Below are 144,179 nucleotides of genomic sequence, written 5' to 3'. Positions count from 1 at the left end.
GTATGTCTCTATCAGTTTTGCACATCGAGAGACTGACATTTTTTCCCATTCCTCCTTGCAAAACAGCTCGAGCTCAGTGAGGTTGAATGGAGAGCATTTGTGAACAGCAGTTTTCAGTTCTTTCCACAGATTCTCGATTGGATTCAAGTCTGGACTTTGACTTGGCCATTCTAACACCTGGATATGTTATTTTTGAACCATTCCATTGTAGATTTTGCTTTATGTTTTGGATCATTGTCTTGTTGGAAGACAAATCTCCGTCCCAGTCTCAGGTCTTTTGCAGACTCCATCAGGTTTTCTTCCAGAATGGTCCTGTATTTGGCTCCATCCATCTTCCCATCAATTTGAACCATCTTCCCTGTCCCTGCTGAAGAAAAGCAGGCCCAAACCATGATGCTACCACCACCATGTTTGACAGTGGGGATGGTGTGTTCAGGGTGATGGGCTGTGTTGCTTTTACGCCAAACATAACGTTTTGCATTGTTGCCAAAAAGTTCAATTTTGGTTTCATCTGACCAGAGCACCTTCTTCCACATGTTTGGTGTGTCTCCCAGGTGGCTTGTGGCAAACTTTAAATGACACTTTTTATGGATATCTTTAAGAAATGGCTTTCTTCTTGCCACTCTTCCATAAAGGCCAGATTTGTGCAATATACGACTGATTGTTGTCCTATGGACAGAGTCTCCCACCTCAGCTGTAGATCTCTGCAGTTCATCCAGAGTGATCATGGACCTCTTGGCTGCATCTCTGATCAGTCTTCTCCTTGTATGAGCTGAAAGTTTAGAGGGACGGCCAGGTCTTGGTAGATTTGCAGTGGTCTGATACTCCTTCCATTTCAATATTATCGCTTGCACAGTGTTCCTTGGGATGTTTAAAGCTTGGGAAATCTTTTTGTATCCAAATCCGGCTTTAAACTTCTTCACAACAGTATCTCGGACCTGCCTGGTGTGTTCCTTGTTCTTCATGATGCTCTCTGCGCTTTTAACGGATCTCAGACTATCACAGTGCAGGTGCATTTATACGGAGACTTGATTACACACAGGTGGATTGTATTTATCATCATTAGTCATTTAGGTCAACATTGGATCATTCAGAGATCCTCACTGAACTTCTGGAGAGAGTTTGCTGCACTGAAAGTAAAGGGGCTGAATAATTTTGCACGCCCAATTTTTCAGTTTTTGATTTGTTAAAAAAGTTTGAAATATCCAATAAATGTCGTTCCACTTCATGGTTGTGTCCCACTTGTTGTTGATTCTTCACAAAAAAATACAGTTTTATATCTTTATGTTTGAAGCCTGAAATGTGGCAAAAGGTCGCAAAGTTCAAGGGGGCCGAATACTTTCGCAAGGCACTGTAACTACACGCTATTGGTATCTGAGCTGTCCTCACTTTTAAACACTGCTTTGAGGTTCATCGGTAGGCCTGTTTACCCATTCTGCACTGTCAGCAGTATCCTCCATTCCTGTGTGTGTGCGTCATCCTGAGTCCTTTCTAACTGCTCGTGTGTTTCAGCATGCAGTTTATAAGATCTGCAGAGAGATGTACTCTGAAGGAGTGGAGGAACTGCCCTTCTCTGGAGAGGAGCCAGACCTCATAGGCGACAGGTAAGAACCTTTTTCTTTTAGTTGTCATCTAACATTTATTTTGAAAACTATGGAAGTGGAGACAATTCACCCTAATGTGAATTGTTTCTCCAGGTTAGTAGGAGGGTTCCTGAACCTGAGTCCAGACTATGGGTTTGTCCTGGAGGACGAGGAGGGGATCTGTGGTTACGCTCTGGGCACTGTGGACGTCAAGCCCTTTGTCAAGAAGTGTAAAATGAGCTGGATCCCCTCCATGCAGGAGAAATACAACAAGCCCGACTGCCAGAAGGACCTCTCTGAGGCTGAGGTAGGAGACTGGTTTGACGGAGTCTCTTTCGCTTGACTGTTATTCTAGTTCTGTGATACTTTTTTATATATATAAGTTGTGCCATGAACATGATATCTGGTTGTTTTATCTACTTTGGTCAAATGCACAAATACCCCTTTCACACTACTGAGCTGAACCAAGCCGAGCTGTACTGGGCTGGGCCTGGTTACGCATCCACCATAGTTTCTGGAAAGGACGATGTCAAAGGAAAATAACCGAGACGGCTCAGTACAGTTCAGGTGGGCATGGTAGTGTGAAGGGTATTATTGTCAATTGCCCTGGCTGAGAGTGTCTGTTAAATTAAATGGCAAACGATCTCTCTCCCCCTCCCGTAGAAGATGATGTTGAGTTTCCATGAGGAGGAGGAGGGCCTCCCAGAGTCATTCCTCTCCAACTTCCCGTCCCTCATCAAAGTGGACATACATGCCAAGGTCACCGACCCCAGCGTGGCCAAGAGCATGATGGGATGCCTGCTCTCCTCCCTAAAGGCCAATGGTAGGCGGAGTTGACAGAACCTGTCATAATCAATCAAGCACATTTGCTCGGGGGAACTAATCTACAAATCATCCCTAGCAAACGTCTATGATCCATTATTGAAAACTTCAGTCGTCCCAATTATAATGTATAAGGATGCTTGTCATGAGCATGTATGACCCCCTTATGTTGTATCCTCATCTCATAATGGTCCTAGCTAAATACCAGCCATTTTGAGTCTGTTGAAAATGTCCTACGTCGAGAGACGTAACATTATTATCCTTATAATAGTATATAAAGGCTCAAACATGCTTATACCAAATTCTAACGCATATCTGCAGGTTTTAAGTAGTGTTACCATAACTGTTACTTATGTTGCTAAGCTGTTTACTCTTTCCCCCCAGGTTCCATTGGTGCGTTCTGTGAGGTGCGTCAGGCAGACAAGAGGATGATGGACTTCTACAGTAAGCTTGGCTGCTTCGAGGTTGCCAAGATGGAGGGCTTCCCCAAAGACATAATCATCATGGGCCGCAGCCTTTGAGAACAACTACGAGATCATCAACACGGGACGCAGCTTCTGAGACAGTTGACAGCCTGGCTAACCAAGCAACCATGGAGCTGTATAGAAAGCTTAAGTCAGCCAGGCTAAGGATCACTGTCTGTTACCTTTACAAAACAACCAATACTTGATGATTTTATACTTCAACCACCTGGACTAGACGAGGCTAGAGGCAGCCTGTTTTTAGACCGTGTTTAGACCGTGTTCATCTTGTACAGATTCACTGTGCTGCCGCTAAAGGCCCAGAGCTCTGCCGGATTGAAACAGAATCCGAAACTGTTAAGAGCCACAGAGGTTATCTGTAAAGCCCAGTGTGTGTTGATTTGAGCCAAGATGGCGGACGGTTTCCCTCTGTCTTTGGTCTCCAGAATGGAGATGATGACTGTTCCCCATGCGGCTGCAGGAAGTAGGAGCTGGTCAGGTGCCATCCACTCCCATTAGCCTTTCAGACCATTCAACTTGACTGTCAATAGCCCCGAGTGGGTGTCTGTCTGTGTCTCACTCAGACACAGTCAGGGGGTGTATTGAGATATTACTCCATCTGAAATTGCACCGTATTCCCCATGTAACACATTACTTTTGTCTGGTTAAAGGTAGTGCAGTGAATAGGGAGTTATTTGAGACTTGGTAGTAGATCCTGACACTACACCCTAGTATAGGCCTAGCTGACAGGGTGCTGGTTGGGGAAAAGGGGCCTTTAAAGTATATTACAGTTTTCTCCTGCACCACCTCTTCACAGGTGGTCCTCCTAGCTAACAGAGTGGAAAGTGGTTTATGATTCCACCTATACTGTTTTCTAGTGTGTCCATTTCACTCTTGAGTTTGAAAAATGATCTCTTTCTGGTGTGTTAGATTCCTCAATAGTTTACCTAACCATGACAGACATGCAGATGAAATCATATGTTTGAGTGTTCGAGGAAACTTCTGAAGACTTAAGTAACGAGTTGTTTGCTTGAAACCCACCTGAGTAGAAATGGGTAACCTTGAAGAGAGAAAGGAATATGTGGAAGTTGTCACTTATGTTATGGTTTGTCTATTCCCTTAACCCTTTGCTTTTGGCCATGCTTTTTTACTTGGGATGTAACGATTTATCCCATACGCATCGGTCCCCGATTTGAAATGTTTTAAGATATAAGTGCGCCGGTCCATGGACCCCAAACCGATCCAAATGTAGCATGCATCGGTCAGAAAACGATTTAAACGTTACAAATTGCCGGTTCACCAAAATGTTTTGCTCAATTACATTCTTTCTACCTTCTGAAAATACTTCTCAACTTTTGTGTCAATGTCGAACTGCATGTAACTGTTGACAGTCATTGATCTTACAAGGCGTTTTGCATGTCGAACAACCCCAGGCAATATCAGTAGCCTAGTCAAACTGATACTCTTTAAAGACAGACTTTACAGTATTGTTGCCTGTAAAAATTATTATTATTATTATTTTTTTAAACAGGCACTGTTTATTAGGACCCAATTCATAGTCACATTCTTGCCAGGATAAGCCTTGTTTTTATATCTCCCGTGCACATGCCGGCAAGTGTGGGAGTAGACGTGGGGCCAATGTGGGTGGACATCCTATTTTAATAAATCCATTATTAATTCATTTTAGGCTGGACCTAAGAAACATAACAAATTTTTCCCCCAAAAAAATAGAATGCCATGTATTGAGTTTAATTATGTTACTGGTCTGTGTGGCCTATATGGCTGCAGCATGCACGTGAAATCAATATTTATTTAGTTAATTAAACAGACAAGACATACTTGGCTACATTATTGCATGCTAAATGTTTCTGATCGGTGATGGATGAGCAAACTGATCGATGAGCTATACCACCTCCACATATTTACCCAGACAGAGAATTAACAAAATATACAGACAAGAGATTCAGTGAAACAAAATCACATTGATTAAGACAAGTCAGAGGGTTTTGGTCGGGAGTAAGCCTAGGCTACTAAGTGACTGCCAGTGAAGAGCAAAATAATCCACTTGTTAAGCTACATAACATGCTGGCAAAATGTTCTAATCACTGCTAATAAATGTGCCAACCAGACAAGATGATCATGAGCAGCACTCACCTCAACTTAGCTAACATTACCACAGCCTAATTGTAGTCTTACCAATGTCCAAACAGGTTCGGTGAAAAGAAAAATCTGACATTGATTTATCAAGACCCCATGCTTGTCTCAAAGCGGTGCTGAAATAGTTGACCACACGCAGGAAGGCCGCTGTGTCAATCAAATGTATTATAACAGTTGGATGACTGGGAGTTTCAGTAAGCAACAATTTGATGCCTTCAATTGGATTGGCCTACTTTATTCCAATATTTTTGTCATTCGGTGATGTCTATTCCAACGATAATTCTTTATGGATCCATCCAGTTATAGTTAAGAAAAGTGTGTATATGGTGGGCTACGCGAAGATTGGTGAAGTGACATGTCTCGCCAAGTTTAGAACTGCCAGGATGATAGTAGTAACTGGTGGTGCCTAGCAACCATCAAGACCTTAAGAGCGTGCCAATGCCGCCTCAGCATTACGGCTACATTTCATACTAAGCCTAGGGCAGAACTGTACCACAACCATGTCGCCAGCAATACCTTTCATATATAAAGAGAAGTCGGCAAAAAGTTATCGGGATGCTAAATAAAAAAGCGGATAAGATCTTGGTTTTGAAGGTGTGTGAGAAGGGTGCAATTGCGGCCCACAATTCGTGGTGTTCCTGTATGTTGGTATTCCTGCATCTGCATATTCAGGATAAGAATGGCCACATTCAGGAATGCCCCAAATTGCAGGCTGCATTCACACACTGTTGGTCAAACTGCGCACAGTGCCCAGTTTTGCACGCTGACCAACACAAGGTAGGCGACCTGTTCCTGCTCTTGCACATCTGTGCGGCACCTTCAGCATGCAAATGCTAAAATGGCTTGCATGATATCAGGCTTTATTAGTTCAGTGACAACCTATGTAATTTGCTACGTTATTGCTATCTATGTGCTGTTGAAAATTGTTTTTTACCGGAATAAAAGTAAGCTACCAGAGACAACTCATCTGGCTATACCTGCTGAACAGGGATTACACTAGATTGTTTTGATTATTCAGGTTCACCATCAGCAATAGTTTTGATAGTTTTGCTTTTAACAATCCGTGTAGATGGTCATTTTTAGATATACAGGGTAAATTTGATAATTTCATGACAAGGATACCAATCACTTTTGCAAGGCGCACTGCATGGTTCACACGAGGATATCACTCCATAACTTCCAAACGGTCAAAACCATTCAATTTTGAAACAAAGTTGTGCTATATATTCATTGCCTAGGTCATAACTAATTTGTGAACAATAAATATTGATACAGTGCCTTGCGAAAGTATTCGGCCCCCTTGAACTTTGCGACCTTTTGCCACATTTCAGGCTTCAAACATAAAGATATAAAACTGTATTTTTTTGTGAAGAATCAACAACAAGTGGGACACAATCATGAAGAGGAACGACATTTATTGGATATTTAAAACTTTTTTAACAAATCAAAAACTGAAAAATTGGGCGTGCAAAATTATTCAGCCCCTTTACTTTCAGTGCAGCAAACTCTCTCCAGAAGTTCAGTGAGGATCTCTGAATGATCCAATGTTGACCTAAATGACTAATGATGATAAATACAATCCACCTGTGTGTAATCAAGTCTCCGTATAAATGCACCTGCACTGTGATAGTCTCAGAGGTCCGTTAAAAGCGCAGAGAGCATCATGAAGAACAAGGAACACGCCAGGCAGGTCCGAGATACTGTTGTGAAGAAGTTTAAAGCCGGATTTGGATACAAAAAGATTTCCCAAGCTTTAAACATCCCAAGGAGCACTGTGCAAGCAATAATATTGAAATGGAAGGAGTATCAGACCACTGCAAATCTACCAAGACATGGCCGTCCCTCTAAACTTTCAGCTCATACAAGGAGAAGACTGATCAGAGATGCAGCCAAGAGGCCCATAATCACTCTGGATGAACTGCAGAGATCTACAGCTGAGGTGGGAGACTCTGTCCATAGGACAACAATCAGTCGTATATTGCACAAATCTGGCCTTTATGGAAGAGTGGCAAGAAGAAAGACATTTCTTAAAGATATCCATAAAAAGTGTCGTTTAAAGTTTGCCACAAGCCACCTGGGAGACACACCAAACATGTGGAAGAAGGTGCTCTGGTCAGATGAAACCAAAATTGAACTTTTTGGCAACAATGCTAAATGTTATGTTTGGCGTAAAAGCAACACAGCTCATCACCCTGAACACACCATCCCACTGTCAAACATGGTGGTGGCAGCATCATGGTTTGGGCCTGCTTTTCTTCAGCAGGGACAGGGAAGATGGTTCAAATTGATAGGAAGATGGATGGAGCCAAATACAGGACCATTCTGGAAGAAAACCTGATGGAGTCTGCAAAAGACCTGAGACTGGGACGGAGATTTGTCTTCCAACAAGACAATGATCCAAAACATAAAGCAAAATCTACAATGGAATGGTTCAAAAATAAACATATCCAGGTGTTAGAATGGCCAAGTCAAAGTCCAGACTTGAATCCAATCGAGAATCTGTGGAAAGAACTAAAACTGCTGTTCACAAATGCTCTCCATCCAACCTCACTGAGCTCGAGCTGTTTTGCAAGGAGGAATGGGAAAAATTTCAGTCTCTCGATGTGCACAACTGATAGAGACATACCCCAAGCGACTTACAGCTGTAATCGCAGCAAAAGGTGGCGCTACAAAGTATTAACTTAAGGGGGCTGAATAATTTTGCACGCCCAATTTTTCATTTTTCATTTGTTAAAAAAGTTTGAAATATCCAATAAATGTTGTTCCACTTCATGATTGTGTCCCACTTGTTGTTGATTCTTCACAAAAAAATACAGTTTTATATCTTTATGTTTGAAGCCTGAAATGTGGCAAAAGGTCGCAAAGTCCAAGGGGGCCGAATACTTTCGCAAGGCACTGTACTTTGCTAAATCCAAATCTGGTAATCGGCTGGTAGATGCCGAGTCTCCCTCTACCGCATAGAAATAAATAAGTTACACGAACACACACATACAGAGGCCCAGCTCATTAGCTCCATCAACAGCCGATTTTAATTTAGAATGGAAAATGAATGTGTTTATGCAACAAATGTTAGTGCATCGCCTCGACCGAATCGCATCGATTCCTTCTCTAATCAAACCTAATGGCACAGAATTGTTTCAAACTAAAACGTATCGTTCCTGTATCGTATCTAGATACGTATAGAATCGTCTTAAAAAGGAAAGATGCGCATCCCTGTTTTTTACAGTATGTTTATATTGCTTTTGTATTGCCTTTTGGTTCATTGCCTTTCTATATGATTTTTCTACCTGTGGATATCTCCAAGGGGCCTATTGCCCTGTACTGTAGCTCACAGGTGATTATCATGCACTCTTATCTACTGTCAATCCACCTGACATATACATAAGGGGACTTGAGAATGGGTGGGTTCATTTTAGCTTACTTGGTGCCCAGGGTGGGCTGAGTTTTGACATTTAATTACCATGGAATAGTCTACCTTCCGGTACCCCAGGCAAGCTAAAAATGAACGCACCTTGCCTCAACGGTGGGCCATCTGCTCTGAAAGGTCTCTAGATTCAGTCACAAATCCAGTGCTCTGGCTCTTAAGCCAAGAGAGATGAGCCAAATCTTAATGTTAGAAAATGTGAAAATAGAACGGAACAGTTTGCAGATGCTTTAGCACTCCCACTATGATACAGCTGCTCTATTTCCCAACTTCCCATGATGTGCTGAGGAAAGCTAACCACTAACCAGAATCTTATCCAGGACAGCATGTTCAGTTAGAAATATACTGTGTAGAACAGACGCGATTCAACGCAAAGCAGAATGAGGAACCATGTCGGCTCTGTACGCCACATTTCTATCTGCAACGTCCTACAACATTGCACCCACTTGAATACCATTGCTGCCCTTCTCCCAGTTAGGGTTGTTAAGCTAGAGTGACATTGACTGACTATCTTCACTGGCCCTGGCTGTGTCAAGAGAAATGGAGGGAGTGATATACTATACCTAGGCCTTTTGTATCTACCTATGTGTTAAATGTTTTATACTCAAGTGTTTCTCATTTGGCTGTTTTTGTTCATGTAAAGCACTTTGATCCTAACATGAAGCCTTCTTTTTGTAACAGGAGGATCAGCCGTAGCTCATGTTGTTGCTTTGTCCTAGCTGCCTGCCAATGTGATGTTTTGATACTGCTACATACAGTACATCTGTGCTATGCATGATGCTTATTAGATTTGTTTGGTTTAGCAAACAGAAGGGAAAAAAATCACATCCATATTACAGTCTATATGGATGTGGTGGGGGGGGGGTTGATAGCTTGATGCCCTTCCTCAACCTATGACATCACCGCAGACGAGACAAGTCAATTAAAAGGAATAGGGGGAAAAGATGACAAGTATTTTTGTTAACAAAAATGAGCTTTCTGATTTGTCATTTCTCAATGAGCACAAGCCTGAATCAGTTCAAACATTTTAAACACTAGTTAGATTGAAGTATATTAGTCTGCTCTATTCAACACATCACCCTCCATACTATATTATTCTGTGGTGGTCAAGTAAATTTCCCAGAGAGAATAGGAACATGTATCCTCCCAGTTCTCCACTGATATTGAAGGATTCACTTTTCCATAACGTCTGACATTTTATCATTGCTTGTGCTATTGTGACGACTGCTTTTTTTTCTGCCTCCTGATTTTGAAAGTATAGCTGCAGTTGGAAGGGATTATTGTAGGCCTGCATTTGATGATACATACATAGGGACATAGTTTTTTTTGAGGGGGACGTTTACTGAAACTCATTTCTGTAAAATGTGTATGTAAAAGAAATGGTTTATAATATTAAACAATTGAAAAAGTGTTTTGAGTAGTGTATTGTATGAACTCGTGAAAAATGTGTTATGATTACTGATATGACTGGGTGAGTTGTGTAAACAGCTGCAACTATTTAACAGGTATTGTATAGACTACTGTATTTATTAGGATCCCCATTAGTTATAGTCTAAGCAGCCGACAGTGCATGTGCGCGATATCTGCACTAGGCTGGATGTGCCCAATAATACACGTGTTTCCCATGGACCGGCTCCAGCATCCTCCATTCAGGCTGCAAATTTCCCTTAACTAGTTTTAATTTCGAGAAGGTGGCTTAGGTCTGAGGAGTTTCCTGGGCCATGGACCCAAAATATCGATGTTCTGTTCCCCGAGCCACTTAGTTATCACTTTTGCCTTATGGCAAGGAGCTCCATCATGCATTGTTCATCACCAAACTGTTCCTGGATGGTTGGGAGCAGTTGCTCTCAGAGAATGTGTTGGTACCATTCTTTATTCATGGCTGTGTTCTTAGGCAAAATTGTGAGTGAGCCCACTCCCTTGGCTGAGAAGCAACCCCACACATGAATGGTCACAGGAAGCTTTACTGTTGGCATGACACAGGACTGATGGTAGCACTCACCTTGTCTTCTCCGGACAAGCTTTTTTTCCGGATGCCCCAAACAATCGAAAAGGGGATTCATCAGAGAAAATGACTTTACCCCAGTCCTCAGCAGTCCAATCCCTGTACCTTTTGCAGAATATCAGCCTGTCCCTGATGTTTTTCCTAAAGAGAAGTGACTTCTTTGCTGCCCTTCTTGACACCAGGCCATCCTCCAAAAGCCTTTGCCTCACTGTGCGTGCAGATGCACTCACACCTGCCTTGCTGCCATTCCTGAGCAAGCTCTGTACTGGTGGTGCCCCGATCCTGCAGCTGAATCAACTTTAGAAGACAGTCCTGGCGCTTCCTGGACTTTCCTGGGTGCTCTGAAGCCGCCTTCACAACAATCGAACCGCTCTCCTTGAAGTTCTTGATGATCCGATAAATGGTTGATTTAGGTGCAATCTTAATGGCAGCAATATCCTTGCCTGTGAAGCCCTTTTTGTGCAAAGCAATGATGACGGCACATGTTTCCTTGCTGGTAACCATGGATTACAGAGGAAGAAGAATGATTCCAAGCACCACCCTCCTTTTGAAGCTTCCAGTCTTATTTGAACTCAATCAGCATGACAGCGTGATCTCCAGCCTTGTCCTCGTCAACACTCACACCTGTGTTAACGAGAAAATCACTGACATGATGTCAGCTGGTCCTTTTGTGGCAGGGCTGAAATTCAGTGGAAATGTTTTTTGGGGATTCGGTTCATTTGCATGGCAAAGAGGGACTTTGCAATTCATCTGATCACTCTTCATAACATTCTGGAATATATGCAAATTGCAATCATACAAACTGAGGCAGCAGACTTTGAAAATTAATGTGTCATTCTCAAAACTTTTGGCCACGACTGTACATAGGATTCGATCATGTTGTCTAACCACGTTTCCATCCATAGTTTTTATTTGCGTAAAGTCATACCAAAGATGTTTATAACTAACCCAAAATAGACCAGAGCCTGTCCTTTCCAATGGGAGCAAGTGTATCATAGTGGGCAGAACAAGCAAGTAAACAGCTGTAACTATGTAACAGGTATTATGAAGACTACTGTATTTAGTAGGATCCCCATTAGTTGGGATGAGTTGGACCGCAGAGTGTATAAAAAACAGCCAACACGTGCTCAGCATATATGGGAACTTCTTCAAGACTGTTTGAAAAGCATTTCAGGTGAAACTGGTTGAGAAAATGCTAAGAGTATGCAAAGGCTGTCATCAAGTCAAAGGGTGGCTACTTTGAAGAATCTCAAATCTAAAATATATTTTGATTTGTTTAACACTTGTTTGGTTACTACATGATATCATGTGTTATTCCATAGTTTTGATGTCTTCACTATTATTCTACAATGTTGAAAATAGTACAAATAAAGAAAAACCCTTGAATGAGTAGGTGTGTCCAAACATTTGACTGGTACTGTATATAATAGCATCATGTAGAGTACCGCACAGTCTACCCACACTGTATCTGCCAGTTGCTGGCTAGAGTACACTTGCCAAGACCAAAGTAGGCATATTTGCTCTTTAACGCAAAAGTGTTTGTAACAAAACTATCAGTAGAGTTGAACATGCGATGGAAACATTAACTTTTTATTTGGTGCATGAAAACTTAAGTGAAAAATATATTTTGTGTGCACTATGCCATCACGCCCTGATTTTTAGCCACAAGTCCATTTGGTGGAAAAACACCACTGATGGGAAAATGCGAGTATTTTCGTTATGTGGATTCTAGAATATTCGCATGAAAATCTGTCGCCGATTGGATGGAAACCTAGTTTATAAGGAATTAGTTGTTCTAACTTCTTATATTGATAGACCAACAATAACTCATGATGTAACAAGTCAACTCCAGATCCAAACCAAAGCCCATTGGCCCCTCCCCTTCAAACACACGTTGAAACGTATTTACGCCTGCGACGCGATTTGTTTTGACGTCATATGTTGCATCTCTTGAAAGCGAGTCTGATTTTCAATCGAGCTAGCTAATAAATTTACTTTATTTTCACACAATCAATTATGTCGCACAGTCACGGAGAAGATGATTGCTGCTCGGAAGACCACGGGAGTGTTGGCCAATCGAGACTGGAGAGCTATGTATTCAGTAAGGATCGCCTTTTCCAAAACAATCTGTTGTATAAAATGCTTGGTAGCAGCACATGTGGGGATGCCATCATGTATTTTGGATCGTGTTTGATTGTATTTTTAAAATTTTTGTTTTACAATGAGAGTAACCGATTTAGAGAGAAATGTATTGTAAGAAAGACTGCTGAAATATATTTAGATTTTGTCATAACTATTATACACCCCAACTGTACGCGCTAATGTTACATCCGTTTCTGAAACACACGTGTAACGTTAGCTAAAATTGCAACATTGTATCTTCGTAGGTTGTGAATTATCCTCCAAAGTACCGTTCTACACATTCCAAGGGGACGAAGAGGAGGATTTGGAACACTTTCTCGAGCTACGGACGGTAGGTTTTACTTTAAGTTATGTTGCTGTAGCATAGCTTACATGCCTCTGATACAGAAAAATGAGTGAATCAATGATGTAATGCCTCTAAAAAAATCCACTGTAAATTATTATATTTTGAGGGAGTGAAGTTCCTGTACAAATGTTGTATACATCTCTAGGTTTGCTTGGGAGAGGGAGCGAAGGAGGAGAGTAATGTGGTGGAGGTGACCGCTATGAACCACCAGGGGAAAACTATTTCTGTACCTGTCGCCAACCTCCATATCAACTGCCTGCCAATGGTGAGTGGCACACATACACCACCACCTACTTCAGACTGGGAGGGGAATGAAACATGAGATTCAAAAGAAGACAATTCTACATTCTCCTACACACTGCTTATTTGTAAAGTTTCTGACTTTCCATGTGGGAAATGCATTGACCACCTGTAACACTGAGGTTTCAGATGTTTGTGTGGATCTGAAAGTGCTAGGGATTGATTTTGGATTAAATGTCTGCCTTGCCGGTCTGCCTTGTGTGTGTGTGGTTGGAAATCTCAATTATTTTCTTTCTCAGGTGAGTCTTGGGGAGTTTGAGCTGAAGGCCCCTGTCACCATTAGACTGAAGTCGGGTACCGGACCAGTGACAGTTAGCGGTCTGCACCTCATTGGTAAAATGATTGTTTTAATAATTGGCCTGTAAGGACATGATCATGACCACATAAACATTAAAGGAGAAGATTCACCCATCATATGATGCAAAACTCGTCATACCGGCTGTATTTCTGCCTATTTAAGCGTCAATGGCTCAGATACACATGGAAACATGAAATGACCCTGGCAATGGGTGTAGCAGTGCTTAGAGATGCACAAAAAAACTAACATTCAAAATTGGTGAATCTATCCTTTTTAAAGGGATAGTCTGTAAGTTCTCTGACCTGTTGACAGTGAGACAGAGTAAACAGTCCTAACTGAGGAACTGCTTTTTTCCTAGTGATTTGATAACTTGTGTCCTCCTCTACCAGCCTCTGACAACGCTGACTCCGACTTGTCTAGCGAAGAAGAAGACTTGGACGAAGAGATAATCCCCATCAAACCAGCCAAAAAGAAACAGAAGTTGTAAAGGGACTGGATATCTGATTAATAAATGTTTCTTTAGGGAATAAAGATGTTCTTGTACCAAAAGGAAACATGAAATTCAGATTCTCTATCCCACTGGAAAGTTGTTTAGGAATGTGGGAAGAAACATATCGGGGGGAAATTATGGATGAAAGATGCACGAATATGGACCTAATTTTTGATCTTTGACTGGCCATGTTTGGGTTGTGGTTACTGAACCATGTCCTAGGGATTAGGCTACTCTCATTGGCCTGTTGGAGTGAGCTCTTGTTTTCAGCTGTGGAAGTGTTTGGTTCCATTATAAAGAATCAATTGCAATGTATTAAATACAATCAAGATCCTAAGATGGTTTTATTATTATTGTAACAAGTGTTTGGTTGAGTGGAAATGGATAACTAAGCTTTTAGGAAATATTAGGCTGGGACCCAATCCGATCGGCCATGCGGAAACCACATTCACGGTAAATGGTACACATGTCGGTTCAGTCAGAAATGACCTTTTAATTGTCAATGATCTGAATGAATCCCTGCCATAGTTTCTTACATGCTTTCTTCTCCTGGTTACAGCACCATCAGTTGACTGAATTTTTTTTACTGTTGACTTTCAGAGTTGAAATGTACCTTTGTTGGTGAAAGTGGATATACATTCATGTTTGCATGCTATCGTTTATTTGGATAACATTAAATCTAATTGTAAATGGGGTTTCCAGGTTGGTGGGGAAGGGGGTTGGAGAGGTGGGTGTTAATGTATTGGTTTTCTTGCTCTTCTGGTTGGGTTGGATTTGAACAAATTAGGATAAATAAGTTAGCCAGGTAGCCTTGAGAAACACTCAAGCTTACATTGAACATTGGTTATTGAATGTAGCCGCACAAAAAAGTTATGGTCCGTTTTGTACTATTTAGGGAAATGAAAGCTTGCTAATTAATTGATCCTTTGATCATTTTTGTTGTACATTTTCAGATTCTATAAATAAAAACACTTTTGGTATTATTAGGTCTCATTTATTGGCTTTTTAACAAATCAATTGTACATTTGAGTCTGACATCTCATGTTGCGCCCAGTGTTGATTGGTCATCAGAGGCTATGGTATTTCATTGAATTGTGTTATTCTTAAGATATGCCTTGCCCCCTGCCCCTTCACACACACAAACAATAGGCAGATGTACCCTTACACATAGCTTTAGGTGTAAGACAGAGTTTCCCAAACTCTGTCCTGGGTGCACGTGTTGGTTTTTGCCCTAGCGCTCCTCAGCGGATTTAAATAAGCAAAGCTCGAGGGTGGGTTGGTTATTTGAATCAGCTGGTTAGTGCTAGGGCAAAAAACTAAATGTGCACCAAGTGGGGGCCCCAGGACCGAGTTTGGGAAACCCTGGTATAAGGCAGTTCATTTGGCTTAAATGCAGGCACTTGATAAACACAGCCCAGTTTCAAAGGTTAATAGATGTGAGTTTCTCTTTCCAGACATATTGGTTTTGAGAGGGGAATCTGGCTGAACATAATTTATGGAAGAGAACTTTAAGAGCTTCAGGAATAGTTTCACACATAGAAGACATTTGTTTTCCCTCACTTTAAAGGCTTGCAGATGTACTATGGCTTATAGCAGGACATGGCTGAGAACTGTAGGAGGGTAGATCTGACATTATCGACTATATAAACTAATAGGTGAGAAATATGAACACTAGGGGGCCTAACATAACTGCCTGTGTGAAATCCACTAAACAGAAATCCTCTGCACAGACAGAGCTGTTGGTTCTCTCTCTATAGAATAGATCCAATGCCTTAGTGTGTTTGTCTGACAACCCAACAACATGTAACTCACCATACAAAACAATGCTATTTGCATATAAACATGATTTGTACAGTGGGGCAAAAAAGTATTTAGTCAGCCAAGTTCTCCCACTTAAAAAGATGAGAGAGGCCTGTAATTTTCATCACAGGTACACTTCAACTATGACCAACAAAATGAGAAAATAAAATCCAGAAAATCACATTGTAGGATTTTTAATGAATTTATTTGCAAATTATGGTGGAAAATAAGTATTTCATTTTCCAATGATGTCAAGCAAAGAGGCACTGAGTTTGAAGGTAGGCCTTGAAATACATCCACAGGTACACCTCAAATTGACTCAAATTATGTCAATTAGCCTATCGGAAGCTTCTATAGCCATAACATAATTTTCTGGAATTTTCCAAGCTGTTTAAAGGCACAGTCAACTTAGTGTATGTAAACTTCTGACCTACTGGAATTGATACAGTGAATTATAAGTGAAATAATCTGTCTGTAAACAATTGTTGGAAAAATGACTTGTGTCATGCACAAAGTAGGTGTCCTAATCGACTTGCCAAAGCTATAGATTGTTAACAAGAAATGTGTGGAGTGGTTGAAGAATGAGTTTTAATGACTCCCACCTAAGTGTATGGAAACTGCCGACTTCAACTGTATCTAAATTACTTATGCTTTATATGGGCATAAATGGTGGAAACATAGGCTTATATATGTATCCACACATACAAGTACATATAAGTATGACACATATGTATGACACATTTGTTGAAATATAAAATAATTGGCCGTTTTCATACAGTATATACAGTGCATTCGGAAAGTATTCAGATCCCTTGACTTTCCACATGTTACATTACAGCCTTATTCTAAAATGGATTATATAAAAACACTGTCCTAATAAATCTACACACAATACCCCATAAGGACAAAACAAACAGGTTTTTAGAAATGTTAGCACATTTATTACAAATAAAAACAGAAATACCTTATTCTAATCCCACTTCTTGACAATGCCCGCTTAATCCGGAAGCCAGCCACAACAATGTGTCAGAGGAAACATCGTACACCTGGCAACCGGGTCAGCGTTCATGCGCCCGGCCCACCACAGGAGTCATATATTTAAAAACGCATGTCACGTTTATACATTTGTTTGAAATATATTGTAATGAAACAGCAGGGAGCAGGTCTCGAACCCTCGACCTTCTAGCCCGAGGTCCGGCGCGCTATCGACTGTGCCGCAAAAGCACGCTCAAGCGGCAGGGTCGATTTCCGCGTTTATAAACCTTTCAAGAGCGCGTCCTCGCGCTAGTTTGTGATTTTACATTTTACAGGAACGCGCTCATCGGCCAAGCACACGCACTGTCGTGGATGCAAGGTCCGATCACTTCTGACACCAATCTAATGAAAAAGCAGAGAGCAGGTCTCGAACCCTCGATCTGTGACGCAAAAGCATGCTCAAGCGGCAAAGTTGATTTCTTTTTTACAATATGATCATACATATTTTTTTATGTCACATTCTTTGATATATAAAGGCCATATGTGACATTTAAAACTTTGTGTCATCTTCAGTCCAGCCAGAGAACAGGAAGCTACCAAACAACAGAACATGAAAATGTGTATTCGGTAAGTTTCTATTTGTATTTACATATATGTTTATATACCCTGGGATTGCATAGAATGATTCTAATCCTTTTTATACTGTAGCCTACATGTTTTTGTGTTCTATGTTCTAATATGTCTTGTATGTACCATTCGTTACCACACATGAAGGTTCCTCCCAGGAGTAAAAGTTATTTCAATGCAATTGAACATATAGCAACTAAACAATTACCCATTCCCATGAGTACTAATTTAATAGTAAAGCTAAATAATACACACTGGCTGGTAAGTCAATTATGACTGTTGCCTCACGTTTAAATTGTTTATTTTTATTTTATTTCACCTTTATTTAACCAGGTAGGCTAGTTGAGAACAAGTTATCATTTGCAACTGCGACCTGGCCAAGATAAAGCATAGCAGTGTGAACAGACAACACAGAGCTACATTTGGAGTAAACAATTAACAAGTCAATAACACAGTAGAAAAAAAGAGTCTATATACATTGTGTGCAAAAGGCATGAGGAGGTAGGCGAATAATTACAATTTTGCAGATTAACACTGGAGTGATAAATGACGTTTGTTTTTTATGATAATTATTAGGGTGAGGTCGCTAGCTACAATGTATCTTCAACCAAGCCTAGTTTTTAGCTATTTAGCTGCTCTGCAGTGCAAGTTAGCTTGACTTGCTATAAACATTTTTTTTTAAAGTAACTAAACAAAACATGTTTTATTAGCACCTGAAACAATATATTTATCCTGTCTTGAATGAAAAGGTCATATTTTGCAATCTTCCTAAATAAATGTGATCTCTGATGAGACCGGTTCTCCTCCATCTTGCATTACAAACACTACAATTTTCCATTCAGCAGCAGGGTAAGACTCCATGAAGATATGTCACAGGAGGATGGTGGCTCCTCAATTGGGGAGAACGGACTCGTGGTAATGGCTGGAGCGGCATCAGTGGAATGGCATCAAATACATGGTATTCCAGCCATTATTATGAGCAGTCCTCCCCTCAGCAGCCTCCACTGATATAAACAGGGCAGAATGAGTTTGAGACAGGTTGTGGCTAGGAGAGGGCAAGAACGAGATCTACAGTGTCAGAAAGTACTCATATCCCTTGACTCATTTCACATTTTGTTGTGTTACAGCCTGAATTTAAAAGTGATTAAATTGAGATGTTGTGTCAGTGGTCTACACACAATAATCAATCATGTCAAAGTGGAATTGTGTTTTTAGAAATTCTTAAAAAGATAAAATGTCGAGTCAACAAAGGGGTAGAATACTTAATTATGGAATGCCTAAATAAGTTCAGGAGTCAAAATTAGCTTAACAAGTCACATGAGTTGCATGGACACACTATGTGCAACAATGTTTAACATGATTTTAAAAACGACTACCCCATCTCTGTACCCCACGCATACAATTATCTTTAAGGTCCCTAAATCGAACAGTGAATTTCAAGCACAGATTCAGCCACATAGACCAGCAAGGTTTTCCAAGAAGGTCATGTATTTGTACATGGGTAAATAATAGAATATCCCTTTGAGCATGGTGCAGTTATTATTTACACTTCGGATGGGGTATCAATTTACACAGCCACTGCAAAGATACAGGTGCCCTTCCTAACTCAGTTGTCGGAGAGGAAGGAAACCTCTCAGAGATTTCACCATGAGGCCGATGGTGATTTTAAAATCGTTAAGAGTTTAATGGATGTGATGGGAGATAACTGAGGATGGCTCAATAACATTGTAGTTACTCCACAATACTAACATACATTTAAATAACAGAGTAAAAATAAAGCCTGTTCAAAATAAAAATATTTCAAAACATGCATCCTGTTTGCAATAAGGCAATAAAGTAATACTGTAAGCACTGCATGCTTCAGTAAGATTGGCTTTTTAGCATTCATAGCAATGGTTATCAACTGTACCACAGGGATGGAATGTTAGTAGCAGAAAATAGAGTTTGTGGTGGCAGCTGCAGAGAAGTATTTGGTTTTACGTCAGAAGAGTTACAGGGTGTTTTGAGTCCCATCCTCCCAGGCCGTTGGCTTAAGGTAGGACCAGGCAGCATTGCAGTTCTTGACACAATCAAACCGGTGCACCTGGCACCTACTACCATACCCTGCTCAAAGGCATTCAACTGTTTTGTCTTGCCCATTCACCCTCTGCATGGCACACATACACAATCCATGTCTCAATTGTCTCAAGGCTTAAACATCGTCCTTTAACCTGTCCCATCCCCTTCATCTACACTGATTGAAGTGGATATAACAGGTGATATCAATAAGGGATCATAGCTTTCACCTGGATTTGTCTGGTCAGTAATGTTCCTCAAATTTTCACTGGTACTGAGCAAATTTCAGGTCTGTTGAACTGGATTGTGTAATACAGGTAACGAGTTGAGGACAGAGGAGCCTCTTAAAGAAGTTGTTACAGGTCTGTGAGAGCTAGAAGTCTTGCTTGTTTGTAGGTGACCAAATACTTATTTTCCACCATAATTTGCAAATAAATTCATTAAAAATCCTACAATATCATTTTCTGGATTTTTTTTCTCCTTTTGTCTGTCATAGTTGAAGTGTACCTATGATGAAAATTACAGGCCTCATATTTTTAAGTGGGAGAACTTGCACAATTGGTGGCTGACTAAATACTTTTTTGCCCCACTGTACCACTTGACATATTCCACATTTTGTTGTTACAGACTGAATTCAAAATGGATTAAATATAATTTGTCTCACCCATCAACACAATATACCCCATAATAACAAAGTGAAGCATGATTTTAGAATTATTATTTTATTTTATTGAAATTGACAGATATCTCTCATTTACATAAGCATTCATGCCCCTGAGTCAGTCCATGTTAGAATCACCTTCGGCAGCCGGGTAAATCTAAGAGCTTGTTACACCTGGAGTGTACAATATTTGCACAATATTATTTTCTAAATTCTTCAATCTCTGTCAAGTTGGTTGTTGGTCATTGCTACACAACCTTTTTTCAAGTCTTGCCATGGATATAAGGCAATTTAATTTAACTAGGCCACTCAGGAATATTTAATGTTGCCAATGTATAGTTGGCCTTAGTTTTTAGGTTACTGTGTTGCTGAAATGTGAATTTGTCTCCCAGTGTCTGTTGGAAAGCAGACTAAACCAGGTTTTCCCCTAGGATTTTGCCTGTGCTTAGCTCTATTCCATTTATTTTTATCCTAAAAAAACTCTAGTCCTTGCCAATGACAAGTATACCAATAACATAACGCAGCCTCCCGCATGCTTGAAAGTTTGAAGAGTGGTACTCAGTGATGAGTTGCGTTGGATTTGCCCCAAACATAACACTTTATATTCAGGACATACATTTTATTTTGTTGACATTTTATTTTGTGGCAGTTTACTTTAGTGCCTTATTGCAAACAGGATGCATGTTTTGCAATATATTTTTATTCTGTACAAGCTTACTTTTCACTCTGTCATTTAGATTAGCATTATGGAGTAACTACAATGTTGTTGATCCATCCTCAGTTTTTTCCTATCACAGCCATTAACTGTAACACAGCTATACATGCACAGGGGACAATGGAGACACCTGAAGGGGAGTGGAGACAAGTGAAAGACAGGTGAACCAGATCAGGGTGTGACAGCACCCCTCCCCCCTAAGGGCCCCACCTTGCATCCTACCCGGGCAAATACCTGGTTGACCGAGGTGTCGGCGGCAGAACTCAGAGATGAGGGCTGGGTCCAGGATGTTCCTAGCGAGGACCCAGCACCTCTCCTCTGGGCTATAACCCTCCCAGTCAACCAGGTACTGGAATCCCATGTCCTGAGGTCGAACACTCAGGATGCGCCTCACTTTGTACAGCGGGAGAGGGGTGGGCCTAGAAAACAGGAGACAAAAGGTCTGTGAGACAGAGGTTTAATCCTATACACCTGAAAAGTGGGTTGTACACAAAGGGTGCAGGGCAACAGAAGACAAACAGCAGAGGGGCTAAGAATTTTAGAGATGGGAGAAGGGCCGATAAAACAGGGGAAAGTTTATGGGACTCCCGGAGGGACAGATCCCGAGTGGAAAGCCATACCCTCTGCCTGAGACGATAGCAGGGAGCATGGGTCTAGCAGCGGTCTGCCTGTCGCCGATACCTGTAGGTGGTCCTGAGAAGAGCGGACCGTGCTCTCTTCCAGGTATGGCAACAGAGGTGGACGAACATCTGGGCAGAGGGTACGCTAACTTCTCCCTCCGCTCAGGGCCAAGGAACACGAAGGGCGAGACACCAGTAGCCGAGTAGGGAAGGGTGTTACAGGCGTATTCCACCGTCACGAGTTCCTGGCTCCAGGTGATGGGGTTGGCGGAGGCAACGAAGAGCCGTCTCCAAGTCCTGATTGGCTCGCTCTGACTGGCCATTAGACTGGGGATGAAAACCAGAGGACAGGCTGGCCGACATCTCAATGAGGGTGCAGAACATCTTCCAGAACCGGGAAAAGAACTGAGGATCGCGATCGGAGGCCATGTCGACTGGAAGCTTATGGATCCGGAAGATGTGCTGCACCATGAGCTGGGCCATCTCCTTGGCTGAAGATAACTTGGGAAGGGGAATGAAATGGGCGGCTTTGGAAAACCTATCCACCACCATAAGGATAGTGGTATTGCCATCTGACGGAGGGAGACCAGTGACGAAGTCCAGGGGAACAGGGAGTGGTTGAAGGAGGCCAGCCGGAGCTTGTCGTGGAGTCTTATTCTGTGCACACAGTGCAGGCGGCGACGAATGCGGAGACATCAGGAACCATGGTGGGCCACCAAAAACATGGATGGTCTCAGGTTCAGACGGTGTAGCAGCGGGGCTATACAGGCGTGAGAGCGCACCAGGTTTCACATTCTTGGACCCAGGGCAGTAGGAGATAGTAAAATTGAAACGAGTGAATAACAGGGCCCATCGAGCTTGTCTTGAGTTCGGTGCGGAAATATTCCAGGTTCTTATGGTCAGTCCACACTACGAATGGATATTCCGCCCCCTCTAACCAGTGCCTCCACTCCTCCAACGCCATCTTGACCGTGACTAGTTCTCGATTTCCCACGCCATAGTTCCTCTCAGCGGGATTAAGACGATGGGAAAGGAAAGCGTAGGGATGCAGCTTTGGTCCTGGGACAGGACTTCCCCCACTGATGGGACAGGTCCGGATGGATTAAGATGGGAGCTGTAGTGAATCGATGCTTGAGGTCTGAGAATGCCTGGTCATCTGCTGGAGACCACGTGAATTGGACCTTGGGAGAGGTGAATGCTGAGAGGGGGGAAGGCCAGGGTGCTTCAACCCTGGATGAGGCGACAGTAGAAATTAGCAAGTGATGTTGCAGCTACACTCTGGATGTGGGTTGAGGCCAATCCACCATCGCGCTCACCTTGTCAGAATCCATCTGAATATTTCCTGCAGTGATGACGTATCCTCTGCTATCAAAAATCTGGTTCTCCAAGTGAAGCTGAAAGACCTGTTGGACTTTTTTGAAGGTTGTACTGATTATAATGAAAACGTCAAACGGTTTCACCGCAGAGAAAGCATTTCTTTAGGTGTCCATGTCCTTCGACTGTTTGCTCGGCGCTTTATTCTAGTCCCATTTCTGCAATTATTTAGGCTGTTCTTTCTTTCGAGCTCTCCTGGTGAGAGGAATGAAACACACGCTCAGGATGCAACTCCCAATAAAGCAGCGCCAAAGATTTTATGTGGCAGCGCTTCCAGTCCAATAGCATGACCTGTCTAACACGGGAAGGAGTCGAGGGAAATGGATGGTGACAAAAACAACTCATCCGAGATTCTCATGATTCCAGATCGGGAAAAAAAATCATATCAAAAGTAATCTTTCAGTTTTAGTCTTTGTTCCTAGGTTCACCTTGATTGCATGCATCATCAGACCTACCTAAACTGAGAAAACTACAAAGGGAAATTATGAAGTAGCAAAATATTCAATATCCCCAAATTAATTCGTTATACAAACACAATTAATGTACTTACACTAGTATAGAACATCAGACCAAAAACCACCGACGTGAATGTCGATTTCTGTTTAATGCACGTGTGATTACAGAAACAGGCAGTTTAGTGATTCCTTCATTCATCATAAAATAACAATAAACAGTATTATAAAGACCACACACAAAAATAAATCCCAATCGGAATAAAAAAAGACACGGTAGAATACATGTGAACAGGTATAGAAAAAAAAGGAGTCAGCTCCTGTTCTTGACTAACTAGCTATGGAATGCAGTCATGGCATAACAGATATCTGGGATGCTGTATGTGTATAAAGACAGAGGTCCTTGATTGAAACTGATATATATTCAAATACAGGAGCGGTTGAAAGTGGATACAGTCTATACAATGCATGGAGCCTATACATTTCAAGGCCATGGCAGACTGACTCTGGTTCTGTTTCTACCATAGCAAAACAATATATTCATGCAACAGTTGACACACATTGTGACAGTGAAGGAAAGAACATGTTTCTGTGAAGAAAGTGGTGATATAAAATGTGTCGTGGACCTAGGCTCTGACAAGTTCTAGTGGCTTCCTAAAAACACAGAGGCACTGACGTCAGTTCTATCAAACAAAAATCTGATGCAACCAGGGACAGGAAACACAATGCAGTAAATGTTCATCAGTGAAAATGTCAGACTAACTTTATTTGTGGACACATGGGGAGTTCTCTGAAACACTTTCCAACATTTCACTCTCTGACAGGCCTATAAACTCTTACAAACACAATCTTTCCTCTAATAGTAGTTAACAGTCATTGTAGAGCTTCAGATATATTTCATAAAATTAACAGTAAAACATTTCATACACAAAATATTACTCTGTAAAATAATCAGGCTCTTGGCACAGGGGGACAGATTTGACAGGACACAATAGAATGAGAGGATCATGTGGTTTGATTGTCTGTATCCCAAATTACACCATATGCCAAGGGGCTTCAAACTTTTTTCCCAGGGACCCCCGCCCAGGCAATCCAGCGACCCAGAGACCCCCATCATATGTTAGCAAAAAATGATAATGTGTATAATAAATGGCAAGGAGAGGTAAAATAAAAAAATTGATCTGGGAGATATTCATTTGACCTCCCCAATTATAATTGGAAGAGGAAGTGTACACTAACATCGGAATTACCTTAATAGCTAGTAGGCCAACACATTTTTGCAAAAATTGACGTCCACGTCAAGAAACCTTACCAGTAGCCATCGGCACTTTCCCGGTACATGGATATTCACAAAAACATTGTAATAAATGTGTTTTTTTTTTTTTAAATGAACAGACCCTGCAGTGCCTGCATGCTGTGGACCCGTTTGAAGACCCCTGCCCTATATACCCCTCATAAGGCTCTGGCCAAAATAAACTATATAGGGAAGAAGGCACCATTTCAGATTTGCACAGAGGTCGACACTGAATAGAGTTGTCTAAATTCCACAACATCTTGTCCGATACAAACCTCATGGGAAACTGGTAGCACCTTTGGCTTGACCATAGATACACTTTATAACACATTAAGCAAATGTCCAGCACTTAAACAACAAATAAACACATATGCCTTTTAAGAGAACACTTCAAATGGAATGTGGCCCTAGAAAACCAAAAAAACAGAATCCTTGAACTAAATGAACTGACCCTGCATTTTTGCCTGTGCTACAAACATTGAGTCTAGTGGGATGTCACATCCTAACTAGAAATTGTACCCATTCACAAGACATAGCAACTATGTATCATCTAGCAAGGCAGCTATCTGGAGAAACAGGTTTCCGGAACATCTCCAGGCGTTTCTACAAGGTTAGAAAAACGCAGTAGAAATTGGTAGCAGATGTGACAAAGAGATCAGGTGGAGGTCAGGTGTTCTCACTTTGGGCTAGAAGGCAGACCAGAGCCCATGGAACAGAGCAGGGTTGTGTTCAGTAAAATGGAAGACAACTTACAGGTACTACCTGAACTTCTGTTGGGAAATGCTTTGCAACGATGTGACCTACTGAACATGACCATTTAAAGTCTGAGTGAACAGGTCCAGAGTATTCTGTAGAGAGGAGTGGGTCCAAGTCTCACTGCAGAGGGCTGTCAAACACAGAGTCAGGAAGGACCGAGATCTTCAGTTTCTTTTCTGGCCAGCTGTATTCCTTCGGTAACTTGGTCTGGAAGGAGGAATCAAACAGGAGAAAAACATTTATTGACAGATACAGAATATGGAGTTAAAACATTCTGGAAACTTTGCCAGGTTTTTCAATTCCCTGTTTTTTCTGGGAATCATCCAAACAGGATTTCTGACAAATCTAGGATTTTTTGGGGAATTTTGCAAATGTAATATTACAGGATTACCTAGCTTCTTGAAAGGCCAAGGATCTGTTGGTAACCTCCCCATTCTGCCCCTGGAAACCTTCCTCTGAGCAAAGATCTGAATCACATACTGTGCATGTGTTTCTTTACCTCTTTATGCCCACATTTTTGGTCACCCTCCCTTTACATTTGTAACTGTCAATCGTGAATGATAATTCTTCAAGTTTTACTGGTGAAATGTTAGTTGGCATCATAAGCATGTCACCGATCTAAAACTAAATATTCCATAATGTCCAAGTGAAAAGAAAATTAGTTGTGGAATTAGTATTCATCCCATTTGTTTAGGCAAGCCTAAATTAGTTCAGGAGTAGATGTGGCTTAAAAATAATAATCATAAGACTTGCTCTGTGTGAAAAAATAGGAGTTGACATGATTTTTGAATTTACTACCCCTTCCATATGTAACATTCGGTAAGTATTCAGACCACTTATTCTAAAATGGATTGGAGTCCAGCGGTGGTAAATTCAATTGATGGGACAAGATTTGTAAAGGCACACACCAGTCTATACAAGATCCCACAGTTGACAGTGTATGTCAGAGCAAAAACCAAGCCATGAGGTTGATGGAATTGTCTGTAGAGCTCCGAGACAGGATTGTGTCCAGGCACAGATCTGGGGAAGGGTACAAAAACATTTCTGCAGCATTGAAGGTCCAAGAACACAGTGGCCTCCATCATTCTTATATGCAGGAAGTTTGGAACCACCAAGACTCTTCCAAGAGCTGGCCGCCCAGCAAAACTGAGCAATCGGGGGAGAGGGGCCTTGGTCACTGACAGAGCTCTAGAGTTCCTCTGTGGAGATGGGCGAACCTTCCAGAAGGACAACAATCTCTGCAGCAATCCACCAATCTGGCCTTTATGGTAGAGTGGCCAGATAGAAGCCACTCCTCAGTAATAAGCACATTACGCTTAGAGTTAGCCAAAAGGCACCTAAAGGACTCCCAGACCATGGAGAAACAAGATTCTCGGGTCTGATAAAACCAAGATTGAACTCTTTGGCCTGAATGCCAAGCGTCACATCTGGAGGAAACCTGGCACCATCCCTACGGTGAAGCATGATGGTGGCAGCATCATGCAGTGGGGATGTTTTTCAGTGGCAGGAACTGGGAGACTAGTCAGGATGGAGGGAAAGATGAACGGAGCAAAGTACAGAGAGCTCCTTGATGAAAACCTAATCCAGAGAGCTCAGGACATCAGACTGGGGCGAAGGTTCACCTTTCAGTCAGACAACGACCCTAAGTACACAGCCAAGACTATGCAGGAGTGGCTTCGGGACAAGTCTCTGAATGTCCTTGAGTGGCCCAGCCAGAGTCCAGACTTGCACTCGATTAACATCTATGGAGCTACATGAAAAGAGCTGTTCAGCGACGTTCCCCATCCAATCTGACAGAGCTTGACAGGATCTTCAGAGAATGGGAGAAACTCCCCAAATACAGGTGTGACAAGCTTGTAGCATCATACCCAAGAATACTTGAGGCTGTAATCACTGCCAAAAGGTGCTTCAACAAAACTGATTAAAGGGTCTGAATACTTAGGTCAATGTGATAAGTTATTTTTTTAAATAAAAAAAAACACTAAAAACCTGTTTTTGCTTTGTCATGAGGTAGTGTGTGTTGAGGGAAAAAAACATTTAAAACATTTTAGAATAAGGCTGTAACGTAAAGAAATGTGGAAAAAGTCAAGGGGTCTGAATACACTGTATGTAAGGTCCCTCAGTCAAGTATTGAATTTCAAGCACATATTCAACTACAAAGATCAGGGAGCTTTTCGAAAGCCTCAAAGAAGGGCAGTGATTGGTAGATGGTTAACAGGGATTGGTAGATGGGGCGGCAGGTAGCCTAGTGGTTAGCTCGTAGGACTAGTAACCGAAATGTTGCAAGATCAAATCCCCAAGATGACAAGGTAAAACAAATGTCTTTCTGCCCCTGAACAAGGCAGTTAACCCACTGTTCCTAGGCAGTCATTGAAAATAAGAATTTTGTTCTTAACTGACTTGCCTGGTGAAATAAAAAATAAAATAAAGACATTGAATATCTCTTTAAGCATGTTCAAGTTAACAATTATGCTGAGGATGATGTATTTAACCACCCAGGCACATCAAAGATAGTTCAGAATGACTGAGCTGCAGGACAGGAAGGAAACTGTTCTGGGATGTCACCATGAGGCATTTGAACACCATAGCTGCAATGGGAGCTAACGGATGGACCAACAACATTTTTGTGACTCAACCATTAATAAATTAAATGAAAGAGTGAAAATAATTAAAATATAAAGAATACAAATATTCCAAAATATTGTATCCTGAAGAATTTTGAAAATTAGGCAAATATTGCACAATCCATATGCAAAGCTCTTATCCAAGAAGACTCGCAGCTGTAATTGCTGTGTTTAATTAACATGTATTGACTCAAGGGGGTGAATCTAAATAAAGGTACACTATATATACAAAAGTATGTGGACACCCCTTCAAATTAGTGGACTCGACCATTTCAGCCACACCAGTTGCTGACCGGTGTATAAAAATACATTTTTAAAAATCAAGCACCCAGCCATGCAATCTCCATTGTCAAAGATTGGCAGAAGAATGGCCTTACTGAAGAGCTCAGTGACTTACATCAGGTGGAAAGCCTTCCCAGAAGATTGAAGGCTGTTACAGCAGGAGAGGGACCAACTCCATATTAATGCCCATGATTTTGGAATGATATGTTCGACGAGCACATGTCCACATACTTTGTCATATAGTGAATATTTGTTTTTTTCATTAATCTTTAAGAAATTGTTGTATTTTTCATCCACTTTGACACAGTACTTTGTGTAGATCGTTACCAAAAAAAAGACTTATACATTTTAATCCTAGCAATACCATTGAAACTATACTGAAACAAAATATAAATTAAAAATGGAAAGTATTGTTCCATGTGCTGAAATAAAAGATTGCAGAATTGTTCCATACTCAAAAAAAGCTTAATTCTCTTATTTTGTGCACAAATTTGTTTACATCTCTGTCAGTGAACATTCCTCCTTCAATCCATCTACTTGATAGGTGGCATATCAAGAAATGGATTAAACAGCAATAGAATTACACAGGTGCACCTTTTGCTGGCCACAAAAGTGTGCAGTTGGGCCACAAAAGTGTGCAGTTGGGCCACAAAAGTGTGCAGTTGGGCCACAAAAGTGTGCAGTTGGGCCACAAAAGTGTGCAGTTGGGCCACAAAAGTGTGCAGTTGGGCCACAAAAGTGTGCAGTTGGGCCACAAAAGTGTGCAGTTGGGCCAAAAAGTGTGCAGTTGGGCCACAAAAGTGTGCAGTTGGGCCACAAAAGTGTGCAGTTGGGCCACAAAAGTGTGCAGTTGGGCCACAAAAGTGTGCAGTTGGGCCACAAAAGTGTGCAGTTGGGCCACAAAAGTGTGCAGTTGGGTCTTTATTTCATGAGCACCATTCTCCATTCATCACTGAAATTCACCAGAGTAGCCTGTTCTTTGGGTAGCCAATTGAGCAGAGCAGAGATTGCGTAAAGTAGAGAATCCCACATGCGCAGGAGCTTCGAACCATTAGTTGTCGGGAAGACGGTTCCAGAGAACTCAGATCCACAGCCACATTCTTTATATTACCCCTGTAAAGAACGGTAAAAGGTGTTTCCAATCACCTCCTCTCGAGTGTTGAGCTCCGATAGATCTCCAAGCATCTGTTCAACAAACTCCTCAGTCAGCAATATCTGAGGAGATATGGTAACATAAGAACATGCAGTAAGCACATGCAGCAAGTATGCACTTGAAACAGTTTGTGTGTGTACCAGGAGCCAGGGCGTGTGTACCTGTAGCCAGGGTCCATGTGCGGCATACGGGTGTTCCTCAGTAGCAAAGGCCCCCTCTACTCCGGTGGATACGAAGGTGATGGCTGTGTCTCCATTTATACTCTTATAGGTGAAGTGTCTACCATGGAGCAAACGACCCCTAAGCACAGAATACGACAAGTACAACAATCATTAAACATCACTGAACACATACTTTATGGAAAATGTCTGCTGGGTTGGAGAACCTGCTTCTTCTTACCATCTGTCTCTCTCAGCTCCCCATCTATCCCCCTTTCACATACAAACGGCTCTGTCAGATGACCCTAGTCTTGTTTTATTTAATGTATGTATGTGGGAAGACCCATAATCATCCCCAACTCTAGTGTGTGTGCGCACCTGAGACAGAGGGGCAGCAGTGTTCCTGACTCCTGGTTGAATTTCAGATGAACACTTTCCAGTTGTCTGGTACGAACTAGCTCGTGAGGAACGATGGCCGCTGAACTCTCACTCTCCAGACTGTCCTTACGACTCCTAGAAAAAGAGAGATTCAAATGACAACTTAGGTACAGGGGAAACATCAAGTCCGGTGGTGGCCTGTATCTCCCTATAAAGTGTGTGAAAGAGTTTGCTATGGCTTGTAACAACCTTGCCCCTCAACTTTCTCTTACCTGTGAGACAGCTGGCTCTGCAAATGGCCCATTGTCTATGGAGAAACCAGGGGAAGAATTGTACCACATACAATATCATACACCTATCATGTGTTCAATGTCCCAGTAGTACTGGGACTCAGTGGGGTCTCATGGCTCTGTCTCTGGATGGGTTAAAGGGATATGTATATGGCGAGTCTACTCTAGAGAACACTAAAAATAAGGGAGTGAAAGCTGTTGGTGTGACATCACTGCTTGAGAGGAAAGAAAAAAACATAAGAGTGCGTGTCTCAATGCTGACTCCGAATAAAAGTTTGGAGTGGGAAAGTGAGTAAAGAAAGCTTAACTGTGTTTAAAAAAAAATAAACAAATATTTCACCTTTATTTAACCAGGTAGGCTAGTTGAGAACAAGTTCTCATTTGCAACTGCGACCTGGCCAAGATAAAGCATAGCAGTGTGAACAGACAACACAGAGTTACACATGGAGTAAACAATTAACAAGTCAATAACACAGTAGGAAAAATGAGGTAAGTAAAAATGGGTGGGCTATTTACCGATAGACTATGTACAGCTGCAGCGATCGGTTAACTGCTCAGATAGCAGATGTTTGAAGTTGGTGAGGGAGATAAGTCTCCAACTTCAGCGATTTTTGCAATTCGTTCCAGTCACAGGCAGCAGAGAACTGGAACGAAAGGCGGCCAAATGTGTTGGCTTTAGGGATGATAAGTGAGATACACCTGCTGGAGCACGTGCTACGGATGGGTGTTGCCATCGTGACCAGTGAACTGAGATAAGGCGGAGCTTTACCTAGCATGGACTTGTAGATGACCTGGAGCCAGTGGGTCTGGCGACGAATATGTAGCGAGGGCCAGCCGACTAGGGCATACAAGTCGCAGTGGTGGGTGGTATAAGGTGCTTTAGTGACAAAACGGATGGCACTGTGATAAACTGCATCCAGTTTGCTGAGTAGAGTGTTGGAAGCAATTTTGTAGATGACATCGCCGAAGTCGAGGATCGGTAGGATAGTCAGTTTTACTAGGGTAAGTTTGGCGGCGTGAGTGAAGGAGGCTTTGTTGCGGAATAGAAAGCCGATTCTTGATTTGATTTTCGATTGGAGATGTTTGATATGAGTCTGGAAGGAGAGTTTACAGTCTAGCCAGACACCTAGGTACTTATAGATGTCCACATATTCAAGGTCGGAACCATCCAGGGTGGTGATGCTGGTCAGGCGTGCGGGTGCAGGCAGCGAACGGTTGAAAAGCATGCATTTGGTTTTACTAGCGTTTAAGAGCAGTTGGAGGCCACGGAAGGAGCGTTGTATGGCATTGAAGCTCGTTTGGAGGTTAGATAGCACAGTGTCCAAGGACGGGCCGGAAGTATGTACTCACTGAGGCCTGTCATGTCCTTGTCTCTGTGAGTTGATAGGGGGTAGTGCTGCTTTAGTGTTGAACTCCAATCCTTTTCTCAGGGCTTCTCTGATCTGCTCTGTATCTGCAGGGGACAAACCATTGGGTTAGTTTTGGGACATACAATAACATTAGGACACAAAACCACTCAGGACTTCACTTACCCTAATCTTGGTAGTGTTCAATAAGGCACAATGAAATATATATTTTTTGCAACAGAAAACAAATAGGAGTGGTTCAAAATTGGACAAGTCCAGGTAGTACAGCCCTATTTCAATCTGTTTTCTTACATTTGGTGGCTATTGAACAGAATGCATGTCAGATCTATGAGAGCCCATTAGACGTGTCTTGTGCCTTCAGAAAGTAGTCATACCCCTTGACTTATTTCACATTTTGTTGTGTTCCAGCCTGATTTCAAATTTATTTTACATATTTTTTCCTTAGACCCAGAAAGACTAAGAAATTTGAAAATCTGGATGGAAAGTATGAGAAAATTCTTATTTTCCAAATTCTTCACAGTCTGTCAAGTTGGTTGTTGATCATTAAAAAAAAGGCATTTAAGTCTTGCCATAGATTTTCAGGCCAATTTAAGTTCAAAACTGTAACTAAGCCACTTACGAACATTCAATATCGTCTTGGTAAGCAACTCCAATGTATATAAACCCTTGTGTTTCAGGTTATTGTCCTGCTGAAAGGAGAACTCGTCTCCCAGGGTCAGAAAGCAGACTGAACCAGGTTTTCCTTTAGGATTTTGTCTGTGCTTAGCTCCATTCAGTTTCTTTTTTTATCCTGAAAAACTCCCCAGGCCTTAACGATTACAAGCATAGCCATAACATGATGCAGCAAACACTATGCTTGAAAATATGGAGAGTGGTACTCCGTAATGTGCTGTATTGGATTTGCCCCAAACATTAGGAGTGTTACCAATTGATTTTATTCTTCAATAACACAAAATCAAAAGCAAATCAGAAAAATAGGTTTATTTGAGGACAAATGAAGATGTTATGTTGGAAGGTAGATGTCCAGTCTCTGCTGTCTTTACAAATAATTGTATGTGTGGGATACAGAGATGAGGTAGTCATTCAAAATTATTGAACGCAGAGTGAGTCCATGTAACTTATTATGTGACTTGTTAAGCAAAGTGTTACTCCTAAACTTATTTAGGCTTGGCATAACAAAGGGGTTGAATGCTTATTGACTCAAGAAATGTCAGGTTTTAATTCATTTGTAAAAATGTCTAAACATAATTCCACTGACATTTTGGTTTATGTGACAATCTCAATTGAATCCATTTTAAATTCAGGCTGTAACAACAAAATGTGGAAAAAGTCAAAGGGTGTGAATACTTTCTGAAGGCACTGTAGTTTAGGTGTGTGTGTGTGTGTGTCACCTTTTTCCGACAGTCTTCGTGGCTGAGATCCTATACAGATTGAGCGGCTGTCCTCTTCATCCTCGGGCGGTCGGCTGAGGTCATCCCACACACACTTGGCGCTCACGCCGCTCAGGTTGGAGCCCTCTGTCTCTATACCCTGGTCCACACGCTCCGGCTTAGGATGAGCACACACACACACACACACACACACACACACACACACACACACATTAACACTAGCCAACACACATTAACACTAGCAAAGACCCACACATTGTGGGGACTGAACCAGTACGTGGAGCTGTTTGAATGAAAACAGTATAATTAATCAAAGCCTTACTTGTAAATGAGGGTCGATGTCAAAGATGGTCTCTCCTCTCCTCATGTCAGTTATCAACCAGGGCCCTCCAGCACTAAACACATACAGCACGGAGGGGAAAAGTTCATCGTTAACATGGACTTGGTCATAATGGGATAAAGTTCATGTGAAATAATACTAGTAGAATGTAGTGGTGAAAAAAGTACCTAATTTTCATACTTGAGTAAAAGTAAAGATACCTTAAAAGTAGACAAGACAAGTACAAGTTACCCAGTAAAAAAAGTGAAAGTATTTGGCTTTAAATGTACTTATGTATCTAAAGTAAAAATTATTTTTGCTCCTTTGCACCCCAGTATCTCAACTTGTACACTCATCTTCTGCACATCCATCACTCCAGTGTTTAATTTTCTATATTGTAACTATTTCACCACTATGGCCTATTTATTGCCTTACCGCCGTTATCCTACCTCATTTGCACACACTGTATATAGACTTTTTCTACTGTATTATTGACTGTTTGTTCCATGTGTAACTCTGTTGTTTGTGTCGCACTGATTTGCTTTATCTTGGCCAGGTCAGTTGTAAATGAGAAATTGTTCTCAACTAGCCTACCTGGTTAAATAAAGGTGAAATAAAAATATATATAAATACACACAGTTGAAGTCGGAACTTTACATACACTTAGGTTGGCGCCATTAAAACTTGTTTTTCAACCACTCCAAAAATGTCTTGTTAACAAACTATAGTTTAAGCAAGTCGTTTAGGACATCTACTTTGTGCATGACACAAGTAATTTTTCCAACAATTACTTACAGACAGATTATTTAACTTATAATTCACTGTATCACATATCCAGTAGGTCAGAAGTTTACATACACTAAGTTGACTGTGCCTTTAAACAGCTTGGAAAATTCCAGAAAATTATGTCATGGCTTTAGAAGCTTCTGATAGGATAATTGACGTCATTTGAGTCAATTGGAGGTGCACCTGTGGATGTATTTCAAGGCCTACCTTCAAACTCAGTGCCTCTTTGCTTGACATCATGGGAAAATCAAAAGAAATCAGCCAAGACCTCAGAAATAAAATTGTAGACCTCCACAAGTCTGGTTCATCCTTGGGAGCAATTTCCAAACGCCTGAAGGTACCACGTTCATCTGTACAAACAATAGTACGCAAGTATTAACACCATGGTACCATGCAGCTGTCATACCGCTCAGGAAGGAGAGGCGTTCGGTCTCCTAGAGATGGTGCAAAAAGTGCAAATAAATTCCAGAACAGCAGCAAAGGACCTTGTGAAGATGCTGGGGGAAACAGGTGAAAAAGTATCTATATCCACAGTAAAATGAGTCCTGTATCGACATAACATGAAAGCCCGCTCAGCAGGGAAGAAGCCACTGCTCCAAAACTGCCATAAAAAAGCCAGACTACAGTTGGCAACTGCACATGGGGACAAAGATGGTACTTTTTACAGAAATGTCCTCTGGTCTGATGAAACAAAAATATAACTGTTTGGCCATAATGACCATCGTTACGTTTGGAGGAAAAAGTGAGAAGCTTACAAGCCGAAGAACACCATCCCAACCGTTAAGCACGGGGGTGGCAGCATCATGTTGTGGGGTGCTTTGCTGCAGGAGGGTCTGGTGCACTTCACAAAATAGATGGCATCAAGAGGTAGGAAAATGATGTGGACATATTGAAGCAACATCTCAAGACATCAGTCAGTAAGTTAAAGCTTGGTCGCAAATGGGTCTTCTAAATGGACAATGACCCAAAGCATATGTCCAATGTGGCAGACTGGCTTAAGGACAACAAAGTCAAGGTATTGGAGTGGCCATCACAAAGCCCTGACCTCAATCCTATAGAAAATGTGTGGGCAGACCTGAAAAAGCGTGTGCGAGCAAGGAGGCCTACAAACCTGACTCAGTTACACCATCTCTGTCAGGAGGAATGGGCCAAAATTCACCCAACTTATTGTGGGAAGCTTGTGGAAGGCTACCCGAAACATTTGGCCAAAGTTAAACAATTTAACGGCAATGCAACCAAATACTAATTGAGTGTATGTAAACTTCTTACCCACTGGGAATGGGATGAAAGAAATAAAAGCTGATATAAATCATTCTCTACTATTATTCTGACATTTCACATTCGTAAAATAAAGCAGTGATCCTAACTGACCTAAAGAGAGAATTTTTACTAGGAGTTTAAATGTATTTGGCTAAGGTGCATGTAAACTTCCGACTTCAACTGTGTGTGTACACACAACATTTTAGATACCCCTTTAGTGGATTTGGCTATTTCAGCCACAACAGTTGCTGACAGGGTATACAATTGAACACACAGCCATGCAATCTCCATAGACAAACATTGGTAATAGAATGGCCTTACTGAAGAACTCAGTGACTTTCAACATGACACCGTCATAGGATGCCACCTTTCCAACAAGTCAGTTCGTCAAATATCTGCCCTGCTAGAGCTACCCCCGATGGTCTGTAAGTGCTGTTATTGGGAAGTAGAAATGTGTCGGAGCAACAACGGTTCAGCCGCGAAGTGGTTGGCCATACAAACTCAGAATGGGACTGCCGAGAGCTGAAGAGTAAAAGTCTCACTACAGAGTTCAAAACTGCCTCTGGAAGCACAATAACTGTTTTTCGGAAGCTTCATGAAATTGGCTTCCATAGTCGAGAAGCCGCACCCCAGCCTAAGATTACCATGCGCAATACCAAGCATCGGCTGGAGTGGTGTAAAGCTTGCCACCATTGGACTCTGAAGTAGTGGAAACACGTTCTTTGGAGTGATGAATAACACTTCACCATCTGGCAGTCCGACGGACGAATCTGGGTTTAGCGGTTGCCAGGAGAACGCTACCTGCCCAAATGCATAGTGCCAAAGGTAAAGTTTGGTGGAGGAGGAATAATGGTCTGGGGCTGTTTTTCATGGTTGTGGCTACTTGACTGGCCTGCACAAAGCCCGTACCTCAACCCCATCGAACACCTTTGGGATGAATTGGAACACCGACTGCGAGCCAGGTCTAAATCGCCCAACATCAGTGCCCAACCTCCCTAACGTTTGTGGCTGAATGGAAGCAAGTCCCCACAGCAATGTTCTAACATCTAGTGGAAAGCCTTCCCAGAAGTGTGGAGGCTGTTATAGCAGCAAAGGGGGGACCATGTTAATGCCCATGATTTCGGCATCAGATGTTAGACAAGCAGGTGTCCACATACTTTTGCTCATGTAGTACATCTCATATTTCAAACATGGACCTCAAACTCACACATGGACCCCTCGGAGCAGCTCCAGCATTCCTTGGCCGTTCCACTGCTGGGCCGCCTGCAACTCTTCTGTACACACACCCACAATCTATATAGAGAGGAGAGGGAGTTACACACAAAAAAAAGTGGAGTAAGAAAGACAGTTACAGAACACGTATAGATGAGGGGACAGACATAATGCTATTATAGACTCAAAAGGAAGGAGTTGAGAAGGTAGGCCGGAGAGCCTGGGGCAAGATTAGCTCACCTGCAGGAAGTTGACCAGGCCGAAGGGGGTGTGGACCGGAGTCATCCGGGGGTCTTCAGTGAGTAGCATGTGTTGGATACGAGACTCACTGTTGTCCAGGGGACTGTGCCACGATATGTGGTCTCCACTGCAAAACGTGTTTTCTACAGGACAGAGAAGAGACATGGAGGTTAGACTACTCAGTGACATACTGGAAAATAGTAGGGCCGGGATAATACCAGTACTGCAATACTCGTTTTTTTTGTTCCCTTGCCATGATACTAAGTGCATTTAACTTCATTAGGAAAAAAATATTGCGATACTAAGTCAACGCAAAGGAGAAAGGAAGTGTGTGTATGTGAGAGAAATTGAGAAGGGAGAGAGAAATTGAAGCGAAAGAGGCCATGAGGGGGAGACAGCGATTAAGCGATCCAGAGGAATCCATCTGCTTGGGAGGCAACAGGGACCTAGTCCAGCTATACTGGAAAAGAGAGGGGGGAGGAAAAGGACTGTTGTTATGCTTCCCTTCGAGGTCTGAAGATTGTTGTATTGCAAAAAACGGTCTGAAAGGTCTGCTGGCTCCCCACAGGCAAGATTGATTGGATGTTACAAAACGCAGATATTTATTTGACATTGTAATTTCAGAAAATGTCCATAATATATGTCCATGATAGTGTTTCACAGTATTACACAGTGTTGTGATTGAAGATCTTACAATTAAAATATCACAGCCAATCGGTTTTATTTGATTGTCACGCTCTCTCAATATATCAGCTATGTGAATCGATTTTGCAGCTTATCATATGGCATGCATAGCCAATGCAGCCATAGGCCTACAGTATAATGGCATTACTGGTCTTATGGGCATCGGTCATCTGAAGGAGAATAGCTAAACTCATTGTTTACATGTTGAGCTATATGTTCTCAATTTAAAATGATACCAGTACAGAACGTATGAGGCAAACCATGCCAGATTTTGTACATGCCTTTAACTTCTTAAGGATTATGCAAAATACTGTTCCCACGAAGGAACAGCACTCAGCGGATTTCAGAGCGCCACCTATAGTTTTTGATAAAACTCAATTTCATGAAACTTTCATTAAAATACACATTCAAGGTAGTGAATTAAAGCTACACTCGTTGTGAATCTAGCCACCAAGTCAGATTTGTAAAATGCTTTTCGGCGAAAGCATGAGAAGCTATTATCTGATAGCATGTACCCCCAAAATACTGCAACGTCACCTAAACAGACAGATTTTGCGGTAGACGGCGCTACCCAAAACGCATAAATAAAATATAAAACATTCATTACCTTTGACCATCTTCTTTGTTGGCACTCCTTGATGTCCCATAATCAATATTGGGTCTTTTTTCGATTAAATCGGTCCATATATAGCCTAGATATCGATCTATGAAGACTGTGTGATAAACGGGAAAAAATAGCGTTTCATAACGTAACGTCATTTTTTAAAAGTTAAAAAGTCGACGATAAACTTTCACAAAACACTTCGAAATACTTTTGTAATGCAACTTTAGGTATTAGTACACGTTAATAAGCGATAAAATTCATCAGGAGGCGATGTAAATGCTATAGGCAATCGTCTGGAAAAAATGACCGGAAAAACCTCGACCAAAACATCCTGTTTCAGGTCGGAGGGAATCGGTTCCCTTGGGTTGGTTCGACCAAGAATCAAATCCGAATCAAATGAGAAGACTCTATACATCCTGTGGAAGCTGTAGGTACTGCAACCTCGGCCTCATTTAATACGGTTCACCTTTAACAATTCCTGGAAGTGGCGCATGGATATTTATTTCCACTTTCAGTGATCAGATTTTCCTGCGCTTTTCGATGAAACAGACGTTCTGTTATAGTCACAGCTGTGATTTAACCAGTTTTAGAAACGTCTGAGTGTTTTCTATCCACACATACTAATCATATGCATATACTATATTCCTGACATGAGTAGCAGGGCGCTGAAATGTTGCGCGATTTTTAACAAAAAGCTGCGAAAATTCGCAGCCTCCTTAAGAGGTTTTTTAAGATACGGACATAAAAATGTTTCATTCAAATCCAACCCTTTTAATTTAGGTACAGTATGAAAATAAGGATATGACAATTAGGCTACACGAGATAAGTATTACAGGTAACATTTTATGAAGTTAATTTTATTTAATTCATTTTAGCAATGTTGCTTGCAAAATGATTGCAGTTGTTCCCATAGAAAGAGCAACCATGTACCGTCTTTGTATCACTGACCCTGGATAAGCTAGAGACTGGGCTAACACCGCTAACCTTTTAGGTCACTAATATGTTGTTTTCATAACAATTTTGTTGGCTTTATAATCAGAGAAATTGAACTAGCTAGTAGCTAGCTAGTTATAGGCTCTAGATAGTTTTTTGTTTTTTTTCAACTCCGATTTACTCGGGGCATACAATGCAGCATAGGGATAACCTATAGACCTTGTGTTTTAATTTCTATATTTTTTTATGTATTCATTCGGGTTCACAGTGTATCATTACGGCCCTAGCAGATGGGGGTAGAATAACCTAGAGAGAATGGGCTCCCCCTCCCTCTCTTTCCCTGACCGGCTTTTAAAACATTCCCACACTCCCCTCCTCAATGTAATCTTTAAACACGGCTAGATGATTTAAAGGACTTAGCAAAGTGGCGCACACACACCAGGAAACGTCTGTGAGAAAGGGAGAAACGTTTTCACAGCTGTAAAGGATACTGTTAAGATTAGAAAGTTCCTCAGCTAAGACAACTTTTAACACACTTCTCCCATCAGAGAAAGGGAAATGAGACTTCTTTAGTGTCCCCAGAGCCCAGAAGAACCGCACAGAGCTGGCTAGGTCTTTAAAAACACAGGTGTCATACATTACATACTCTTCTAGTCCACATTTACTTCCATTTAGCCCTTATTCTAACATGCAAGCTGAATGAGAACACATTTTTTTACAGGCTACATGAGGAAGTTGCAGCAGAGAAGCGAAGGGTTGAAAGAGCCAATGGGAAGCTGGGGATGATTGGGCTGAGTTCCACTAAGTGCTCTCCTTAGCAAAAACATCACTGACGTAGGGTTACATGAGGTTAAATACTGACATGCTCCAAAATGTCCATGCAGAAGCAGAGGAGCACTCTGTGAGGTGAAGTAACAAAGCGGCTGGGAATGCATAATGCCCGAGTGCCTGCCTTTAGACAAACAAGTCCCCTTCTCAATTTACTCTGCCTACCATATCCCCGCCACACTAGACACACAGAGCCTGGGTCCTTACCTGATTGGAAGACATAGCGGGCCAGGCCCTGCATGAGTTCAGCCGGCCAAGTAGGAGGGGCTGTTTCTCCCACCTCTCTCTTCAGCCTGAACGTCAGCTCAAAGCCAAAGCCACTGGGGCCTTCCTGGCCTGTAAACCTGACAATACACAGAATTCCCACACTTAATTCAAGCAGTCTCACTCATCAGGTTTGTGTGTGTGTGTGTGTGTGTTAATTAACCAAACCCTGGGCCCTCCTAATTTGACAGCAAGTCAACACCATAAAACCAGATTATCCTTTCCTTTAGTTACTTTTCATTACCCAATCCACCTATTCAGTAACACTGCAAAATTATGGCAAACATGCATTAAGAATGGCAGCTGTTTGAAGGGGAGAAAACGGGGAGATTGCTGGGAATTGTGGGGGAGCAGAGCTAGCAAGTCTACTCAAGAATACAAAACAAGGGGGTGAAAACTGTTGATGTGAAATAACCTTCAGAGGAACAAGAAAAACAAGTGTGGAAGCATCTCAATGCTGATTCTGCAGAATGACACAAAGGATTGAAAGTGAACAGCTGCACACACCATGTGTCAGTAACCTGGGCAACCTGGTCCGCCAGAGCTCTAACCTGAAGTACTACTTACTCATGTACTCTGTTGTCTCCATACAGGTCACTGAGTCCGAAGCTGATGTAGTGCCAGTGTTCCTGTACGTCCTGCGCTGCACAGCCCATGTTACGGTACATACTGATGTAGTCCAATGGATCAGGACCTCCCAACCTGTAGATACACACTACTGTTAAAAGTGCAACACCTGCCAAATGCGGGTAGATTTTGGAATTGGTGGGTAAAGATGTCTATTTCACCAGCCACTTTGGCGAGTGGTCAGGTCACAATGTGAGCAACATGTGAATAAAAAGTATGATCACATTTAGTTAAATAAATGCAGCAATACCTGTTTTCAAAGTATTTATACCCTTTTGTTGCATAGCTGGTAAATTAAATCACACAAAGTCAAAGAACTACGAATCCTAAATAGACTATGGGGGCTGTGCACATGTAACGAGCAGAGTGAAAGATTCATTTTTAGAAGCGCTGCGCACAGGCATAAAAGTTGATCTAATTTACTTGAAACAAACGTCTACTGAAGTCAGTTTGTCCTTATGTTTCTTGGCTATTTACATTGTTTTGTTAACAAGTTAGGTTGTTTTTCTGTTTGAGTTAACTGCTAGGGAAGACAAGACATCTCACAGGCACAAACATGACTCCAGTCGCTCTACCAAAGTAACGTCCCGCCCATAAAGGTGAATTCGTCTCATCTGTGATATTTTTGGTTAAAAGACTCAGGTCACAAAAAAATGAAATTAAACAATATACCACATTATCTTCTTAGTAGTAATACATTTGTTTTAGAAACATTACAAAGCATGCGCATCCGTTGGTGTAATTTTATCATCCCCAAAATCTTTTGGCTGGTTAAACAATCTGGAGTAGCTGGTAGATTTTAAAAATCATAACCCAAAAATGAGGTGTTTTACACTTGTTTGTAGACAGTTTTGTTTATAAACTCTGTAGGCTTTAGCTTTAAAATAATATGCTTAGCTATACCTATCATGTTGGTCTCATGGACTATCAATCCTTGGGGGAGTTCGATTAACCTGCGCCGCAGTGTACCGGGCTATGCACGTGATGTGAAAGGTAAAAAGCCGCAAGAGAGGGGCGCCTATTCACACACAATTTGACTTAAATACACATTTTGTTGTGTTATAGCCTGATTTCAAAATGTACTCTATTTGTTTTACATCTCACCCATCTACACACAATACCCCATGACATCAAAACATGTTCTTAGAAAAATGTTCAAATTCATAAATCTACTATTTATTCACCCCGCTTTGCTATGCCACTCCAAATTGAGTCCACCTGTGACCAATTCAATTGTTTAGAAAAACACAGGTCTATATAAAAAAGTTCCACAGTTGACAGTGTGTATCAAAACAGAAACTATACCATGAAGTTCAAGGAAGAGTCTGTAGATCTCTGATATAGAATTGTGAAGAAGCATATATACCTGGGGAAGGGTATAAAACAAGATTATTGAATGTTTCCAAGAGCAGTGGCCTCCATCATTGGTAAAAGGAATAAAATATAGAACTACCCAGACTCTGCCTGGAGCTGGACGTCCAACCAAACTGAGCAACCGAGCAAGAAGGACATTGGTCAGGGACGTGACCAATAACCCTTGTCAGAACTAGAGTTCCTTGGCTGATATGGGAGAGCCTGCCAGAAGGTCTCTACAGCACTTCACCAATCTGTGCTTTATGGGAGAGTGGCCAGACGGAAGCCACTCCTGAGAAAAAAAGAAAAAAAAAACATGACAGCACACCTGGAGTTTGCAAAAAGGCATGGGAAAAGACTTGTGTGAAAGAGCATCTTCTACTGGCGACATTTCAAAAATACTGGTAGACTTGGGGATTTGGGTCAGGGACAGTGCTATTCACAAACACTATCATCAGATGCCTGTATTACACCGAACGTGCAAGCCTGGGAAAATGAACAGGGACAATACTGTAAAGTAGGGCTAATAATGCTTAAATAAATAAACTGCTAGTATTTACTGTAGGCTGCACATTTTTACATTGTATTACATTTCTAGCAAGACTATCAAAGCGATCGACTCACTAATGGATGAAGATGCGTTCAGCAAAGCCCATCAAAATTGCTACAGAAAAAAGAAGCTCAAGCAAGCCAAGTCCCAAACTTCCCCGCAAACTCCATGTCACGGGTGCACCTCAGCCACGCTCAAGGTCCTAAACGATATCATAACCGCCATCGATAAGACAGGACTGCGCAGCCGTCTTCATCATCCTGGCCAAGGCTTTCAACTCTGTCAATCACCGTATTCTTATCGACAGACTCAACAGCCTTGGTTTCCCAAATGACGGCCTCACCTGGTTCACCAACTACTTCTCAGATAGAGTTCAGTGTGCCTAGTTAAATAAAGGTAAAAAAATAAAAATACCAGTGGAAGTATGAACTTTTTTTGATATACTCAGAGGACCATTATTAGCATGTTTCAACCACTCCTATATAAATGGTAGATTATCAGACACGCAACAAGAAGGTCTGATATCATTATTACTGAAACAGGACTCAAGTGGTATATATAAAGATCCAGTCCACAAAAAAAAAAAAAAATTGGTGGCCTCTTACACTTAAGTGTTGATGCAAAAATCCTAGCTAAATGCTTGGCACATAGAATTGAAAAAGTATTTTCAGATATTATTCATCCTAATAAGACAGGTTTTTTACATGGACAATACATTAGAGATAATATAAGACAAGTACTGGAAACAATAGAATAGTATGAAATATCGGGGACACCAGGCCTGGTTTTCAGAGCTGATATTGAAAAGGCTTTTGATAAAGTACGACTGGAGTTTATATATAAATACCTAGAATATTTACATTTTGGGGAATCTCTAATAAAATGGGTTAAAGTTATGTATAGTAACCCTAGGTGTAAAATAGTAAATAGTGTCTACATAACAAAGTTTTAAACTGTCCAGAGTAAAACAGGGTCTTTTTGGCCTTCCTCTGACATCAGGTGCTGTAGGTGTCCTGGAGGGCAGGTAGTTTGCCCCCGGTGATGCGTTGTGCAGACCTTACTACCCTCAGGAGAGCCTTGCGGTTGTGGGCGGAGCAGTTGCCGTACCAGGTGGTGATACAGCCCGACAGGATGCACTTGATTGTGCATCTGGAAAAGTTTGAGAGTGTTTTTGGTGACAAGCCAAATTTCTTCAGCCTCCTGAGGTTGAAGAGGTGCTGTTGCGCACTCTTCACCGTGCTGTTGCGCACTCTTCACCACGCTGTCTATGGGTGGACCATTTCAGATCGTCCGTGATGTGTACGCCGAGGAATTTAAAAGTTTCCACCATCTCCACTACTGTCCCGTCGATGTGGATAGAGGGGTGCTCCTTCCGCTGTTTCCTGAAGTCCACGATAATCTCCTTTGTTTTGTTGACATTATTTTCCTGACACCACACTCCGAGGGCCCTCACCCCCTCCCTGTAGGCCGTCTCGTATTTGTTGGTAAACAAGCCTACCACTGTAGTGTCGTCTGCAAACTTGATGATTGAGTTGGACATGCATGGCCATGCAGTCATGGGTGAACAGGGAGTACAGGACAGGGCTGAGAACGCACCCTTGTGGGGGCCCAGGGTTGAGGATCAGTGGGGTGGAAATGTTTCCTATCCTAACCCCCTTGGGGGCGGCCTGTCAGAAAGTCCAGGACCCAGTTGCACAGGGCGGGGTCGAGACCCAGGGCTTAATGACGAGTTTGGAGGGTACTATGGTGTTAAATGCTGAGCTGTAATCGATCAACAGAATTCATACATGGGCATTCATCTTGTCCAGATGGGTTAGGGCAGTGTGCAGTGTGATTGCGTCATCTGTGGACCTATTGGGGTGGTAAGCAAATTGGAGTGGGTCTAGGGTGTCAGGTAGGGTGGAGGTGATATGATCCTTGACTAGTCTCTCAAAGCACTTCATGACGGAATTGAGTGCTATGGAGCAATAGCCGTTTAGCTCAGTAAGCTTAGCTTTCTTGGGAACAGGAACAATGGTGGCCCTCTTGAAGCATGTGGGAACAGCAGACTGGGATAGGGATTGATTGAATATGTCCGTAAACACACCAGCCAGCTGGTCTGCGCTATGAGAACATGGCTTGGGACGCCGTCTGGGCCAGCAGCCTTGCAAGGTTTAACACGATTAAATGTTGTACTCACGTTGGCCGCGGTGAAGGAGAGCCCGCAGGTTTTAGTAGCTGGCCATGTCAGTGGCACTGTATTGTCCTTTGAGCCCGCAGGTTTTGGTAGCGGGCCATGTCCTGGCACTGTATTTGTCTGGGAGCCAGACATTGTTGTCCATGACGGGGATGGATTTATTTTTGTAATCCGTGATTGACTGTAGAGCCTAGCACATACAGTTGAAGTTGGAAGTTTACATACACTAAGTTGACTGTGCCTTTAAACAGCTTGGAAAATGACAGAAAATTATTTCATGGCTTTTGATAGGCTAATTGACATAATTGGAGTCAATTGGAGGTGTACCTGTGGATGTATTTCAAGGCCTACCTTCAAACTCAGTGTCTCTTTGCTTGACATCATGGGAAAATCAAAAGAAATCAGCTAAGTCCTCAGGAAAAAAATATTGTAGACCTCCACAAGTTTGGTTCATCCTTGGGAGCAATGTCCAAAAGCCTGACTGTGACCTTAATTGCAGACATCGTTCCACAGGTGCATGTTCATTAATTGTTTATGGTTCATTGAACAAGCATTATAAACAGTGTTTAAACCCTTTACAATGAAGATCTGTGAAGTTAATTGGATTTTTACTAATTATTTTTTCAAGACAGGGTCATCTCTTTTTTTGCTGTGTTTATTACCAAGCATAACCGGTGTCCCCGGACATTGTACCGGTACCCCGTATATATAGCCTCGCTAGTGTTATTTTACTGCTACTCTTTAATTATGTTATTTTTTAATTATCAATTTACTTAACACGTATTTTTCTTAAAATTACATTGTGTTGCGTTGGTTAAGGGCTTGTAAGCAAGCATTTCACTCAGGTCTACACCTGTTGTATTTGGCGCATGTGACCAATACAATTTGATTTGTTACTTTCTCTTACGTTGTCATAAAAATTTGAGTCTTTGATGTTACTTAACTCAATGTCTTATATTTGATTCAATACAAAAGTCGCCACACAACTCAATCGTAAATCGTTGAGTTTTAGGCTACTAGCTAACTTAACGAGTTAACTTTCTCGCCGTATCCTGTTACCTTGGAAGGTTGTTATCTAGCTAAGTTATGTATCCAGAAGAAGACGTTATCTACTCACCAGTATTTTACAATGGCTGTAACTTGTAAGGGGTTGGCCTGGTCGGGGTAGAGGCGCCTGCATTCCCCGTAGATTGCCTGCAGACCCGGGGGGAAGAGTGACGCCAGGGCGGAGGCTGCTGGTCCGCTGGTAGGCCGCACTTCGTCCATCCCCTACTGCTTCAGAAAGCTGGGAATACCTCCAAGGGCGACACAAATTACTTTCTCCAGGAAGATAAGGGAGAATCCCTCGGCTTACTGTTGGTTGATAGAACAACAGTAACCGTATTTTGAATTGTTGATATTGTTTAGAAGCTAAAGTAAACTGTCGCCCCACGATTGTTATCCCCACTGTTGTTTGCTCCCACCTATGAAAACTTTTTCTCATTGGTTTGGGCTGTAGAAAGGAACGGAGGAACTGGTCAAGTTCGTTTTGCATGTCCCGGTGCCCCGTTTGCAGGGAGTTTACATCACTTTAGATCATTCAATTGGTCTTATTAAGTGAGACATCCACTCACCCGGGGTTACGGGACATGCGCCACTAATTGAGTGTGCCATTCTTGGGTAGGCGGTTCCAAATGCAGAGATGTGGTTGGCTGAACAATTGTTAATCATTACCCGAGACCCTTTCGCAAGAACATGAACAACTTTTCCTCACGTTTTTGATCACATTACAACTGATCATAATGTGTGTTTATTTTGGAGGGTGAAAGGTTCTGAATGTTGCAGTTATTTTCGCACCTAAAAAATACATGTTCAATACCAGATATCATATTTATTTCCAATGCAAAGTTATTTACCCTTATTTTACAAAGCAACGACCTGGCGAAAAGAGTTACAAGGGGGACGAGAGGAGATGAAGCTGGAGATGATTTGGTTCCCATGATGGTATGAGCATAGACAATAATGGGGGCCTGTTCAGCCCTCCTTTTCCTATAGTCCCACGATCAGCCCCTTTGTCTTGCTCACATTGAGGGAGAGGTTGTTGTCATCAGGCCAGGTAGTCCTGAGGCATGGTTCCAGGGCTCAGGTCCTCTGGGAGGGAGATGGAGAGTGAGAGAGAGAATGACAGGGGGCATATTTAAATTCACACAGGACACTGGATAAGACAGGATAAATACTCCAGATATAACAGACTGACCCTAGCCCTCTGACACAAACTATTGCAGCATAAATACTGGAGGCTGAGATACGAGGGGTGGGGAGACACTGTAGCCCCGTCTAATGATACCCCCGGACAGGGCCTATGATGTAGTAGGAGCAGACATTTTTCACTGTAACACCACGTTTGACCTGGGCAATTTTTATGTTTCACCCCTTGTTTCCCGTCAAGTAGCGTTTCAAGAGGCACCTGTCCTTCCCCTGGCCTTCCTCATTCACACCACCCGCACACGGAAAACCACAAACAGTTCTTTCGCACCATCCTTTCACTCCTTCCCCAACTATCAACAGCAATCTTCTGCACAGACCGTGAGGAAGCTATTGAGGGAGCAATCCAGTTGTCAATTGCTGGAACCACATCTCGAACAATGTGAAGCACAAGATGGGGTCAGAGGGTGCCCAAGCTGTGGCCGATTACCAGCAGGCCATCAAAAAGCTCTTGGCCTCAAATCAAGGAGTGACTACGAATGCACACTGGAGCCCTAATCTCGAGGTTTATTTCCATCAGTCGTTGTCAGGGAGGTGTGTAGGGGTTTCCGTTGGTGCTACCACGGTGGAAAGTCCAGACCAGGTCTCCACCATACACATCCCCCCAGAATATGCCGATTTGGTTCTCGCCTTCTGCATTGCAGCCGTGCGTAATTGGCCGACTCCCACCACGGTAAAGGAGGTGCAGCGATTTTTAGGGTTTGCCAATTACTCCCGGAGATTTATCCCATTGCCCATTACCTCACTGCAGAAGGGGGGTCCTGTAAGGTTGCAGTGGTCGGCTGACGCGGACAGGGCTTTTGGGCAGCTGAGAGCTCTGTTAACCTCGGCTCCAGTGCTGGCCCATCCGGATCCCTCTTTGACATTCATAGTGGAGGTGGACACGTCCGAGGCTGGGATAGGAGCCGTGCTCTCACAGCTCTCGGGCACACCACCGAAACTCCGCCCCTGTGCTTTATTCTCGAAGAAGCTCAGCCCAACGGAGCGTAACTATGATGTGGGGGACCGGGAGTTGTTGGCTGTGGTTAAAGCGTTGAAAGCATGGAGACATTGGCTTGAGGGGGCTAAACACCCTTTCCTCATCTGGACTGACCACCGCAACCTGGAGTACATCCGGGCAGCGAGGAGACTGAATCCTCGTCAGGCAAGGTGGGCCATGTTCTTTACCCGTTTTGTGTTTACCCTATCCTACAGACCAGGTTCCCAGAATAAGAAGGCAGACGCACTGTTCCGGCTGTATGACGCAGTGGAGCGGCCCATTGATCAGACTCCCATACTCCCGGCCTCCTGCCTGGTAGTGCTGGTCGTGTGGGATCTGGATGCGGACATTGAGCAGGCGTTGTGTACAGAACCCGATCCCCTCCAGTGTCCCGTTGGGCATATGTACTTTCCGTCTGCTGTCCGTGACCGGTTGATCTCTTGGGCCCACACGTCTCCCTCCTCTGGTCAACCCGGGGATCGGTCAGACGGTGCGCTGTCTGACTGGGAAGTACTGGTGGCCCACTTTGGCTAACGACGTGAGGGTTTATGTCTCCTCCTGCTCGGTGTGTGCCCAGTGTAAGGCTCCGAGACACCTGCCCAGAGGTAAGTTACATCCCTTACCCGTTCCACAACGACCGCGGTTTGTGGGGCCATTTAAAGTCCTGAGGAGGGTGAACGAGGTGTTACAGATTACAGCTTCCCTCTGATTATCGTATTAACCCCTCGTTCCATGTGTCTCTCCTCAGGCCGATGCTAGCTGGTCCGCTCCAGGAATCTGAGGTGCGGGAGGTCCCTCCACCCCCTTTGGACATCGAGGGGGCCCGGCATACATCGTTCATTCCATCCTGGATTCGAGGCGTCGGGTGGGGGGCCTTCAGTACCTTTTGGAGTGGGAGAGGTACAGGCCGGAGGAGAGGTGCTGGGTTCCGGTTGCAGAGTTTAGGATCCTGAACTGCTGCGGGAGTTTCAAAGTGTGCCTGTTCATTATACTCTGCTCTCCTGCACCTGACTTCGCCTCCAATACGCCATTGACAATCCGAATGTGGGGAATGAGGAGAAATATGGGAAATCTATGTACGAATGTTTGATCTTGAACAGAACTTACAACATCAATCAACATGCCTCAATCAAAAATGTACAGCCAGAAGTACAGAAAAGAGTGGGAGTCTGTACCTAAACAAATGTATAATCATATTTTTTGCCGAGATGGCCAGTCAATTTGAGTAACGTTATTGTGTATTCTACGTAATAATGTATTCTACGTAATGAAAACCGGGCATATTTCCAGTTCGGCGGTCAATATATAATTAAAATATCCAATGTTACTTTCTATGAAATAAAAAAGGGGGACAATTCCGGTTTCATGTATTTAGTCTAACAAGCACACTGTGATAGAGAAAACAACTATATTACAGAAACACTACAGACAAGACAGAACTGGCCGATCTGAACAGCCATTCAGTGGTCCTGGTAGAATAAGAGCAGAAGAGAACGAGCAAAATTGAAAAAAACAGACAATAGTATACAGTGGGGCAAAAAAGTATTTAGTCAGCCACCAATTGTGCAAGTTCTCCCACCTAAAAAGATGAGAGAGGCCTGTAATTTTCATCATAAGTACACTTCAACTATGACAGACAAAATAAGAAGAAAAAAAATACAGAAAATCACATTGTAGGATTTTTAATAAATTTATTTGCAAATTATGGTGGAAAATAAGTATTTGGTCACCTACAAACAAGCAAGATTTCTGGCTCTCACAGACTTGTAACTTCTTCTTTAAGAGGCTCCTCTGTCCTCCACTCGTTACCTATATTAATGGCGCCTGTTTGAACTTGTTATCAGTATAAAAGACACCTGTCCACAACCTCAAACAGTCACACTCCAAACTCCACTATGGCCAAGACCAAAGAGCTGTCAAAGGACACCAGAAACAAAATTGTACTCAAATCCAGGTGTGGCATATCAAAAAGCTGATTAAACAGTATGATCATTACACAGGTGCACCTTGTGCTTGGGACAATAAAAGGCCACTCTAAAATATGCAGTTTATTCACACAACCCAATGCCACAAATGACTCAAGTTTTGAAGGAGCGTGCAAATGGCTATGCTGTCTACAGGAATGTCCAATGTCATTTTGAGAAATTTGGCAGTAATTGCATTTTATTGATGGCAGTTTGAATGCACAGAGATACCGTGACCAGATCTTGAGGCTTATTGTCGTGCCATTCATCTGCCGTCATCACCTCAAGTTACAGCATGCAAATGCACAGCCCAATGTTACTAGGATCTGTACACAATTCCTAGAAGCTTAATAATTTTATAGAAAAGTACTAGTCCTGTATTAGCGGACCGATATGCAGTGCATTCAGAAAGTATTCAGACCCCTTGACTTTTTCCACATTTTGTTCCCGTTACAGCCTTATTCTAAAATTGATTAAATTGTCCCCCCACCCCCCTCAATCTACCCACAATTCCCCATAATGAGCAAAAACAGTTTAGACATTTTTACAAACGTATAAAAAAAAAATGGAAATATCACATCAACATAAGTATTCAGACCCTTTACTCAGTACTCTGTTGAAGCATGTTTGGCAGCGATTACAGCCTCCTGTCTTCTTGGGTATGACGCTACAAGATTGGCACACTTGTATTTTGGGAGTTTCTCGCATAATTTTCTGCAGATCCTCTTCTGCTCTGTCAGGTTGGATGGGGACCATCGCTGCACAGCTATTTTCAGGTCTCTCCAAAGATGTTCCATCGGGTTCAAGTCCGGGCTCGGGCTGGCCCACTCAAGGACATTCAGAGACTTTGTCTTGGCTGTGTGCTTCGTCTCATTGTCCTGTTTGAAGGTGAACCTTCGCCCCAGTCTGAGGTCCTGAGAGCTCTGGAACAGGTTTTCATCAAGTATCCCTCTGTACTGTACATCTTCCCTCGATACTGTCTAGTCTCCTTCTTCAATTTAAGAATGATAGAGGCCACTGTGTTCTTGGGGACCTTCAATGCTGCAGAAATTTGTTGGTACCCTTCCCCAGATCTGTGCGACACAATCTTGTCTCGGAGCTCTACGGACATTCCTTCAACCTCATGGCTTGGTCCAGTCAAGTTATAGAAAAATCTCAAGGATGATCAATGGAAACAGGATGTATCTGAGCTCAATTTAGAGTCTCATAGCTAAAGGTCTGAATACTTATGTAAATAAGGTATTTCAGTTTTAAACATTTGCAAAAAAAATCTAAAAACCTGTTTCAAGGGGTCTGCATACTTTCCGAATGCACTCTAGCCGTCTGTAGCTCAGTCAAAACACTCTCTCTCTCAACAACAAAAAATCACCCCCACCCCCAAACATCTTCCCTCAGCTATGGTCCCAGTTCTTCCATGGCCTACATATCCCCAGACATGTCACCCATTGAGCATGTTTGGAATGCTCTGCATCAATGTGTACGACAGCTTAAAGAGGAGTGGGACAACATTTCACAGGCCACAATCAACTCTACGCAACTCTGTGTCATGCTGCATGAGGCAAATGGTGGTCACACCAGATACTGACTGGTTTTCTGATCCACACCCTTACCTATTTAAAAAAAAAAAGTTCTGTGACCAACCGATGCATATCTGTATTCCCAGTCATGTGAAATCCATAGATTAGGGCCTAATACATTTATTTCAATTGACTGATTTCCTTATGTGAACTGTAACTCAGTAAAAGTTTGGAAATTGTAGCATGTTGCATTTATATTTTTGTTCAGTGTACATTTTTATTAGGAGTACTTTGTTTTTGTTTGTTGTTTATTTCAGTGAAGTGAGATCCCTGTAGGGACGAAGACAACCCCAACCTTAACTACTTATACCCATACACATCTCCTTGACCTGAATCTTCACATGACTTCTACCGAGCTATGTCTCCCATTGCCATCACCCCACTGATGCAGTGGCGCAACAACTACAGTCACGACCTTCAATTTTTCCCTACCGAGCATCAATTCACCTTAAACCTGGTCTCCAGGAGTATGAGGAAACCCCAGGGACCTGATCCCAGGGCGTTCCACCACTATCATCAACCTTACCATCTGCCCTGGAGTAACGGTAGAATTACAGTGAGCGCCAAAAGTATTATTTTGGGCTCTGTACTCCAGTATTTTAGATTTCAAATTATACAGTGACTGTGAGGTCAAGGTGCAGACTGTCATCTTTAATTTGAGGATATTTTCATCCATGTCAGGTGAACCATTTAGAAATTACAGCACTTTTTGTACATCGTCCCCCCATTTTAGGAAACCGAAAGTATTGGGACAAATTCACTTAAAATAAACGTTCGACATCCAAACTCCAGATACTATATGTTTAATACAAAGCAGCCAAATGCTACTTATTTGTTCATTTTCTCCATCTCATTATTTTATTAATACATAGCTACCTCAGGCTACTTCAATGTTGGAGTCATTCAGGTCTGGTGTTTTCATTTGGCTACCATGTACTACTATAATTTATCAAGGTGTTCTGTAACATTAGCAAGTTTGCAGAAGAAGAGAGGGGATTACTTGTTTTACTGTTTGCTTTGCCACTCCTTTTATAAACTCCTGTCATTTGCCTCTTACAGTGCCTTGCATAAAGATATAAAACTGTATTTTTTTGTGAAGAATCAACAACAAGTGGGACACAATCATGAAGTGGAACGACATTTATTGGATATTTCAAACTTTTTTAACAAATCAAAAACTGAAAAATTGGGCGTGCAAAATTATTCAGCCCCTTTACTTTCAGTGCAGCAAACTCTCTCCAGAAGTTCAGTGAGGATCTCTGAATGATCCAATGTTGACCTAAATGACTAATGATGATAAATACAATCCACCTGTGTGTAATCAAGTCTCCGTATAAATGCACCTGCACTGTGATAGTCTCAGAGGTCCGTTAAAAGCGCAGAGAGCATCATGAAGAACAAGGAACACAGCAGGCAGGTCCGAGATACTGTTGTGAAGAAGTTTAAAGCCGGATTTGGATACAAAAAGATTTCCCAAGCTTTAAACATCCCAATCAGCACTGTGCAAGCGATAATATTGAAATGGAAGGAGTATCAGACCACTGCAAATCTACCAAGACCTGGCCGTCCCGCTAAACTTTCAGCTCATACAAGGAGAAGACTGATCAGAGATGCAGCCAAGAGGCCCATGATCACTCTGGATGAACTGCAGAGATCTACAGCTGAGGTGGGAGACTCTGTCCATAGGACAACAATCAGTCGTATATTGCACAAATCTGGCCTTTATGGAAGAGTGGCAAGAAGAAAGCCATTTCTTAAAGATATCCATAAAAGTGTCATTTAAAAAGTTTGCCACAAGCCACCTGGGAGACACACCAAACATGTGGAAGAAGGTGCTCTGGTCAGATGAAACCAAAATTGAACTTTTTGGCAACAATGCAAAACGTTATGTTTGGCGTAAAAGCAACACAGCCCATCACCCTGAACACACCATCCCCACTGTCAAACATGGTGGTGGCAGCATCATGGTAAGGGCCTGCTTTTCTTCAGCAGGGACAGGGAAGATGGTTCAAATTGATGGGAAGATGGATGGAGCCAAATACAGGACCATTCTGGAAGAAAACCTGATGGAGTCTGCAAAAGACCTGAGATGGAGATTTGTCTTCCAACAAGACAATGATCCAAAACATAAAGCAAAATCTACAATGGAATGGTTCAAAAATAAACATATCCAGGTGTTAGAATGGCCAAGTCAAAGTCCAGACCTGAATCCAATCGAGAATCTGTGGAAAGAACTGAAAACTGCTGTTCACAAATGCTCTCCATACAACCTCACTGAGCTCGAGCTGTTTTGCAAGGAGGAATGGGAAAAAATTTCAGTCTCTCGATGTGCAAAACTGAGAGAGACATACACCAAGCGACTTACAGCTGTAATCGCAGCAAAAGGTGGCGCTACAAAGTATTAACTTAAGGGGGCTGAATAATTTTGCACGCCCAATTTCTCAGTTTTTGATTTGTTAAAAAAGTTTGAAATATCCAATAAATGTCATTCCACTTCATGATTGTGTCCCACTTGTTGTTGATTCTTCACAAAAAAATACAGTTTTATATCTTTATGTTTGAAGCCTTAAATGTGGCAAAAGGTCGCAAAGTTCAAGGGGGCCGAATACTTTCGCAAGGCACTGTAGTTCTTACTGTATAACCCCGTCATGCATTTAAACCCTATCTCTCCTACACAACCCACTGTCGTTCTAACCTTTGTCTTTCATATATGTCACGGATGATTGATCTCTCTTACTGTATAACCCTCTGTCATATACTGTATTAAAGCCAGTCGAATCTCTCATATCTCATCACTCCTCACATTTGACTCTGTCCATCAGCATAGAAATATAAGTACTAGAATGGACATTCCCAGTGAAGTCACTAACTGGTAGTCACTAACTCTTCCATGGAACAGGCTCTGGGTCTGAGTCACCTTTCCCAGTTGAGAGATAACACAGTTGTGGCCAGGGTGTGTTGGTTGGGAATACGCCATCCTGTTTAGAATGTTCCCTGAACTGTAAAAATGTACAGTAAAATATGTGCTTGAGCACACACCCTGTTTCTCTATAAATAAGTGTCACTGATGATTTTACTATTCATGAATGTATGACTGTCAATATTAATCCAGTCCATAGTGTAAATAAACATTATGAGATTGTAAAAATTAATGAGTGTATTTTCTGAAGACACATTTATTCATTTACATGGTGTACATACAAAATACATACCCCAATTACAGACTTTAGCAGTTTATTACTTAACAAAGCGGAAATGTAATGTGCTGACTACATGTAATCTACAGAAGGACACTATTTTATTTGAAACCACAAGTTTGCCATTTAAAGTCAGAGAATCCATATTCCTCATATAAAAGTATAGGTGCTGTCTTGTTATGCTGATAAGCAGTGCCTTGCCAGAAGAACTGAGCCCATAGATGACATCTCCAGTAGCCACCATCTATGGAATTCAGTTCTCAGGGCACAACACCTCTCATTATCCTCCCAAATGGTGTCTTCCTGAGCTTCTTTCACTCTCTAGGCTTTAGCACCTTTTAAATCCATTAAAATGGCTGCTGTAACACCTGGCTCAAAATGGTATTTGTTTTCGTTCATAGTCAATCTGTGACACTTTAGTATGATATTTTACGTTACATTATGAATGGAATAACAGTGTATAATATCGTACGAATTATAAGACATAGTTCCATACGTCTTACTGAGTCCTACAATAGCTTATGAATTGGATGATTAATTTATCATATTTTGGAGGACGTATAGTATTATACGTCTTTCTCTAAGGCCTCGTTGCTTGTTACGTACTCATAACAACAAAGGAGAATTACAAATTACGGGAAGAATTTATGTTGGCGGTTAGGGGAACTAACGACAAAGGTTATGAAAATGTACGTAGCAGGTTATGTGAATTGGGTTAAATTCAGCATAAGGGTTAGCTAAAATGCTATCCCAGAAACGACTCGAACACAGTACCTTTGGATTGCTAAACGGTCACGGATTATGCCCACCCCTACTCCCTGAGCAACCTCCCTATTTCGTTTCTGTCTAAAGTAACTAGACCATTAGTAGGTATCATACATCTTGAAGGTGCTCAGAAAAATGTCAAGTATGTTTTGTATGGCTCTGAGGACAGGCTGGTTGTGTGAGGTTTGCACTTTTAGGACTATTCAACTAGACCCATCAGGCAAGTTCAATCAAGTGTACCTCTCTACCATGTTGAAACATCTTTTAAAACCTCAGTAAACGGAACTGGTCGGACTCCTATTTAGAACGAAACCTGTACAGCTGAGTGATAAAAGGCAGTGAAACGACGAGCAGGAGATCAGCGGAGAGATTGCCCAACCTCTTATTACCCCCAGCTTCACCGCGAAATGAAGCTGGGGGTGATAAGAGGTTGGGCAATCTTTATTTCTATAAAAAGCCACTAAAATGGATGTGAGAAGATGGTGATAGGAGGAACAGGTGCTGATATCTTCTAAGAGTAAAATGCTACTTGGTTGGGCATATTCCATCTTCATCTTAGACTGAACGATGAGCCAGTTTGTTAGAGGGGTATGCAGTTCCTGATCCTAGATCTGTGCCTAAGGGTTACTCCTACTCTTAACCTTGCCAATGGATGTTTAAAGGATCCATCTGGAGCAGCCAAGATTCCTGAGCGTTTCACAACTTCTGTGATGGAAGTTGGCAGGGAGGAAAGGGAATCTTCTGTGGCGGGGTGATGCAAGGCCTGATTCAGATTGCAATGCGAGATACTGTACAGCAGTGGTCAGCCACAAACAAGCACACGCACACACAGTGCACTGGTCAAGCCGCGACATGACTTGTCACATAAAACAGTTCAACAGAAACAAGGGGAGTAGTCAGGAAGGTGAAACATTCAGATAAAAATAAATAGTTGATTCACTAAATGAAAGACAATCATACTGTATCTGTACACAATACATATCTATCTTAACGTTCTGTAACGTAGAACCCTCCCATGGACAAGCCCCAGCAGTGTGATACAAACACACAATACTTATTTTAATGTTGCTCAGTATATCTTTAAATCCACAACAATAGATATGGTTTGCCACTCATCATCATCTGAACAATTTATGTTGCAGGAATATAACCCATTCAAATGACTAGAGTCAATATTGACAGTGTGAGTACAGTTCGAGGAATCTTCAGTGTTATCCCCAGGTGGTTTACAGTGCATTCCTGAGTGGACATACGCACACACAAACAAACAAGCACACAGAAAGTTGTGAGGAAGAACACACCTTAATATATGCTCAGGAAACTGCAGTCTTCCCGTCAGTTAGTTGAACTGAGCAACAACCGGTTGAACTGCCTGGAACTAAACTGGAATAACCTTGCCTGAGACCTGGCGTCTTGTGTTAGCTCCCAGAGCTAATGCTTAGGCTTTAACACAGTGGGGTTAAACACAGTTAAACCCATTCAGTTGTTGGCTAGGAACTATTGTTGTTAAAAAATATAAATGAAAAGATATGAATCACACATATGGTGTAGACTAAAGCGGGGACAGATCTGGCTACCAGGCAAAGTCTGAGCACAGTCTCTAATCTTTAATCAACCTCTAGCATATGTAACCCAGACAGATACGGTTCAATGGCCCCTCATAAATCAGATACTCTAACTCCACACAGCCCTTGTAGCCTTTGGGTTTCTGCCATATTGCTTACATCCATCCAATCCTCACAGAACGTTGAAAGGCCAACAAGAAGTGTACAAGGGTTTAGTGGTTAATTTCAGACTAGGCGATTCACACTACTTTGTGTGATACATAATGTTGAATAGTAACAGCTCTACATAATCTCTTATTCCAATACTGAAATTATAGTCACACAGATGAAGACATTTGTTACTCAAATACTTACACCAGACTACATACATTGTCCCATTGCTTCATCGTGTCTTTCCCAGAAACAATGTTCTGGCTAATTAAAAAAACAAAACTCACAATAGTGACCTGGCCCTCACCCAACAAATATCGGTATCTTCCATTTTGGCATCTGATATGTCCATTTAAAACACCATTGAGGATATTCTGTTTCATTCTGAAATCCTACTGGAGTTTAGACCATCCTCCACATTTCTCCCTCCACTGATATCCACCTGTACTGTCCAGCCAGGTCCCACTGTTCCCTGTCCCACAGTCACACCACACTGTCTGACATAGAGTTGAGACTCGTTTAAATACCACTCCTCTCCACACTAGTCTCCCCCTTCTTGTTTTTCTAGCTTTCCCTCTGTATGACAAGTAAAGCAGTCACTTCCCAGCAAGGAAACAGTGGGAGTGAGGCTCACGCCCCCACACACAGTGATTCAACAGAGCTACTTCTGAGGAACTCCATCAGACCAGCCCTGCCCTCTCTCCCTCACTTCCCATCAGAAAACCTGGGAAGAGGCTAGGGGTTGCTTAATAGTCTAGTCACTTCCTCTGCTTGTCTTCTCTTTTCTCTCACCTTCAACTCTCTTATTTCTCTTTTTCTGATCTAAAAACATTCGCAAAAAATTAAAATGAATTCCTGAGGAATTGTGTTGTCACGTCCTCTCTGGTCCGATGAAGGAGACAAGGTTAGGAGAGGAGGAACCTGTGTTAGAGTATTGATATGCAGCCCTAGTCTGGTGGAGGAAACAGGAATTCCCCTCAGCCTCAGAACAGCTGCTGGCACAAGGCACAGGAAAACATGCACTGGTTGGTATGTGTGTTTGAGTGAAAAGTGGATATTTTATGCAGTCACGTGTTGCCCTTTTTAACAAAGAGGCATGCTTTCAAGAGTTGGTGGAATACAGGTTTCCACAAAAAAAAATTCTCATATATGTCAATTAGGTTATTGCGTCATTGATTCCGATTACTGCGTGTGGAGAAGGGAGTCAATTTGACCAATCTAGACAAGCTTGAAGCCTAAAAAATAACATTGACTCCACTGTTAGGTCTACACTATGTGCATGATTAAACTGATAATTAGCCTAACGGTTAGAGAGGCAAGCCAGCAACTGGAGGGTTGCCAGTTCGAATCCCAGGTCTGATGGGAAAAATCTGGAGGGAAGTGAGCTGGCAATCGGAGGGTTGTCGGCGTTAAATCCTAGATGATATTTCCTGCTGTTGAGCCCTTGAGCACTTAACCCCCCCCACAACAGTAGCTCCCAGTGTGACAACCCTCCTCACCGTTCCAAAACTTTTTCCACATTTATGTTACAGTCTGAATTTAAAACAGATTACACTGAGATGTTTTTGTCATTGGCTAACACACTTTACCCCATAATTTCAATGTTTTTAGAAATTTGTAAAAATTTATTGAAAAGCTGAAATGTCTTGAGTCAATTATTCAACCCCTTTGTTATGGCAAGACTAAATATGTTCAGGAGTAAACATTTGCTTAAAAAGTCAAATAATAAGTTGCATGAGTGCAATAAGTGTTTAACATGAATTTTGAATGATTACCTCCTCTCCGTACCCCACACATAATGGTCTCTCAGTCGAGCAGTGAATTTCAAACAGATTCAACCACAAAGACCAGGGAGGTTTTCCAATGCCTCTCAAAGAAGGGCACCTATTGGTAGATGTGTAAAAATGAAAGAAAAAAAGCAGACACTGAATATCCCTTCGCGCATGGTGAAGTTATTACAGGTACTAAAGTAATACTGCAAAGAATGTGTCAAAGCAATTCACTTTTTGTCCTGAATACACTGTTGTTTAGTGCAAATCCAATACAACACATGACTGAGTTCCAGTCTAAATATTGTCAAGCATAGTGGTGGCTGCATCATGTTATGTGTATGCTTGTAATCGTTAAGGCCTGGGGAGTTTTTCAGATAAAAAAAAAATCAACTGAATAGAGCTAAGCACAGGCAAAATCGTAGAGAAAAACCTGGTTTAGTCTACTTTCCACCAGACACAAATTCACCTTTCAGCAGGACAATAACCTAAAACATAATCTAAAATTTTACCCACTCCACAAATGTCTTATTAACAAACTATAGTTTTGGCAAGTCAGTTAGGACATCTACTTTGTGCTTGACACAAGTAATTTTTACAACAATTGTTTACAGACAGATTATTTCACTGTATCACATATCCAGTAGGTCAGAAGTTCACATACACTAAGTTGACTGTGCCTTTAAACAGCTTGGAAAATTCCAGAAAATTATGTCATGGCTTTAGAAGCTTCCGATAGGCTAATTGACATAATTTGAGTCAATTGGAGGTGTACCTGTGGATGTATTTCAAGGCCTACTTTCAAACTCACCGCCTCTTTCATTGACATCATGGGAAAATCAAAAGAAATCAGACAAGACCTCCGAATTTTTTTTGTAGACCTTCACAAGCCTGGTTCATCCTTGGGAGAAATTTCCAAACGCCTGAAGGTACTACCTTCATCTGTACAAACAATAGTACGCAAGTATAAACACCATGGGACCACGCAGCCGTCATACCTCTCAGGAAGAAGACGCGTTCTGTCTCCTAGAGATGAACATACAACAGCAAAGGACCTTGTGAAGAATCTATATCCACAGTAAAACGACTCCAATATCGACATAACCTGAAAGGCCACTCATCAAGGAAGGAATCACTGCTGCAAAACCACCATAAAAACCCAGACTACGGTTTGCAACTACACAAGGGGACAAAGATCATACTTTTTTTTTATGTCTTGTTCGCAAATAGGTCTTCCAAATGGTCAATGACCCCAAGCATACTTCCAAAGTTGTGGCAAAATGGCTTAAGGACAACAAAGTCAAGGTATTGTAGTTGCCATCACAAAGCTCTGACCTCAATCCTATAGAACATTTGTGGACAGAACTGAAATAAATCAAATCTGAAATAAATAATTCTCTCTACTATTATTCTGACAATTCACATTCTTAAAATAAAGTGGTGATCCTAACTGACCTAAGACAGGGGATTTCTACTGATTAAATGTCAGGAATTCTTAAAACTGAGTTTAAATGTATTTTGCTAAATTGTATGTAAACTTCTGACTTCCACTGTACATCTGTAAAATTAGTCTAGAAACTAAAGCTTTGGTTGTCTTCCATGTCTTCTCCCTAGACCTCCTCAATGACCACCTCTTGAACATCAGACTCTGAGAACTCACTGTCCCTTTCCAATCTTGTTGAGGATGGCGCATTGTCAAGCTCAAAAAGCCTCAAATTTGCTCAGATGGCCATCGATTTCTCAACCCTTGTATTGGTCAGCTTGTTGCGTGCTTTGGTGAGTATGATCCCAAACAAGGACCAGTTAGCTCGCTGAGGCAGCTGATGTTGGTGAGATTTGGAGGATGATGAAGGCAACAGGGGAAAGAACCTCAGATCCAGTCTCTTCCACCAGGTGGCTGATGAGATATGTTGGCACGACTGCCATATTGGATCTGCATCCCAACGCCCTTGCTTGGAAGTGTACTTCGCCAGACTGCCAAGAACATTGCCCTCATCCAGGCCAAGGTGGCAAGATACGGTAGTGATGACACCATAGGCCTTGTTGATCTCTGCACCATCATACAGGATGCTCTTGCCAGCATACTTGGGGTCCAACATGTACCTGCGGCGTGTATGGGCTTCAGGCAGAAGTCTTCACGCTTTTTGATGTATTTCACAACTGCAGTTTCCTCTGCTTGGAGCAACAGTGAAGTGGGCAGGGCAGTATGGATTTCTTCTCTTACACCTGCAAGCAGAGTCTGAACATCAGACAGGATGGCATTGTCTCCCTCAATCTGTGCAATGCCTACTGCTATAGGTTTCAGGAGTTTCAGGCTGCTTACCACTCTCTCCCAAAATACATCATCCAGGAGGATCCTCTTGATGGAGCTGTCCATATCGGCAGACTGTGATATGGCCATTTCTTGGAGAGACCAGTGTTGCCAACTAATTGTCAGTGTAAGTTGCTAGAGGAAGGTTGATTAGTTGCTAAAAGTTGCTAAATGACGTTGTCATGTCATTGCGTGATAATGTAAAACTGCGTCATTACGTAGAATACACAATAACGTTACTCAAATTGACTGGCCATCTCGGCCAGTGTTCAGGTACAGACTCCCACTCTTTTCTGTACTTCTGGCTGTAAATTTTTGATTGAGGCATGTTGATTGATGTTGTAAGTTCTGTTCAAGATCAAACATTCATGACCAACTATATTAATTGAGTTTGGCTCGTCGAACCCGTAATACTCCTGCTGCAGTCAGCCAACAACAACTTGCAATTTGCTGCAATTGCTGCTGCTTGTGCACAAGCTGAGCGCCTGCTGCTGACGTCCCTCACAATGCACTTTTGCAGCCAGGCACGTGTGTTGTGACTGAGTTTGTGACAGAGAAAATCATTTTTGTGTCATTTAGAGGGGAAATGCTTGCATTTTAGCCACTTTTCAAACATTGCTAAAAGTTCCACACACATTTTTAAAAGTCGCTAAATTAGTTGCTAGGTGATGTTTGGGAAAAAAAGTTGCCAGGGTAGGCTGAAAAGTTGCTAAATCTAGCAACAAAATTGCTAAGTTGGCATCACTGGGAGAGACTCCTTCCCTCCAACAGGTGTTGCTGGGCAGCTTCAATGTGGTGCTCTTATTCTTCTCACTTTATAACTTGATGATCCTTCACATGCCTAACCATTTCCTTGGATCTCTTTTAGTGTATCCATTGTTTTCAGTGCCATGATGTCCTTGAGGAGCAGATTCAAATCATGAGCAGCACAGCCAATGGGTGTGATGTGAGGGTAGGACTCCTCCACTTTAGACCAAGCAGCCTTCATGTTCACAGCATTGTCCGTCACCGGTGCAAATACCTTCTGTGGTCAAAGGTCATTGATGACTGCCTTCAGCTCATCTGCAATGTAAAGACTGGTGTGTCTGTTGTCCCTTGTGTCATTGCTCTTGTAGAATACTGGTTGAGGGGTGGAGATGTAGTTAATTATTTCTTGCCCATGAACATTCAACCACCCATCAGAGAAGATTGCAATACAGTCTGCTTTCTCTATGATTTGCTTGACATTCACTTGAATTCTGTTGAACTCTGCATCCAGCAAATTAGTAGATAAAAACATGTCTAGTTGGAGGGGTGTATGCTGGGCGAAGAACATTCAGAAATCTCTTTGAATACACATTGCCTTTGAGCAGAGGTGAACCCGTTGCCGACACAGCTCGAGCAAGACATTCATCAGCATCTCTCTGACTATGTTCCTCCATTGAGTCAAAAAACTTCTGATTCAAGGACCATGAGCTGTTACTATCGATAAGGTGTGATTCATAAATTTTCACCTCGAATAAAAGTAGAGGGACTTTTGTCAGAGGTTGCTTGTTGTGAGCGCTGAGGGAACATTATGCACTTGGCCAAATGATTCTGCATCTTTGTTGCATTCTTCACATTTTATTTGGCACAGTATTTGCAAATGTACACAAGGCTCAAGCAAGCTAAAACCCACATGGTAGCAAAAACTAACAAGCAGAAACCGTTAACAAGTTAGAAATGATTTAAACACTTTGCTGTAGGCTAGTATTTACTAGTTAACAAAAAATTCTGTGTCATAAAAGCTATTCACCTCACCCAGTGTTGTAATCAAAACTTACCAGAAGGCATGTAGTCATTGCCTCAGTGTAGTAGTGTGGGCTCAATAGCATCTCATTAGTGTGCAAGATCTTGAGAATCAGCTGTATGTGTGATGGAAGAGTGCACTGCACATGATGGAAAAATGAACTGTGCATGCAAAGGGTTGCAATTCCATTGAATTGGGGCTAGTTTAACCAAAATATGCCACAAGACCTAGAATTGCCTTGTGTATCCCACAAAAAAAGATAATTTTTTGATGAATTTAAGGAAAACTCCCAAAATTCATGAGCTTAACTTCCCATGGAAAATTTCCCAGAAAGTTTCTGACCCTTTGCAACCCTAATGGCAAGACCTGAAATCAGTTGTATAGCAATGATCAACAACTCATTTGACAGAAGTTTAACAATTATGAAAATAATAAAATGGGCAAATGTTGCACAATCCAGGTGTGGAATGCTCTTAAAAGACTTACCTAGAAAATAGGTGCTTCTAAAGTCTATGGATTTAATTTTTAAAATGTATTTTTTCAATACATTTCTAAAAGCATGTTTTCACTTTGTCATTATGGGATAGTGTGTAAATGGGTGAAAAATATATTTAATCAATTATGAATTCAGGCTTAACAAAATTAGGAATAAGTAAAGTGGTATGAATACTTTCTGAAGGCACTGTATGTGTATCTTTGAGGGGTTGGTGGAAACAGGGAAAGTCAAATTTCAGTTGGAATTGACCAATAAAGTCATCTTAATCTTATTGGATGAAACAGGACACTCGAGTTGTGCAAGTGTCAACAACTGGAACAGATGAGTCATACATAGAGATCAATGTGAAACACAGATGAAAGTGTACACAAACTATCAGTAAGTGGAAGTTGACACATAAGATAACCGTAAAAAACATGTTAATCCTTCTTCCACATGTTACATTGACACCAACACAGGTGTAACCCACTTAGGTGGTGCTGCCCTGTTTATTATTCTTCCTAGGATATCCCCCTTTCTCTCCCACTGGTTTTACTGTGCATTATCCTCCCTTCTCTCAGTCTGTGTTACAGTATTTCCACAAGCTTTAGATTTCCATGATAAAGCTAAAAGGGAATTCCACTTCTAGCTACACCACTCTGTCACCATGCTCAACAGAATCTACCCTGGTTTGTTCCTACTCATAGGTTTACCGTAATAAGTTAAGTGAATATCTTACATTTAAAAAGTTTCAATCATGATTTGTGACACTTTATATTTACTCGATGACACATCCAATATGGTCACCCTTCTAGAAAATTGCCACATAAGACATTTTGATATGCGTCTATCTTTGATATCATTAGATTGTAACATGACATTGCCAAGTCTTTAAAGTGTATACAAAATAATACTGATGGGCAACAAAATGTGAAAATGTGAACTAGGAGACAGAAACCACAAAGCCCTACTGCAGAATAGATGTGCTACACTACACTGGACTCCACTTTTAGACCTCTTCCATACGCAGATGAGATAAGTCGCAATTGACATTTTGCAGCGGACTTCAGAAACAAGTCTAGCTTTCATGGTGCTATTTGAACACTTTGGGAATCACCTGCAAAAGGTCACTGAGCCCATTTCCTTTCCTCCTACCTACCCCCTATAAAAACCTTCATTTCCTTTCCACCTTTCTCATGCACTAGCCCTATTCTAAATAAATATAGAAAGTTAGAGATGTGAACAAAGGGTAAAGTTGACATGAAACGGTATCTTCTTTAGGGTAGTATATTGCGCCTACTTCAACTACCACTTATGTCCTGTTAAAAACCGACCTGCACCAAATACACTTGCCAAAATACTTTGAAATACTTGAGGTACGCTTGATATTGGCCTAGTTTGCACACTACAATGGAAACAATGGAATATCTGCTCATCTCCTCAATCTTCTTTATCAGACTTCTGCTTCTTTCCCTCCATCAGTGCAGCTATCCTGTTGTCCTCTTCAACTGGCAAATATTCAAACTCCTCCTTAATCTGCCTCCTTTGTGAAGCACATCTCCAGTATTTGACATACAAGGTTTTACCAGCAAGGTAAAATAAGCCAGACTGACAGACCTACAGAAAGTCTTAAATATTCTATATGTCTTTACATTATCTGTCAAACATACGGTCATTTTAATTATGTGAAAGTCCCGTTTCTTTGTCCCAATTGACACACAGGTGATCTTTATAGGAAAAAGTTTATTTGAAACTGACTGATGTTAGCACACCTTAGGTAGCATAGAAGTTCCAGGTGCATTGAGTAGAAATTAATTTGAAAAATATTATCCTTTTTAGTTCTTTGAAACTACACAAAGTAAAAAGTCAAGACTTGTTTGTTGTTTTGAAGTGCATGGCCACAACATGTCTCTGTAGCCCCTGGTCCACGTCCCACAGTTTCTCCATATCAAACACTCCCTTGTCCTCTATAAACTGTTCAAATAGGTGCAGCCCACCCCCCACCCCAAAGTAGTGGGCCTTGGTGGCCAGGTAGACCACTCCCCTCGGGGCCAACAGTCTGTGGAGGGTGTCGTGAAGAGCTGAGTAGTACGCCGTGTTGTAGATGGTCTCCGAGGTGAAGATGATGTCATATTTAGGGAACAGGTCTTCCTTGAGGACCAGCGCTAGGAACGTTGTCCAGTCGCCCGAGAAGAAACGACAGCAGGTCAGCTTCGAATGCTGGGTTAGGTCCAGGGCTTGCCTCTTGGGCGACGGGCTGCCATCCTCGCCCTCTTTTTTCTGTTCATTCTTCTTCTCCTCATCCTTTTTCATTTTGTCCTCTTCTATAATTGTCTCATCGTCCTCCTCCGGCAGCCCCTGTTTCTTTCCCTTCACTTCTTCCTCCTCCCCTTCCACCTGACAGTTGAGCAGTGCGTTAGGCAGTGTGAGCTGTTCTATAACAGTACTATTATAGTCCTGGAAATGGACCTGACTTGCTCCGCTCTTTAGCGCCAGTAGGCCCAGCAGTCCAGCACCACAGCCCAAATCCAGAACCATCTTCCCCCCAAATGTCTCCCCCTCCCTCTCTAGCAGCTCCAGGAGGTCATAGGTACACTCCCACACCTTCAACCCTCCCTCGTACACTCCGGAGATGAGGTCCGAGCTCTGGGCGGCGGTCCGCGACAGGATCCTCTCGTCGTCATCTCGCTCACTGGCCGTCCGCTCGAACACAGACTCATTCAGGAAGTGGAGGGGTGGAAGCGTTCCTATGGTAACAGTCTCAGAGACAGCATCGTTGAGGAGAAAGTGGGGATCTGCAGGGGGATGGTGTTCAACAGCTGCTTTGACAGTTTCTGCTGGAGTGGTGGTGTTGTTGCCGGGCACCTGTTGATTACACACAGGTAAAAGATGCCCATTGTCATGTGCAATGCAAAGTACAATCTGCACGCATACTACACAAGTGTTGTAACTGTCTTGTCTCCTGGTAGTCAACTACATACACATGAATAGAACAGACATAGTGGGAAGAAAAATTGTGTGAACCCTTTAGAATGACCTGGATTTCTGCATAAATTGGTCATAACATTTTATCTGATCTTCATCTAAGTCACAACTATAGACAAAACACAGTCTGCTTAAACTAATGCACAAACAATTATGTTTCATATCTTCATTGAACACACCGCGTAAACATTCACAGTGTAGGCTGGAAAAAGTATGTGAACCCTCGGATTTAAGAACAGGTTGACCCTCCTTTGGCAGTAATAACCTCAACCAAACGTTTTCTGTAGTTTTCTGGATCAGACCTGGACAACGGTCAGGAGGGATTTTGGACCATCCCTCTTTACAAAACTGTTTCAGTTCAGCAATATTCTTGGGATATCTGGTGTGAACCGCTCTCTTGAGGTCATGCCAATCGGGTTGAGATCAGGACTAACTGGGCCACTGCAGAAGGCGTATTTTCTTCTGTTCAAGCCATTGTTGTTGATTTACTTGTCTTTGGGTTGTTGTCCTGTTGCATCACCCAACTTCTGTTGTGCTTCAATTGGCAGATAGACATTTTGCAGGAGAATGTTAGGCTAAACTACAATGATAGCAAGTTGTCCAGGCCCTGAGGCAGCAAAGCAGCCAAACCAATTTGTCTTACCCTGTACTGACTGAGATACTTCTGTAATCCTTTCCAGATTTATGCAAGGCAACCATTCTTAATTTTAAGTATTCTGAGATCTTTTGTTCGAGGTATGGTTCACATCAGGCAATGCTTCTTGTTCTTTTGGGGGCAGGGCAGCTCTAACCAACATCTCTCGTCTCATTGATTGGACTCCAGGTTAGTCAACTCCTGACACCAATTAGCTTTTGGAGAAGTCAATTAGCCTAGGGGTTCACATACTTTTCCCAACCTACACTGTGAATGTTTAAATGTTGCATTCAATATAGACAAGAAATATACAATAATTTGTGTTATTAGTTTAAGCACACTGCTCGTCTATTGTTGTGATTTAGATGAAGATCAGATCAAATGTCAAATTTATGCAGAAATCCAGGTAAATCCAAAGGGTTCACATACTTTTTCTTGCCACTCTAGCAGCATCCTAATGCTTACGCACAAGCAAAGATGCCTAATGTCATGAAGGACACAGAATAACACTGACTCCCTCTTGTGGTTGGCCGCACACTGTCCCAGTATCTGTGTGTTAGAGATGTTAATGAGTATGACGCATCTAGTCTCTAACACCTCAGATTCAAACTTCCATTAGACAGCTCTGCAATCATTGTCAAATAATGTTTGTTAATCACCAAATAAGGCGCGTCGCTGTGCAACTATCTTCATCTACTACCGTTATGTCTGATATGTACTCACCCCCCCCAAATAAAGTTAAATGAACATGTACAAGCAACCAAAAAACTGTCTTTGGCACCTCCAATGTATTGAACTGTTGCAGACTTTCGACCTGTGCGTGGCAGTAATGGAGATGCCGAAGAGGCATTTTTTCCAGTTGCTTGTACATTTTTATTTAGACCTTTTTGGGAAGTACATAACGAAAGTTCACATTATCGCAACTCAAATTTCTTTGGATGTAAATTTCTTTGGATGACAAACTCCATATCTGGTGAACAACAAACTCATTTTGACATAAAACTTGCAGAGCTGTCTAATGGGAGTTTGAATAAGAAAACCAATAAAAAAATTAAAAATAAAAATTCTTGGCAGAGACAATACATCAGGCTTTTATTGGCCTTCTCTAGTCTATCGGCTTTGCCAATATTCCCGCTAAACAGCAAAGCTGCTGCTATGCTAGCCGCCACTCACTGAAAGGTCAATTCATCTCCCAGTGCCTGTTGGAAAGCAGACAACCAGGTTTTCCTCTAGGATTTTGCTTAGCTGCATTCAGTTTATTTTTTATCCTGAAAAACTCCAGTCCTTAACGATTACAAGCATACCTACAACACGATGCAGCCACCACTATGCCTGAAAATATGGAGTGGTACTCTGTAATGTTTGGATTGGATTTGCCCAGCTGATTCAAATTATAAACTCATTAAAAGACTTTGATGATTTGAGTCAGGTGTGTAGTGCTAGGGCAAAAACAAAAAAAAGGTGCCACCCTGTGTGTCCACAGGACCAGGATTGAGAACCACTGCTTTAATAGCTTGTTGCAAACAGGATTCATGTTTGGGAATATTTTTATTTTGTACAGGCTTCCTTTTAACTGTCAATTAGGTTAGTATTGTGGAGTACCTGCAATGCTGTTGATCCATCCTCAGTTATCTCCTATTACAGCCATTAAACTAACTGTTTTAAAAAGTCACCATTGGCCTCATGGTGAAATCCCTGAGCGGTTTACTTCCTCTCCAGCTACTGAATTAGGAAGGACTCCTGTATCTTTTAGGTGACTATGGATACACCATCCAAAGTGTAATTAATAACTGTACCATGCGCAAAGGGATATTCAGTGTCTGCTTTTTTTCCCCTCTACACATCTACCAATAGTTGTCCTTCTTTGTGAGGCATTGGGAAAACCTTCCCGGTCTTCGTGGTTGAATCTGTGTTTGAAATTCACTGCTCGACAGAGACCCTACAGATAATTTGTATGTGTGGGGTACAGAGTAGAAGTTGACCGATTAATCGGAATGGCCGTTATTTAAAAAAAAAAAAACTTTATTTAACTAGGCAAGTCAGTTAGGAACACATTATTTTCAATAATGGCCTAGGAACAGTGGATTAACTGCCTTGTTCAGGGGCAGAACAACCAATTTTCACCTTGTCAGCTCGGGGGATCCAATCTAGTAAACAGTAGTCCAACACAATAACGACCTGCCTCTCTCTCGTTGCGCTCCACAAGGAGACTGCCTGTTACGCAAATGCAGTAAGCCAAGGTAAGTTGCTAGCTAGCATTGAACTTATCTTATAAAAAACAATCAATCATAATCACTAGTTAACTACACATGGTTGATGATATTACTAGATATTATTTAGCTTGTCCTGCGTTGCATATAATCTGACTGAGCGATGGTAGGCAGAAGTAGCGCATAAACATTAATTCAAACGGCACATTCGTGCGTTTTGCCAGCAGCTCTTTGTTGTACGTCAAACATTGTGCTGTTTATGACTTCAAGCTTATCAACTCCCGAGATGAGGCTGGTGTAACCGAAGTGAAATGGCTAGCTAGTTGGCGCGCATGAATAGCATTTCAAACGTCACTCGCTCTGAGCCTTCTAGTAGTTGTTCCCCTTGCTCTGCTTGGGTAACGCTGCATTGATGGTGGCTGTTGTCGTTGTGTTGCTAGTTCGAGCCCAGGGAGGAACGAGGAGAGTGACGGAAGCTATACTGTTACACTGGCAATACTAAAGTGCCTATAAGAACATCCAATAGTCAAAGGTTACTGAAATACAAATGGTATAGAGGGAAATAGTCCTATAATGCCTATAATAACTACAACCTAAAACTTCTTACCTGGGAATATTGAAGACTCATGTTAAAAGGAACCACCAGCTTTCATATGTTCTCATGTTCTGAGCAAGGAACTGAAACATTAGCTTTCTTACAGAGCACATATTGCACTTTTACTTTCTTCAACACTTTGTGCATTATTTAAACCAAATTGAACAGGTTTCATTATTTACTTTAGGCTAAATTGATTTTGATGTATTAAGTTCAAATAAGTGTTCATTCAGTATTGTTGTAATTGTCATTATTACAAAAAATAATAATAATAAAATGTAAAAAAATAAACATTAACATTTTTTTTTAAACCGGGCCGATTAATCGGTATCGGGGTTTTTGGCCCTCCAATAAATCGGTATCGGCTTGAAAAAAAATCATAATCGGTTGACCTCTAGTACAGAGATGAGGTAGTCATTCAAAAATCATGTTAAACACCATTATTGCAGACAGAGTGAGTCCATGCAACTTGTGCAACTTGTTAAGCAATATTTACTCCCAAATTTATTTAGGCTTGCCATAACAAAGGGGTTAAATACTTAATGACAAGACATGTCAGCTTTTCATTTGAAATAATCTGGAAACATTTAGAAAAACATAATTCCACTTTGACATTATGGGGTATTGTGTGCAGGCCAGTGACCCAAAAATGTGAAATTCTATCTATTTAAATTCAGGCTGTAACAACAAAATTTTGAGAAAATTAAGAGATTTTTATACTTTCTGAAGGCACTGTACCTAATAATCTTCCTGCATGTTTATGGACCAAGAAAGCTGTAGATCAGCACGTTTGTGCGTTCTCGCTTCTCAAACTATGGGCAGATTTGAGTCAGACTGAACGTGCATCGTCGTTTCATATATTTTTTCCTACTCTAACTCTCCATGTTAGATATTATACACATTTATGGCTTGATAGCAAATGTCATTGCCATTGAGTTAGTTCTCACAGTAGCAGTAAACAGCACCAAGTGATATGAGCGGTGAGATGAGAAGTGAAAGGGAGCGTAGCTACCGCCTTGCTCTTTCCAATTATAGCAGCAGGCTCAAGTTACAACCTGCCCATTTCTTGACAGATAGCTTAACTAGCCAATCGAGTCACTTCAAATTTCATCCTGGCAGCTGTGTTTTTTTTTAGAGATGTGTCCTGACAGCTGAAAAATAATCTCTCTACAAATCACCATTTGCATTGAATACATGTTCTTCTAAACTCAACAAAAAAATAAACATCCCTCTTTCAGGGCCCGGTCTTTCAAAGATAATTCGTAAAAATCCAAATAACTTCACAGATCTTCATTGTGAAAGGGTTTAAACACCGTTTCCCATGCTTGCTCAATGAACCATAATTAAAAATGAACATGCACCTGTGGAATGGTCGTTAAGACACTTAACAGCTTACAAACGGTACATCTGAACATCACACCTGCGGGATAGGTACAGGATGGCAACAACTGCCCGACTTACACCAGGAACACACAATCCCTCCATCAGTGCTCAGACTGTCCGCAATAGGCTGAGAGAGGCTGGACTGAGGGCTTGTAGGCCTGTTGTAAGGCAGGTCCCCACCAGACATCACCGGCAACAATGTTGCCTATGGGCACAAACCCACCATCGCTGGACCAGACAGGACTGGCAAAAACTGCTGTTCACTGACGAGAAAAGTGCTCTTCACTGACCCCTGGTTTTGTATCACAGGGGGTGATGGTCGGATTCGCGTTTATCGTCGAAGGAATGAGCGTTACACCGAGGCCTGTACTCTGGAGCAGGATCCATTTGGAGGTGGAGAGTCCGTCATGGTCTGAGGAGGTGTGTCACAGCATCATCATCGGACTGAGCTTGTTATCATTGAAGGCAATCTCAACGTTGTGCGTTACAGGGAAGACATCCTCCTCCCTCATGTGGTACCCTTCCGGCAGGCTCATCCTGACATGACAATGACACCAGCCATACTGCTCGTTCTGTGCATGATTTTCTGCAAGACATGAATGTCAATGTTCTGCCATGGCCAGCGAAGAGCCCGGATCGCAATCCCATTGAGCACATCTGGGACCTGTTGGATCAGAGGGTGAGGGCTAGGGCCATTCCCCCCCAGAAATGTCCGGGAACTTGCAGGTGCCTTGGTGGAAGAGTGGGGTAACATCTCACAGCAAGAACTGGCAAATATTGTGCAGTCCATGAGGAGGAGATGCATTGCATTACTTAATGTAGCTGGTGGCCACACCAGATACTTACTGTTACGTTTGATTCCCCCCCCCCAGTGTTCAGGGACACATTATTCCATTTGTTAGTCACATGTCTGTGGAACTTGTTCAGTTTATGTCTCACTTGTTGAGTTTATATTCTCAAACTAACAGCAGCGACCTATATGATGTCCTTCCATACAGGCGTGACATGCCGAGTGATGCTTCTATGCAAATGCTGTTGATCAGTAGGCTAATTAAGTCCCAAATGAAAGGCAAACAGATCGTCATCTGCAGCACCATGGATTCCACTGATGAGCCAAAACAAGCTCAATAACTCAATGCATGCACACTCCTACTGAATATGCATTCACCTGTATTGTGATTAGGCCTTTGACATCTTAATTTACGCAGTTCATCAAGAGATTTACCATTCAAATACAATTACTACCATTATGTTATTATTTAGATTAAATTTGATAATGCATTAATGAAAAATCGTGACGCGTCCTTGAGCAAGGCACATAACCCTAATTGCTCTTGTAAGTCGCTCTGGATAAGTGTGTCTACTAAATAATTAAAATGTAAATCAATGCATACATGGCCTTGTTTGGGAAATATCATCAACATTTTCAAATTTAATGATGTTGAATATTTGTAGACCGTTATCTTAAATAAGAATTTGTTCTTAACGGACTTGCCTAGTCATATAAAAGGTTACATAAAAAATGTTGACCACCAAAAATCTCAATAGTCTCACAAAAAAATCCATATCGGACATGTCTGGTTTAAATCTGAGTTTCCTGGGCGTTAGCGATGAGACCCGTCATACTCATCGTCGACAAGGTTAAGTAAAAAAATATATATACAAATCTCTAAAGGGCTATCCACACCAAGGACAAAAACTATTATGAAAGTATGGTTGATATTTTTTTGATTTATCAGGGGGTGATTCAGGAAATAGCACCCCTACTTCCTGTAACTACGTGATCAACAGCTACTTATTAATAGGCCAACAGCATGCAGTAGGATGCGTTGATCAGTTGATTTACAGGTATACTGCAGAACAATAAACGACCCACTGGTGTGGATGCTCACCAACGTTTATAGACTGAGGTAAAAAGAGTTTCAGGTTGGATATTTGCGCTTTCAAAACACAACAACTTTCAAACCACTTGAGTCACAAACTCCAAATAAGTGTCATGATGTTGGAAAAATTGCACAACATTGCACAGGTCTTATTTTCACGATTTGGCCTTTAATTTGCTTTGCAAAGCTAATAAACATGTGAGCAGCATTTTGTATTCCTAGATGAATTAGTTAGGGAGCGTAAACAAAGTACAAGCTTTGTTTTATTTTTTACATTTCAATTTCAATAGCTCCTTGGTCATGTGACCTACTGACATCAAACAAGGTTCAGAATGTACAATCTGTGGGCCTACACATTGCACACCCTTTAGTTTGTCCATTTTAATCTCATGCAATTTTACATTAATTTGCCTGCTCTGCCCCCTTGAAGGACAGTGTTACACACACATTCACTTGGGCCTTCCTGACCTCCAGGCAGGCCCCCCCATTGACCTGTTGACCTCTAGGCCTACACTCCCTGCCTGCCTTCTCCCTGGGCCTGAGTGTATAGCTAACTCCCTGGAACTACAGACCTCTACACCTACTCGGTCAACACCCCTCTCCCTTGGCTTTAGTAATTCCAGGGAATAAGCTATACTCTAAGACGTCTATAGCCCCGCTGTCAGGATCCACGTGAACCTGATAACCCTTAACAGGCTCTGGGCACGTGGTAACCCGCCCGCTTTTATCCGCTCAGAGAATAAGTCCCCAACCTCCACAGCCTGAGTGCTGCCCCCAGCCCGATTCCAGCCGCCCCTGAGTGACCCTCGCCTTGGGGGAGGCCTCCTCGTGCACCTGGTAACCTTGACTTCCACAGCGAGGCCCAACCTGATGCACTGTCCCACCAGAGGATGGGCACCCACCACCTAGCCCCCTCCAGAGCCCAATGTAAATATGTCTTATGCCTTCTACCCGCCTGCCTGGGCTCTCTCACACTCCATGTCTGGTCTCCGACCCTTCTCCGTGCACCTGTAACCCATAAGTAAAGCAGGAGGATGGTGGTGGAAGATGCCTTCCGTCCCCAACAAAAGCTTGAATCAAGGGCTGACATTCAATAGCTCGCAGCGAGTGAGCTGCTCTGCCACGTATGAAACTCTGACCCAGAATCAGAACGTCTAAAAGTGACTTAGCACCAGGTTCCCCACAAACATGCGGTGCGCATCAGGAGAGGGGCAGTAACTCATCCGGCCGCACCCCAACCCCGTTACGAACGGCTCTACTCACCTGCCAAAAGAGGCAGGCTATCCTGGGCCAAACGAAGATCCGCGGTGCTATGGTATTGTCGGATGAAGCAACAGAAAATAATCATCCCCTTTCAATCATTTGCTTGCCCAGTCAGCCCTCCGGGACAGAGCCATAGGAACCACCTTTACCCGCACTTCATCAATATTCCTCACTTTGACATGAGTGGGTCACAGTCACTCCAAGGTGGATTGGGCGCGACAGGTGTGTACACTCCTTTGAATTTCACCAAGTTGACATTCAGTGATCTGTGCCCAGTGGGAACCTAGGCTTCTGCCGTCCGTTTTATGGTTCCGCTGGCAAATCAATGGGCTTGGATGGTACTACCCACATCAGGTGTAGGCCTCCCTCCCCAGACAAGCTGGAGATAACTCTCCCTACTTCGTAGGGCATGAGCCAGATCCATGCAATGGCCCATCACTGCGGGGCCAATGGGTTTGGTCTCTGCCTCAAGTCTAGCGAGCGTAAAGGAGACCTCCCCACCTACAATGTGTGGCCCGGGCACGCGTTCCAGAGTTGCTGTCGCCAACCACCGGACCCAAACCCCCACCGGTCGACCTTCGGCCTGCCAATGGACACCACCCCAACGAAACCCCACACGCAGCCCCTTGCAAGTCAATGCAAGAGAGACAGCGAGATGGGCCGCACAACAAACTTCCAATGTTGGTGAGAGGAGGAAAACGGAGCTACTGGCCCGAGCTCAGCCCAGCCCTCGCACCCCAGCCTGACCGCCCCAGCCCTTAGAGCCAATCCTTATCCCGAAGTTATGGATCTTACCTTACCTACATTGTTATAACATGCCAGAGGCTGTTCACCTTGGAGACCTACTGCGGATATGGGTACGCCGCGAGTATTACACCCTCTCCACCAGATTTTCAAGGACCAGGGAGCGCTCACCGGACGCTGCAACGCTTTCCAGGGCTTTGGGCCCCTCTCTCAGGGCGAACCCATTCCAGGGCACCCTGCCCTTCACAAAGAAAAGAGGACTCTCCCCGGGGCTCCCGTCAGCTTCACAGGGATCGGTCGCGTTACCGTACTGGATGCCTTGCGGTGCCTATCTCCGCCAGTCCGTGGACATTCTGAAAGTCAGTCGGTCACATTAACAGGAGCTATTGAAATTTCAAAGTTTACAAAATTCATGTAATAACGTAAGATGAAAATGGACAAACTTAAGGGTATGCAATATAGAAGGGTAGTTAGTGGACATTCTGAACCTTCATTGAGTCCAGTAGGTCACATGGTCAAGGAGCTATTGAACATTTTAATTTTGAAAAATTCATGTAATGCGTATGCGATGAAAATGGACAAACTAAAAGGGTGTGCAATGTGTAGGCCCACAGTGTACATTCTGAACCTTGTTTGAAGTCAGGTCACATGACCAAGGGGCTATTGAAATAAGAGACATCAAAAATGTGTGTAATATTGCATGAGATGAAAATGGACAAACTAAAGGGTGGCAATATAGAAGGGTATTCAGTGGACATTCCGAACCTTGTTTGAGTCCAGTAGGTCACATAACCAAATTAGAGGTCGACCGATTATGATTTTTCACCGCCGATACCGATTATTGGAGGACCATTAAAAAGCCGATACCGATTAATCGGACAATTTATTTATTTATTTATCTGTAATAATGACAATTAAAACAATACTGAATGAACACTTATTTTAACTTAATATAATACATCAATAAAAATATATTTAGCCTCAAGTAAATAATGAAACATGTTCAATTTGGTTTAAATAATGCAAAAACAAAGTGTTGGAGAAGAAAGTAAAAGTGCAATATGTGCTATGTAAGAAAGCTAATGTTTCAGTTCCTTGCTCAGAACATGAGAACATATGAAAGCTGGTGGTTCCTTTTAACATGAGTCTTCAATATTCCCAGGTAAGAAGTTTTAGGTTGTAGTTATTATAGGAATTATAGGACTATTTCCCTCTATACCATTTGTATTTCAGTAACCTTTGACTATTGGATGTTCTTATAGGCACTTTAGTATTGCCAGTGTAACAGTATAGCTTCCGTCACTCTCCTCGTTCCTCCCTGGGCTCGAAGCAGCAACACAACGACAATTAGTGCGCGCTAACTAGCTAGCTATTTCACTTCGGTTACACGAGCCTCATCTCGGGAGTTGATAGGCTTGAAGTCATAAACAGCGCAATGCTTGACGCACAATGAAGAGCTGCTGGCAAAACGCACGAAAGTGCTGTTTGAATGGATGTTTACGCGCCTGCTTCTGCCTACCACCGCTCAGTCAGATACTTGTATGCTCAGTCAGATTATATGCAACGCAGGACACGCTAGATAATATCTAGTAATATCATCAACCATGTGTAGTTAACTAGCGATTATGATTGATTGTTTTTTATAATTTAAATTTAATGCTAGCTAGCAACTTACCTCGGTTTACTGCATTCGCGTAACTCCTTGTGGAGTGCAACGAAAGGGAGGCAGGTCGTTATTGCGTTGGACTAGTTACGGTTGCAAGATTGGATCCCCCGAGCTGACAAGGTGAAAATCTGTTGTTCTGCCCCTGAACAAGGCAGTTAACCCACTGTTCCTAGGCAGTCATTGAAAATAAGAATATTTTAACTGACTTGCCTAGTTAAATAAAGATTAATTAAAGGCGTAAAAAAGATGTGAAAAGTAAAATCGGGGCCCAAAAATACAGATTTCCGATTTGTAAAGTTCTCATAACATCGGCCCTAATTAAATCGGTCGACCTCTAAACCAAATAGCTATTGAAATTAGAATGTTTACAAAAATTCATTTACAACCATGTGAGATGAATAGGGTGTGCAATTTAGAGGGGTAGTTAGTGGATATTATGAACCTTGGGAGGTCACATGACCAATGAGCTATTAAAATTATTAACATTGAAAAACCATGTAAAGTTGTGTGAGATGAAAATGGACAAACTAAAGGGTGTGCAATGTGTAGGCCCACTGAGTGTACATTCTGAACCTTGTTTGAAGTCAGGTCACATGACATAGGAGCTAATGAAAAAAAAAAATGTAAGTGTGCAATGTGTGTCTATGCCATCGGTCAAAACCAGTTTTGAAAGTTTTAGGGGTAATGGTTAAAGAGCTATTGAAATTTGTGATTTGTCACTATGTTGTCAGTCCCTAACTGCCGTTGTGGACGTAAAGAAAACTACAGGCGAATATCTGTCGAATACCCAACCTGAATCTGTCTTTACCTCGGGCGTTCATGTTGTTAGTTATCATACTTGGTGTGGATGGCCCTTAACGCAGATACAGGGGCAGCTGCACACAATCCCTTTTAAACAAGAATATAAAGCCAGGGTTACCTCGACTTCGTAAATAAATTATATTCAGTTCCACTTAATTAACGTAGCAGGAATTCTGCTCTTAGGTAACAGCCCAAAAAGCATGGGGAATTCTTTGGGACCTCATAACTAATGTTGTAGTGGCTCGAGCTAGCTAGCTCTGTTACTCACAGGTTTGACTGCATAATCCTGCTTTCCAGTTTGTGATTGACTTTCTTCACCTTGTTGCCCCTTTATCGTCAACTGCACGTCGAAGTTGAAACTGAAAGACATAGTTCTGACGAAGCAGTGTATTTAACTAGTATAGCTATAAAAGGCAGTGAATAAATTCTGCAACCTACACGCGGACTAGAAGGAAAAGGAGTTACCTAAATACCCAGAACACCTTGCAGCACTGAGTCTGCGCAGTAGAGGTGTAACGTTTGGGCTAAAAACGAAGCCCGCGCCAGAGTATCTATCTTTCAAGTATTCGCCTCCTAATAATTTAAATCTACTTCGGTATAATGGCCAGAGATAACACCTTTCTCGCGGGTGGCGTGCGATCCTAAGAAAGTGAGTAAATACATTCAATGTATTTGTGCAATGGTAGCTAGCAAGCAGCATACAACGCTACTCTCGAAGCTTGTTACTGGTTAGCTCACGACACCGCTGATCTGTGCCACTGGGTTTATCATTTCAATAGATTATTTTTGGCAGACAGGGCGGTGAGGAAGATGTCAGCGTTTAAATTGATATGAATGTCTGCATATTATTGTTTAGCTATATTTTATAAATAGCCATCGTTCCGTCGTGCCGTCACATTGAACCCCCATCCTTTTGTTTTTACACTGCTGCCACTCGCTGTTTTATCTATGCATAGTCACATTTTAAATTGTCTCGACTACCCTGTACCCCCAAGTTAAATGGCTCGTTGTTCTGTCATTTTATTGTGTTATATCACTTTAGTTTGTTTAATAAATATTTTCTTAACTATATTTCTTTAACTGCATTGTTGGTTAATTAAGGGCTCGTAAGTAAGCATTTCAGCTAAGGTCTACTACACGTGTTGTATTCGGTGCACGATACAAATACAATGTTCAATTGAAATCAAATTGTATCACGAAAAAGCTTTATTATTTCTGTGACAGTGTCAGACCGAGGTAAAGACAGTTTCAGGTTGGGTATTCGCCTGTAGTTTTCCTTACGTCCACCAACAGCAGTTAAGGACCGTCAATATAGTGACAAATCAAAATATTCAAATTCCGATAGCTATTTAACCATTACTCCTAAAACTTTCAAAGCTGGTTCTAGCTAACCCGATGGCATAGACACGCATTACACACTTATTTGTTGTCGATTTACATCTTGCACTATTTTAAATTATTTTTTTACATTTTTGAATTTCTATAGCTCATTGGTCGTATGTCTTACTGGACTCAAACAAGGTTCAGAATGCCCACTGACTACCCTTCTATATTGCACACCCTTTAGTTTGTCCATTTTCCATCTCACATGTTTTTAAATGAATTTTTCCAAATGTAAAATTTCAAAAGGTCCTTGGTCATGTGACCTAGAGACTTCAAACAAGGTTCAGAATGTCCACTCAGTGGGCCTCGACATTGCACACCCGCTAGTTAGTCCATTTTCATTTCAAGATTTTCCATGAATTAAAAAAAAAAAGTAGGATTTCAATAGCTCCTTGGTCATGTGACCTACTGACTCCAAACATGGTGCAGAATGTACCCTTATATATTGCACACTTGTGTTTTTGTACTGTAAAATCTGTGGTTTAATGTACATTTTTCGTAGTTTTAAACTTCATGTCAATTACACACCTAAGAAGTGTGCAGTGGATATACACCCATATTGCTTAACCTCTAGTTATGTCTCTTCTATATTGTTGTACATTAATATTAGTTTGACAATTAGGGGGTTCAGTCCAGTGTTGTGTTTACCCTTTACTTTAACATTTATCTATAATTATTGGTAGTTCTAAGTACTTATTTTCCCCGTTTTTTTGTGTGTTTTTTCCCCGCCACAATATTTAACAGACGTACACAATAGGAGAGAGACAGATAATATCTCCTTTCGTCGTTAATATCAACCATAAAGGAAAAGGGCAAAGTATGAGAGTCATGCTATTAATTGTCCAAAGCAGGGATGGAGAGTGAGATGGTGAGGTAGGCTGCAGTGAGTTTACTGGTCAATACATATACTGAACATGTAACCACAGTAATGGTGGCTAGTAAATCAATGAATAAAAATGTAATATTGACAAATGAAACAGAAATTGTAGACCTTTTATCTTTTCCAACATGTCAGACACTTCAAATCAAATGTATTTGTCACATACACATGGTTAGCAGATGTTAATGCGAGTGTAGCAAAATGCTTGTGCTTCTAGTTCTGACAATGCAGTAATAACCAACAAGTAATCTAACCTAACAATTCCAAAACTACTACCTTATACACACAAGTGTAAAGGGATAAAGAATATTACATAAAGATATGAATGAGTGATGGTACAGAACGGCATAGGCAAGGTGCAGTAGATGGTATCGAGTACAGTATATACATATGAGATGAGTAATGTAGGGTATGTAAAACAAAGTGGCATAGTTTAAAGTGGCTAGTGATACATGTATTACATAAAGATTACATAAAGATGAGAACATTTCAGTGTTAACTTTCTCTTTATCCCTGGTTGATGTACATTTCAGAGCCTCTTCAGTGTAGATGGGGTATAGCATACATTTTCAACAACAAAGACTGCACTTCAAGTTTGTGTTCTCTACTCTGTTTAACTATTTTGTCTTCATCCCTAGTTACGGCACATGGAGCCACCGTTGGCATGCAAAACATTCAATCTAAAACAAAACAAAGCATAACATTTATTATTTAACATCAAATATCAATGTAGAATGACGAAGTAGCCATCCATTGTGTTACATCATAAATTGTCTTACATGCCGTCACTGTTGTCAAAAGATTATAAACATGTTAAATAATGTTACTAACCCAGTCAGTCTTTGGGCCACATCCAGGTTCTTTATCAGTGGCACACATGAAGTAGTTGTTGGCTTTGTTGAACTCTGAAATCATAGGCATGAACTGAACATAGGGCTGTCTGACACAACTACATAAAAATGATGAATTTACATTTACTTTGAATTAAATGTCATTACATACCAGACATTTTTAGTATATCCTCAGCCATTTCTTTTCGCAGTTGCTCCATGTGTTTTTGAAGGTTCCATATCAATTTGGGAGGGGATGTTGGGAGTTCTGTGCAACTTCCTTGGCCATCTACACCAAAAAATAAAATTTCGTTTTTGACCTAATTGCCACATAACAGCTAACCATTAATTATTGAAAATATAGCTATCAAACCTGCATTACAAAGACCCCGCAGCTGAAGGTGTCCTGCTGCATGGTGTGAGTTATTTCCCCTCCATTCCACTTTACGTCCACCCAGTCGTCTTTTCCATGGCAGGATCTTCTCATTTTGAAGTATTCACTTTTTTAAATGTAAATATAATGGAATTCTGATTAGTTATAGGCAAATGGATACACAAGCCAAATTGGTATGCTGTTTTCCTTATCACTATAAACTAGTAGTAGAGGTAATTTCCTTTATGTCCCATTCTACACACACAGCCTAAATTATAACCACTGAACCAATTACAGGACAATAATAAAAGTAGGATATAGGATCCAACCCTATCACAGAGTGAATAAATGTAGAGCATTTGTAGACATTTAGAAAAAAATATTAAGTGACTGTTTCTTCAGTACGTGCTTAAAAAAGTCATGACAGTGCCCACCAAATCTATGACAATAGAGAATGAATTGTAAGCACCAAAGTGTGTTTGTAAAAATAATATCTGAAAATGTCAGTTGTTGAACATAATACTTCTATTTGCAATAGCAATTTATGATATATGCAGTTGAGGAATATTCTATGTACCAACAGTACATGTAGGACAGACAATAGACATTCCCACATACAGTATTTCTATTCTTTTTTTTCTCTCACCTTTATTCATCCAGGTAAGCCAGTTGAGAACAAGTTAATCCCTATCGGCTTTTTTTGGTCCTCCAATAATAGGTATCGGCGTTGAAAAACCCAAATCGGTCAACCTATAATAATTGTAAATAAGAACTGACTTGCCATGTTAAATAAAGGTCACACACACACACCACACTGACCAAAAAGTTAATTTGTTGGCATTTATGTATGTCCCTATTACCAGTAAAACATAATCAAAACCTATTTCTTTCAATTACTTTGCTGTGCTGTTTTGTTGTTCATTTGTTTTGTCGTTTCATTCTCAACCAGGATTTCTATGGAATGCCGTTTGGGTCTTTGCTTGTCAAAAAATATACTATTTGACCAATCAAGACCTGAATATGTCTGCACGTCACATAATAATGTAACGCATTAATTTATTCTTTACGTAGTTATTACACATTGATTACACTATCACTCGTATTTCATATGTCACAAAGATGAATCCATACGTATGCTGTGATGCTGGTAATGTTGTCCCGCGCACCTACAATGCTGGTCATTAAAAATAAAGCTAGCTAGCTCATGGATGAAAACAATGTTCTTCTAGGTGTCATCTAAAATAACCCTAATTTATAAGACAGTTCTTATTTGATTAATGGTGTTTGGACCATCTATGTGAAGCTAGCCACAATAAAGCTGAGTCACAATAGTGGACTTTGTGTTTAGCCTTCAAAATAAAAGTATGGCATAATTCTACTATTTGTATTTATTTGCGTCACTGTCAATGACACTTTTATTTTGAAGGCAAACTGCAAATTCCACTATTGTGCCTAACCCTCATTGTGGCTAGCTTCACAAAACATAACCCGGTCCTGTCGAGCCAGCCAGATGAAGTTGGCTGGCTGCTTATAACATTAGCTTTGGGCAACAGGGTTAAGTAGCTGGCTAGCTATTTATTTTCATGAACTAAAATTCAATTTCAATAGGCGAACAACAAGAGGCAATTTAGCTAATACTTGCTCACAAGGATTCCTAAATCATTGCTAAGAATAATGAAACTGACTGCAGTTTCTACTGGTCATTGTTTTCAGGATAGTTGTATTGGTGCTAGCTAGATTCTTTATTATCGATGCTGTATTGTAAACACATCATTTGTGGCCGGTGTTCGGTTGTTTGCAGACTTTTTTTGTACAGCTTTGAGAAGGCTACTGTATCCTCTGACACCCAAAGACCCAAATGGCGTTCCATAGTATGTTGTGAAGCTAATAGCAGTGACGGTATTACTGTGTAGCTCCGGTAGGGCAACATCTGAAAAATAGCTCACTTGGTAGTAGAGGTTGACCGATTTATGATTTTTCAACGCCGATACCGATTATTGGAGGCCCCAAAAAAAGCCGGTACCGATTATTCAGGCAATTTTAAATATATATATATTTGTAATAATGACAATTACAACAATACTGAATGAACACTTATTATCTTAATATAATACATTAATAAAATCAATTTAGTCTTAAATAAATTAATGAAACATGTTTAAAAAATGCAAAAACACTGTTGGAGAAGAAAGTAAAAGTGCAATATGTGCCATGTAAAAAAGCTAACATTTAAGTTCCTTGCTCAGAACATATGAAAGCTGGTGGTTCCTTTTAACACGAGTCTTCAATATTCCCAGGTAAGAATTTTTAGGTTGTAGTTATAATAGGACTATTTCTCTCTGTACCATTTGTATTTCATATACCTTTGACTGTTGGATGTTCTAATAGGCACTTTAGTATTGCCAGCCTAATCTCGGGAGTTGATAGGCTTGAAGTCATAAACAGCGCAATGCTTGAAGCATAGCGAAGAGCTGCTGGCAAATGCAGGAAAGTGCTGTTTGAATTAATGCTTACGAGCCTGCTGCTGCCTACCACCACTCAGTCAGACTGCTCTTTCAAATCATAGACTTAATTATAATATAATAACACAAAGAAATTACAAGCCTTAGTTTCTGGATTTGACCATATTAATGACCTATCATTTCGAAAACAAAATGTTTATTTTTTCAGTGAAATAAGGAACCGTTCTGTATTTTATCGAACGAGTGGCATCACTAAGTCTAAATATTGCTGTTATATTGCACAACCTTCAATGTTATGTCATAATTATGTACAATTCTGGCAAATGAATTACGGTCTTTGTTAGGAAGAAATGGTCTTCACACAGTTCGCAACGAGCCAGGCGGCCCAAAATGCTGCTTATACCCTGACTCTGCTTGCGTAGAACGCAAGAGAAGTGACACAATTTCCCTAGTTAAAAGAAATTCATGTTAGCAGTCAACATTAACTTCTTGACACTACCCATCTTTAGCGGGATAATTGTCATCAACAACCACTGAATAGCATAGTGCCACATTGACATAATATTACTAAAAATATTTCTATTCATGAAATCACAAGTGCAATATTGTAAAACATAGTTTAGCCTTTTGTTAATCCACCTGTCATCTCAGATTTTGAAAATATGTTTTACAGCAAAAGCAATCCAAGCGTTTGTGTAAGTTTATCGATCGCCCAACAAAACATTATGTACAGTTAGCATTAAGTAGCTTGGTCATGAAAATCAGAAAAGCAATCAAATTAATCGCTTACCTTTGATCTTCGGATGTTTTCACTCACGAAACTCCCAGTTACACAATAAATGTTCCTTTTGTTCCATAAAGATTATTTTTATATCCAAAATACAGTGGGGCAAAAACGTATTTAGTCAGCCACCAATTGTGCAAGTTCTCCCGTTTAAAAAGATGAGAGGCCTGTCATTTCATCATAGGTACACTTCAACTATGACAGACAAAATGAGAAAAGAAAATCCAGAAAATCACATTGTAGGATTTTTAATGAATATATTTGCAAATTATGGTGGAAAATAAGGATTTGGTCACCTACAAACAAGCAAGATTTCTGGCTCTCACAGACCTGTAACTTCTTCTTTAAGAGGCTCCTTTGTCCTCCACTCGTTACCTGTATTAATGGCACCTGTTTGAACTTGTTATCAGTATAAAAGACACCTGTCCACAACCTCAAACAGTCACACTACAAACTCCACTATGGCCAAGACCAAAGAGCTGTCAAAGGACACCAGAAACAAAATTGTAGACCTGCACCAGGCTGGGAAGACTGAATCTGCAATAGGTAAGCAGCTTGGTTTGAAGAAATCAACTGTGGGAGCAATTATTAGGAAATGGAAGACATACAAGACCACTGATAATCTCCCTTGATCTGGGGCTCCATGCAAGATCTCACCCCGGTGGGGTCAAAATGATCACAAGAACGGTGAGCAAAAATCCCAGAACCACACAGGGGGACCTAGTGAATGAAGATGAAATGTGGCTGGGTCTTTCAGCATGACAATGATCCCAAACACACCGCCTGGGCAACAAAGGAGTGGCTTCGTAAGAAGCATTTCAAGGTCCTGGAGTGGCCTAGCCAGTCTCCAGATCTCAACCCCATAGAAAATATTTGGAGGGAGTTGAAAGTCTGTGTTGCCCAGCAACAGCCCCAAAACATCACTGCTCTAGAGGAGATCTGCATGGAGGAATGGGCCAAAATACCAGCAACAGTGTGTGAAAACCTTGTAAAGACTTACAGAAAACGTTTGACCTCTGTCATTGCCAACAAAGGGTATATAACAAAGTATTGAGATAAACTTTTGTTATTGACCAAATATTTATTTTCCACCATAATTTGCAAATAAATTCATTAAAAATCCTACAATGTGATTTTTCTGGATTTTTTTTCTCATTTTCTTTAAGCCTCCAAAATTGTCATTTGTATCTGGTCAAGAGTCTGTCCCGACTTAGGCACAGATCAAGTTCTCTCCACTTAATCATATTGTTTGTGTGTTCAGGACTACCCTCATTGTGTTTCAGAATGGTGTTGATATTTGACAGTCATTCACGCCTTTTATTTTGTAATGTTTTGTAGAAAAGAGCTTGCAGCAAAAACAATACACAGTTGTTTTTGAGTATGAAAGCCAGCTTCTGGTAATCTTTTCCCTATTTGACAGCTGTTTCTGTAATAAGCCTGAATGGAAACCTCTTCTATACTTGTCTTTAGGGTAAGAAAAATCCAGTCCTGGTTTGAGTGCGCAGCGGTCCATTAACTCGGTCCTCATAAAGTCTGTTAAGACTGGGGGCCAATCTGCTGGGTCATTTGATGAAGCAGAAACTGTTCTATAATGGTCTGAGCTGCTTGTATCTGATGCTGGCTGTACACCTCTGGTTGCGCTAGTACTGGATGAGGTTGCTTGTACTTCACCTGGGTCTGTGTTAGTTCTTGCTGAAGACTGCTGTATTGGGTCTGTGTTTGTATTTGCTGAAGCCAGCTGTACTGGGTCTGTGTTAGTACTGTACTTGCTGAAGCTGACATTACTAGGTCTGTGTTAGTATTTGCTGAAGCCGACTGTACTGGGTCTGTGTTAGTACTGGCTGAAGCTGGATGTGGATTACCTGAGTCTGTGCTTGCACTGGCTGATGATCCAGCACCTCCTCTACTGACACACGTAAGCATAGCACCTGTAAATTATAGATAACAATACTATTATACATTTTATCAGCTGTATCAGGCCCATTCTAACTGGGCTCCCCCAGATGTCTTTTATACACTTTAAAATATAAATACTGTTTATACTATGGCTTGGCTGAATACTTGATGGTTATTATTTACTGAGAGATGTGCATCCATATTGCCCAGTATTCCTAGCTAATCAACATTTTTTTAATTCAATATATAAATCAATAGTCAATGTCAATCCATTGCTTTCCATCAGTAGGCCCAGAGTTTAAACTAAACCTTGACTGAGAGACTCAATAATCATTGCCTTGTTTTAAAATGCTGTACACCTATGAGTGCCATCACGCCCATATATTGTCTGGACTGGTACCCACAGAGGTTGCTGCTGGAAAGCATGAGTTCCATTTCATGAACGCATGTTCACACGTGACGCGGTTATCTTTTCCGAGCTGCAGTTTACACCGTTGGCGCTTATCAAACGTAATAAATAGTTGTATTTCACTCTCACTTTGGTCAGGCACAAAGTCACAGAACACAAACCTGGAAGTGGCTGGAAAGCAAGCAAGACAGACGGACCAAGAGATGCACTGCCCAGCTAGGTTAGCAAGACAGACAGAATAGAGAGCGATGCACATCAACTTAACGTTACTGTTATTTGCTGACATCAAACTTGGAGAGAACACAAGTTTAGCTGATCGCTGTTCCCGCAATTCACACTCATGTTGTTTTTTTCTTCTTTTTTTGTGATCAGAAGGATAGTTCCGCTTCATCCTCTCATCGAAGTTGTAAACATTGACACGAGGGGAGGTGAGGCTCTTGCGTAATTTGCGGGCCCAACGCAACTTGCGCAATGAGTTTATAGGGCCGCCCTGCTCTGACTGGGAATACAGATATGCATCTGGTCACAGATACCGTAAAAAGAAAGTAGTGGCATGGATCAGAAAACCAGTCAGTATCTTGTGTGACCACCATTTGCCTCTCATGTAGCGCAACACATCTTCGCATAAAGTTGATCAGGCTGTTGATTATGGCCTGTGGAATGTTGTCCCAATCTTCTTCAATGGCTATGCGGATTTCCTCGATATTGGCGGGGACACACTGTCGTACACGGATTGGTAATAGTTCCAATTTGGCCTCTGATAGGCTAGGTGGAAGTTTCACCATATTGCTTTGACCTATCAAACTATCTCCGATCTCCACAAGTGCATTGAGCGGAGGGTCAAGTGATTTATAAATGTACATTTGACCTGTTTCCACATTATTCCTTTACGGAGTCCCCTTTTCGGGCGCCAGATAGCCTAGTGGTTAGAGCTTTGGGCCAGTAACCAAAAGGTTGCTTGATCGAATCCCCGAGCTGACATGGTAAAGATCTGTCATTCTGCCACTGAACATTGCAGTTAACCAACTGTTCCTAGGTCGTCATTGTAAATAAGAATTTGTTCTTAACTGACTTTCCTAGTTAAATAAAATAAATTCATTTGGACTGTTTTAATCGAGATTTCATCATTGATTCTTCTGCACGTTGTAGTCAACCCCCATCTGAGAAGGATGTGAAAGTATGAAACAACACTACTGCCACAGTTTTTTATTTTATTTCCAAATGGCTGGAATGTAACTTCCCATCCAATGGCAGAGATTAAATGTGATGTCATGGGGTGGGGGGTTGGTTTAATCTACTCCTAAATTGGAATTACGGGTAGGCAGAAGGGCCAGCCGGCTGTTCCAACATATGCCGTTATTCCCAGGGAGCCAAAGGAATGTCAGAATTGTTGCTACGTCCTAATCATAATCAAAGTCATAATTGCTACGTCCGGCAGATGACAAGAGAAGGAGTAGGCCTGAACCCAGAACCATTTCCATTCCTTACACCCATGTGGTCTTTGTAGCTGTGTGTGTGTACATTCATCCCTGTGTGTGTGTGTTTCAGGAGCAGAATGCGGCCGTGCCCCACCTTCCTGCTGGTGCTGCTGCGCTGGGTGCGGTTGCGCATGTGCGCCAGACGGTGGCGCTACAGCAATGGCAACAACAGTAGACTACCGCTGTGTGTGAGACAGAGATGGGCCTACCTAAAACTGATGGTTAACTCCCTCTATTACAACTCCCTCACCAACTCTGATGTCGTCATGGACTCACTGATGGAACCCATCTTCTGGATGGTGGACCTACTTACCCGCTGGTTCGGGGCGGTAAGTATGTGTGATAGTTGCACAGATGTTCTTGCTCATGAAACAATTTCTCCATCTCTTCAATTGATTCTCTGGTACCTTTTTTGTATACTTTTTAGCCAGTAGTTCTGAAAGTAGCGCTCGAGACAAGTGGTTCCCGACAATTACGTACTACATCACATTATGTGCACCACGTCATTGTTCTCTTGCTCTGCGGTGGGTGCATGATATACAGTGCCTTGCGAAAGTATTCGGCCCCCTTGAACTTTGCGACCTTTTGCCACATATCAGGCTTCAAACATAAAGATATAAAACTGTATTTTTTTGTGAAGAATCAACAACAAGTGGGACACACTCATGAAGTGGAACGACATTTATTGGATATTTCAAACTTTTTTAACAAATCAAAAACTGAAAAATTGGGTGTGCAAAATTATTCAGCCCCTTTACTTTCAGTGCAGCAAACTCTCTCCAGAAGTTCAGTGAGGATCTCTGAATGATCCAATGTTGACCTAAATGACTAATGATGATAAATACAATCCACCTGTGTGTAATCAAGTCTCCGTATAAATGCACCTGCACTGTGATAGTCTCAGAGGTCCGTTAAAAGCGGAGAGAGCATCATGAAGAACAAGGAACACAGCAGGCAGGTCCGAGATACTGTTGTGAAGAAGTTTAAAGCCGGATTTGGATACAAAAAGATTTCCCAAGCTTTAAACATCCCAATCAGCACTGTGCAAGCGATAATATTGATATGGAAGGAGTATCAGACCACTGCAAATCTACCAAGACCTGGCCGTCCCTCTAAACTTTCAGCTCATACAAGGAGAAGACTGATCAGAGATGCAGCCAAGAGGCCCATGATCACTCTGGATGAACTGCAGAGATCTACAGCTGAGGTGGGAGACTCTGTCCATAGGACAACAATCAGTCGTATATTGCACAAATCTGGCCTTTATGGAAGAGTGGCAAGAAGAAAGCCATTTCTTAAAGATATCCATAAAAAGTGTTGTTTAAAGTTTGCCACAAGCCACCTGGGAGACACACCAAACATGTGGAAGAAGGTGCTCTGGTCAGATGAAACCAAAATTGAACTTTTTGGCAACAATGCAAAGGTTATGTTTGGCGTAAAAGCAACACAGCTCATCACCCTGAACACACCATCCCCACTGTCAAACATGGTGGTGGCAGCATCATGGTTTGGGCCTGCTTTTCTTCAGCAGGGACAGGGAAGATGGTTAAAATTGATGGGAAGATGGATGGAGCCAAATACAGGACCATTCTGGAAGAAAACCTGATGGAGTCTGCAAAAGACCTGAGACTGGGACAGAGATTTGTCTTCCAACAAGACAATGATCCAAAACATAAAGCAAAATCTACAATGGAATGGTTCAAAAATAAACATATCCAGGTATTAGAATGGCCAAGTCAAAGTCCAGACCTGAATCCAATCGAGAATCTGTGGAAAGAACTGAAAACTGCTGTTCACAAATGCTCTCCATCCAACCTCACTGAGCTCGAGCTGTTTTGCAAGGAGGAATGGGAAAAAATTTCAGTCTCTCGATGTGCAAAACTGATAGACATACACCAAGCGACTTACAGCTGTAATCGCAGCAAAAGGTGGCGCTACAAAGTATTAACTTAAGGGGGCTGAATAATTTTGCACGCCCAATTTCTCAGTTTTTGATTTGTTAAAAAAGTTTGAAATATCCAATAAATGTTGTTCCACTTCATGATTGTGTCCCACTTGTTGTTGATTCTTCACAAAAAAATACAGTTTTATATCTTTATGTTTGAAGCCTGAAATGTGGCAAAAGGTCGCAAAGTTCAAGGTGGCCGAATACTTTCGCAAGGCACTGTACCTCTTGCTAGCTGTCACTTATATGGCGATGGGCTGAAGCTCTTCGGTAGAAATCAAATTGCTAGGGGGTGGGCCCATCTCGGGACAAATGTAGGGAAAATGGCACAGCACAGCTTTCAGAAGTCGCTTTTCAAACCACTATTTTGTGGCTAATTAAGACTAATTCTGCTCATAGATTATGCATGTTTGAACTACACATTGACACATCCAACCCAAAGCGGGAGGTTTTTAAAAAAAAAACTAAGTAGTCGCCAAAGTTCTGGATCATGTCTTTAATTACTCTATCACTCTCTCCATCTCTCCAGGTGTTTGTCTGTCTGGTGGTGATACTGACCAGTTCTATCCTGCTGATAGCCTACGTGGGTCTGCTGCCCCTGATTCTCAACACCTACTCTCCACCTTGGATAGTCTGGCACATTGGTTATGGACACTGGAACCTCATCATGATTGTCTTCCACTACTATAAAGCCACCAAGACCGCCCCAGGATACCCCCTACGGTACACACACACACACACACACACACACACACATGCACACACACACACACACACACACACACACACACACACACACACACACACACACACACACACACACACACACACACACACACAGGGGTGGAATAAATATCTGTGTTGTGTTTATTCCAGGTAAAGAATGACATTCCGTTTGTGTCCGTGTGTAAGAAGTGTATCATCCCCAAACCAGCCAGGACTCACCACTGTGGAATCTGCAACACGTAAGACAAACTCAGGTTGCCCCTAACCACAGATCCAAGATCAGATGACCCTATCGCATATCCTAACCATAACCACTAGGGGGATGAAATAGCTGACCCTGGGCCAGTGGTACAGGAATTACTACCTACCTATCTACCTACTCGATAAATCATAATCCTGCTACAGTATGGTAGCAGGGTAGTATGGTAGCGTTGTAGGCCAACGTTAACATGACATCTTCTACTTCACAGGTGCATTCTGAAAATGGATCATCATTGTCGTATCCTTTAAATGGAGTTGGAGAGTGGAGATTATGATTGGTAATGTCAAATTATCAGGGATGGGTGACACCATTTATGGTGTGGATGGGTGTTATGAGGATGGGTGTTAGTGTTTTTGGTTTCCTCCTTAACTCCCGTTCCCTCCAGCGTGGCTGAATAACTGTGTTGGCCATTTTAACCAGCGCTACTTCTTCTGCTTCTGTCTCTCCATGACCCTGGGCTGTGTCTACTGCAGCATCAGTGGCCGGAACCTCTTCCTAGATGCTTATAGTGCTATAGAGGTACACGCATACACACGCTTGCAAACTCTTTGAGAGAGACCTGAGCCTGCTGGTCTGCTATCTCCTCCATTGGGGGCTTCTATTGTTGAGAGGGTCATGGTCTACTTTAACAGTCTCTGTGTTCAGTTTTAACTCTTGAAGTGTTTCTGTTTATCTCTAACTCTTGGTTGTCTTGGTGTGTGTTTTTGCATTGTCCCCATAGCGCTTCAAACACATGGACTTGGATAAATCAGGTGTCCCGGTGACAGGGATGGGGCAACTCATAGGAATCTTACCTCCTGGGCAGGTAGTATGCGTACACACACACACACTGCCCCTTCCACGTCATTCTGCTTCTCGTAGTTACTTTCTTGTTCTTAGTGGTGGTAGGTCAATGGATGACTTAGATTTAAAGGGTGATATATTGTTCATACGATCTTTGATCTTATATTATACTTGCATACTCATGAAACCGGTTACTTAAGCACAACCTCTGGTCCCGATTAGGATATGTTTTACTGTTTAGGCGTTTGTATGACCTCTGTATGTTGTTGTCAATCAGAGCACCTACCAGACCCCTCCTCCTCCCTACACGTTCAGAGACAAGATGTTCCACAAGAGTATCATCTACATGTGGGTATTAACTAGGTGAGATCTACTTCACAATATTACTGTAATATGTAACTTTTTGGGTGACCTGACCATGTTCACATAGAAATGTTAGTTATAGATCTGTAATTGTCATTGAAAGGAAGTCTAAGAAGCAGTAGAAATGTTCTTTGTGAATTATTTCTGTACTTCCCATTCTTCCCGTATTGTTTTTGTCTTTTACTTTCGGTTTTGTACACCAGTTTCAAACAGCTGAAAATACAATATTTTTTGTTATAAAATATATTTCAGTGGTTTAGATGGTACAATTATTCTTTACACAATACCTGCTTGTTTTGCCACATTAACTGAAATTAGGTGAAAATAATAATTTTTGCAACCAAAGTACATTTTCCCGTAATGATAGAACTTCAGCCTCACCGTACCGTGTGTGTTGTCATTGGTTGTTTTCCCCCAAAAAACTGTGATTGGTCATTTTAGCACGGTGGCCGTAGCTCTGGGGGGGCTGACTATCTGGCACGCAGTGCTGATATCCCGAGGAGAGACCAGCATAGAGAGACACATCAACAACAAGGAGGCCGAACGCATGGCCAAACATGGCAAGGTGAGCACACACACGCCACTTGTCTTAAAGTTGGCGGACACAAGCTATTTAAACTGTATTCTCCTCTTTCTCCCAGGCGTACAAGAACCCCTTTAACTATGGCAGACTAAACAATTGGAAAGTCTTCTTTGGTGTGGAGAAGAGAAGGTTAGTTACATGCTTGTCACCAAGCAGTGTGAAGATCTGTTGCTTTGTGCAGATATTTAACACCCACATTATGTGACTGTTGTGGTCATAAATAAAACACTATTAATAAATATTATTATTTCATTGAGGTAACCTCTGCCTCTCTTCTCTCTCCAGTCATTGGCTGACGCGAGTCCTCCTGCCCTCTGGACATGCCCCCTATGGGAACGGCCTGACCTGGGACATCTGTCCAATCAGAAAAGACATGATTCCTGTCTGAGCCAAATAGAAAATAACTGACTTGAGACATCTACCCAATGAAGAAATACCTGATGGCTGTCTGACCCCTGACCACACAGACTCTGTCTACAGAGAGAACTACATCTCCCTGTCACCCCTGTTCCCTACAGGTGCTGAAGACCGATGACCAGGTTATATAGATGAGAAGTGGAGTTCTGAGCTGGAGTGAATACTCAGAGAACTACAGGGATGGCCAGCAGGGAAGAGATGGGGAATGTTTGCAGCGCCCAAGTGAAACATACCTGGTTATTTCCAGGGAAAAGGACCCATGAGCACCAACATGTGAAGTTCATAGGAGCATGTCAAATTGGGTGTCAAATGAAAGCCAATATTTTATAGAAATTAATGCATATATACAGTTGAAGTCGGAAGTTTACATACACTTAGACTGGACTCACTTAAACTTGTTTTTCAACCACTCCACAAGTTTCTTGTTAACAAACTATAGTTTTGGCAAGTCGGTTAGGACATCTACTTTGTGCATGACACAAGTAACTGTATCACAATTCCAGTGGGTCAGAAGTTTACATACACTAAGTTGACTGTGCCTTTAAACAGCTTGGAAAATTCCAGAAAATGATGTCATGGCTTTAGAAGCTTCTGATGGGCTAATTGTCAACATTTCAGTCATTTGGAGGTGTACCTGTGGATTTATTTCAAGGACTACCTTCAAACTCAGTGCCTCTTTGCTTGACATCATGGGGAAGTCAAAAGAAATCAGACAAGACCTCAGAAAAGAATTGTAGACCTCCACAAGTCTGGTTCATCCTTGGGAGCAATTTCCAAACGCCTGAAGGTACGACGTTCATCTGTACAAACAATAGTACGCAAGTATAAACACCATCGTACCACGCAGCCGTCATGCATCTCAGGAAGGAGACACGTTCCGTGTCCTAGAGATTAGCGTATTTTGGTGCGAAATGTGGAAATCAATCCCAGAACAACAGCAAAGAACCTTGTGAAGATGCTGGAGGAAACGGGTACAAAAGTATCTATATCCACAGTAAAACGAGACCTATATCGACATAACCTGAAAGGCCGCTCGGCAAGGAAGAAGCCACTGCTCCAAAACCACCATAAAGCCAGACTACGGTTTGCAACTGCACATGGGGACAAAGATCGTACTGATGAAACAAAAATGGAACTGTTTGGCTATAATGACCATCGTTATGCTTGGAGGAAAAAGGGGGAGGCTTGCAAGCCGAAGAAAACCATCCCAACCGTGAAGCACGGGGGTGGCAGCATCATGTTGTGGGGGTGCTTTGCTGCAGGAGGGACTGGTGCACTTCACAAAATAGATAGCTTCATGAGGAAGGAGAATGATGTGGATTTATTGAAGCATCATCTCAAGACATCAGTCTGGAAGTTAATGGGTCTTCCAAATGGACGATGACCCCAAGCATACATCCAAAGTTGTGGCAAAATGGCTTAAGGACAACAAAGTCAAGGTATTGGAGTGGCCATCACAAAGCCCAGATCTCAATCGCATAGAAAAGTTGTGGGCAGAACTGAAAAAGCGTGTGCGAGCAAGGAGGCCTACAAACCTGACTCCGTTACACCAGCTCTGTCAGGAGGAAAGACCAAAATTCACCTAGTTTAACTTGTTGTGGGAAGCTTGTGGAAGGCTACCTGAAACGTTTGACCCAAGTTAAACAATTTAAAGGCAATGCTACCAAATACTAATTGAGTGTATGTAAACTTCTGACCAACTGGAATTGTGATGAAATAAATAAAAGCTGAAATAAATCATTCTCTCTACTATTATTCTGACATTTCACATTCTTAAATTAAAGTGGTGATCCTAATTGACTTAAGACAGGGACTTTTTACTAGGATTAAATGTCAGGAATTGTAAAAAACTGAGTTTAAATATATTTGGCTAAGGTGTATGTAAATATCCGACTTCAACTGTAAATGTTTAAATGATTTTACATCCTAAAAATGTGAAATAGGCAAACACTTTGATTTTTTGTCAAACAGATGGAAAAGGAGTCTTGGAAGACATCTACCAGAAAAAGTCTTAAAATGTATTAGAAATATATCAAAAGATAATACTATTGAAGTAAAGACCCCTGCCAACTAATGGCAACACATTTTAGCTTAGGATAACTTTTTCTGCCTTCTGTAAGTTTTAAGAAACATTGCCTTTTGCCATGAAATTCCTTTACCAAAAACCCACATATCTTTAAGATATTTAAAACATTTCTCCTTTACTTGTTACTCCTTCCAGAAGTAACAAGTAAAAGTAGAACTATCAATTAGTGATATTGTTTTTACTTTATGAATTAAGGTATTAACTTTTAATTCTGTTACCAAATTGGTAACATAATTTCTGCAATTGAATTGGCTACAATGGGAAATCATAGTATTCACATACCACAGTTGTGTCACCTGCTACTGTCCTCCCTTCCACTGGCATACTTTTATGTTCAGCTTATAACTGTTTTGTTTTGGTCTAGTGGCCAAAGTCACTAGACAGAAATGAATTGTAACCTCTTAACAGCTTTTACTGACACCTACCCATGAGTCCTCTCTTTCCATTTACTGAAACCAGCCTCCTCCTCTACTGAGCATCGGACGTCCATGGACGTAAAAAGTAGTTAAAATTTGGTTCAATCTGCCCTGGCCTTGATTTCATTGCCCACAGATGTTTTTTGGTCCGGACCAGCCTTGGTTTCAACAACCACAAACATCTGGACCGGCCTTCATTTGACCCAAACATAGTGTTTCACAAGTTTGAACAGTACACTACAGTAGAGTATCGTTCAGTACATTACAGCACCGTAGGTGAAGTACAGTAAAGTATACAGCACCAGTCAACGGTTTGGACACACCTACTCTTTCCAGGGTCTACATTGTAAAATAATAGTGAAGACATCAAAACTATGAAATAACACATGGAATCATGTAGTAACCAGTTGTTAAACAAATCTAAATATATTATATTTGAGATTCTTTAAAGTAGCCACCCTTTGCTTTGCACACTCTTGGCATTCTCTCAACCAGCTTCATGAGGTAGTCACCTGGAATGCATTTCAATTAGAAGGTGTGCCTTGTTCATTTGTGGAATTTCTTTCCTTAATGCGTTTGAGCCAATGAGTTGTGTTGTGACAAGATAACCCTATTTGGTAAAAGACGAAGTCCATATTAGAAGCGACAGTCCGTCATTACTTTACGTCATGAAGTCCAGTCAATCCCGGAAAATGTCAAGAATTTGAAAGTTTCTTCAAGTGCAGTTGCAAAAACCATTAAGCGCTATGATGAAACTGGCTGTCATGAGAACCGCCACAGGAAAGGAAGACACCAGGTTATCTCTGCTGCAGAGGATAAGTTCATTAGAATAACTGCACCTCAGATTGCAGCCCAAATAAATGCTTCACAGAGCTCAATTAACAGACACTTCTAACATCAACTGTTCAGAGTAGACTGCATGAATCAGACATTCATGGTCGGACCACTACTTAAGGACAGTAATGAGACGGTCGGACCACTACTAAAGGACAGTAATGAGAAGAGACTTGCTTGGGCCAAGAAACACGAGCAATGGACATTAGACCAGTGGATATCTGTCCTTTGGCCTGATGAATCCAAATGCGTGATTTTTTTTTTTCAGTGATATGCCATCCCATCTGGTTTTGACTTTGTGGGACTATCATTTGTTTTTCAACAGGACAATGACCCAAAACACACCTCCAGGCTGTGTAAGGTTTATTTGACCAAGGAGAGTGATTGAGTGCTGCATCAGATGACCTGGCTTCCACAATCACACGACCACAACCCAATTGAGATGGTTTGGGATGAGTTGGACCACAGAGTGAAGGAAAAGCAGCCAACAAGTGCTCAGCATCTGTGGGAACTCAAGAGAGGAAAAGCAGAGTGCCAAGAGTGTGTAAAGCTGTCATCAAGTCAAAGGGTTGCTACTTTGAGGAATCTAAAATATTACATGATTCCATAGGTGTTATTTCATAGTTTGATGTCTTCACTATTATAATAAAAATGAAAGAAAAACCCTTGAATGAGTAGGTGTGTCCAAATTTTTCACTGGTACTGTAGTTCAGTACAGTGAAGAAAAGTAGAGTTCAGAACAATACACAGTAAAGCATACAAGTTGAGTACACAAATGACTACTGAACTACACTACCGTTCAAAGGTTTGGGGTCATGTAGAAATGGTCCATTAAAATAACATCAAATTCATCAGAAATACAGTGTAGACATTGTTAATGTTGTAAATTACTATTGTAGCTGGAAACAGCTGATTTTTAATGGATATCTACATAGGTGTACAGAGGCCCATTATCCGCAACAAACACTCGTGTTTCAATGGCAATTTTTAATTTTTAAAGGCTAATTGATCATTAGAAAACCCTTTTGCAATTATGTTAGCACAGCTGAAAACTGTTGTGCTGATTATAGAAGCAATAAAAATGGTCTTGTTTGGTGGCATAGCTCATTAAAATAATAGCCAAGTATGCAAAGAATGATATTGCATATTTCTACCTTTTGGTCTAACTATTTAGGATACATCACCATGAACAGAATTACATCCATAATTTTGCATTTCTGTGTAGTACAGATCAGGGACCCATGATAAAATGCTGTTACATTCTTTCTGCAGACATTGAATCTAGATATTTAAACGTTTTTGAAAATGTGGTCATGTAAAAAACTGAGGGAGATTTTAATGAAATTATGTTACCGAAATTTGCACCTGCAGTTCTTCCAGTAAATGTGTTTTTGTAAAATGTTCAGTGTAAATTGTTGAAAGTTGTCATTGTGCATAGATGTGTATGGTTTGTTAAACTTTGGAAATCAATGGTTTTTGTTTGGCATTGATTTCAAGTGTAAAATCTGACTCAGCGCAATTCAGTTTACCGTGGAATTGCCCCCCTACAAAATGTTTAAAACCTGGTCCTCTTAAAAAAAAAATAAAGGAGAGCCGCACACTCTAGGAGCTCGGATGCAAAAAATATTTATGTCCAACGTTTCGACAGACAAGCTGTCTTCATCTGGGTATAATGACAAACACTGCGGGATGACTCATTTATATAGTGTCAAAAGACACACGTGTCTGTAATCATGGCCGGGTGTAGCCTGATATCATTGGTTAATTCGCATATATTAAAATAGCATAAAAAAACAAATGGGTAGCGTACAATCATAGATACAATTTGGCTACATAAGCCTACAAACATTTACAATAGCAAAATCACAAGAATGGATTCAGATCAAAGTCTATGTTGAGACCGAAAGGAGCAAGGGTCTTTAAATTAAAGATCCAAGCAGCATCTCGTTTTAACAATAAATTGTCGAGGTCACCTCCTGGGAGGGTGACATGTTCAATGCCAATATAACGTAGAGACAAAATCGAGTGGTTTTCTTCCAAAAAAGTGGGCCGCAACTGGTGCTACGATGCTCCGAGATACGTACTTTTAATTCGCGCTTTGTTTTACCCACAAAGACAAATTATAAGATAAATAACTGCTCTAGTGGAGCACGTGATAACATCTTTGATTGGGATCTGTTTCCCTGTTTGGGGGTGTTTGAATGATCTACATTTATAAGTGCCATTGCATTGAGCACAACCATTACACGTAGTTTCCACCCTGTAGTGGCGCAAATACACGTTGTGCAGGGGTATCTTGGGGTGGTAAATCAGAGTTTACCAGTTGATATCTGAGGTTTCTGCTCCGTGAGAATTACGACTAAGGGAAGGTCTGAAAACACATGACCGATACTATATCATCGGATCTTAGAATGTGCCAATGTTTGTGAACGATTCCCGTAATTTGTTCAGAGCACTTTGAATAGCGGGTAGTTAGAACGCAAGAATGCTTAATTTTACGATTTTTACCTTGACATGTCTCGTTTCGAATTTTCTCAATGGCAATATTAATCTGACCATTTTTGTACCCACTCTCCTTGAATTTTCTTTGCGTCTCAGTCATATTTCTATCGAAATCTGATTGTTTTTCACAAATTCTTTTGATTCGACAGAATTGGCTGTAGAGCAAACTGTTTTTCATCCTTAGGTAAATTATGGAAAGATATGTACTTCTGTTTGTTCTTAAGGAGATTAACAACATCTTTTTGAACACGTCTGCAATATGTCTTGAGTGATTGCGATTGGCTGGAGGTATAAAATAACTCTTACTTCTAAAAGGAGTCGGAGTATGTGAGCAACCTACATGTTCAATAGAAATATCACGATTAGGGGAGCTAAACTATTCCCTTAAACGGATGTTTCTAAAAAAACTTAAACATGTCTACCTTAACATCAAAATCGTTGCACTGAGTTGTAGGCACAAAAGATAACTGTTTGAATGTTAAATGACGAGACAGAGTCATTGATGCGAGTAACCAGTCTTGTTCAGTACATGACAACACATCCGGGTATCTCAAGCACCCCGGTAAAACACAAGAGTTGTAGTAATGAACATTTACCAACAGATGGCATCACTGTGCCATCTTACACCCATAACAATAACCCTTTATTAAGCAAGGAGATATGGGCAGGGCGCAATATCTTGCTTGATAAATTAAAAACACTCAGTCCCATGGGTTCTGGGACCGTGTGAACGGTCCCCTTCTTCTTACCCCATCGGGTGCGGCATCTCGTCGGTCTCTTCAATCGTGTTATCCATTTCAATAAAATCCCTTTTCAACTGGTCAACAATTAATGTAATTAAAGCAATAGAGCATTTGTTCAGGATGGCACACCAGCGCTCACATAAATCATCTGTGCCTTGTCCCAATGATGGTTCTTTTTGCCACCTGAGTCCCCGTAGAATAATGCCTTGACGCACATAATCACTAAGAGTGGCTATATGTAGATGCATTCTCATCTGGCGTTTAGATAAATTGAACAGTTCTTTTGAGAGGTCAGAATTACCCCCCGCTCCCTTTGGCTATATTCAAAGTAATCCTGTAATCTTTTGTCTTTAACCAGTGTCAGGAAAATAATTATAATTCGGCATCTTTGTATAGCTTTTTGTCGGTAGGGTGCTGTTTACTGGGTATCAGAATAATCTAGAGGCGAAAGAAATGCACACCTAACCTAACCTCAAATCTGGTTCTGGGCTTGTGTAATAAAGGCCTACCACACTCCAGTACTTGTTTTTTGAAATGATTTAAGACACTCTTTAAAAAGGTCGGGTTTTACATTTTTTTGATATGATGGGGAGGGAATCTGCTGTCTTAGCTTCAGGGGGAAGCTGGTTCCAACATTGGGGTGCCAGGACAGAGAAGTGCTTGGACTGGGCTGAGCGGGAGCTGCCCTCCCGTAGGTGTGAGGGCCAAAAGACCAGAGGTGACAGAATGGAGTGTTCTGGTTGGGGTGTAGAGTTTGAGCATAGCCTGAAGGTAGGGAGGGGCAGTTCGTCTTGCTGCTCCGTAGACAAGTATCATGGTCTTGTAGTGGATGCGAGCTTAGACCGGAAGCCAGTGGGGTGTGTGGAGGAGCATGGTGACATGGGAGAACTTAGGAAGGTTGAACACCAGGCGGCCTTCAGTTTTTTGTATAAATTGCAGGGATTTGATGGCACAAGCAGGGAGCCCAGCCAACAGCGAGTTGTAGTAGTCCAAAAAGGAGATGACAAGTGCCTGGATTAGGACCTGCGCCGCTTCCTGTGTGAGGTAGAGTCGTACTCTACAGATGTTGTAGAGTATTAACCTGCAGAAGCGAGTCACTGCTTTGATGTTTGCTGAGAACGACAGGGTGTTGTCCAGGGTTACGCCAAGACGCTCCGTCTTCTTGAGGTTGAGCTTGAGGTGGTGGGCCAAGCTGAGATTTCTGCGAGGCACACAGAGATGCGTGTTTTCACCCGGGTGTCAGAAGGGGTGAGAGGAGAAAAGTAGTTGTGTCATCCGCATAGCAATGATAGGAGAGACCATGTGAGGATATGATGGAGTCGAGTGACTTAGTGTATAGAGAGAAGAGGAGAGGGCCTACAACCAAGCCCTGGGGGACACCAGTTATGTGAGTATGTGGTGCAGACACAGATCCTCTCCACGTCACCTGGTAGGAGCAGCCTGCTAGGTAGGATGCAATCCAAGAGTGCAGAGCCTGACACTCCCAGCCCTGAGAGGGTGGAGGGGAGGATCGGATGGTTCACGGTGTCAAAGGCAGTAGATAGATAGAGATTTCGCTTTGGCAGTGCGGAGAGCTTCTGTGACACAGAGAAGAGCAGTCTCAGTTGAGTGAACCGTCTTGAAACCTGACTCATTTCTCTCTCAGAAGATAGTTCTGAGAGAGAAAGCGAGAGAGTTGGTCAGAGACCACACGCTCAAGTGTTTTGGAAAGAAAAGGATTACAAGTCTGTAGCTTTTGAAGTCAGATCATTCTAGTCTTGGTTTCTTGAGGTGGAGCAACTCGGGATATTTTTAAGTCAGAGGGACCGCAGTCAGTGGTCAGGAATGAGGAAGTTATGAATGGGAGAAGGTCTCCAGAGATGGTCTGGAGAAGGGAGGAGGGAATGGGGTCGAGTGGGCAGGTTGTCGGACGGCCGGGCCTCACTAGTCAGGATTTCATCTGGAGAGAAAGAGGTCAATGCGTAGGGTAGTTCTGTGTGAGTGAATGAGAAGTGGATGTTCTCAACCTTTTTTTCAAAGGGGTTGACAAAGTTGTCTGTCAAGAGGGAGGAGGGAGGGGCAGGTGGAAAAGAGTTTCCTTGGGTTAGAGGCAATAGCTCGAAATTTAGAGTGATAGAAAGTGGCTTTAGCAACGGATACAGAGGGAGTGGAAGGATGGTAGGTCCTCCGGAAGTGTAGGTTTCCTCCATTTTCACTCAAGCTTCCTGCAGACCTGTTCTGTAACCTCGCAATGAGTCACTCAGCCACAGAGCAGGAGGGCAAGGCCAAGCCGGCCGGGAGGAAAGGGGACAGTGCGAGTCATAGGATGAGGAAAGGGAGAAGAGTAGGGTTGAGAAGGCAGAATCAGGAGGGAGAAGGATTTAGCAAAAGGGAGAGATTGATGGGAGAGCGAAGATTGCAACAGCTCATGGCCATCTGGGTAGGGACTGAGTGGCTAGGGTTGGAGGAAAGCGAGACTGAAAAGGAAACAAAGTAGTGATCAGAGACCTGGAGGGGGGTTGCAGTGAGATTAGTAGGCGAACAGCCTCTGGTAAAGAAGAGGTCAAGCATATTGCCTGCCTTGTGAGTGGGAGGGGACTGGGAAAGGGTGAGGTCAAAAGAGGCAAGGAGGGGAAAGAGAGTTGGAAAGAAACAAATCGAATGCAGATGTTGGGAGGTTGAAGTTACCAAGTACGAAGAGAAGTGAGCCATCGTCAGGAAATGAACTTATCAAAGCGTCAAGCTCATTGATGAACTCTCCAAGGGCCCCTGGTGGGCGATATCAAATAATACTGTATTTTATTTGTCATATGCACCAAATAAAACTGTTGTAGACTTTACTGTGTAATGCTTGCTTAAGAGCCCTTCCCAATGATGCAGTTTAAAAATAATAATACAAATAAAATAGTAACACGAGGAAAAACATTTAATAGACAATGGAGCTATATACAGAGAGTACCAGTAGCAGATCAATGTGCAGAGTTACAAAGTATTTGCGGTATATATGTACATGAAGGCAGGGTAAAGTGACTAGCCATCAGGATAGAAAATGATAAGAGTAAAATAAATAACAGAGTAGCAGCAGCAAATGATAAGTGTAAAAGTGTGTGTGCGTGTGTAACAGTACTCTTCTTGCGTTGTGTACAATCAGTCATCGACACGGAACTCCAATATGTAGCACTAGTCATGTAGCTTTATTCTGTTAGGAACGGCACAAAATTGCACGTCATGCAATGCACGTCTCACCATCCAACTCTGCACTCACGCACGCTTGTTTGGTGCTTGTTCACTGGGCTAGTTACCAAAATAATACAATTACAATATACAATATAATATCTTTAACAATGTACCTGTTAGGAACGGCACAAAATTGCACGTCATGCAATGCCCAATGCCCTCAATCCCCTTAGCCCTCATAGGTAAACATGCCTGTCACATGTTAAGTACACTCGGTGACTTTAAAACATCCAAGTAATAAAATAAACCACCATAAGATACTTTATCATATCCGTCACATTACCATCCTGCAACCTCTAATCATGGTCACAATGATGTAAAAGCAAAACAAATAAAAGATGTCAATACCATTGACCCTCTATTCATATATTTAACCTTCAAGAGCTAACTTTCTGCTGATTCATAATCTCAATCAGTCTTGACACTGGTTTAAATAGCCTTCCTGCCCTTGACCTAATATGACCCCGACTACCTTCAACTGCATAAGGGGTAACAGTGTTGTGTACTGTTGCAATAGTGTGTCTGTCAACACAGTCAGTACGTAACTGATCAGGTAAGGAATGGTCCGCGTTTGGTAGGTCAGTACCGATATCGTAAGCAGACTGGTCAATTAGCTCACTCACTACACTGTTACAGTCTCGGTCAGATTCTTGAAGACTCTCTGATCGAGGCAGACCTTCCAGCTGCAGTATATCATCCACGGAATCCAAAGGTGGAATATCCTCAGCATCCAAGGATCGCACATCACCCTCCAGGCTTGTGTCACCTGTTCCTTCAGAAGACAACTCTGACACCCACACTCTGGTTCTGTACTCAGCACCATCATCCACTGCAGTGTCCATGGCAGCTGAGACCACAAGGCTGTCATTCATGTCCTCAGACTCTGTTAATCCAGACATGTCTGTTCCCTCCTCAACAGCAGCATGGGGAAGAGGAAGAAAGTTGACTGGCATTATCAGGTTGCGATGTACCGTCTTCTCCCGTCCAGTGGAGCTGTTCTGAATCTTAAAAGTGTGACTGTCAGCATTCAATCCAGTGACAAGGTAGACAGTATCCTCCCAACGGTCAGCGAGCTTCCGCTTTCCCCGCTCCCCCTTGTTAGCCAGCAATACTCGATCCCCAATCTCCACTGGTGCTCCTCTGACTCTTCTGTCATAAAGGTCAGCATGTCTATTCAACTGCTTCGCTGCAGATGCTTGTGCTGCATTCATGGCTTCTTTCAGATCTCTCCTCAAAGACTGAACAAACTGGTCATAGTCGACAACTTCTGGGTTCTCTAATGACAGAGCCAAAGACTATGTCAACAGGCAGTCTTGGCGTCCTCCCAAACATTAGCAGGAAAGGGGCAAAGCCTGTGGTCTCGTGGATTGTACAATTGTATGCAAACGTAAGGGACTTCAGCGCCTGAGGCCATCTGTGCTTTGCTCTCGTTGGCAGGGCCCGGATCATGTTACCCAAAGTCCTATTCATCCTTTCGCAGGACCCGTTCCCCATCGGATGGTACGGCGTGGTGTGAGACTTCTGTACGCCTGCAACACTCAACAGTTTGGCTATTAAAGCGCTCTCAAAGTTGGCTCCCTGGTCTGAGTGTATACGGCAAGGCATCCCGTAGACACAGAAATAGTTGTTCCACAACTGATGAGCTACTGACTTAGCAGACTGGTTCGGACACAAGAAGGCATGAGCCAATTTGATAAAGTGGTCAGTAACAATGAGCACATCAAAGGATTTGTTTGAAGAATCTTCTGCAGACCAGAAGTCTATGCACACTAGTTCAAGAGGCTCAGTTGTTATTATGCTCTCAAGAGGAGCTCTTGCTTCTGGATCAGGAGTCTTGCTCACCACGCATCTCCTGCAGCACTTCACATAAGCTTTTACCTCCCTCTCCAGGCCATGCCAGAAGAACCTCTGTCTTGTCAGGTAGACTGTTCTCTGTTGGCCCTGGTGGCCAGCTTCATCATGGACACCCTTCAACACCATTGCTTTCATGGAGGCTGGAACCACATACAGATACATTTTCCTCTTTGTAACCACATTCTTCGAAACACGATACAGTACACCCATCTTCATGGTCAACTTGTCCCAACTTCTGAGAAGACACAAAACCTCAACACTCTCATGGGCACGCTCTCTCCGGGATGGTCTTCTCCCCCTCTCCACAAAGAAGATGACTTTGCTGATCACGTTGTCATCACGCTGCTTACTCATCAGTAGGTCGTGTGGCAGAACATCGACATCGGTCTGCTCTGATGGCATAACAGCCTGTGGGAGCTGTGGCAACAGCAGTGCATGTGAGCCCACTTCACCCACCCAGCACCTGTGTGAATGAAGAACAGCTGCAACTTCATGTCTTGATAAAGCACCAGATGGGGGGTCAACAGTAGCCTGACAGCTAATGACCACTTTGTTGGAGTCAGAGGCTTTGTCAAAGGGGTGGCTGGACCAGCGAAACACATCTTGCACTCTGTCTGTGCGCACAGTGTTGGCTTCAGCTAGTAAGGTCTCGTACGGGACCCTTGTCAGGCGATGGAGTGCACTGGGTCGTACGAAGGGCTCTCTGCTCAAAGCATCTGCAACAACATTTATTTTTCCAGGGATGTACTTGATGTCAAACTTGTACGGTGCCAGCTTTGGCGACCCATCTCTGTTCACAAGCATCAAGCTTTGCTTTGGTCAGAATGTATGTCAAGGGATTATTATCCGTCCATACCGTGAACTGCTGTCCCCGTAGCCAGTGGTGGAACTTGCCACAGATAGCCCATTTCATGGCAAAGAACTCGAGTCTGTGCGCAGGATACCTCGACTGTGCATAACTGAGGGACTTGCTCGCGAAGGTTATAGGTCTCACTGTAGCTCCCGGTTCCTGCACCTGAGATAGCACAGCACCTAAGCCATTGCTGGATGCATCCACCGAGAGTAGAAAGGGTTTTTCGAAGTTGGGGTGGGCCAACAAAACCTGGTCCAGTAAGGCTTACTTTAGCTGGAATAAGGCCTGTCTGCATTCTGTTGTCCAGTCGGCAGCCGTCAACTTCCTGACAGGTGAGCTTCGCTTCTTTTTCCAGCGTGGAGCCTTGTGTCCAGTAGTCAATCCAAAGAGAGGCTTTGCAATGGTCGAGCAACCTTCAATGAACTGTTGATAATACACCACCATCCCAAGGAATGACCTCAATTTCTTCTGAGATGGAATGTCAGTGCCATCTTTCATCAGATCAGCTTCTGTTACTCCTGTAATGGCCCTCACCTTCTCAGGGTCTGTAGCTACACCATCCGCACTAATGATATGCCCCAGAAACTTCACAGACCTCTGCAGAAAGTTACACTTTTTTGGCGCCAACTTCAGGTTGTGAGCCTTGAGACGCTCAAAAACCATTTCCAGGCGCTGTATAGCCAGATCTTCAGTGGGTGCATAGACCAAGACATCGTCAAGGTAACACAGCAGGCTAAGAAAGTTCTGATCCCCAAAGATGTTTAGCATCATCCTCATAAAGGTTGCAGGACTATTACACAACCCCTGTGGCATTCGATTGTATTCATACAATCCAAATGGCGACGTAAAAGCTGTGAATCTCCGGTCATCCTCATGCACTTCCACATTGTAGTAGCCAGAGGTAAGGTCCATTGTCGAGAAAAAGGCATTTCCACCTAACGCAGCCAGCGCGTCAGCCTGGTGAGGAAGTGAGTGGGCGTCTTTGATGGTGCGAGCATTGAGCAAACGAAAATCAGTACAGTCTCAGGTCTCCAGACTTCTTCCATACAAGGACAAGGGGAGAGGCGAACTCACTACTAGACTTCCTTATGATATCACGTTCTTCCATCTCATTCAATGCTTGTTTGAGCTTCTCATAATTATTTGGTGAAAGGCGTCGGTAGGGCATCCAAAAGGATTTCTCATCACTCAGTTGAATGCGGTGAAGACATCCGGAAGCTTTTCCACAATCCAACTTGTGCCTGGAAAAAATAGACTGGTACTCAGCTATGAGCTGGATGAGATTCTTCTTACCAGCAGGAGACGCTTGACAGGAGGATACATCAATATCAGTCAAACCTAAGTCACATAAGACCTCAGGATCGCTTGAACTGTCAGGTCCGTCAGTATCGTGAAGTTGGCTGGAACCGTCAGTTAGTGTCAAGTCATCTTGGCAGTCAGTGAGTATATCAGCCGTTCTCTGCACTTGCTGCTGTAAAGCTGCTGATGAATCATCATTCAGACACGAACAGTCAAAGTCCTCTAGAGCCATGCAAGGAAAGACATTGGCTAGAGTGGCGTTTCGTCTCAATGTCACTGTCTTCTGAGAAGGGTTTATCACTCTAACAGGGAGCCACCCATCCCCCCGCAATAGAGCTACTGTCCTCCCTACCAGTATTGACCTTGGTGTTGACCTTGAACTGCTGGGCTCAATGACAACAGCACTGCCAGCTGATAGGTTCTGAGTGTTTCGTAGTCTGCCCCAGACTAAGTGCTCCTGCATAGGCTCTAGAGTCACAGCCCCTTTTAGTCTCACAGTTCCAACTTTGTCAGGTACTTCACTGTCTCTCCATCTCTCCACATTAGCCATCATATCGATTAGCTTGCTCTCCTCACCCCCGTCACACACAGGAGTATAAACCCTCTTCCAGAGATCTCCATCCGTCTTCAGGTGGCGAATCAAGTGCTTTAGGAGATTGCTGCCCAAGATGAGGTCATCACTCTGGCCTTCAACCACCAGTGTAGGCACAGCAACTCTACATCCGTACACCTCCATCTCCAGCTCACATACTCCCAAAGGCCTCGTCTTCAACCCACCACAACCAACCAAGACTACCTCTGTAGGACTCAATGATGGACTTTTCAACACTCCTGCATGCAACAGTTCAGGTAAGACCCTAGAGCTCAAGGTACAAGCCATGGATCCACTGTCAAACATAGCTCTCACTTCTACTTCTCCTCCTATTAACACCTTGGCATAGAATAAATCATCATACGGGGAAAGTCTCTGTGTGTTCTGCATTATGATACTCTTCTCAGTCTCCATTTCGTCACAAACACTTTTATATACAGACTCCAAATCAACAGCTCTCACTGATGGGGACTCTACAAAAGGCCCAACACTCTCCCCTTCTACATGCAGGCCTACTAGTTTTCCGGGAGCTGAGCAGTGATTACTGTAGGGACTACACCAGCTGTGCTTAGAGCTGCGGCCTTGGGGCACTGAGAGCGTGCGTGGCCAGCTACATGACAAAGAAAGCAGAGGTGATTGGCCCTGCAGTGAAAGTAAGTATCATGTCCAGCATCCCCGCACACGTTACATGGCCCATTAGACTTCACTTTGCTCCTATTCCCTTTTTGGAACTTATGGTCAGACTGTTGTGGCCTCTGCTCCAGCACACGCTCCAGCATTGCAAGGATACGTTCCATCGGCTCAGCTGAGCCCTGAATAGTCTGGGCTGGGTAAGGCAATGTATTGGGTACTTCCATGTGGGTTCTCACAGCAGGCATGGTGATCGACATGACAGCACCAACTTCCTGCTTCATTGTTGCGATGGCTGGGGTCAACTTAGATAAGTGAGAGTACCTCCGCTCCCTCCTATATTCATCCAGCCTCTCATGAACATCTGCAGCAGTCCACTGCTGTAATGGCTTGCACTTAAAGATAAGCGACAGTTCAGCATTAGGGCAATGTCTGATAAACATGACTGTGAGCTCACGAGATGGGTCTTCAACACTTTTTTCCTGTCTCTTTAGACAATCTTCAGCAACCTCCATAGCCCTGTTTAGTCTGAGCCAATATTCAAATGGTTGTTCATCAGTCAGAGGTAATGTGGCATAAAAGTCAGCAAGGGGCATGCTTGAAAAAACAGTGTCACTAAAATGTTGTTTCAGTATGTCAAAGATGGGACTCTGGCCTTTAGATAAATCAATGGAGGGATTGCTGTGTATGCCAACTTTAACAACATCGCGGGCCCTTCCCATAAGCCTGCCCATAACCTCAACTGCTTGGTCCATCACAGACATGCCCCTCTTACGCATGTAAACCATTACCATATCCTCCCACTCATGCATTGTGCACTTTTCAGAGCCATCCCCCCGAAAGTACACCGGTTCCCTGATATCAGACTTCAATACCAGGTTCAGGCCTGACACATCCATACCCCTCGAGCTGCATACACTCCCCATAACATTGTCCCCAACATGTCCAACAATTGCCTTTGACTCCAAACAGGAGGCAATGTTTTCCCCAATGGAATGACCAATCTGCTGTACTATGTCTGCTATGAAATCCATGGAGACCTCCCCACTCCCTGTATTTGGCAAAACTCTTTCATACACATCCTTGGGCGTGTCCATGGGTAAACTATCATCAAAACCCTCCAGTTTGGGCGTAGGTGTAGAAGTAACTGGAATTTTGGCTGAACCCCTACCAACAGATGGTGACATATTAAATGACAGGAAACCCCTACCTCTCCCAACACCTTCCATTTAACAATGGGAAATCAACACCCTAATAAAAATGTAAATAGCAAAACATGTATATATATATAGTTTTTAAATCTCACATCAAAATCTAACCTATATCTAGTACACTGGTAAAACTCACCCTACTTATATCAGATATACATTAGAATTGCAATTAAACAAGTAACACAAAAGTTATTGTTTATCTGTGAAGAGCCTCAGCCAGAGAAATCATCAATTTCGATAATGAAACGTTCTAGTGGTGCCCTCTTGTGGCGAAATGTGATATCGCCATAAACTGCACCAGCAACTTCTTCAACAGCGAAGTTCTGAGATGGAAATCCAGCGAAGATCCAGAAGAACGGTCACGGCACCACTGTAACTCTTCTTGCGTTGTGTACAATCAGTCATCCACACGGAACTCCAATATGTAGCACCAGTCATGTAGCTTTATTCTGTTAGGAACGACACAAAATTGCACGTCATGCAATGCACGTCTCACCATCCAACTCTGCACTCACGCACTGTACAAAATATATGAACCCCCCCACCAGACACAGTAAGTTGCAAGCTAGTACTGGCGGGAATTCTTCACAACAAAATGCACGACAAATATTCTCCAAAAACCGCTGCATCTTATGTGTGATGTTCGAATAACATTTACAAACAATTTGATATAAATTGTACATTTAAATCATCACTTGAGAGTATAAAAATCACTTTTGATGTACAGTGCTTGGCAACCAACAACTTACCGCTGGTTTGGTGCTTGTTCACTGGGACGATTCTAACTGGAACATCCCCCCTCGTAAGCAAGCTACGCAAACCAGCCAATAAGATGCCATGTTGAGTAGGTGAAGGCAAGACAAACTCAAACCAAAAACCCATTGGCTTAACAATAAAGTGGCAAGGGGAATCACCAATATAACCCTGTTACACGTGTGTCATATGTATGTGTGTTTGTGTTGTGTCGGTATGTGGGTGTGCGTATGTAGTGTATGTGTGTGGGTTTTGTGTGGGAGTGTCAATGTAGTGTGTGTGAGTGAGTGTATACAGTGCATTCGGAAAGTATCCAGAACGTTTTACATATTTTGTTACAATACAGCCTTGTTTTCTAAAATGTATTCATTTTGTCATCAATCTACACACAATACCCCATAATGACACAGTGAAAACAGTTTTGTAATTTTAGCAAATGTATTAAACATAAAAAACAGAAACCTTATTTACATAAGTATTCAGCCCCTTTACTATGAAACTCGAAATTGAGCTCAGGTGCATCATGTTTCCATTGGCCATCCTTGAGATGTTTGTACAACTTGATTGGAGTCACACACCTGTCTATATAAAGGTCCCACATGAGGTCAAAGGAAGTGTCAGTAGAGCTCCAAGACAGGATTGTGTTGAGGCCAACCGAGCAATCGAGGGAGAAGGGCCTTGGTCAGGCAGGTGACCAAGCACCCGATGGTCACTCTGACATGGCTCCAGAGTTCCTCTGTGGCGTTGGGAGAATCTTCCAGAAGGACAATTATCTCTGCAGCACCCCACCAATCAGGCCTTTATGTTAGAGTGGCCAGACAAAAGCCACACCTCAGTAAAAGGCACATGACAGTCCTCTTGGAGTTTGCCAAAAGGCACTTAGAGACTCTCAGACCACGAGAAACAAGATTCTCTGGTCTGATGAAACCAAGATTGAACTATTTGGCCTGAAATCCAAGTGTCCCGTCTGGATGAAACCTGGCACCATCCCTAAGGTGAAGCATGGTGATGCCAGCATCATTCTGTGGGGATGTTTTTCAGCGACAGGGACTGGACTAGTGAGGATAGAGAGAAAGATGAACAGAGCAAAGTACAGAGAGATCCTTGATGAAAACCTGCTCCAGAGCGCCCAGGACCTCAGACTGGTGCGAAGGTATACCTTCCAAGAGGACAACGACCCTAAGCACACAGCCAAGACAAAGCAGAAGTGGCTTCGGTACAAGTCTCTGAATGTCCTTGAGTGGTCCAGCCAGACCCCGGGATGCTGGCCTTCTAGGCAGAGTTGCAAAGAAAAAGCCAGAATCTCAGACTGGCCAATAAAAAGAAACAATTAAGATGGGGAAAAGAACACACTGGACAGAGGACGTCTGCCTCATTAAAGAAATTGCCAAGAAACTGAAGATCTCGTACAACACTATGTACTACTTCCTTCACAGAACAGCGCAAACTGGCTCTAACCAGAATAGAAAGAGGAGTGGGAAGCCCCAGTGCACAGCTGAGCAGGAGGACAAGTACATTAGAGTGTCTAGTTTGAGAAACAGACACCTCAGAAGTCCTCAACGGGCAGCGTCATTAAATAGTACCTGCAAAACACCAGTCTCTTTGTCAACAGTGAAGAGACGACTCTGGCCTTCAAGGCCTTCATTAAACAGAATAAGAATAGACTGACACCTCCCAGGTGGCGCAGTGGTTAAGGGCGCTGTACTGCAGCGCTAGCTGTGCCATCAGATACTCTGGGTTCACGCCCAGTCTCTGTCGTAACTGACAGAGACTGGGGCGATGCACAATTGGCCTAGTGTCGTCCGGGTTAGGGAGGACTTGGCAGGTAGGGATGTCCTTGTCTCATCGCGCACCAGCGAATCCTGTGGCAGACCGGGCGCAGTGCGCGCTAACCAAGGTTGCCAGGTGCACGGTGTTTCCTCTGACACATTGGTGCAGCTGGTTTCCGGGTTGGATGCGTGCTGTGTTAAGAAGCAGTGCAGCTTGGTTGTGTATCGGAGGACGCCTGACTTTCAACCTGTGTCTTTCCCGAGCCCGTACGGGAGTTGTAGCGATGAGACAAGATAGTAGCTACTAAAACAATTGGATACCATGAAAAAAGTCTGACAAGTTTCAGAAGAAAGTATTTTGTTTCTTGCCATTTTGAGCCTGTAATCAAACCCACAAATGCTGATGCTCCAGATACACAAAGCTTACGTTTTATTGCTTCTTTAATTAGAACAACAGTTTTCAGCTGTGCTAACATAATTGCAAAAGGGTTTTCTAATGATCAATTAGCCCTTTAAAATGATAAACTTGGACCACACTGCTAAGATCCTCCGACCTCCTCCCTGTAAGCTGTTTCATCGCCGTCGGTGATCAGGCCTTCCACCATTGTGTAGTCAGCAAATTTGATGATCGTGTTGGAATCGTGTGTGGCCATGCATTCATGGGTGAACAGGGAGTACAGGAGAGGACTAACCACACCCCCTGAGGGGCCCCGTGACTAGGAGAGTTTTAAGTGTTGAACAGGGGGGGGGGGTTGTGACTTTACTAAGTGAGGGGTGAGATCTGAGTAGGAGGAATGACAAGGTTCCTAATATACAGGTAACTGCCAAAATAAAGGAAACACTAACATAAAGGTTCTTAATAGGGCGTTGGGCCACCACGAGCCAGAACAGCTTCAATGCACCTTGGCATAGATTTTACAAGTGTCTGGAACTCTTTTGGAGGGATGTGACACCATTCTTTCATTAGAAATTCCATGATTTGCTGTTTTGTTGATGGTGGTGGAAAATGCTGTCTCAGGCACTGCTCCAGAATATCCCATAAATGTTCAATTGGGTTGAGATCTGGTGACTGAGACGACCATGGCATATGGTTTACATCGTTTTCGTGCTCATCAAATCGTTCAATGACTACTCGTGCCCTGTGGATGGGGGGCATTGTCATTTTATGGGGAATTATTTATCTCAAATATTCTTCATCTAAATAAAAATCTGGAAATATATGGTCTGAACAATTTTCTATTTGATGTAGGGTTCTTAATTAAATGGTTGATTTAGCTAGAAATTATATTTCTTGCTGTTGCTGTTTATACTGCGCATGCGTTTCCGATTAATTTGTCGTCGGGACAGTGAACGCCGAGTGAAAGGCGATTAAATCTATAAACAAGCTGCAGATTGATTGCATGGATGAATCCACATGTTTACCTTATCAGACACGGCGCAGGGCGTTTTCAATCTATTGCAAGTACATCAACTCTAGCTTTTATACCGCGGCCTTTTTTATTCGAACGAAAAGATCATCTAGTTTTGGGACGCAGGGGTCAGAGCAGGCACAGTCTTGGGCCTGTGTGAAGCTAGCCACAATAAGGATTAGCCATGCTAGTGGAATGTGCATCGCCTTCAAAATAAAAGTTGCCTCGTTGAAAGTGATTCAAACGGATACAACAAACAGTGGAACCATTCCATATTTTGACCAGATAACGTTTAACAAGGTCGGAATGTTATAAATTAAACAAAATGCAATAATGTGTAGATTGAGGGGGAAAAACGACTTAATCCGTTTCAGAATAAGGCTGTAACGTACCAAAATGTGGAAAAAGTCAAGGGGTCTGAATACTTTCTGAATGCACTGTAAGTCTCCAATGCAATTTTAAAGTCTAATACATCCAGAGTACTAATTCAACAGATGTTTTTTTTTTGTGTCAAATTAACAAATTTTTGTCTTTCGTAGAATTTTTATAGAACATTCCGACCTTGTTTAGCATGATCTAAATAAAGATTTTTTTATTTAAAAAAAAAAATCTAGTCCATGATTCCACTATTTATATCCGTTTGAATCACGTTCAATGGGGACTTTTATTTTTAAGGCGAACCTCAAATATCACTATTGTGGCTATTCCTTATTACGGCTAGCGTCACACAGGTCAGGTTTGGCACAGCGGCTGTGAGAATAGGCACCTGTTGGCGCAAAGGTGACAGGACAGACACAGCGTAAAGCTGCTGACTCGTGTCCCATCTCACGTATCGCTGCAGCTGAATGCAGAACTAACTTTGGAGTTTAAGTTATTTGGATGTGGCAAGCCAACTGCAGACAAATGCTGAGTTTGACGAACTGGATATCTGGTAAATAAAAACCTGTTTTGTTGAATTGATTGTTTACCAATGCAATAATTGCAAATAACAGCGCTGATAGAATTGTTTAATGTGTGTAGTTTTTAAGCTACGGTTGCATTGATTTGATAGATACAAAACCAAGACATGTGGAAACAGCCTGAAGACCCGATATCGAATTGCATTCAATTCTACGTCGGGCATAAATGAGCATGTATGTGGATCAGAAAAATTCCTCTCAATCCCACAATCCAGAATGTTGAATGAAATTTGCCTGGGAAGCCGCTAGTGGTTTTATGGATCTTCACTATCATCTTGGCTTGATGTGTACAGCTGGTGATACACTTGTGACCCCCCAGCGACCGGTTCGTACATACATCATTCTCCATCCATGCAAGGCTTCGATTTCCTCCTTAACTAAATTTAATTTTGAAAAGGCAGAAAAAAGGGAGTACTATGCTTACTTTCTTCCCCTTCAGCTTGATTGATGCAACCGGATTGGCTGAATGCGACAGGCAGCATCTGGGACTAGCATTCCGAGGCTAGTCCTTAGTGGCTGACCAGGCTAGAATACAATTATATTGTAATTTACTTTACTGGTTGTCTGTGTGGTTTGTCATTTTGCAGGTAGGAATGTGAGACAATATATCCATAGGACAATATAATTACATTAACGTTCCAAAGTACTATGTGTTCAGATTTATATCATCTAAAGCATCAGCAGGAGCTTGTGCATGTGTTTACATGTTTCTGCAGGTGCTTCAGGTGCTTCAAGTGCTTTCCAAAAGTTAGTGTAATCATACTTTCCTGTGGATATATTGTCTCACATTCTTACCTGCAAAAGGACCAACCATGCGACAACCAGTAAAATATAATTTTATTAAACATACTGGGTTTGTAGAGGTTGAGAGAGAACTTTCCTGATCCAAATGCACATTTATGCGGAATGTTGAATCCAATCCAATGCAATTCAATGTCAGGTCTTCAGGCTAATGGAAACAGCCATCTTGCTATCTTAATTGCAGTTTGTGAGCTCGAGCTGTCAGACACCTTGTGGCATGTAAACGTTGCCATTACAGCATTACCTATTAAACAATGAGCCAATGTCATTGACCATCCAAATCTGAGATGTGTTTTGCAGGTATATATCATACTGACAAGTATTGTCTTTGGATGAATAAAAAAAACACAATGTTTATGATTTGTTTTGTTTCTATATTTCAATAGCTCCCCTTACATTTGTTTGGCAACATTATAACTGATTGATAACTGTTAATTTTTTATCTCTTTCCTGTGTGTGTGTGTTTTCCTGATGTTATGTAGCTACTGATGTTATGTAATTGTATGGCTCTGCAGAGACCGTCATGGGCGGGTGTGTGGGGAGGGATCAGCTGGACGGACCAGGGCCTGCCAGGACCTCTACATGGAGCAAAAAACGAGGAGGTAAGAAATTCTGACTGTATAATGCTCTGCAGACAGTGGTGTAGTGGAGGGTATACGTCATATACCCACTTTTCTTCAGTGGGCATTGTGTATACTTCACTCAAAGTAGCCTATGCCTACCAGGCAGAATGATATCATGATTATTTGCATCAATCCAGTGGCCATTTGTTTCGCAAACTCCATCTCATGTGCGTTACAGAAACACCGGTAACTAGGGCTGTTATGGTGACCATATTACCGCTGGCAGTCAGGAGTCAATACCTCAGTGAAATTCCACGTGACCATTGAGTCACAGTAACTAGACTTCTCCAAAACTGTGCTCTGATGCTTCCGATGGTCATTAGTAGAAGCCTACCAAACTTGCTAACTGCCAGTTGCTAGTGTCCCTCTAATCACTCTGACATCAATGCAAATGCAATCGAAAATCAAATCAAACACTTCATTAGAGCCCTGTTATTCAGAGTTATAGCAGAATATGATCACCTGTTGCGCAGCGAGAGCCAGCTCCTCATAGCTGGTTGATGCATAAGATGAAATGTGTTCCTGTTGCGCAACATTTCTATAGGCTGTGCTATGAAATTGTGTGAGAAAACAGAGTTTTGATGGCCTCTATTAAAAAGAGAAGGAACCCATCAGCTTTCAAACAGGGTTTAAACTTTGAACACCTCTAATTCCTAAATATTTTGGCATTCAGGTCCAAAAAGTCCCTTTCTGACCTTCTATGGGCAAACACGTATTGAAAGTTTTGTTTAAATGAAAAGGGGTGTGGTCAAAAAGTGATTTAATTCAAATGGATTAACCTATATACTACATTATTTGTTTACAATGTCACCTATGATAACAAAAACATTTGGTCCTTTTTGTTAGGATTATCATATGATTGTACGTGGTCCTCTGTTGCTCAGTTGGTAGAGCATGGCGGTTGCAATGCCAGGATAGTGGGTTTGATTCTGTGGACCACCCGTACATAAAATGGATGCATGCATGACTGTTAGTCACTTTGCATAAAAGCGTAATTGGCATAATATATAAATGATAGTTAAGCTAATGTAAGACCCTTCTACAGAAGCTATAGTCTCTGGTCTAGGCTGGTCTGCAATGGATCATACCTGGAACTTTCCAAGGCCAAGTTTGTTTCTTAACAAACAGGTAACCTATACATTGGATTATACCAAGAAGTAGCCCCCCCTCCCCCCAAAGAGATGTACAATGGATTCTACCTACAACTATCTACCCCCAAACAGTTGTACAATGGCGTATACCTTGAACTGCCCATCAACAGGTGCAATCCCATTCACAGCAGATTAGCATGGTCTGACCAGAGTTTAAAGTCTATAATGGGGTTGTGGTGTTGACTTGGGTTATTCTTGACCTCTTCCCCTAAATAGCTAATTGGATTTGTGCTGTTGTGTAAGCATTAGCTGCCTACCTAGCCAATCTGGATAGGATACTATTGATAGATGCTGTTTATGGCATATGCAGCCAGATATTCCATCTGTCATATATTGATCCTGTGGTATTTTGGGTGGCTGGGTGTGTGTGTGTGTGTTATTCAGGCATTCGTTAGTAAAGAACTAGGAAAGTGTCACAACAACTAGCTAACCTAGCTCAGACTCCACAAGGATAACTGTAACTGTCGTCACGGATAGCCAAAGTGTGAGAATCTAGTCCAGGTGGTGGGATCATACCCTTGACCACTGCAGCCTTCTTAGACAGAGAGACGTAAGCTTCAATTTCTGGTTGGAGTCTCTGAAGGGCTGTTTTTTTCTGACGCTGAGTCGGTGTTGTGTTTGATTTAAACAACGGTATCTGGAACTAAGAGATTGTGTGTCTAACACACATAAAATCTCTGGGAGAGAGAAAGAGAAGAACATGGGAGTCGCTAACTCTAGGGACTACCATCCTTACCACCCCTCACAGTCTCCCATTAAGGTGGTGCTGAAAAGTGAGTATGGATGCAGATGGACTATGGATTGTTGGAGTGCTAGATGACTGTGCTAGTGAGCCTCATCGTTCTAGAGCTTCAATTGCCAATAACATAAAAGTATTAAGTCTGTGTGTAGTTTGTTTTCCAACATGTCAAGTTGAAGAAGTGTAAGATGTGGTCATTTAGATATTAGTAACAACTTGTTATTAGGTTGTAATACATCTGTCTTAAGCTATAGTGTGATGTGTTAATATAACCTACCTCATTTCATGAATTCAGTTAACAGGGGACAGGGGATGTTTATGAAGGGAAAGGGAAAGGGGGATAGCTAGTCAGTTGTCCAACTGAATGTATTCAACTGAAATGTGTCTTCCGCATTTAACCCAACCCCCCTGAAGGGTTATGAGGATAAGGAAGTGTGTAATGTAAATAAGGGGATTTAGATGAATTATTATGGAAATATACTGTAGTAGTATCAGGAGTCAAACGTGTGTAATAACTATATAATAGTGACTATTAAAGGGCAATTCCACCACTTTTCAACCTAGTTTTCATTATCTCAAACATAATACCAGTATCTAAATATGTGAAAACGGCACATTTCTACCTTTTGTCGGAAGAAATATAAAGTTAAAAAGTTCTACCCCATGACATCATCAAAAGTTAAAACATGATTTTAAAACACTATGAGATCCACAGTGATGTGGGGAGCAACAAAATACCATCCCTCTTGCTAATCCTACCCTGTGGTGTCAGAGAAGCATTTTTTAGAACCTTCTTATTTTCTTTTAAACACAGATCATAGAAAGGCTCTGTTTTCACATATGTAGGCACTGGTTTGGTGCTGGAGATAATGAATATGAGGTTGAAAAGTGGCGGGATCGCCGTTAAACTCAGCCTAACCTGCAGCACACAAAGGATTTGTATGTTTCCCAGTGATGTTTGACTGTTGATGCATTGTGCACCATCTGTCAGGGCTGGAGACCAGCATCAAACTTCCATTATAGCCACTGCCTGTATGAGGGAAACATAAATTCTTTAGATTTGCATGAAATATGAGTGCATTGATGCAAGGATTTTTGTTGACTGGTATTCAAGGGAGTCACACATTTAAACTTTAGGGGTCATTGTGCTTTTGGCTGTGCAGTAAGTACTATCCCATTCATCAGAACCTCCGGTTTCTGATCTACTCCTCTAATCTACTTCCTGGAAAGGGTTTGGTAGACGGGCTGAAGTCCAGGTGGCTGCCCTGGGATCATTCTGTTAGCTCTGACCTCTCTCCTGTACTCCTATACCAGTGCCATCACCCAAGGCATTGTAATGCCTATTATGTCATTCTAGGGGAAAATCAGCACTTTGTTCAGTGTTTTGCAGTCCCTGATAGACACTCCATAGCATTCACTATGTCCCTTTATGAAATAGTTACATTTAAATGTGTCCATTACAGAATAGGAGGCCATGTCTCAAATATGGCTTTTCAGACAATCATATTTCACAGCGTTTAGAAAGTTCTCAGAGCTTGTTTTCCCACTCACAGTTGTCCGCCAGTGTTTGTTATGAAGTTAAGATTTTGATGATGCCCGAATAGTAGTGTCTTGAGTTTTATTTGCTAGTTCTTGTGAAGATAGGGGTGTGATTGGGACAGGCGACATTACATGTAAAATATGTAAAATATGCCTCTCTTTCGTCAAGGTTTTATGTGGTTCATAATTGTTCTCTTTTTTTCGGTATCCTTTTTCAGCGTTATGATATCCGTAACATCCATAACGGTTGTGGATGTGATGGATATGGATGTATCATATCTTGGCTTCAGAAGCATGTGCATTCACCACATTTTGTCTGCTTCTTCTGAAATGTATTCTTTAGACTTACAGTGGGGCAAAAAAGTATTTAGTCAGCCACCAATTGTGCAAGTTCTCCCACTTAAAAAGATGAGGCCTGTAATTTTCATCATAGGTACACATCAACTATGACAGACAAAATGAGAAAAAAAATCCAGAAAATCACATTGTCGGATTTTTTATGAATTTATTTGCAAATTATGGTGGAAAATAAGTATTTGGTCACCTACAAACAAGCAAGATTTCTGGCTCTCACAGACCTGTAACTTCTTCTTTAAGAGGATCCTCTTGTCCTCCACTCATTACCTGTATTAATGGCACCTGTTTGAACTTGTTATCAGTATAAAAGACACCTGTCCACAACCTCAAACAGTCACACTCCAAACTCCACTATGGCCAAGACCAAAGAGCTGTCAAAGGACACCAGAAACAAAATTGTAGACCTGCACCAGGCTGGGAAGACTGAATCTGCAATAGGTAAGCAGCTTGGTTTGAAGAAATCAACTGTGGGAGCAATTATTAGGAAATGGAAGACATACAAGACCACTGATAATCTCCCTTGATCTGGGGCTCCACACAAGATCTCACCCCGTGGGGTCAAAATGATCACAAGAACGGTGAGCAAAAATTCCAGAACCACACGGGGGACCTAGTGAATGACCTGCAGAGAGCTGGGACCAAAGAAACAAAGCCTACCATTAGTAACACACTATGCCGCCAGGGACTCAAATCCTGCAGTGCCAGACGTGTCCCCCTGCTTAAGCCAGTACATGTCCAGGCCCGTCTGAAGTTTGCTAGAGAGCATTTGGATGATCCAGAAGAAGATTGGGAGAATGTCATATGGTCAGATGAAACCAAAATATAACTTTTTGGTAAAAACTCAACTCGTCGTGTTTGGAGGACAAAGAATGCTGAGTTGCATCCAAAGAACACCATACCTACTGTGAAGCATGGGGGTGGAAACATCATGCTTTGGGGCTGTTTTTCTGCAAAGGGACCAGGACAACTGATCCGTGTAAAGGAAAGAATGAATGGGGCCATGTATCGTAAGATTTTGAGTGAAAACCACCTTCCATCAGCAAGGGCATTGAAGATGAAACGTGGCTGGGTCTTTCAGCATGACAATGATCCCAAACACACCGCCTGGGCAACAAAGGAGTGGCTTCGTAAGAGGCATTTAAAGGTCCTGGAGTGGCCTAGCCAGTCTCCAGATCTCAACCTCATAGAACATCTTTGGAGGGAATTGAAAGTCTGTGTTGCCCAGCAACAGCCCCAAAACATCACTGCTCTAGAGGAGATCTGCATGGAGGAATGGGCCAAAATACCAGCAACAGTGTGTGAAAACCTTGTGAAGACTTACAGAAAACGTTTGACCTCTGTCATTGCCAACAAAGGGTATACAACAAAGTATTGAGATAAACTTTTGTTATTGACCAAATACTTATTTTCCACCATAATTTGCAAATAAATTCCTAAAAAATCCTACAATGTGATTTTCTGGATTTTTTCATAGTCATAGTTGAAGTGTACCTATGATGAAAATTACAGGCCTCTCTCATCTTTATAAGTGGAAGAACATGCACAATTGGTGGCTGACTAAATACTTTTTTGCCCCACTGTATAAGCAATTGTTGATATCTTGAAAATGATGTCATATCTTAGAGAATACAATATATGCAGAAATATATTGCTCATACATGGCATTAGTGTTTTTTTTAGATGTTAAGATGAAAATAGTGTTTATCCGCAATCTGTGAACCGTCCTGGAGTGTCTTATTCAAATGAAAACCCCCAAAATCTGCTGACTTTTGTGGTGCTTATTTCTTTATCAAATGAGGAGAGACAAAGTTATCACACAAGTCAGAGTTCTACTTAAACTAAATATTTATTCACTTATTAATACGGAGAGTATGTCACACACACACACATAAGTGAATGATGTGAGTGCTCTGCAATAACGATGGCTGGTCGACAAACCACCCTTAGATGATTCGTTGAGAGCCCCGAGACAAAGAATACAAACACCTTTTATAGCAAAGATACACTCCCTTAGTCTACATGACAAACAACAGATGTGTGGAATGGGTCACAAGGTGAGACTTCGCATGAAATAATTGTATAATTCACAGTAGACAGTATCTGCTGTAAAGACTGTTCTGATTGTGTGGAAAACAGGGTCTGGACCCCAAAACAAGGCTCCCCTCATCATTATCCATAGCCGAGCCATCTCCACCCGGGTACCTCCCAGCACACAAACACCAACTCATGCTATGGAATGCTGTCTTCGTGTGTTAATCACCAAGGCATCGTAAATCCAGTGCCAGCATTAAGCCCCAAAGGCCCAACTCACACACAGTGTTCTAAGAAACCTATTCTATTCCATAAAACAACCATTTGATGCAATAACATTATTATAACATGTTCTTGTAATTTTGCTCTCACACTTCATTTAGTGTCCAGAAAAGTGGTTTGGTGGTATAGGTACATTTACAGTATATTCGTCCAAGATGGCGTAGCAGTAAGTCGTCCTGTCGCGTCTTGTCCCTTGTCTTGTCCCTTGTATATATCGTTTCTTTTTCGTTTTTTACATATTTTTCTTCATATTTTTCTTCGCATATCTCTTTAAAAACATTTTGCTAAACCTAAGCTTCCAAATACTCTCCTGCAACCCGCCTCACCCAATGTAGCTATTTTTCCTAAAGTATTTATATTTACTTCGGAACCGGAACCCCTCAACTGAAGCTAGCCAGCTAACCACCAGCTATGCTAGCGGTCTTCAGCTAACCGGTCATCAGCTAAGCTAACCTTTAGCTCGGAAAGCTCTCGCCAGTTCGAACAACGCGACTCTAACCAGAGCATAACGGACCTATTTATTTTTCATCCCCGGATTCATCCCCGGATTCCCACCGCAAACGGAACATTTTTCAGCTGGATCTTCACAACTAGCTATCTAGCTAAACCGCAACCCCGGATGATTACTCCTGGCTAGCGTTTCCACCCACTTAGCGTGAAGCTAGCCCGGCCAGCGCACCTGTGCTACCACCGTAGCATACTCCTGGGCTACAATACCCGGGCCCACGACCGGTCTATCGATGTCACCGCATGAAGAGGAATAAACAGACTCATCCCATCGCGACGTCCCCCAAAGGCTAACTCTCTAGCCCTCGCTATCTCCCTGCTTGCTAAATTCGGCCTGCTAACTGCTAGCTTGTCTAGCCCCGGTCCGCTAACTGCTACCTTGTTTAGCCCGGGCCTACGAACTGTTAGCTTGTTAGCACAGGCCTGCTAACCGTCTGAATCGCCGCGTCCCAAACACTCACCGGACCCATATTTACTTTCTATCTCTTCTTGATTTTTAATCTGTTTATACCTTTCCGGAAACCTGCCTCACCCAATGTGATACGGAATCGCTATTATTTTTAATTTTTAGAACACACTCAAGAACCTCCAGAAGCTAACTAGCTACAAGCTATTTAGGTCATTGTTAACTTTTTTTCAACCTGGATAACACATCCGCCAGTCCAGCTTCCCTGCCCCATCCACCGCTGCGCCCTGGACACTGATCTCTTGGCTACATAGCTGATGCACTCTGGACTGTCCATTAATCACGGTACTCCATTCTGCTTGTTTATGTTTTATCTGTCGGCCCCGTTGCCTAGTCAACGCCATTTTACCTGCTGTTGTTGTGCTAGCTGATTAGCTGTTGTCTCACCTACTGTTTTAGCTAGCTTTCCCAATTCAACACCTGTGATTACTGTATGCCTCGCTGTATGTCTCTCTCAAATGTCAATATGCCTTGTATACTGTTGCTCAGGTTAGTTATCATTTTTCTAGTTCACAATGGAGCCCCTAGTTCTACTCTTCATACCCCTGATAACTCCTTTGTCCCACCTCCCACACATGCGGTGACCTCACCCATTACAACCAGCATGTCCAGAGATACAACCTCTCTCATCATCACCCAGTGCCTGGGCTTACCTCCGCTGTACCCGCACCCCACCATACCCCTGTCTGCGCATTATGCCCTGAATATATTCTACCATGCCCAGAAACCTGCTCCTCTTATTCTCTGTCCCCAACGCTCTAGGCGACCAGTTTTGATAGCCTTTAGCCGCACCCTCATACTACTCCTTCTCTGTTCCGCGGGTGATGTGGAGGTAAACCCAGGCCCTGCATGTCCCCAGGCACCCTCATTTGTTGACTTCTGTGATCGAAAAAGCCTTGGTTTCATGCATGTCAACATCAGAAGCCTCCTCCCTAAGTTTGTTTTACTCACTGCTCTAGCACACTCTGCTAACCCTGATGTCCTTGCTGTGTCTGAATCCTGGCTCAGGAAGGCCACCAAAAATTCTGAGATTTCCATACCCAACTATAACATCTTCCGTCAAGATAGAACTGCCAAAGGGGGAGGAGTTGCAGTCTACTGCAGAGATAGCCTGCAAAGTAATGTCATACTTTCCAGGTCCATACCCAAACAGTTCGAACTACTAATTTTGAAAATTACTCTCTCCAGAAATAAGTCTCTCACTGTTGCCGCCTGCTACCGACCCCCTCAGCTCCCAGCTGTGCCCTGGACACCATTTGTGAATTGATCGCCCCCATCTAGCCTCAGAGTTTGTTCTGTTAGGTGACCTAAACTGGGATATGCTTAACACCCCGCCAGTCCTACAATCTAAGCTAGATGCCCTCAATCTCACACAAATCATCAAGGAACCCACCAGGTACAACCCTAACTCTGTAAACAAGGGCACCCTCATAGACGTCATCCTGACCAACTGGCCCTCCAAATACACCTCCGCTGTCTTCAACCAGGATCTCAGCGATCACTGCTTCATTGCCTGTATCCGCTACGGAGCCGCAGTCAAACGACCACCCCTCATCACTGTCAAACGCTCCCTAAAACACTTCTGTGAGCAGGCCTTTCTAATCGACCTGGCCCGGGTATCCTGGAAGGACATTGACCTCATCCCGTCAGTTGAGGATGCCTGGTCATTCTTTAAAAGTAACTTCCTCAGCATTTTAGATAAGCATGCTCCGTTCAAAAAATGCAGAACTAAGAACAGATACAGTCCTTGGTTCACCCCAGACCTGACTGCCCTCAACCAGCACAAAAACATCCTGTGGCGGACTGCAATAGCATCGAATAGTCCCCGTGATATGCAACTGTACAGGGAAGTCCGGAACCAATACACGCAGTCAGTCAGGAAAGCTAAGGCCACCTTCTTCAGGCAGAAGTTTGCATCCTGTAGCTCCAACTCCAAAAAGTTCTGGGACACTGTGAAGTCCATGGAGAACAAGAGCACCTCCTCCCAGCTGCCCACTGCACTGAGGCTAGGAAACACGGTCACCACCGATAAATCCATGATTATCGAAAACTTCAATAAGCATTTCTCAACGGCTGGCCATGCCTTCCGCCTGGCTACTCCAACCTCGGCCAACAGCTCCGCCCCCCCGGCAGCTCCTCGCCCAAGCCTCTCCAGGTTCTCCTTTACCCAAATCCAGATAGCAGATGTTCTGAAAGAGCTGCAAAACCTGGACCCGTACAAATCAGCTGGGCTTGACAATCTGGACCCCCTATTTCTGAAACTATCCGCCGCCATTGTCGCAACCCCTATTACCAGCCTGTTCAACCTCTCTTTCATATCGTCTGAGATCCCCAAGGATTGGAAAGCTGCCGCAGTCATCCCCCTCTTCAAAGGGGGAGACACCCTGGACCCAAACTGTTACAGACCTATATCCATCCTGCCCTGCCTATCTAAGGTCTTCGAAAGCCAAGTCAACAAACAGGTCACTGACCATCTCGAATCCCACCGTACCTTCTCCGCTGTGCAATCTGGTTTCCGAGCCGGTCACGGGTGCACCTCAGTCACACTCAAGGTACTTAACGATATCATAACCGCCATCGATAAAAGACAGTACTGTGCAGCCGTCTTCATTGACCTTGCCAAGGCTTTCGACTCTGTCAATCACCATATTCTTATCGGCAGACTCAGTAGCCTCGGTTTTTCGGATGACTGCCTTGCCTGGTTCACCAATTACTTTGCAGACAGAGTTCAGTGTGTCAAATCGGAGGGCATGCTGTCCGGTCCTCTGGCAGTCTCTATGGGGGTGCCACAGGGTTCAATTCTCGGGCCGACTCTTTTCTCTGTATATATTAATGATGTTGCTCTTGCTGCGGGCGATTCCCTGATCCACCTCTACGCAGACGACACCATTCTATATACTTTCGGCCCGTCATTGGACACTGTGCTATCTAACCTCCAAACAAGCTTCAATGCAATACAACACTCCTTCCGTGGCCTCCAACTGCTCTTAAACGCTAGTAAAACCAAATGCATGCTTTTCAACCGATCGCTGCCTGCACCCGCATGCCCGACTAGCATCACCACCCTGGATGGTTCCGACCTTGAATATGTGGACATCTATAAGTACCTAGGTGTCTGGCTAGACTGCAAACTCTCCTTCCAGACTCATATCAAACATCTCCAATCGAAAATCAAATCAAGAGTCGGCTTTCTATTCCGCAACAAAGCCTCCTTCACTCACGCCGCCAAGCTTACCCTAGTAAAACTGACTATCCTACCGATCCTCGACTTTGGCGATGTCATCTACAAAATGGCTTCCAACACTCTACTCGGCAAACTGGATGCAGTCTATCACAGTGCCATCCGTTTTGTGACTAAAGCACCTTATACCACCCACCACTGCGACTTGTATGCTCTAGTCGGCTGGCCCTCGTTACATATTCGTCGCCAGACCCACTGGCTCCAGGTCATCTACAAGTCCATGCTAGGTAAAGCTCCGCCTTATCTCAGTTCACTGGTCACGATGGCAACACCCATCCGTAGCAGGCGCTCCAGCAGGTGTATCTCACTGATCATCCCTAAAGCCAACACCTCATTTGGCCGCCTTTCGTTCCAGTACTCTGCTGCCTGTGACTGGAACGAATTGCAAAAATCGCTGAAGTTGGAGACTTTTATCTCCCTCACCAACTTCAAACATCAGCTATCTGAGCAGCTAACCGATCGCTGCAGCTGAACATAGTCTATTGGTAAATAGCCCACCCATTTTCACCTACCTCATCCCCATACTGTTTTTATTTATTTACTTTTCTGCTCTTTTGCACACCAATATCTCTACCTGTACATGACCATCTGATCATTTATCACTCCAGTGTTAATCTGCAAAATTGTAATTATTCGCCTACCTCCTCATGCCTTTTGCACACATTGTATATAGACTCCCCCCTTTGTTTTCTACTGTGTTATTGACTTGTTAATTGTTTATTCCATGTGTAACTCTGTGTTGTCTGCTCACACTGCTATGCTTTATCTTGGCCAGGTCGCAGTTGCAAATGAGAACTTGTTCTCAACTAGCCTACCTGGTTAAATAAAGGTGAAATAAAATAAAATAAAAATATTTCCTCATTTACATACTTAAATATAATATTTCAGAAATGGTGTAATAAAAAATAAAAAAATGTAACTGTTAAAGATCATTTAGGTATAAACAGTGCATTCGGAAAGTATTCAGACCCCTTGACGTTTTCTACATTTTGTTACGTTAGAGCCATATTCTAAAATTGATTTTTTTTCCCCCTCATCAATCTACATACAATACCTGTAGTGACAAAGCAAAAACAGTTTTTTAGATTTTTTTGTAAATGTATTAAAAATAAACTACTGAAATATCAAGTTTTCATAAGTATTCAGATCCTTTAGTCAGTACTTTGTTGAAACACCTTTGGCAGTGATTACAACCTCAAGTCTTCTTGGGTATGACGTTACAAGCTTGGCACACCTGTATTTGGGGAGTTTCTCCCATTCTTCTCTGCAGATCCTCTCAAGCTCTGTCAGGTTGGATGGGGAACGTCACTACACAGATATTTTCAGGTCTCTCCAGAGATGTTCAATCCGGTTCAAGTCCGGGCTCTGGCTGGGACACTCAAGGTTATTCAGAGACATGTCCCAAAGCCAGTCATTCATTGTCTTGGCTGTGTGCTTAGGGTTGTTGTCCTCTTGGAAGGTGAACCTTCGTCCCAGTCTGAGGTCCTGAGCGCTCTGGAGCAGGTTTTCATCAATGATTTCTCTGTAATTTGCTCTGTTCATCTTTCCCTCGATCCTGACTAGTCTCCCTGTCGCTGAAAAACATCCCCACAGCATGATGCTGCCACCACCATGCTTCACTGGGATGGTGCAGGTTTCATCCAGACGTGACACTTGGCATGCAGGCCAAAGAGTTCAATCTTGGTTTCATCAGACCAGAGAATCTTGTTTCTCATGGTCTGAAAGTCCTTCAGGTACCTTTTGGCAAACTCCAAGTGGGCTGTCATGTTCCTTTTACTGAGCAGTGGCTTCTGTCTGGCCACTCTAGCATAAATGTCTGATTGGTGGAGTGCTGCAGAGATGGTTGTCCTTCTGGAAGGTTCTCCCATCTCCACAGAGGAACTTTGGAGCTCTATCAGAGTCACCATCGGGTGCTTGGTCACGTCCCTGACCCAAGGACCTCCCCTGATTGCTCAGTTTGGCCGGGCGGCCAGCTCTAGAAAGAGTCTTGGTGGTTCCAAACTTCTTCCATTTAAGAATGATGGAGGCCACTGTATTCTTGGGGATCTTCAATGCTGCAAACATTTTTTTGTACCCTTCCCCAGATCTGTGCCTCGACACAATCCCCGTCTCAGCACTCTATGGACAATTCCTTTGACATGGCTTGGTTTTTGCTCTGACACGCACTTTCAACAGTGGGACCTTATATAGACAGGTGTCTGCCTTTCCAAATCATGTCCAATCAATTGAATTTACCACAGGTGGACTCCAATCAAGATGTAAAAACATCTCAAGGATGATCAATGGAAACAGGATGCACCTGAGCTTAATTTAGAGTCTCATAGAAAAGGGTCTGGAGTACTTTTGTAAATAAGGTATTTCCGTTTCTTATTTTTAATACATTTTCAAAAATGTCTGAACCTGTTTTGTCTTGGTCATTATGGGGTATTGTGTGTAGATTGATGAGAAACAAACAATTTAAGCAATTTTAGAATAAGGCTTTAACGTAACAAAATGTGGAAAAGGTCAAGGGGTCTGAATACTTTCCGAATGCACTGTGTGTAATGGGGAATTAATACACAGCAAACAATGCACACAATAAAGTTATGAAGCAATGAATGGCGGGAGAGAACACATTCTGGAGAGAGACGTGCATCTGAGCCACATCTCTATAATCTTGGACCGTGTCATCTCTGTGGCCTCAATGGATTAGTCCACAAAAAAAAAGTCCTCTCACTGTCAACTGCGTTTATTTTCAGAAAACTTAACATGTGTAAATATTTGTAGGAACATAAGATTCAACAACTGAGACATAAACTGAACAAGTTCCACAGACATGTGACTAACATAAATGGAATAATGTGTCCTGGACAAAGGGGGGGTCAAAATCCAAAGTAACAGTCAGTATCAGCTGCATTAAGTACTGCAGTGCATCTCCTCCTCATGGACTGCACCAGATCTGACAGTTCTTGATGTGAGATGTTACCCCACTCTTCCACCATGGCACCTGCATGTTCCCGGACATTTCTGGGTAGAATGGCCCTAGCCCTCACCCTCCAATCCAACAGGTCCCAGATGTGCTCAATGGGATTGTGATCCGGGCTCTTCGCTGGCCATGGCAGAACACTGACATTCCTGTCTTGCAGGAAATCATGCACAGAACGAGCAGCATGGCTGTTGGCATTGTCATGCTGGAGGGTCGTGTCAGGATGAACCTGGAGGAAGGCTACCACATGAGGGATGAGGATGTCAGCTTTGAGATTGCCTGCAATGACAACAAGCTCAGTCCGATGATGTCGTGACACACCGCCCCAGACCATGACAGACCCTCCACCTCCAAATCAATCCCGCTCCAGAGTACAGGCCTCGGTGTAACGCTCATTCCTTCGACAATAAACGCGAATCTGACCATCACCCCTGGTGAGACAAAATCGCAACTCGTCAGTGAAGAGCAGTTTTTGACAGTCCTGTCTGGTCCAGCGACAGTGGGTTTGTGCCCATAGGCGACGTTGTTTCCACTGATGTCTGGTGAGGACCTGCCTTACAACAGGCCTACAAGCCCTAAGTCCAGCCTCTCTCAGCCTATTGCAGACAGTCTGAGCACTGATGGAGGGATTGTGCATTCCTGGTGTAAGTCGGGAAGTTGTTGTTGCCATCCTGTACCTGTCCCGCAGGTGGGATGTTCGGATGTACTGATCCTGTGCAGGTGTTGTTACACGTGGTCTGCCACTGCGAGGATGATCAGCTGTCCGTCCTGTCTCCCTGTAGCGCTGTCTTAGGCGTCTCACAGTACGAACATTGCAATTTATTGCCCTGGCCACAACTGCAGTCCTCATGCCTCCTTGCAGCATGCCTAAGGCACATTCACGCAGATGAGCAGGAACCCTGGGCATCTTTCTTTTGGTGTTTTTCAGAGTCAGTAGAAAGGCCTCTTTTGTGTCCTAAGTTTTCATAACTGTGACCTTAAGTGCCTACCGTCTGTAAGCTTTTAGTGTCTTAACGACCATTCCTCAGGTGCATGTTCATTAATTGTTTATGGTTCATTGAACAAGAGTTGGAAACAGTGTAACTTCTTTGTGCTCACTGGGACGCTAGCGTCCCACCTCGACAACATCCAGTGAAATTGCAGAGCGCCAAATTCAAATGACAAAAATAGTAATAATAAACATTCATGAAAATACAAGTGTTAAAAATCGGTTAAAAGATTAACTTCTTGTTAATCCAGCCGCTTTGTCAGATTTCAAAAAGGCTTTACGCCGAAAACATACCATGCGATTATCTGAGGACAGCACCCCGCATACAAAAACGTACAAACATTTTCCAACCAAGCAGAGGCGTCACGAAAGTCAGAAATAGCGTTAAAATAAATCACTTACCTTTGAAGATCTTCCTCTGTTGGCAATGCAAAGGGTCCCAGCTATACAATAAATGGTTGTTTTGTTCGATAAAGTCCCTTTTTATATCCCCAAAACTCAGTTTTGTTGGCGTGTTTTGGTCAGTAATCCACTGGCTCAAAGGCGGTCAAAACATGCAGATGAATACATCCTAATAGTACCGGTAAAGTTTGTCGAAACATGTCAAACGATGTTTATAATTAATCCTCAGGTTGACAATTAACTAAATAATTGATCATATTTCAACCGGACAATAGCGTATTCGATAGAAAGGAAAAATAATGAAAAGAGCGCACACAGTCACGTGCACAAACTAGTACTGCATGATGCCAAAAGGTTTTATTCTTCGTCATTTTTAAGAAAACAAGCCTGAAATCATGTCTAAAGACTGTTGACATCTAGTGGAAACCATAGGAACTGCAATCTGGGCCCTAACCCCTTATATAGTCAATAGGCTTTCAATGGAAAACCACTCGCATCAAAAAAATCCCATTTCCTGAATGGGCCATATCAGTTCTGTTATACTCACAGACCTTATGTTAACAGTTTTAGAAACTTCAGTGTTTTCTATCCAATGATTCCAATTATATGCATATCCTCGCTTCTGGGCCTGAGTAACAGGCAGTTTACTATGGGCACGTCAGTCATCCAAAATTCTGAATACTGCCATGTAGCCCAAAAAGGTTAAACTCTTTACAATGAAGATCTGTGAAGTTATTTGGATTTGTACTAATTATCTTTGAAAGACAGGGTCCTGAAAATGGGATTATATATATTTTTTTGCTCAGTTTAGTATGTTCTATGGATGGTCTTAAACTGCAGTAATTTATGGCTGAGATAATAATATGAACATGACTGGGCATTCAAACATATCTGTATCCATTCATCATCATCAATAGCTTCTCCCAGGTATTCCTCACAAGGACACCAATAAGAAGAAGAGACTTGCTTGGGCCAAGAAAGACGCTCATTGGATATTAGACCGGTGGAAATCTGTCCTTTGATCTGATGAGACCAAATGTGAGATTTATGGTTCCAACCGCCTTGTCTTTGTGAGACGCAGAGAAGGTGAAGGATTGATCTCTGCATATGATCTCCCATGAGGCATGGGGAGAAGGTGTGATGGTGCTTTGCTGGTGACAGTGTCTGTGATTTATTTAGAATTCAAGTCACACTTAACCAGCATGACTACCACAGCATTCTGCATCGATACGCCATCCCATTTGGTTTGCGCTTAGTAGGACTATCATTTGTTTTTCAACAGGACAATGATCCAACACACCTCCAGGCTGTGTAAGGACTATTTGACCAAGAAGGTGATGGAATGCTGCATCAGATGACCCAGCCTCCACAATCACCTGACCTCAACCCATTTGAGATGGTTTGGGATGAGTTGGACCACAGAGTGACGGAAAAGCAGCCAACAAGTGCTCAGCATCTGTGGGAACTCAAGAGAGGAAAAGCAGAGTGCCAGAGTAAAGTATTCCAGGTGAAGCTGGTTGCGAGAATGACAAGAGTGTGCAGCTGTTGTCAATGCAAAGGGTGGCTACATTGAAGAATCTCAAATATAAAATACACTTTTTTGGTTACTACATGATTCCATATCTGTTATTTCATGTGTCACTGTTATCAATGTGTCACTGCAACCTTAAAGGTCCTCAATGATGTCACCATTGCCCTTGATTCTAAGCAAAGTTGTGCTGCTATTTTAATTGACTTGGCCAAAGCTTTTGATATGGTAGACCATTCGATTCTTGTGGGCCAGCTAAGGAGTATTGGTGTCTCTGAGGGGTCTTTGGCCTGGTTTGCTAACTACCTCTCTCAAAGAGTGCCGTGTATAAAGTCAGAACATCTGCTGTCGCAGCTACAGCCTGTGACCAAGGGAGTATCTGGGTCATGTCCCCCCTGTTCCCAGTGATAGTTGCACCCCTGGTTGTATGCTTTTCATTCCCATTTCAGGTTTATGTTTGTTTGTGATCTAAGAAATATGGATTTGTTTCAGAATGCAGTTATCATCATTTTGAGGTCAGTTGAGTCTATAGCAGTCACCTGTCAGTCTCCACTCAGCACTCACCTCTCAGAGCAATGCATTGTGGGATAGCAGGAGCTAAATCCTGTTATGTGGTGCCTGATTACTGTGGTAATCCACTGGACTGTTGTCCACTAAAATTAGTGTGTGTGGATGTAACTCTGGATAGTCCACTGCACTATAAATAATCACTTTGATTTCCCCCTCTCTCTCTGAATCAAAGTGACCTTAGTTTCCTGCACTGTATACTCCACTATGACCACAATGACTACCACTATTATACTGAGTCTCTACGCTGAAGATGCTTACAGAGGGGTACACACACCTCTTCTTGAGATGTGCTTCAGCAGTATAAAGTTAAGCCCCAGATATACCTGAACTCCGGCCAATCTTTAAACCTTGAGAGACCTAGGGACCTAGGCCAACCTGGCAACCACAGTGGAGATTTACTCAAAGGTTTCTGGTTTTCTCAGAGGCAGACATTGACAGAGTGTCTAAATAACTATTCCTGTTGAGGGTTACTTTCTGCCTCGTTACATTTACTTGTCACCTTTTTATATAATGATTGGTGTTTATTGTTATTCTGGAGTTCTGTCCATCTTGTAAGCTGATTGTTATCCACCTTGAAGATGAATGCATCTGATCTTCATGTTTCATGCAAAGTTTTGTTTTTCTAGAATGTGGTGTGCTTGCATGTTGAGGTCCAGGACTATTCACTTCTGTCCTATTTTGTCAAATTATACAATTCTGCTTTGGTTGCTTCTGTTCTCCCTACATGTTTTCTCACTCACTGTTCATCAATTGATGCCATGAGTCAAAGACAGACAAGAGAATAGTCTGTGGATGTCCTACTTCTGAATATAGACAAGCCCCCTAATAATCCTTTATATAATGGCCAGCTCCAGCCACACATGATTGGCATTTAAAAATTACAATGAATGAGAGCTAGTAAGCTACACTCTGTAATAAGTGTTCTATTACATGATATTCAGAGGAATGGCAGTGTACATTCAGATCGAAACGCTGAATTGAATATCCTCATTAAATATACGCAACCTGATGTATTTACTTTTTCTTTATTTCCATTCAGGACGCAATGAGCCCCTTAAGAAGGAGTGCCCTAAATGGAAGAGTGAGTACCCTATGACTGAGGGCCAGCTGAGGAGTAAGAGGGATGAGTTTTGGGACACGGCTCCAGCCTTTGATGGCAGGAAGGAGATTTGGGATGCGCTCCGAGCAGCAGCAGTGGCTGCAGAGGTTAACGACCTGGAACTGGCTCAGGCCATAGTGGATGGAGCCTGCATCACACTACCACACGGTGAGAGACACACACACACACACACACACGCGCTCCATCTTAATAACTAACTTGTAACATCTAACTAATATAAAATGAGTATTTATAACATTTGGCACCAACCTGAAGGACTTTATAATGCTATATCAATCCTATGCCTAAACCCAAATCGACCCCAAAAGTGTTCTTCGGCTGTCCCCATAGGGGAACCCTTTTTGGTTCCAGGTAACATCCAAAGAACCATATTAGGTTCTAGATAGGGAGTGTAACTCCCTATATGCACTTGTGGAGATCTGAATGGATTGCACTGGCATCAATATAGTAATCGCTCCACCATGTATTTTTATAGCCTGGGTGATGTGTCCTGATGGAACCAGCCTGATCACATGACAGAGGGCTTACCATTTATGTTTCACTTAACACTGCGATCAGTCTGGTTCCACCAGGCTACGGGTGACATAATTCATGACCAGTTAGCTGATTTGAGATCTGTGTGTCTCTGGTTGTCAGATTACTGCCGTGTAGTTATATAATAGTCCTGGGCAGCATGACAAGACCTCAGGGATTTAGCTACATAGACATTATGGACACAGCAGAGGGGGAAAGCTCCTCTCTAATGTATGTGCATGTTTGACATGTTGTATTGCATCATTCTAGTATTATTTTCTAAACAGATCATTGCAGAATCGGGTGTGTTTCAGCAGGGCTAGAGCAAAAGCCTGTGCTGTAGATCCGGGCAGAGGGTTGGCCACCTCTAGTCTAGGGGTCCCTAGAGGCTGGGGGTTGATTTCAGATAGGACTTGTTACTGAGGTTTGTTTTGTGTCTATCTGTCCCATCCAGGTACGCTGACAGAGAGTTATGATGAGCTGGGGAACCGCTACCAGCTTCCTGCCTACACTCTAGCCCCTCCCACCAACATCATCACTGAATGCACCAATGAGAGTCAAGCTCCCAATCTAAAGGAGCAGAAAAAGCCTCCCCCTCCTCCTAAAGAGGAGTTCCAGCTACGAGTACGTCTCTCGTGCGGTAAGAGAGACACCCTATTCCTTTTCTCTTTTGTCGTTTAGTTGTTCAATTCCTCTCTGGGGTTCTTCATTGAGATAAGAGGGGTATACTATGAATCTAGATCAATGTACTCAGGCTTTTCTGAAATTAGCTACCTTCAGTTAACTTCCCATTCAAGCTCAGGCTTCATTCATGTTACAAAGGTAAACACCTGCCCACATCCTATCATTACCAGCCTGCATGTTCATGTCGCACATGACTAGTTGCAAGTCAATTCATGGGGGAGTCAGTGCCACATTTTCATTTTTGCCCAAATCAAAATGAAAGAAAAGTTAACCTGCAAATTCAGCAGACTATGGGGTGAAATGTGCTATTAGAAGTTTTACTGCGTGTGATGTTTCAAATAAATCCTATCATTTCTAACTGTCGTGTGATATGTATTTGAATATGACTATTAAAAAAATATATTCCCCAAATATGGTCCGGAGAACGAAGGGATGATGATGCACTCTTTGCGAGAGGGAGGGAATCTAATTTGATTGGTCCTCAACTCACGGCTCAAAGACTTTTGTCACCGGTTATCCCGAGATGAACTCAGAGTTGACCAAAGTTAGCTCGCTTACTCCTCTATCTTGATTAGAGTAGTACACCACCCAGGATAAGTCTATGCCCAATCCCCAGGGTCATTCCAATACTAATAATCTGGAGTGTGAATGTCAGCCCCTCAGGCCTAGTTATTATCATCTTTTTTGACAGTGTGTTTAAAGGGGGCCTGAAGCTCTAGATTTGGCCTTGTTTTTTCGGCTTGGTCATGAAGAAGTACAGCTGCCATGACTGAAGCCAAACGACAGTTGTGGGGGGGGGGTATAATGTGGGTGTCTCTTGTGGATGTGATAAGTCTTTGTACATTCACTCTGCCAAAACAGTGCACAGTTAGTCACTCACCCATTTAGCTAACTTGACGCCATCTAACCAGGTTTTGGGTCTTGAAATCGCCTATGCCAGGGGTTCTCAAACTTTTGTGATAGCAAATTCATCAGGGACCACCTCGTAACTTGAGTGAGATACAAAATAGCATACAAGGAGTTTTACTATGACTTCGGCAGTGTATGGCTGGGTGAACCAAGTCTCGGCCCTGGGAAGGAACTTTTTAAAGGCTCTCCTCTTGGCATCTTAGATTAAATGTTGCCGTTTTAAAGCTAATTTCCTGCGATTTTACACATTTTGCCATGAGGCAGAGAGAAATGTTGCAGTTTTAAAGCTTGAAGCTAGAGTCCTTAATTGAAAGACGCCATTCTATATTCCTGAACAGACCCCTGATTGTATAAGTAACTTGACCAATGTCTTTCTCCTCCACAGGTAAGGACCTACGTATAAGCGCCTCCATGTCAGACTCCATTTCCCAGCTGAAGACAGCCCTGGAGGGGCAGGAGGATATTGAAGCGGCCCACCAACGCTGGTTCTTTGCAGGGAAACTGCTAACAGATAAGACCCGGCTCCAGGACACTAAGATACAAAAAGACTTTGTGGTCCAGGTCATCGTGAACAACTACTCACCCGTAACCAAACTCATACCAAACTGAGAGAGAGAGGTGACGCAAGGCCTTGTTTCACTCCTCTGGAAGTTAAGAACACCAGGGTTGTGTTCATTAGCGCACACTGTAGGGAAACGTTTTGCAACAGAAAACAAACATATTTTAATTGTACATGTTCAGATAGTTCCTCCAAGTTTCGGACCACTTTCTTACATTTCACGTCTAGTGGACACGACCCTTGGTTACTGCAAAGGAATTTGGGGTATAATATTTGATGATTAGTTTACGTTTGCTTTTGTATTTCCTATCCTCTTTTTGTATTTCACAATATTTTCCTAATAATCCCACATTGTTAATTTGTGTATTTTCACTCCGTATGTGTAGCCTGGCAAAGAACGGACAAACTGTAGACTGAACTGGAAGAGAATCATGGCATGAGGAGAATTTACTACAGTGCGTCTGTCTGTCTGTCTGTCTGTCTGACTGTCCACAGATTATCCACTACCATTACACCTCTGTCCCCGACAGTATATAAATGATTTTCCTTGTGATTGTGTCCTTGTGTTCATCTGGAACTTAAACTATGAATAGGGTTGGACAGTGGAAAGTATCCTGCCTGACGATACAAATATTCTATTGGATCTCCATTTATACTGAATGCCATTCTATTTGTACTATTTCTATTGTCTGATTGTTACATAATGGTAAAGAAGAATATTGACAGATTTATGAAAGAATGTTTACATACTGTTTCAATGCATGTTTAATTGTGAGTATTTATATATTTAATAAGCAGAAATGTATTTTTAAGTGAAAATGTTCATGAAAAGTCAATGTGATGAACAAGTGAAAATACTGGTTTATAAGGTGGAAATAGCTGATTTGAATTTCTCTATTTTTCCAACCAGATATGGATAACATGCTGTAGTTTTGTATGCTCCAAAGTGCACTAAAAGTGGATGAATATTTGTGAATGAATTTATGAATAAACATTCTAAATGAATCAAATCAAAATTCATTCAGAATTTTGTGTATAAAGGCTCTCCAAACAAGTTTTTTTTTTTTCATGAAGTAGGTAGATTCATAAATGCCTTCCTAACCCTAAATAATCTAGAAGATTAGATGTTTTTAAATCTACTAAATGTCTTCATAAGGTAAGTCTGAATTCCAAATACTGAGTGCTTAAATCAAAACGCTTTAAAAAATCATACATTTCCTAAGTCTGAATCGTCCCCTGAGTAATGACAAAGTGTAACTACAAATGGTAACAGTGTCAAACTGTTTTTATGGTAGTCAAGTGTATACATTTAAATTACTAGTGTAGAAAAATTGGGGCAAGTAGTAGAAGTAGTGAAAATACACTGAGCAAAAATATAAGCGCTGGTCCCATGTTTCATGATCTGAAATAAAAGATCCCAGAAATGTTCCATAAGCACAAAAAGCTTATTTCTCACAAATATGTTTAAAACCCTTTCAGTGAGCGTTTCTACTTTGCCTAACTAATCCATTCACGGGACAGGTGTGGCATACCAAGAAGCTGATTAATCAGCATGATCATTACAAACTTCCGGTTACTAGTCCAACACTCTAACCACTAGGCTACCCTGCCGCCATGACCACTGGCACGCTGGAGAAGTGCGCTCTTCATGGATGAATCCTGGTTTGAACTGTACCGGACAGATGGCAGACAGCGTGTATGACCTCGTGTGGTCAAGCGGTTTGCTCATGTCAATGTTGTGAACAGCGTGCCCCATTGTGGCTGTGGGGTTATGGTATGGGCAGGCATAAACTACAGGCAACAAATACCATTGCATTTTATCAATGGCAATTTGAATGCACAGGGATACCGTGATGAGATCCTGAGGCCCATTGTCATGCCATTCATATGCCACTAACACCTCGTTTCAGCATAATAATGCAAGGCCCCATGTCGCAAGAATCTGTACATCATTCCTGGAAGCTGAAAATGTCCCAGTTCTTCCATGGCCATCATACTCACCAGACATGACACCCATTGAGCATGTTTGGGATGCTCTGGGTCGACATCTACAACAGCGTGTTCCAGTTCCCGCCAATATCCAGCAACTTTGCACAGCCATTGAAGAAGAGTGGGACAACATTCCACAGGCTGCAATCAACAGCCCGATCAACTCTATGCGAAGGAGATGTGTATCGTTGCATGAGGCAAATGTTCTATAGGATTGAGGTCAGGGCTTTGTGTTGGCCACCCTATACCTTAACTTTGTTGTCCTTAAACCATTTTGCCACAACTTTGGAAGAATGCTTGGGGTCATTGTCCATCTGGAAGACCAATTTGCGACCAAGCTTTAACTTCCTGACTGATGTCTTGAGATGTTGCCCCCTTTTTCCTCCAAACATAACGATGGTCATTATGGCCAAATAGTTCTATTTATTTTCCATCAGACCAGAGGACATTTCTCCAAAAAGTATGATCTTTGTCCCCATGAGAAGTTGTAAACAGTAGTCTGGCTTTTTTATGGTGATTTTGGAGCAGTGGCTTCTTCCTTGCTGAGCGGCCTCTCAGGTTTTGTCGATATAGGACTCGTTTTACTGTGGATATAGATACTTTTGTACCTGTTTCTTCCAGCATCTTCACAAGGTCCTTTTCTGTTGTTCTGGGATTGATTTGCACTTAATGCACCAAAGTACGTTCATCTGTAGGAGACAGAACGTGTCTCCTTCCTGAGAGGTATGACGGCTGCGTGGTCCAATGGTGTTTGTACTTGCGTGCTATTGTTTGTACAGATGAACGTGGTACCTTCAGGCATTTGTAAATTTCTCGCAAGGATGAAGCAGACTTGTGGAGGTCTACATTTCCTTTTCTGAGGTCTTGGCTGATTTCTTTTGATTTCCTCATGATGTCAAGAAAAGAGACACTGAGTTTGAAGGTAGGCCTTGAAATACATCCACAGGTACACCTCCAATTGACTCAAATTATGTCAATTAGTCTATCAGAAGCTTCTAAAGCCATTACCTAATTTTCTGGAATTTTCCAAGCTGTTTAAAGGTACAGTCAACTTAGTGTATGTAAACTTCTGACCCACTGGAATTGTGATACAGTGAATTATAAGTGAAATAATCTGTCTGTAAACAATTGTTGTAAAAATGACTTGTGTCATGCACAAAGCAGATGTCCTATCTGACTTGCCAAACTATAGTTTGTTAACAAAACATGTGTGGAGTGGTTGAAAAACAAGTTTTAATGACAACTTCCTAAGTGTATGTAAACTTCTGATGTCAACTGTAATTAGAAGACAAGGAATACTTTATCACCCATTTTGTGGAAATGGAAATTAGTATTTTTTCTTTCACCCACATTACTCTATCTCTACATCTAGTAATAGTCTGTCTATCATAACCACTGACTCAAAGGGAGCCTTTTGCTTGCTCTTTGGGGTCCAGGTCAGGTTACTGTAAAGCATACATGCTGATGTGAGAAGGGCTTTATAAATACATCAAGGGCTTTATGAATACATTAATCAATCAAACAATTGATTACGTTTGATTGATGCTAAAGCAGAATGATGTATATTTCTTCACCCTACAGATGATGAGGGAGATATTAAAGACATTCTGGACGAGGCTGGATTCAAGATCGTGAGTATCCACCAAAGATGCCTACCGTTTTTCCACATTACTGTGCTCACTGTGGCAGCTTCCCTTCCTAGGTGTGGTACACTACCTACCCATGTCTCAAATCAATCAAATCAAGTTTTTAAAACCAAATGTTACGTGTCATATGCTTCGTAAACATCAGGCATAGACTAACAGTGAAATGCTTACTTACGGGCCCTTCCCAACAATGACTGCCTTGCCTGGTTCACCAACTACTTAGCAGACAGTGTTCAATGTGTCAAATCGGAGGGCATGTTGTCCGGTCCTCTGGCAGTCTCTATGGGGGTGCCACAGGGTTCTATTCTCGGGCCGACTCTTTTCTCTGTATATATCAATGATATTGCTCTTGCTGCGGGCGATTCCCTGATCCACCTCTACGCAGACGACACCATTCTGTATACTTCTCGCCCTTCCTTGGACACTGTGCTATCTAACCTCCAAACGAGCTTCAATGACCTACAACACTCCATCCGTGGCCTCCAACTGCTCTTAAACGCTAGTAAAACCAAATGCATGCTTTTCAACCGTTTGCTGCCTGCACCCGCACGCCCGACTAGCATCACCACCCTGGATGGTTCCGACCTAGAATATGTGGACATCTATAAGTACCTAGGTGTCTGGCAAGACTGTAAACTCTCCTTCCAGACTCATATCAAACATCTCCAATCTAAAATCAAATCTAGAGTTGGCTTTCTATTCCACAACAAAGCCTCCTTCACTCACGCCGCCAAACTTAACCTAGTAAAACTGACTATCCTACCGATCCTCGGCTTCGGCGATGTCATCTATAAAATAGCTTCCAATACTCTACTCAGCAAACTGGATGCAGTTTATCACAGTGCCATCCGTTTTGTTACTAAAGCACCTTATACCACCCACCACTGCGAACTGTATGCTCTAGTCGGCTGGCCCTCGCTACATATTCATAGCACTCGCTCCAGCAGGTGTATCTCACTGATCATCCCTAAAGCCTACACCTCATTTGGCCGCCTTTCCTTCCAGTTGTGACTGGAACGAATTGCAAAAGTCGCTGAAGTTGGAGACTTTTATCTCCCCCACCAACTTTAAACATCTGCTATCTGAGCAGCTAACCGATCGCTGCAGCTGTACATAGTCCATCGGTAAATAGCCCACCCAATTTACCTACCTTATCCCCATACTGTTTTTATTTATTTACTTTTCTGCTCTTTTGCACACCAGTATCTCTACCTGCATATGACCATCTGATCATGTATCACTCCAGTGTTAATCTGCTAAATTGTAATTATTCGCTTACCTCCTCATGCCTTTTGCACACGATGTATATAGACTCTTTTTTTCTTTTTTTTCTACTGTGTTATTGACTTGTTTATTGTTTACTCCATGTGTAACTCTGTGTTGTTGTCTGTTCACACTGCTATGCTTTATCTTGGCCAGGTCGCAGTTGTAAATGAGAACTTGTTCTCAACTAGCCTACCTGGTTAAATAAAGGTGAAAAAATAAAAAATTATAATAACAATGCAGAGAAAAAGAAAATAGAGAAATAATAGAAAAGTAAAACACATAACAATAAAATAATAAATACCCAAAGAGTAACAATAACTTGGCTATATACACGGGGTACCAGATCCAAGGCGATGTGCAAGGGTACGAGGTAATTGAGGTAGATATGTACATATAACTAAGAATAAAGTGATGGACTATAAGTATGACAGACACAATTAGAAAAAAAATCCAGAAAATCACATTGTAGGATTTTTAATTAATTTATTTGTAAATTATGGTGGAAAATAAGTATTTGGTCTCCTACAAACAAGCAAGATTACCGGCTCTCACAGACCTGTAACTTCTTCTTTAAGAGGCTCCTCTGTCCTCGACTCGTTACCTGTATTAATGGCACCTGTTTGAACTTGTTATCAGTATAAAACCTCAAACAGTCACACTCCAAACTCCACTATGGCCAAGACCAAAGAGCTGTCAAAGGACACCAGCAACAAAATTGTAGACCTGCACCAGGCTGGGAAGACTGAATCTGCAATAGGTAAGCAGCTTGGTTTGAAGAAATCAACTGTGGGAGCATTTATTAGGAAATGGAAGACATACAAGACCACTGATAATCTCCCTCGATCTGGGGCTCCACACAAAATCTCACCCCGTGGGGTCAAAATGATCACAAGAACGGTGAGCAAAAATCCCAGAACCACACAGGGGGACCTAGTGAATGACCTGCAGAGAGCTGGGACCAAAGTAACAAAGCCTACCATCAGTAACACACTATGCTGCCAGGGACTCAAAGCCTGCAGTGCAAGACGTGTCCCCCTGCTTAAGCCAGTACATGTCCAGGCCCGTCTGAAGTTTGCTAGAGAGCATTTGGATGATCCAGAAGAAGATTGGGAGAATGTCATATGGTCAGATGAAACCAAAATATAACTTTTTGGTAAAAACTCAACTCGTTGTGTTTGGAGGACAAAGAATGCTGAGTTGCATTCAAAGAACACCATACCTACTGTGGAGCAATGGGGTGGAAACATCATGCTTTGGGGCTGTTTTTCTGCAAAGGGACCAGGACGACTGATCCGTGTAAAGGAAAGAATGAATGGGGCCATGTATCATGAGATTTTGAGTGAAAACCTCCTTCCATCAGCAAGGGCATTGAAGATGAAACGTGGCTGGGTCTTTCAGCATGACAATGATCCCAAACACACCGCCCGGGCAACAAAGGAGTGGCTTCATAAGAAGCATTTCAAGGTCCTGGAGTGGCCTAGCCAGTCTCCAGATCTCAACCCCATAGAAAATATTTGGAGGGAGTTGAAATCCGTGTTGCCCAGCAACAGCCCCAAAACATTACTGCTCTAGTGGAGATCTGCATGGAGGAATGGGCCAAAATACCAGCAACAGTGTGTGAAAACCTTGTGAAGACTTTCAGAAATGTTTGACCTCTGTCATTGCCAACAAAGGGTATATAACAAAGTATTGAGATGAACTTTTGTTGTTGACCAAATACTTATTTTCCACCATAATTTGCAAATACATTCATTAACAATCCTACAATGTGATTTTGTGGATTTTTTTTCTCATTTTGTCTGTCATAGTTGAAGTGTACTTTTGATGAAAATTATAGGCCTCTCTCCTCTATTTTAGTGGGAGAACTTGCACAATTGGTGGCTGACTAAATATTTTTTTGCCCCACTGTATATGCATAGTCACATTATCCATACCTACATGTACATACTACCTCAATAAGCCTGACTAACCGGTGTCTGTATATAGCCTTGCTACTGTTATTTTCAAATGTATTTTTACTATTGTATTTTTACACACACACACACAAACACACACACACACACACACACACCTTTTGTCACACTATTGGTTAGAGCCTGTAAGTAAGCATTTGACTGTAAGGGCTACCTGTTGTATTCGGCGCACGTGACAAATAAACTTTGATTTGACCAGAGATGCCTCTATAGTTATCATTTTCTAATATAGGTGTGATAAATCCTTGGCTCCAAATCTCAGGAAAGTAGCCTATCCTCATCAATAGGTTAAACAGCTTGAGAATAGCCTCTCTTAGCTTAGTGCTGCTGTGTTTCACTATCTCTGTTTGTATGCTGTCTGGCCCACAGGCTTTACCGCTCTTGAAGGCCTGTTTAAACAATGTAATAGGCTTTTCAAGCTGGTTTTGTTGGTCTTTTACTGTTCTTTCTAATTATTTTAATTGTTATATTACTGACATTTGGTTGGAGCTAAGTTATTTTCCTTGGAATTTAAAGATGTTTTCAAAATGCTATTTCCAGATATTCCCATCTTTGTTTGGGAGGTCTTTCTTTTTAATGGTGGTATCTAATTTCCTCCATAATTCCCTAAATCAATTTTGATTGATTGCCTCCTTTATTTTCTCAAGCTCATTGGTCATATAGAGGGATTTTTTCATTATTTTGGCATAAGGCCTGTTGGTATATGAGACGTGTCTCATGGTTTACAGGGTCTCTGTGTTTTTGGTTTGACAAAAGTCTTAGTAGTTTTCTTGCAGTGCTTTGTCAAACCATTTTTCCTTTGGTCGCTTTTTAAATATTTTTTTTTTATGTTATATTTTTTCCATTTTTAATTTTATATTTTAGCC

General features: G+C 42.2%; 6 protein-coding genes across 7 annotated transcripts in view; 4 read left to right on the top strand and 2 right to left on the bottom strand.

The window, feature by feature from the left end:
- The window catches only part of oga (O-GlcNAcase), a 32,184-nt gene extending 26,170 nt beyond the window's left edge, over positions 1–6,014 (top strand). Inside the window, exons 15-18 of the mRNA XM_024423631.2 lie at positions 1,513–1,604; positions 1,698–1,890; positions 2,247–2,406; positions 2,790–6,014. Of these exons, the coding sequence (XP_024279399.1) occupies positions 1,513–1,604; positions 1,698–1,890; positions 2,247–2,406; positions 2,790–2,926 (582 nt within the window). The 3' untranslated portion in view covers positions 2,927–6,014. The remainder of the gene's footprint in view (positions 1–1,512; positions 1,605–1,697; positions 1,891–2,246; positions 2,407–2,789) is intronic.
- A 6,355-nt stretch (positions 6,015–12,369) lies between these two features.
- Positions 12,370–15,011, top strand: npm3 (nucleophosmin/nucleoplasmin, 3). The gene is made up of 5 exons (XM_024423619.2): positions 12,370–12,553; positions 12,840–12,925; positions 13,086–13,205; positions 13,480–13,573; positions 13,928–15,011. Exons 1-5 carry the CDS (start codon positions 12,469–12,471, stop codon positions 14,023–14,025), a joined length of 483 nt encoding a protein of 160 aa, XP_024279387.1. The 5' UTR covers positions 12,370–12,468; the 3' UTR covers positions 14,026–15,011.
- An 8,429-nt stretch (positions 15,012–23,440) lies between these two features.
- LOC112252410 (suppressor of fused homolog) lies at positions 23,441–46,905 on the bottom strand. Its single transcript, XM_024423608.2, has 12 exons — positions 45,954–46,905; positions 40,698–40,832; positions 40,074–40,210; positions 36,818–36,960; positions 36,573–36,658; positions 33,323–33,395; positions 33,001–33,157; positions 31,593–31,695; positions 29,953–30,087; positions 29,578–29,716; positions 29,410–29,478; positions 23,441–25,564 (listed from the first exon to the last, which is right to left on the bottom strand). The coding sequence occupies exons 1-12, from the start codon at positions 46,100–46,102 to the stop codon at positions 25,475–25,477; spliced, it is 1,416 nt and encodes a 471-aa protein (XP_024279376.1). The 5' UTR covers positions 46,103–46,905; the 3' UTR covers positions 23,441–25,474.
- An 18,423-nt stretch (positions 46,906–65,328) lies between these two features.
- On the bottom strand, positions 65,329–78,264 carry mettl18 (methyltransferase like 18). Its single transcript, XM_024423584.2, has 2 exons — positions 78,033–78,264; positions 65,329–66,465 (listed from the first exon to the last, which is right to left on the bottom strand). Exons 1-2 carry the CDS (start codon positions 78,132–78,134, stop codon positions 65,467–65,469), a joined length of 1,101 nt encoding a protein of 366 aa, XP_024279352.1. The 5' UTR covers positions 78,135–78,264; the 3' UTR covers positions 65,329–65,466.
- Positions 78,248–93,798, top strand: zdhhc16a (zinc finger DHHC-type palmitoyltransferase 16a). The gene is made up of 11 exons (XM_042322374.1): positions 78,248–78,413; positions 88,330–88,588; positions 90,734–90,929; positions 91,082–91,169; positions 91,401–91,429; positions 91,578–91,711; positions 91,914–92,006; positions 92,253–92,338; positions 92,780–92,903; positions 92,980–93,050; positions 93,207–93,798. The coding sequence occupies exons 2-11, from the start codon at positions 88,337–88,339 to the stop codon at positions 93,307–93,309; spliced, it is 1,176 nt and encodes a 391-aa protein (XP_042178308.1). The 5' UTR covers positions 78,248–78,413; positions 88,330–88,336; the 3' UTR covers positions 93,310–93,798.
- A 20,399-nt stretch (positions 93,799–114,197) lies between these two features.
- ubtd1a (ubiquitin domain containing 1a) lies at positions 114,198–137,439 on the top strand. 2 transcript variants are annotated; one of them, XM_024423563.2, is made up of 5 exons: positions 114,198–114,436; positions 115,781–115,867; positions 133,694–133,921; positions 134,742–134,927; positions 136,266–137,439. In XM_024423563.2, exons 1-5 carry the CDS (start codon positions 114,385–114,387, stop codon positions 136,487–136,489), a joined length of 777 nt encoding a protein of 258 aa, XP_024279331.1. In that variant the 5' UTR covers positions 114,198–114,384; the 3' UTR covers positions 136,490–137,439. The 2 variants fall into 2 exon arrangements, with proteins under 2 accessions (XP_024279331.1, XP_024279338.1); XM_024423570.2 differs by lacking the exons at positions 114,198–114,436; positions 115,781–115,867 and adding an exon at positions 117,395–117,812.
- The last annotated feature ends 6,740 nt before the right edge of the window (positions 137,440–144,179 follow it).

This window comes from Oncorhynchus tshawytscha, linkage group LG01 (genome assembly GCF_018296145.1).
Source record: "Oncorhynchus tshawytscha isolate Ot180627B linkage group LG01, Otsh_v2.0, whole genome shotgun sequence".
Classification (NCBI taxonomy): Eukaryota; Metazoa; Chordata; class Actinopteri; order Salmoniformes; family Salmonidae; genus Oncorhynchus; species Oncorhynchus tshawytscha.
The sequence above is the reverse complement of the archived record's forward strand: the minus strand, read 5'-3'. Positions and strand labels throughout refer to the sequence as shown.

Excerpts from the sequence above, each read along its gene's own strand:
- npm3 (XM_024423619.2), top strand. The coding sequence starts at position 12,469 with ATGTCGCACAGTCACGGAGAAGATGATTGCTGCTCGGAAGACCACGGG. Across the intron at positions 12,554-12,839 it reads ACTGGAGAGCTATGTATTCA|GTTGTGAATTATCCTCCAAA; the intron begins GTAAGGATCGCC and ends GTATCTTCGTAG. Across the intron at positions 13,574-13,927 it reads TAGCGGTCTGCACCTCATTG|CCTCTGACAACGCTGACTCC; the intron begins GTAAAATGATTG and ends CTCCTCTACCAG.
- LOC112252410 (XM_024423608.2), bottom strand. The coding sequence starts at position 46,102 with ATGGACGAAGTGCGGCCTACCAGCGGACCAGCAGCCTCCGCCCTGGCG. Across the intron at positions 33,396-36,572 it reads CTGCTCCGAGGGGTCCATGT|TGCTGGAGGGCCCTGGTTGA; the intron begins GTGAGTTTGAGG and ends GTATGTGTTTAG. Across the intron at positions 29,479-29,577 it reads CACATGGACCCTGGCTACAG|ATATTGCTGACTGAGGAGTT; the intron begins GTACACACGCCC and ends ATATCTCCTCAG.
- mettl18 (XM_024423584.2), bottom strand. The coding sequence starts at position 78,134 with ATGTCTTTCAGTTTCAACTTCGACGTGCAGTTGACGATAAAGGGGCAA. Across the intron at positions 66,466-78,032 it reads AGGATTATGCAGTCAAACCT|GTGCCCGGCAACAACACCAC; the intron begins GTGAGTAACAGA and ends TGTAATCAACAG.
- zdhhc16a (XM_042322374.1), top strand. The coding sequence starts at position 88,337 with ATGCGGCCGTGCCCCACCTTCCTGCTGGTGCTGCTGCGCTGGGTGCGG. Across the intron at positions 91,712-91,913 it reads ATGCTTATAGTGCTATAGAG|CGCTTCAAACACATGGACTT; the intron begins GTACACGCATAC and ends TTGTCCCCATAG. Across the intron at positions 93,051-93,206 it reads TTTGGTGTGGAGAAGAGAAG|TCATTGGCTGACGCGAGTCC; the intron begins GTTAGTTACATG and ends TTCTCTCTCCAG.
- ubtd1a (XM_024423563.2), top strand. The coding sequence starts at position 114,385 with ATGTGGCAAGCCAACTGCAGACAAATGCTGAGTTTGACGAACTGGATA. Across the intron at positions 114,437-115,780 it reads TTTGACGAACTGGATATCTG|AGACCGTCATGGGCGGGTGT; the intron begins GTAAATAAAAAC and ends ATGGCTCTGCAG. Across the intron at positions 115,868-133,693 it reads ATGGAGCAAAAAACGAGGAG|GACGCAATGAGCCCCTTAAG; the intron begins GTAAGAAATTCT and ends ATTTCCATTCAG.